The sequence below is a fragment of the Carassius carassius genome, chromosome 32 (assembly GCF_963082965.1).
Source record: "Carassius carassius chromosome 32, fCarCar2.1, whole genome shotgun sequence".
NCBI lineage: Eukaryota > Metazoa > Chordata > Actinopteri > Cypriniformes > Cyprinidae > Carassius > Carassius carassius.
Window position 1 is genome coordinate 17,644,047 of NC_081786.1, and position 121,896 is coordinate 17,765,942.

At 37.8% G+C, this 121,896-nt stretch overlaps 7 protein-coding genes across 15 annotated transcripts in view; 4 read left to right on the plus strand and 3 right to left on the minus strand.

Annotated features, from left to right (window-relative positions):
- The window catches only part of LOC132113262 (epithelial cell-transforming sequence 2 oncogene-like), a 9,054-nt gene extending 1,245 nt beyond the window's left edge, over positions 1 to 7,809 (minus strand). The window contains exons 1-19 of one of the 3 annotated variants that reach the window (XM_059521075.1): positions 7,445 to 7,809; positions 7,061 to 7,173; positions 6,760 to 6,922; positions 6,310 to 6,562; positions 6,046 to 6,152; positions 5,669 to 5,787; positions 5,459 to 5,543; positions 5,189 to 5,357; positions 4,378 to 4,506; positions 4,194 to 4,286; positions 2,780 to 2,956; positions 2,564 to 2,667; positions 2,359 to 2,481; positions 2,070 to 2,275; positions 1,842 to 1,989; positions 929 to 1,002; positions 679 to 835; positions 523 to 588; positions 268 to 356 (exon numbers count right to left, since the gene is read on the minus strand). In XM_059521075.1, the coding sequence (XP_059377058.1) occupies positions 268 to 356; positions 523 to 588; positions 679 to 835; positions 929 to 1,002; positions 1,842 to 1,989; positions 2,070 to 2,275; positions 2,359 to 2,481; positions 2,564 to 2,667; positions 2,780 to 2,956; positions 4,194 to 4,286; positions 4,378 to 4,506; positions 5,189 to 5,357; positions 5,459 to 5,543; positions 5,669 to 5,787; positions 6,046 to 6,152; positions 6,310 to 6,562; positions 6,760 to 6,922; positions 7,061 to 7,173; positions 7,445 to 7,630 (2,561 nt within the window). In that variant the 5' untranslated portion in view covers positions 7,631 to 7,809. Of the gene's footprint in view, positions 1 to 267; positions 357 to 522; positions 589 to 675; positions 836 to 928; positions 1,003 to 1,841; positions 1,990 to 2,069; positions 2,276 to 2,358; positions 2,482 to 2,563; positions 2,668 to 2,779; positions 2,957 to 4,193; positions 4,287 to 4,377; positions 4,507 to 5,188; positions 5,358 to 5,458; positions 5,544 to 5,668; positions 5,788 to 6,045; positions 6,153 to 6,309; positions 6,563 to 6,759; positions 6,923 to 7,060; positions 7,174 to 7,444 lie in introns of those variants that run through there. The other 2 variants (XR_009425128.1, XM_059521076.1) reach the window with 2 other exon arrangements.
- A 1,526-nt stretch (positions 7,810 to 9,335) lies between these two features.
- On the minus strand, positions 9,336 to 11,857 carry LOC132112888 (coiled-coil domain-containing protein 28A-like). 4 transcript variants are annotated; one of them, XM_059520601.1, is made up of 6 exons: positions 11,682 to 11,857; positions 10,877 to 11,045; positions 10,606 to 10,769; positions 10,372 to 10,526; positions 10,245 to 10,267; positions 9,336 to 9,400 (listed from the first exon to the last, which is right to left on the minus strand). In XM_059520601.1, exons 2-6 carry the CDS (start codon positions 11,026 to 11,028, stop codon positions 9,346 to 9,348), a joined length of 549 nt encoding a protein of 182 aa, XP_059376584.1. In that variant the 5' UTR covers positions 11,029 to 11,045; positions 11,682 to 11,857; the 3' UTR covers positions 9,336 to 9,345. The 4 variants fall into 4 exon arrangements, with proteins under 4 accessions (XP_059376584.1, XP_059376583.1, XP_059376586.1 ...); XM_059520600.1 differs by having other exon boundaries at positions 11,694 to 11,856; XM_059520603.1 differs by lacking the exon at positions 11,682 to 11,857 and adding an exon at positions 11,351 to 11,634.
- A 582-nt stretch (positions 11,858 to 12,439) lies between these two features.
- On the plus strand, positions 12,440 to 18,367 carry snap23.1 (synaptosome associated protein 23.1). Of its 2 annotated transcripts, XM_059520605.1 has the most exons (9): positions 12,453 to 12,596; positions 12,733 to 12,770; positions 14,420 to 14,534; positions 15,732 to 15,773; positions 15,891 to 15,939; positions 16,091 to 16,208; positions 16,394 to 16,567; positions 17,178 to 17,322; positions 17,583 to 18,367. In XM_059520605.1, the coding sequence occupies exons 2-9, from the start codon at positions 12,760 to 12,762 to the stop codon at positions 17,640 to 17,642; spliced, it is 714 nt and encodes a 237-aa protein (XP_059376588.1). In that variant the 5' UTR covers positions 12,453 to 12,596; positions 12,733 to 12,759; the 3' UTR covers positions 17,643 to 18,367. The 2 variants fall into 2 exon arrangements, with proteins under 2 accessions (XP_059376589.1, XP_059376588.1); XM_059520606.1 differs by lacking the exon at positions 12,733 to 12,770 and having other exon boundaries at positions 12,440 to 12,596.
- Positions 18,368 to 28,014: 9,647 nt separating this feature from the next.
- LOC132113330 (synaptosomal-associated protein 23-like) lies at positions 28,015 to 32,280 on the plus strand. The gene is made up of 7 exons (XM_059521130.1): positions 28,015 to 28,292; positions 28,652 to 28,724; positions 29,214 to 29,255; positions 31,345 to 31,472; positions 31,693 to 31,824; positions 31,906 to 32,050; positions 32,198 to 32,280. The coding sequence occupies exons 1-7, from the start codon at positions 28,267 to 28,269 to the stop codon at positions 32,255 to 32,257; spliced, it is 606 nt and encodes a 201-aa protein (XP_059377113.1). The 5' UTR covers positions 28,015 to 28,266; the 3' UTR covers positions 32,258 to 32,280.
- An 8,206-nt stretch (positions 32,281 to 40,486) lies between these two features.
- Positions 40,487 to 63,314, plus strand: rin3 (Ras and Rab interactor 3). Its single transcript, XM_059520607.1, has 10 exons — positions 40,487 to 40,851; positions 42,095 to 42,761; positions 46,239 to 46,353; positions 47,093 to 47,165; positions 47,279 to 47,370; positions 48,245 to 49,678; positions 50,895 to 51,203; positions 60,537 to 60,668; positions 61,818 to 61,981; positions 62,070 to 63,314. Exons 2-10 carry the CDS (start codon positions 42,156 to 42,158, stop codon positions 62,394 to 62,396), a joined length of 3,252 nt encoding a protein of 1,083 aa, XP_059376590.1. The 5' UTR covers positions 40,487 to 40,851; positions 42,095 to 42,155; the 3' UTR covers positions 62,397 to 63,314.
- Positions 63,315 to 67,116: 3,802 nt separating this feature from the next.
- LOC132113263 (tuberoinfundibular peptide of 39 residues) lies at positions 67,117 to 69,000 on the plus strand. The gene is made up of 3 exons (XM_059521077.1): positions 67,117 to 67,340; positions 67,839 to 67,948; positions 68,427 to 69,000. The coding sequence occupies exons 1-3, from the start codon at positions 67,230 to 67,232 to the stop codon at positions 68,791 to 68,793; spliced, it is 588 nt and encodes a 195-aa protein (XP_059377060.1). The 5' UTR covers positions 67,117 to 67,229; the 3' UTR covers positions 68,794 to 69,000.
- A 6,155-nt stretch (positions 69,001 to 75,155) lies between these two features.
- LOC132112896 (transmembrane protein 121) lies at positions 75,156 to 99,738 on the minus strand. Of its 3 annotated transcripts, XM_059520616.1 has the most exons (3): positions 99,618 to 99,726; positions 94,158 to 94,188; positions 75,156 to 76,661 (listed from the first exon to the last, which is right to left on the minus strand). In XM_059520616.1, exon 3 carries the CDS (start codon positions 76,203 to 76,205, stop codon positions 75,255 to 75,257), a length of 951 nt encoding a protein of 316 aa, XP_059376599.1. In that variant the 5' UTR covers positions 76,206 to 76,661; positions 94,158 to 94,188; positions 99,618 to 99,726; the 3' UTR covers positions 75,156 to 75,254. The 3 variants fall into 3 exon arrangements, with proteins under 3 accessions (XP_059376599.1, XP_059376598.1, XP_059376600.1); XM_059520615.1 differs by lacking the exon at positions 94,158 to 94,188 and having other exon boundaries at positions 99,618 to 99,738; XM_059520617.1 differs by lacking the exons at positions 94,158 to 94,188; positions 99,618 to 99,726 and adding an exon at positions 80,365 to 80,506.
- Between the last annotated feature and the right edge of the window lie 22,158 nt (positions 99,739 to 121,896).

Sequence of the window (121,896 nt, forward strand, 5' to 3'; positions counted from 1 at the left end):
TTCAATTGCGGATTAAGTGATGTAATGCTAAGTTTCTTATTTACTGATTTAATCAATAAAAGATTTCAGATTTCTCACCCGGCCAGAAGGTAAGAATTTTACATTTTGGGGTGAACAATTTCATTAATAAAAAATATTTGCTGCTTATTAATTCAAACATATCGAGTTATGCTGTTGTTAGTTATCTACAAACAGAATATGACTGGCTTCATGTAGACAGAGAGACTCCTGTTTCTCTGTCATTTGATCTCAGGTCAGTGACGGCACCTGAGAGAGGCAGCAATGTCTCCGTTAAGGCAGCTCAGTAATGCCACATCCTGTGTGGTGACCAAGTATCTGCTTTCCTCCAACAAATTCTGAATAAAGTACAAAAACACTCTGTTATACTGTGTATGAACACTGACGTCTGAATATACACATGACTGTCCATCCCAGGCTTTTCCTTTTCTTTTAAGTACAGAACAGCCTGAGAGAACCTGATCTCTGTAAATAAATGGCTGCTGTGATGACTATGCAACTTACTGGGCAGCTTTGGATTGTGCTCTGTGTCTCCATGATTCTCGAGTCTCGATCAAGACTCTTTTTCAACTGGGAATGAATAGCAAAGCATTGTCTTAAATGAAGGTAAACACATCCATGTTCATATCAATTCACTGAGCACTTCGTTTTTAATCACACCTTGTGGATGAAGCCTCTATAAGTCCGCAGTGAGTTGAGAGCAGACGATAACTTTGTGTAGTCCGGATGCTCAGATGGTGTGTGTAGTGTTAATGCCTGAAGCAAAGTTACATATACCTCCACTCGTGCGGATGGTGTGAGAAACAGCTCCTGGAGACTGGATATATACGTTTGGAGAGTTGCTAGAGCCACTCTTGTACAACTTTTCTCAATTGTCTGAAAAGCAGCAGAGCTGTATTTTTAACTGTACCTCAGCATTCTTGTAGCAACAGTCCGGTCGTGTCTCTTCAGAAAGCTGCGGAATACAGGAAGCATCTCACGGCACTACAAAACATGCAAAATGATGTAACAGATAATGACTCAGTATATAAGATAATGTACATAAGTATTATACACTAGAAGTATTAAAAAATGTTTGGTTTGTTTGTTTTTAAAGAAGTCTTTTATGCTCATTTTAAGCTGCATGTACTTGATCAAAAATTCTATAAAATCAGTAATAGTCATAGAAATGGTAATTATTAAAATAACTGTAATTGTATAATATATTTTTTTTATGTAATTTATTCTTGTGGTGCCAAAGCCACATTTTTGCAGTCATAACTCCTGTGATCCTTTAGAAATCATTCTAATATTTGGGGCAAGGAACGTTTCTTCTTCCTATTATCAGTGTTTAAAACAATTGTGCTGCTTAATATTTTTGTGGAAAGCATAATACTTTTTAATGAATTCTTTCATGAACAGAAAAGAAAAAACATCAATATGTTTGATTTTTTTTGGAACAATGTATATTGTCACTTTTATAAATTATTATATATCATAAATATCAGGAATTATTAATTCATAAACGTTATTAGTTTTATGGGGTTGTACCTGAACTAACCTTTCCTTGTCATACGTAGGTCAAATCATCTGATATTTCAAAAGACTTGCTGATATTGACAAAAGTCTGCAGGGGTCTCTATGTTAGCATTTCCAGCGTTATCCTGTTTCCTGTTTTTTTTTTTTCCTGCATGCCTCTGCACATTGCTTGTACCACATGATTTTGATTTGGCAGTTAGGTGTTTCAAATATTTAGATTTTGTCAAAACTGCTTCACTGCTTTGATTATGATGACAATAAAATATTATACCAAGCTATCCACTTATGTTTTGTTTTTAACATACCTTGTCTATACTTCTGAGAATGGTAGGATAGTTGTTGAAAAAATTAGTGTAGACACGTAACTTGGTGCAAAACTTGACACAAACATCCCCCACACACTGCAGCGGACCCCACTCCTCCCACCTCTCAGTCAGCTCCTTCAGAAAAACACTGTGAAGAGCAGAGTCTTAGACAATAACAGAGAGATACAGAAACAGAAAATTATATGTGGAAACATGGAAATCTTTGACCTGTTTGTCTCCAATATATCCAGCAGAGGGCAGAAGATGGTGATGAGACTGACCGAGCTGATGATGGCTCGGTTGGAGTCCAGTGCAGCTCGGAGAGGGGTGTAGTACACTGTGGCCACGGCTTGAAGTTGTCTCACGTATGTTTTCTCACTATTTAAAAGCTCTTTGCACACAGCACTGCGTCTGTCTGCATCACTTTGCAAGCCCTAACAAAAAGGACACATTTTTAAGCACTGAAGTCATTGGGTAAACCAAATGAATGATCTAAAACAAAAACATTAACAGTAACCTTTGGAGATTCTGGATTGAGGCCATTTAAGGAAGCACTTTCTGTAAGAAACTCCATGTTCTTCAAACCATTGTTAACTGAAACTTTCAGTAGAAAGTGACCCAAGAAGTCTAAGGGATCATCCTACAGCATGACAGTGAATCAGCTTTAGTATAATACAGCAAGATAATCTGAGATTTACTGGAACAAAATGTTTCTTGCTTACCGGAGTCTCATTCATCATGGCCACGAGCCCATGAACCAAACACTGTATGACCTCTGATTTAAGGGAAATGACAGGCATCTTAATATGATCCCAGAGGAACAGACCTGGAAAGGCCACACAAACAAGGAAAATGGTTTGAATACATACACAGGAGGGTAAATATAAGGTATGTAATTGACGTAACTGCACAAGACTATGTTTTCATTTCTGACTTGCCCAGGATGCGGCCTCTGATCTCTTGACACATGAAGTGCAGCTGTGGCCCCAGCTGTTTCCGCAGATGCTTACAGGCTTCCTCTACCCATTCGGCCTGTCTGCACCAGCTAAGAAGAAAGGTCTCATGCAGGTACACCAACGGAGGAAACTCACCAGACCCAGACCACTCACTGAGAACTAGCAAAAACACAGAAACAAGTGATACATGACGTAATATATGAATTATCTAAACGAATGAATGAATGAACAAACAAGAAATGTTTTTTTTTTTTTTTAATCAACATTCAAATTAATGTTCTTTAAAAAATATATGTTTTTAAGCTTTTATTTTAATTTTTTTATTTAAATGTTAAGTTTTAACATTTTGCTGTATGCATTTGTCATTTTTATCTAATTTCTTTATTTTTTAAAATGTTTATAGGTAGTATTTATAAAGTTTTAGCTTTTAGTTTTGGATCGGTTTTTATTTATTTAATACTAGCCTACAATTGATTGCTTTTGTTGTCCTCATTTGTAAATCGCTTTGGATAAAAGTGTCTGATAAATGACTATATATATATATATATATATATATATATATATATATGTATATTATGAGAAACAACTTCTACATAGACGTAATGTAACTCCCTGTTATTACTTTTCTTTTTATACAGAATATACATACATATATACATATACATATATATATATATATATATATATATATATATATATATACAAACACACACACACACAGAGATACATACACATACATACATACATATATATATATATATATAACATATTAACTGTAATTTCCTGTAAAATTTACAGTGAAAACCCGTAAACTGACTGGATGAAAAAAATTTCAAATTCCCAGAATTCTCTGCATTGCATTTCAAATTTTGTTTGAATTTGATGTTTTTTTCTTTGAAATAATTATGTTTCCTCTTATTTATTTCTTAACTGTTATGTTTATTGTTTATCATGATGGTGTTTAGTGCTTGTGTGAATGACACTGTGCACCTTCCATGTATCTTATTATTTAAAAGCTGCTTGTGATGGGCTTTGTTTCATCACGTGACTTTCTCATCACCACCTGCTTTTGGTGGTTACCAGTGTATTACAAAGGTACAAAACAGATTTCAGTACTTCAATAAGTTGGTATATTAACATTATATCAGTTAAATTACGATATTAAATTGTAAATTTAAGGTAAAACCGTTAAACCTAAAATGGTGTTACCATATTTTTACGGTATAATTCTGGCAACCACAGCTGGCGGTTTTTTACCATGTATTTTACGGATTTTTTTTTTACAGTGTAGGTCACTTCATAATTCTACTTCCATATGTGATATTTATATGTGTTATATGGTACTTTCGACTGAAAGTATAATAACCCACTCTAGAGAAATTTTTCTGTAACTCACTGTGCTGGTAGGAGCCCGTACAGATCCCTGTGGGAGCTCTGACATTCAGACCAGTCAATACGGACAGCTTCCTCATCAGATCCATCCCTGCAACTGAGCCATAAAACAGTTCCTGAATGAAAGCTACTTACAGCAAATGTTACATAGGACAAAATGCCACTGGGACAATCCAGACAAACTCTACCTGAAGCTGCCAGGGGAGCAAAGATGTTCAGACTCCCTCCTTCTGAAGCAGGAACTACCCAACCACACAGATTCTCCCAGAACTCCCTCACACCTGGCTTTAGCAATGTTTTCTCAGTTATGCTCATTCCTGGATAAAAGACAATGTAGTCAATGTATACATACATGCATATATATCTGTAGGATATAATCATTACAGAGATTTAATCTTTACATTTCAAATATTTAATTCTTCTTTTTCTTATATTATATTTTAGGCCTATCGATACAGATGATGTTTGTTGTGTTTTGTTGACTTGTTCATCATTTACAGCTTATTTTGTATGAGTGTGACATGACATTCAGCCAAGTATGGTGACCCATACTCAGAATTCGTGCTCTGCATTTAACCCATCCAAAGTGAACACACACAGCAGTGAACACACAAACCGTGAACACACACCCGGAGCAGTGGGCAGCCATTTATGCTGCGGTGCCCGGGGAGCAGTTGGGGGTTCAGTGCCTTGCTCAAGGGCACTTAAGTTGTGATATTGCCAGCCCGAGATTTGAACACAAAACCCTAGTCTAACTCTCTAACCACTAGGCCATGACTTCCCTTATTTTGTAATTTTTTTTAATTGATTAAAAGTATTGTAATTTATTAAAGTGATTCAAATATTTGGTATAAATTTGACAGCAGCTGTGTGTTTTACATGGTTATAAAATCTGCCCTCATTAAGAAAAACTATTCCAGCAGGCAAAAACTGCCTGTTATTACTTTTCTTTTTATACAATTAGATTGGACGCAACGTTGAATTACTTAAGGAAATTACCATCTGTGAGAGTTATCTCTTCTGTGCTTCCTGTCACCAAAATTCCAAGACTTTGCACCATCCTGCCTTGAATGACCCTTTCCGCCAGAGAAACCAGAGCCTTCAAGGTCATTCCTTGTGAGTCATACGGTAAAACCACCACAGGTACTTGCACCGCGGCCAGAAGCAGCTAGAAATATAAAGTTAAGTTCAAAAGTTCATAAAGAACTGTCTATCATTCAACAAGAGACATAGCTCAATGATAGACATGAATGAGAAATAACATTTTACTTCATATCCAGGAACACTGGATGACACAAGCAGGAAATGAGGAAGAGGACTACAGGAAGATTTGACTGGCTGGGTGAACACTGAACTGAAAGAAAACAACATGCTCAGGATTATAGCATGTTAAAGGTATATAAAGGTATAGGCTACTAAAATATGATGGATGGAAAAATCCAGAAAGATATTCACCAATGTTGCTACCGTAATACTGACCTCTTAGTTTTCAATAAACTGGTGGCACATGTGCTCCCAAGAGTGTTATTCCATCTTAAATCAAGCCGTGGGTCTTTTATATCCACACTAGAGAGTAAATTTTCCAATCGGCACTTGTCCTACATAAGAAAGCCATGACAAATAACACTTTTGTGTACATTTTCCTTGAATATAGTACAAGACTAAGACCTGACGATAAGTAACTAACACATGATCACCATAGTCAGTGATTTAATGCTGATTTGTAATTTGAAATACTTCAAATAAAAGACTGAATTAAATTAAATTAAAATAAATAATACAATGAAATAAATTTGGATGAGTCATGTTAATAGACAATTCGTTTTTGCTGTACACTTTCATTGTCAGTGTCTCACCCCAAGTTGAACAAGAGAAGCAGTAAGTGGCTTATGAATGGTTCCAGTAAATGATGTGCCCAATTTACTGGTGTTTAACCATGCCCTCCTGGTCTTCAAAGCAGCTTCTGTGGAAAAATCAGACAGAAATATGAGGACCAGAGCATTGGCCAACTGAGATTATTCTCCTTAGATAATTTATATGAATTAAAACTTCTTAACCTCAATCAGATCATTTCATCAGGACATGCAGAGTACATGAAATGCTGGAACCCTGGCACTCACTTTTATGCTCTGCTACTTTCTGTCTGATAGTTTGTCTTATGTTGTGTTCTCTCCATCTATCTTGCTGCTCCTCTGGTGCTGTCAAACTCTCATTCAAGGTACCATAGACACCTGCTGCTTCCCGTGGAGTTAGAATATCTAAACTGGCAGTACAAGCCAAATAATGTCTTTTCCATGCCCCATACTCATGATCTGATGGGCTGTAGGGAAGAAACCAGCCCAGACGGATACACTTCGGAGACCACAGACAATCCTAGAGAATCACACAGAGATCGTACTGTAGGTGAGGAAACATATGCAAAACATTGTCTTTGACATTTCTGGCATTCATTCTGAAATTGAAATTTACCCTAGTTTAGAACACTTTCGATGTTTGAATGAAGAGAGAAATGTGATAAAAGCCAATTATCTAATAAAGTAAAGGCACTTTTGTACTGATTAAATTCTTACCTGCTCTGCCAGAAACTTCCAATGCCAGCACACCTGTGCTGCAGAGCAGATGTCTCGAGGACTGAGGAAGGACATGATGTAGAGAGACAGAATGCGAGGGAGCACAGCTGTGAAGTCCATTCGAGTGATGGGGACAGATTCTGCTAAACAATCCCTGGTGAACCTAAAAGGATAAAAAAAAAATAATAATAATAATTATATATATATATATATATTATATATATATATATATGTATGTATATTGTCTGATAAAGTGCAGTTCTTATGTGTAAATCATGTAAGATCAGAACTGAGAAATCACTTGAGCTGGGTTTTGGAGCATCTTTTCAGAAGCTGAGAAATAAATTCTTTTCTTTGTCGGTCCGTCCACAGGTCAAACCAATGGAGGACGAGAGCTGTTCTTTCCTGAAAAAGCTGCAAATGAATTAAGTAAGATTACGTGGTTGTAAAAATAAATAAACACGCGCGCGCGCGCACACACACACACACGAAATATATGTAAAAAATCAAATAAAACGAAATAAAATCAAAATTATATACAAATCTTAATAAATCTATATGCATATATTTAACATATTAGGTAAAAATTGTTAGCCTGAATGCACTGTAAGTCGCTTTGGATAAAAGCGTCTGCTAAATGCAATTTATATGTATATAAATATATATATATAAACTTCTTCCTGACCTGTTGGTTGCATGCTTTATTTGTTACAGGCGTCCATGCACTGAATCTGGTTTCAGAGGCGTCGATGCGCGGCGCGTCCGTCAGCGACTGTCTGTAGTCACTAACATTCATCTGCCATTGATTAATAATATCCGGATTTCCGCGGGTTTTTGACTTTTGAGTGGTTCTAAATTCCACAGACGTCATAATAACAGTTAAAGTGGTTTAAACATTCCAAAACTAGCACTGCCGATCTCGTTTTATAGATAAAATAACAAGCGGAGACATTTGATTAATTTGCAAATGGACTCTATTAAATGAATATGAATGTATGTGTTCTGCTAGGTATCGGCTGGAGTTTAGTTCTAAGCAAACCTCTGGTCTAGTCTAGTCTAGTCTAGTAAACGTCCAGGAGAACAAGCACATACTACACGCACTCGTTTCCCTGGAGACCAAATAACAAACGAAGCTCTGCAAATTCCTTTACACGAATCGAGTTTCTTTCAGCAGCTCTTGTGATTTTGCTCGGAGACAATTGTTTTTACATTTATGTTAAAATAAATAAACTGCATCAATACTGCAGTTAATCTACATAACTGAGAGATCAGATGTGGGGTAATACAACTTGAACTTTATCAGACATCCCAAGTCTCCCGGAAGTTCCGGGAGTCTCCCGCATATTGAAAGCGTCTCCCTGAGACCCGCAAATTAGTTAAAATCTCCCGGAATCTAGACCGAGCGAGCAAAAGCGCGCATGCGAAACAGATACTGTATTTCAAACCGTGTAGCGCACGCACGGCAGAGAGGGAGAGGGAGTGAGAGACCTTGCGAGTGTGTGCTAATGTGCGTGTATGCGAAGCGTTGCCCATGGCGGGTTATATTGCAAAAGGCATGTTGAGGTGAGAGTTGACAACTTTAATTTCATCTGCATATTATTCAGGCTAGTTGCCAAGGCTACATGAAATCAACAAACTCCGTAGACCTGTTTAAAGTTGCAATGGAAAATAAATGAAAGCAGTTTACATAAATTGTATAAGCAGATTATATAAATAGTAAAAGTAATCTACATATTTAAACATAATTAACGAATAATTACATAGGCATATAGCTTATAGAAATAATATTTTATGCTTTTATATCTGTTAGGGACCACAACATGTTAGGGAGGCTAAGCGCAGGGAAGGCTGCTCTAATATATCTCAGTTCTCCCATTCAGCAAAGTCTCACTGAGAAGGTGACTACAGCTGAGATGTATTTCCTTCCTTTTTTGGGGGGGGGGAGGTACCTCCCTGAAATGACTTTTTGCAGGTTGGGATGTCTGCTTTATTGACAGAAGCATGAATAAAACGTTTAATAAACAATCAGCCAGTAGCTTATGTTACACTTTACATTTCAACATTTCAATTCAAAATAAAATATATAAATATGACTATAACCAAAAATATACAATGTCATTTTACTTTCATTCTGCAGTATCAGGAAACTGACATCTTGATGAAAATATCTGATATTTTCTTTCTATTAATTCCCTTAAGACAGGACAGAAATAAATACAAACGGAGCCCATCAGTTCCTTGTTAAAGTGAATTAGTGAAAATGCAAAGGTGCTGCTATTGAACGACTCCCAGGCAAAATTTAAGACATAAGATTAGAAGTCACAATGTTATCGAACATTACCTTATGGACGTATATTTCATGTGGTAACATATGATGTTATGAGAAGGAAAAGTGAACATTACATCACAATTGTTTGGATTTGTTCTTTGATATCATATCTATAAAACTGCAAACAAGCCAAGCTGACCAATTCTACAAGTTTAAGATCCAGAGTGTCACTGATATGACTGTAATACTGGTGTTTTTCCCCCGCTTTTCTGTGCTAAATATGCACGCAGGATTCACCATCGCAGAGCTTTTGCAGTTCATATGCTGGAAGTTCTGGGAACATCTTGACTGTCAGCAAGGTTGAGCTTTTGTCTAAAGACTTATAGTTAAGGATACTCATTCAAAGCATATGAGAAATCATTTGCTTTTGACAACTTATGTGTATAAAATAATTATATGCGTAACTAAAAAAAAGCCTAGGTGAATAGTTAACCTAACTATTTGCTAAAAATTGACTCATAAACCCCAGGCCATTCAAGATGAAGATGAGTTTGTTTCTTTATTAAAACAGATTTAGTGACATTTAGCATTACTGTACATCACTTGCTCACCAATGGATCTTCTGCAATAAATGGGTGCCGTAAGAAAGAGAGTTCAAACAGCTAAAACATCACAATTCATCACAACAGTTAACATCTTGTGAATCAAAAAGATTTGCGTTTATAATAAATAAATGAATCAAGAGGTTTTTAAGTTCCCCTATCCATAATACCACATTCACCAGTGAAAAAAAATCATCTTGGACTCGTATATTGGCCAGAAGCAACAGTGCAAAGTTAAAATGCTTTGATGAGTTTGTTTTTTTACAAACAAACAGCTTTTTTTCAGCTTCAAAACATGTTAATTGATGAACTGGAGGCATGTGGGTTACTTTTCACACTTTTTCACTGGAGGAAATGTTATTATGGACTTTTGGTCAAAAGCAGCGGCACCCATTTATTGCAGAGGATCCATTGGGGAGCAAGTGATGGAATGCTAAATTTCTCCAAATCATTTCCAATGAAGAAAGAGAGTACATCTTGGATGGCCTGAAGGGGAGTACGTTCATTTATTTATAATTATCATTTTTGGGTGAAAAAATTTCTTTAACTATACCCCCTATAACATCATCCAGTTGAAAGTCATCAGCATAAATTGTGAAACCATGAAAGGATACATTGAGGAGCTCAACTCTTCCAGCTAAAGGAAAAAACATGAACTTCATTAGATTGTCTAGATAATTACACAAAATAACTCATAGATTTGTGGATTTGTGACTTAATATTTAATATTGCTTTGCTTACATTTAAAAATAGTTTATCCATGTTAGTGTCATAAGCGGACTTCATCTGGTCTTCTGGCAGCTTATCAACTTCTCCATACAGGTCAAAATGCAGACAAGCCAGTGTTTCCTGCATTTCTCTCACATGCTCCATCTGATCAATGGAGCATTCATTGCCTGATTCAGAGAAGATTTTAATTTTAATCCAAACTGTGAACACACTTTAATGTAGCTGTACTGTACTGTAGGAGCTTACCAAAGGCTTGTAATTTTCCAGAGTGGAAGTCATTAAGAAGGCTGAGCAGCCCCTTCTCCATCTCCTGAACATCAGACACGTCTGTGAGAAACGAGTGCTGGATGTGGGCAGACTGGTTACTCTTACCCAACTGACTCTGAGGCCTCGATTTGTCTCGCACTCCCCTAAAACCCAAAAATAAAATGAATAAATGAACCAAAATATGAAGATTGAAATATGAAACAGTAACTTTAATAACTTACACAGATTTAATATGATAGATGACGCTCACCTGCGATACTTTGTCCTCTGACTGGAGTGCGTAACCTTACCACCAACACCAAATGATCTGCTGCTGGAAGTTGTTTTTCGTGCAGTGACTTGGGGAGGAGGCTGGTTAGAAGACGGTTTGTGGATTTTACGTTTCTTCATTTTTGCTTCCATTGTGTCATCCAAATTATCTACAGAATAAAATAGTGATGAGCAGAGAAGCCATTGGTAATGTCACATAAACAACGGTTTCCAAACCGTTTCCAATATATTTCCAAACGTTTTATTACTAGAAACTTGGGGTAGTTACATATTACACTAATGAACCACAAAAGGTGGTGTGACCCGAGACGTTTCAAGTACTGTTTGTTCTCCTCTATAAAAACTGTTTTTTAGACATTTCATGTCAACTTATTTGTTTAGCAGGATATAGTATTGTGATGAAGTAAGATTTTGTAATATAACCATTAAATGATATAAATCTAAATAAATGTACATTTTAACTTGATTTTGTAGCCTCCTCGGATGTTTCTGAGGCCCCCTAGCGGGCCCCTGGCTCGGGTTGGAGCCACTAATCCGCAATTACACTACAATGTTAAGCGTTTTACTCGTGATGAGAATGCGACAAAATAATTCACACTGACAATCAAACTACAAATAAACACTGTACGGTGTATAAAACAGTGTTATCACGGTCATTTATAATTTTACAGTAACACGGAACATGTAAATATTACACGAGCGAGTCAAGATGCGACGCTGAGTCGTTAGAAAACATCTACTAGTAACCATGAGAGAAATTTTGCAACACATGCATTGTATCATACGTATAATTTTACCGCATGTAGGAAAGCTTCCACTGTTTACACTGAAATATTATCCCCTCTGAAAGACATTATCGATGAGATTAGACTGCTCTAAAGTTGATACCATGGTTGATACCATAGACAGTAAAAGATACAGCTGACCAGCAAATTTACAAAAGGCACTTCCGGGATTAACACGTCATCGTGATAATATCATCACGCACTGTAGTAAACCGTCGAAAACAGTTGCAAATATATATATATATATATATATATATATATATATATATATATATATATATATATATATATATATATATATATATATATATATATACATATATGTGTATACATATGTCAACGAAAATTTTCGTTTAATCCAGTTTGAAATTGATGTCTGACTACTTAACGTTAGTTCTTTTTATATTGTATAACAACCCAGTTACAGAGAGTGACTTAAAGACAAGAAATCACTAAAAAGCCACTCGCTACAGTGGCCCAATTTAATGTTATTAAAAACCAATACATATAAATTACTTATATACTTATGCATTACAAAAATGACACGTCTCTTCCTATTTTATTTTTATGCAGGAAATAGTAATTAGGCCAAGCCTTTTGTTTGTCCGTTTTTTCTTCTTCTATTTTTGGGTGATTTATTAAACTGTTATCTACCTCTCATAAACACTTCACCCCATCCAACATCTTCTCTGGTGTTGTTGAAAATTATCTTTTCTATTTATACTCGCTTGTCTTTGACGCATGCGCACCAAGTCACCTGTCTTATGACCGCACATGCGCAGTGCGTGCCACTGTCACAATCTGTCTGAAGGAATTTCGGAAAGAGTTTGGATCAGCGCGAACAATACACGCTTTCTGAAGACTTAAACCGATCGATACCAGTCTTATCCGTCTCCTGTCCTGGAATCAACTTCAGTAAGTAGCGAGCGAACCGTCGTGCTCCAGCTTGCGTCCAGTAACGTATTTCAAAACAAGAGGATGTTAATTCGTTTCTACTTCCCCAAAGCGGAACTGAAACTTCTCTATTAATTAATCAAATACATTTTATCAGTAGCGTTAAAGAACACCGTGAAACATCATGAGTAAACAGTAAGTAAAAAAAACTGTCCGTAAGTAATGGTGTTGGGATCTTGGAGACTTGGGGAAATTCACGAGGACTTTCCCACTTTCTAAGTAACGTAACGTCACTAACATTCTTTCTTTATTTAATGTTAACGTTACCTGGCAAAACTTCTCTGACCTTCTGGCGCTGGGTCTTAGAATCAGCAGCTTTAAGCATCATTGCTATGGGTTTATACTCTCTGATAAGATCGGATTGTCTTGTTTAAGACACAAAAATGTATGGTTTCCTCAATATTGGTTCGGAGGATTTGTCAGATCTTATTTAGATAAGTCATTCTATAGTTTTAATCCCATATGAACATAATAAAGGTCCAGATAGTGCAGTTAAAAGTCTGTCTGATGCAGAATACAGTGAAAATAGTGTGAGAGACATGACGTAATGACTTTACCTTGAGGAACCGGTTTTTGTTGACAAGCTGGAAGTGCATATTTCTTAAAAAGGCGTTCTCATGGATGAAGCGTTCAATGGAGTCAGTAATGTGTTGTTCAGGGTCATGTTAAAACATTTAAAACACTCTTGAAAAGCCTGGATAAGTAAGTTAACACCAGAAGAAGTGGATTTAAATAGATAGTTTACTCAAAAAAATTACAATTCTGTCATTTGTTCACCTTCATGTTGTGCCAAACCTGAATGACTCTCACAAAGGCAGAGTTTGTCTTAGTCATTATTATCTTACATTGCATCTTTTGTCTTTTTGTGGTCGACAGAAGAAATTAAGTCATACGGGTTTGAAACGACATAAGTGAAACATTTCAGAAGAAATATTCTACTAAGTTTGTTTCTGTGGATTTGCATCTACCTTACTGGAATTTGGAACAGGAAAAGGCTGCAAAAATGAAGGAAAAGCTATATGAGATCTGTTTCCTGTGCAGACAGGCCTGTTACACACTCGTAAGCACTTTATTAGTCTCTTTATTACTGCAGTCTTCCTACAGTGCATGTGAGATTTATACTGTAAGCTGTTACAGTTAAATGCTAGTCGATGATTGACTTGTCGTGTCCTCAGTATGTGTTTATTCATTAATGTTTTATAAGTATTTCTGCTCTTCAGGGTTCTTTACAATGAAATGTAAGCCAAAATGGCTTGTATGTTATGTTGAACATGTCATTGACAAAAGCTTGATAGAAACATCACACTTCTTTTATCTCTTTCACACCTTTGTTAACTGTTTTAAACAGCATAGACGTACGCATTTTCAGTTTTTGTTTAAGGGCGTATTATCATTGGTGTTGTCTGTGCTGTTTATGACCTCTTGGGGTTCTCTTAGGTGTAACACACTTTTATTAAATGTGTCATTAATTTTAAAACCCATTTCACCCTCAATTTTGTCAGGTACTCAGCCTTGTATCACAAAAGTTGCAGTTAAAACTCACGTTTTGGTATGTAAGACTTGCAAAAAAAAAAAAAAATAGTGAATGAGTAGTATGGACCACTTCTGTAGTCCTTAATGGAGTTTCACATTAAAGAAGATCATCAGAGCAACATGAGGCTGAGTATTGATGAATGATAATATTTCTTTGGTTGTAAATTTCCATGGGAAGGCTTTTTCTGTGGGCACCTTTGTTTGTGTGGGTATGACTGGCTTCTGAACTTTGATTGACCTCTGACCTCCAGACCCCAGAGCGTAGAGCTTAAGGCCACAGGAGGGGCGGTGAACTTGGACACCAGCAAGATGGCAGACATGACAGTGGAGGACATCACAATGAGAGCCAACCAAGTTACAGATGAGGTATGCTTGTCATCTATTACTATAGTGATATAACAAAGTCTTTCTTTTTTTTTAATAGATGTGATTTTACAAGTTCCTGTATATGAGCCCTATCTTTGTTTGTGACAGCAAAGTCTTTTTTTCTCTTTTACTCACAATTTTATTACTCTATTTTTTTTAACCTTATAATACTTTTCTTGCACTAACAGTTTTAAGATTTTCTTCATGACTTCTTGTTGATTTAGCTATTTTCTTTGCTACAAAAATTGTCAGATAATAATAACATAATCCTTTCTTGCTTTACTTATAACTTTGTTTCTTTCTCTCTTTCTCCTTCTTGCTGCCTCTGAAGGGACTCACATGAGCCTGTGTGCTGTAATAAAGCCTAATAGCATGAAGGGGACACTGTGCTCATGCACCACAGCATGGGTGACTGGGGGTAAACTAGAGATCCACTAAACCCCCTCCCAATTTTTCATTCTGACATTATATGTTTGTTTGTTTTTTACTTTGATTGTACCACTAGTGTTTAACCACCCTTAGAATATAATTTCCCTGGTCAAAATTGGATTAATAGCCATAGTTGGAAAAGTTTCACACATTTTTCACAGCTATGCCTCTCCATTGTGTTACTGTGTATATCATGTGTTCCATGCATGGTTTCATAGCATTATCAAGGCTTTTCACATTTCGGACAATCTGTTACCCTAGACAAGAAAACCAGTCTTAAGTCGCTGGGGTATATTTGTACCAATAGCCAAAAATACATTGTATGGGTCAAAAATCATTAGGACATTAAGTAAAGATCATGTTCCATAAAGATATATTGTAAATTTCCTACTGTAAATATATCAAACTCCTTTGATTAGTAAAATGCATCGCTGAGAACTTCATTTGGCGATTTTCTCAATATTTAGATTTTTTTGCACCCTCAGATACCAGATTTTCAAATAGTTGTATCTCAGCCAAATATTGTCCTGTTCTAACAAACCCTACTCAATAGAAAGCTTATTTATTGATCAAATAGTCGACTCGTTCACCTGTATTCATCTACCCTTTCTGGCTTTATGAGCCAAAGACACTGAATTGTTCAGTGTGCATTGTTTTATTTGATGTTTGCATGCAGAACTCAAATTAATGTTCCACAGAATAGGTGCTGTGTCACATTACTGTAGTGATTTGACTACCTTTTGAATATGTGCGTTTTGTTTCTTTCAGTCACTTGAAAGCACTAGGCGGATGCTACAGTTGGCAGAGGAGGTACGATTTTTCCAGTGAAGCTTAGAGGCTTGAGAAACACGCTACTGTTATTTTGATGTACAGATTCAGAATGCCTAGAGCTATCTTCATTTGCTCATTTGATTTGTATATTTTCAGAGCCGGGAGACGGGTGTCAAAACAATAACCATGCTGGATGAGCAGGGAGGTAAGTGACTGAATCATTCCATTCCTCCTCATTCCTGAAACCTACTTTGTTACTCAACATTATATCGTTGATATACTCTAAAAAAAAATGTTGTTTAGTTGATGCTGGCTCATTTTATTTGTTGAAACCTGCTTCATTCTGTCTTGATTAGAGCAACTGAGGCGAGTCGATCAAGGAATGGACCAGATCAATCAGGACATGAGGCAGGCCGAGAAGAACCTGACTGATCTGTCCAAATGCTGTGGCTTGTGTGTGTGCCCATGTGATAGGTTCGCTATTATAACTCAACTTCTAAGCTTCTGAATTTAAAATAATCTCCATTATGTTGTATCATGCAACACCAAGTTCAGTAGTATTTTTGTGGGGTCTTCTCTTTGCATTTATTGAAATTAAATGAATTGACATGAGATCTTTCGGGAGTCAGTGAGAGTATTGAAAACCTCTTTTCTTTTAGAGTGACGTCTATTGAGCATGATGGGAGATATAAGAAGACTTGGGGCACAGGTAGTGAAAACCCCGGCATGGAGGGAAAAGAGGGCGGCGTTGTATCCAGCCAACCCACTGCTGTTCGCAATGGACAGGCTGTTTCGAGTGGGTCAGGGGGCACATCTGGCCCCTACATTAAGAGGTGAGGGGGGAAATAGCACTAAATAATAGGATTTCATCCAGTGTCAGACTTAAATCCTTTGATTTGAATCAATTGTTAAAAGCAAGTAAATGAAAAGGGTATGTTAAGCTTCATGTCCTTGAAATAGATTATAAAATCTGACATTAAAGCCACACTTTCTTCTCATTTCTGTGGTTTTACTGTCAAATATTTGTGGAGCAAGATTGTTGCAAAATCATTTGAAGAAGCTTCCACTTTGTTGCATGCCAGTCAGTCAATATCAGACTGAACACGCACATTGGTCATTTTGCTTAATCAGATAGTGAGTTCCTGTCTATGCAGGCATTTCTTGAGCTAGAATAAGCTACAGTCCTGTTCTCTGTTTGTTTTTAGCTATTATTAGGATACACTGTCTTTGCCCTGCCACATTAAATATTTTTGGTGGCTGAATCATCTCAAATTTGACTTCATGTATGTGGTAATTTTTTTAATTTTAAGATCTTTACAGCTGGTTCATACTTCTGAATATTAATTTAGATTAGCAAAAAGTGCTTTTAACAATATTATGTCTTGAGGTATATTCTGTGTATATACTGTATGCTTTTCTTTTATATTTCTACTTTCACAAAAGAGTCACAAATGATGCACGAGAAGATGAGATGGAGGAGAATCTGGGCCAGGTGGAAAGCATCGTCGGCAATCTCAAGAATTTGGCGTTGGATATGGGCAATGAGATTGAAAAACAGAACAAAACCATTGACCGCATCACTGATAAGGTAAATCTACACTGTCAAACAACTAGACATCTAATGAAGTGAACCTGTGAAAATATTAATATTTATTTAAATAAACATTTATAAACAATTTAATTAAGATATATAAATAAGATATATTTTATATATGAAAAAAATTATATATATATATATAATATATATGTATATGTGTGTGTGTATATTATATATGTATATGTGTGTGTGTGTATATATATATATATATATATATATATATATATATATAATAATTTTTTTTTTCAAAGGCTGATATGAATAAAGCTCGCATTGATGAAGCCAACCAGCGAGCCAACAAACTTCTGTAGAGAATGGACACTGCTAGCATCCCTCAGGAGCCTGATTCTCTCTCTCTCTCTCACACACACACACACACACACATTTTCTGCTTTACAGCAATGAATTGCATTAAGTGAGTTAAGTTCTTCCAGTGCCATATGTGCCTTTTTTTGCCGTTCTGTTTGTACTATTGTAAATAGTTGGACACATGCACACAGATCTATTCCAGAGCCTCCTGTACAATCATGTCTTCACCCTTAATATGTGAGCCAAATATGCTGGACGCACCGAGTGCAGTTGTTTCTGTGGTTTGCTCACTGCTGCCCTCTCAGTCTGTAATGAAAGGAGTCTAATCTCTGGAGATGGTGATGGGTTTTGTCCGTCCCTCTCCCTGCTCTTCACTCAACATGGCTAAATGTTTTCACTAATCTGAATGAAGGGCTATGAAGACTTACGACAGAACTTTTAATGTTCTGGTTCGCTCCTCTTATAGCCGTTGATGTATGTTTGGGCTAATGATATAATGTTTGGTTTTTATGTAATTTTTTTCTGTTTAGCTGTATCTGTGACTGATCATACTCATATTTAATTATCTTAATACATTAATGGGCCTTGTGAATACAGTTAGTCCTGTTCAATGTTTAGGTGGAAATGTATGGTAACGTCCTTTTTAATAGCATAATTTACCATGCTATATAGAAATAGGACATGTCAATATGTATCTATTTTACTGCTAATAAACCCAATAAAATCATTTTTTGGCTTTTTCCCTTTTTTGTGTGTAGAAGTGACTTTACCAGTGGAGGGCGCTGCCACATTTCTTTGTTATTTTATGGTGAAATTAAATATATTTTGGTCTAACCTAGCAGATTTTTTTAGGCAATGCAGGAAGTAAAGCCTTAAAGCCGCGAAATCAACGGCCCCGCCCCTATGCCCCGCCCTCACTCTCCCTCGCAGAATGCACATACCATAATCTGCACTGTTTTGGAAGTGGAGTCCTGCTCCTGTGAACTCTGTCTGCTCCGTTCCACTCCAATCTCATTAAAATAAGGTAAATACAAGTACCCTATTAACCAGAAAAAATTCAAAGATCGATTGGAAATGCCAGATCGGTTAGCACAATCTACTGCAGAACAACCCATTATGTCCGTGTGAAATTATAGAAATTATAGAAATTTAGAGATTAAATTTAAAGCTCCAATCTCCTCAGTCCTCCGAAGATCATGAAAAAAGCCTGTTGACGCTTCAGTGCCTCCTCGGCTCAGAGAGCTGTCAATCACAGCTGTCAATCACGACGTCACACCACCGTTTTTAGAGCATTAAATAACTATCTAAAAAACAACTTATTTTAAAAACGAACACTTGAATTTACATCAGCGTGATACAAACTACAGTAAATGACAAAAAACAGCTTCGGAAAAAAGATATTTGAAGGGTAATTTAATTGTTTAGTTGGTCTCGCGTCCCATTGAATAACATGGGGAGGCGGGGTTTATGACCTATACTAGGACCACTCACCAGGGGGCGATCGAGACGTTTTGGCTTCACTTTTCAGGGCTTGTGCGGCACGCTTGGTTTTGAATGGCAAAATTAAAAGAACAATAATTTGTGCTTCGGCACCTGCTATTATCTCTGCTGCCTGTATAGCAAATATTATTCCTCATTATGTAGCAAGTACAACAACTTGCCCATAAGATAAGTATGTTTATAAAAACATTATTTTTAGCTTTTATAAAAACACTCTTTTAAAAGAAATCTAATGTCTGTATGGTCTTTCCTAGCCTACTATGCTGAGGACTGTTTTCTGTTAATTCCAGCTTTCACATTTTTCATGGATAGTTTTTTATTTGGACTGACTCTTATCTGGTCTTTCTCAGGAGGATTACATAGTAGCCTAGTTATTTGAATCATTTGAGGCCTCAAGAACTAGGACAGTGCCTTTGTTTCAACTCTCTTCAAGACTTTCTGTGTCTGCTGTTCAGGAGACTGCTGACGAGGGTCCACATGTGCCGTGAAGCCTGGAGGAACTGTCCTCAAGTTATCAGCCAGCCTTGTTCTCTCAAAGTCTGACAAATCTAATACCACATATAGGATTAAGAAGAAAAAAAAACAATATAAGGACAAATTTCAGTTTACAGGCTACAGAAGAGACTTCACCTCCCTGGCTTAGTTCCCTTTTGTGATTGCCTGATCTTTGGTTCGACATTGATTTTTTTTTTTATCATTTAGAACATTTAGAACCAAAGTCAATATGAAGTACCAATATTTTTTTGCTGGTATAAAGGCTTGTTTACATTTCCAAACATTCATTTTGTCATTATTTGTGAGATTTTTTTTTTTTTTTTTTTTTTGCATAAGGAGTCTGACAACAGCCAGTGATCTGATCTCATCATCATCCAGTCTGTCTGGAATGATATGAAGAAACAGAACAAACTGAGACAGACTCAATCCAGAAGAACTGTGGAAATGTCTCAAGATGCTTAAAGAAACCTACCTGCAAAGCTACCTGCACATAAAGGCACAGAGGACAAAGGCTGCTTTAAACGCAAAGGATGGACATGCCAAATTTTGATTCAGATTAGTTAATAGAAGTTAATGGATAAAGAAAATCTATTTATGACATTATTTTTGACAGCATCCTCATTTTACAGCATTTTAACAAGTGCCTAAAACAGGTAGGTTTCTTTGACCATCTTAGAGACATTGCTACAGTTCTTTTGGATTGAGTCTGTCTCAGTTTGTTCTGTTTCGTCATATCATTCCAGACAGACTGGATGATGATGAGATCAGATCACTGGCTGTTGTCAGACTCCTTGAGAAAACAAAAATCTAACTGGATTATTACAATTAATGGCAAAATGAATGTTTGGAAATGGAAACTGATATTTCCTACTGGCACATTACAGCAAAAAGATAGAAATAACTGACTTAATCAGAATCAGAATGAGCTTTATTGCCAGGTATGTTTACACATACAAGAAATTTGTTTTTGTTAAAGAAGCCCTGCAGTGCAACAGAATGACAGCGACAGAACAAAAAAACACATAATAAAAGAATTAAAAATACAAATAAGTAAGTAAGGAATGAGAATATACAAATTGACAATTGTATGGCAGGTATATTACAATAAGCAGTTGTGTATGTATAGGTATATTTGCAAAAATGTAAGTGTACACTAAGTATGTGTGCTAGATAAATAAGTGTATGTGTATATAAATATAAATAGTGTAGTGTGTTCCACAGTTATTATCAAGTGTTCATTAGATGGATTGCCTGAGGGAAGAAAACTGTTCCTGTGTCTGGTCGTTCTGGTGCTCAGTGCTCTGTAGCGTCGCCCAGATGGCAACAGTTCAAAGAGGGAGTGTGCTGGATGTGAGGGGTCCAGAGTGATTTTGCCAGTCCTTTTGCTCACTCTGGATAAGTAGTTCTTGAATAGAAGGGAGGGTTGTAACGATGATTCGCTCAGCTGTCCGGACTACCCTCTGTAGTCTTCTGAGGTCAGATTTAGATGAGCTGGACCAGACAGTTACTGAAGTGCAGAGGATGGATTCGATCGATGATGGTGGATTATAAGTGATTCAGCAGATCCTGTGGCAGGTTATACTTCCGCAACTGGAGAAGGAAGTACAACCTCTGCTGGGCCTTTTTCACAATGGAGTCATTGTGAATGTCCCATTTCAAGTCCTGAGAGATAGTGGTGCCCAGGAATCTGAATCACTGCAGTCACAGTGCTGTTCATGAGGTGAGTGGGGGGAGAGCAGGGGGGTTTCTTCTGAAGTCCATGATCATCTCCACTGTTTTGAGCGTGTTGCACCAGACAGCCAGCTCTTTAACTTCCTGTCTGTAAGCTGACTCGTCACCATCCTGAATGAGGCCGATGAGTGTGGTGTCATCTGCAAACTTCAGAAGCTTCAGAAGAGGGATCCTTAGATGGGCAATTGTTAGTGTACAGGAAGAAGAGAAGTGGGGAGGGAACGCAGCCATGGGGAGCTCCGGTGCTGATTGTACGGGTGCTGGATGTGTATTTTCCCAGCCTCACTAGCTGCTGCCTGTCTGTCAGGAAGCTGTTGATCCAATGACAGACAGAGGTGGGCATGGAGAGCTGAGTTAGTTTGGGCAGGAGGAGGTTTGGGATGATCGTGTTAAAGGCAGAGCTGAAGTCCACAAACAGAATCCTCACGTAAGTCCCCGGTCTGTCTAGGTGTTGCAGAACATAATGCAGTCCAATGTCTACTGCATCATCCACAGATCTGTTTGCTCTGTAGGCAAACTGAAGAGGATCCAGCAAGGGTCCAGTGATCTCCTTCAGGTGGGCCAGCACCAGTTTTTCAAATGACTTCATGACCACAGACGTTAAAGTCACAGGCCTGTAGTCATTTAGTCCTGTAATTTTGGATTTCTTTGGGATGGGGATGATGGTGGAGTGTTTGAAGCATGAAGGGACTTCACACAGCTCCAGGGATCTGTTGAAGATCTGTGTGAAGATGGGGGGCAGCTGGTCAGCACAGGATTTCAGACAGGCTGGTGTAACACAAACTGGGCCTGGTGCTTTTTTCCTTTTCTGCTTCCGGAAGACCTGGCGCACCGCATCTTTGCTTATCTGTATCGCAGGTGTGGGGGAGAGGGGGGTTGCAGGAGGTGTGACTGGTGAGAGCGGTTGTTTGGAGAGGCGTTCAGGGCGGGTTGCAGGAGTTGTGAATGGTGTGAATGGTTGTGTGGGGAGGCGTTCAGGGCAGGTGATGGGTGTTCTTTTTTTCAAACCTGCAGTAAAACTCATTCAGATTGTCTGCCAGTCGTTGATTCTTCACAGTGCTGGAGGATGGTGTCTTGTAGTTGGTGATCTCTTTCAGACTTTTCCACACTGATGTTGAGTCGTTGGAAGTTAACTGTGTCCTTATTTTCCCAGAATAATTCCTCTTTGCCACTTTGATCTCCTTTTCCAGTGTGTATTTAGCCTGTTTATATAAGACATTGTCCCCCCTCCTGTAAGCATCTTCTTTGGCCTGATGGAGCTGTCTGAGTTTTGCAGTGAACCACGGTTTGTCATTGTTGTAAGTTAGGAGTCCTGTTAGGAATACACATATCCTCACAGAAACTGATATAAGATGTTACAGTCTCTGTGAGCTCATCCAGATCAGTGTCAGGAGCTTCAAAAACACTCCAATCAGTGGTCAAAACAAGATTGTAAATCCTGCTCTGCTTCATTAGTCCATCTTTATACAATCCTTAATACAGTTTTAGCTGATTTTAGTTTAAAACCATTTTAGCTGGTGAAAATAGTGTTATAATAATTTTGCCACCACTGTATATAAGAAAGAAGAAGAAAAAAACATAAAATTAAAAGGACAATTCAGGGTGTTTTCCCATGTAGGTCAAAAACCCTCTCTCTCTCTCTTCCAACCAACCTTTGCCTCCTCACTTCCTCTTTAGAATGGTTGCCCACAAGAAGTAGCAAAGGCAGGTACAATACCTATCATCATCTAATAACTGTAGTTATGTAACTATGGCTTCAACCACTGATTCATCAGCATACAAGTTCACACATAGATTTGGAAGAAAATACAACTACAGAATCTGGGATCTCTGGTTTTGAGTAAATAACATATATTTATTTGGAGTATTTTGAGGTGGGATGTGGTTTAGGGGTGGGCAAGTACCTTCAACAGCCCCTTTCTGCGTCACTAATAAGAAGTTATGACAAAGAAGAGTAAAGTTCCCACACCTCTTTCAGGGATTTTTGTAATGTGAAGAGGAAACTTTAACATGTACAACTGAATGATCACAACACTCAGAACTGGAGCATCTTCAGAGTAAGTAAACACACAAAATTACAGGAACTAAAAGAATGAAATATAATTAAAGTAGCTAAATATTCTAATATCATTTGTAGACACCCCTCTCTTTATCTTTTGCTGAAATTTTGCTATTTTCAATAGCTTAGTAGTGTGACTTGAATCAAGTTGAACTGATTGTTACTGAAATAGGAATCACATTTTGATTAAACCACACCGTGATGCGTATGTGCCTCCTGTACAATCATGTCTTCACCCTTAATATGTGAGCCAAATATGCTGGACGCACCGAGTGCAGTTGTTTCTGTGGTTTGCTCACTGCTGCCCTCTCAGTCTGTAATGAAAGGACTCTAATCTCTGGAGATGGTGATGGGTTTTGTCCGTCCCTCTCCCTGCTCTTCACTCAACACGGCTAAATGTTTCACTAATCTGAATGAAGGGCTAAAGACTTACGACAGAACTTTTAATGTTCTGGTTCGCTCCTCTTATAGCCGTTGATGTATGTTTGGGCTTTCCTTTTTTGTATGTATAATTACCAATAGAGGGCGCTGCCACATTACTTAAGCCTACCATGGCTGAGTGCTGAGCAGAGGCGTAGCGTCAGGGCATGCAGGGTAATGTAGGTGCATATGGGCCCGGGCAGTTTGGGGGCCCGCCGAGCTAAGGGGAACTTTTAATTGAAACGAGGGAACGGCCCTGAACGAGGGAAAAGCTTATGTGAATTCTCTGCCTGGATACCGACTTTCTTCTCTCTCTTCCCCATAACAAAGCTATTAAAACAATTCAGTTTTGTTTTTTAATGACAAAGTGGTCATATTTATTTTTGTTTCTTTATTAAGTTAATTTAAAAATATGTTTGGAACATTAACCTTTTGAGTGGTACAGTCCCACATATGGGATTCTTATTTCCATGCCCCTGGGAGTATGTTCCCACATATGGGATTTAGACAGACGTGCACTGCTCTTGTCATATTATCACAACCATGCAGTGTTATTAACCACATAATGCATATTTTATGTTTCAGACATTTAAATACACATAAATACTAGTAAAACAATATATTTAGAGTTTAATTTGCAGATGTGCTTTATTCATATCAGATACAAATAGTGTAAGTAGGCTAACTATAAAGTTCACTGTATTCATCACCCAGTTCATCCTCCACTTATTACTTGTATTTCGGGAGAGATTGGTCAAGTCCATGATCAATTCACGTGCTGTAAATCCGTTACAGATCATTACAAATCATTACAGATCACGATCAAGATCATTTAGAAAGGTTTTTAGACTTCAAAACACACTAATTTACACATATTTATGAATCGGAATATCAGATTCTTCATGACATGGTATGCAAGTTTGTTAATATTTTAAATAAAAAAAAGGAAAAACTAAATAAAAGCGATCCAACTGTCTTTCAGTGTTATTGTAGATGTGATGTGTCACGTGACAAGCCTTTCGTGAGCCGGCTCATTTGACTCAGCTCACTGAAAAGAGCCGGCTCTTTTGGCTCACAAACGGCTCTTTAAAAAACAATAATGTTTTGACTATGATAGGTGTGAAAACAATTCTAATTAAATTATTAAACTAAATCATACTCACAATGTCTCACAATTTCTTTAAAAATGCATTGATTTGTTATGAAAAAAAGAATACTATTAAACATTTGCATTTAAATGACAACTTTTTAATGTATAGAAACAACAGAATTACAAAACAAATACACCATCACTAGCGGGACAGCTAGTTTCTCGAAGCTCCGCTAGCTTCACAGTTGGGTGCACAGTTCGCATATGCCGGTGTAGGTTGTGCGTAGAACCGGCTTTATGTGTGTTTTTTTTTTCTTTTCCGAGTTTGACACTGTGTTTGTGTGTGTGTGATGGCTCGGCCCCTCCCTCATGCCGTATAATTGGTTGAAACCTCGTATATGATTGACAGGAACAGAATGTGAGGCTGATCAGACAGTCGAAATGAACATGTGCGCCACTAGGCCTAAATAATAATTTTTTTTTCTTTGAATTAGTTAATTATTTTAAATAAAATAAAATGCATCCATTATTTCATTATTACATAATGATTTAATTTCTATAGGCTATATATTTTTGTTAAATAGAGTCGGCTCTTAGCGAACGACCCATCACTAGTCGCCATGGATACAGTAAGGGGAACTAAAAAAAAACTCCCTCTGTGTGACCGCTGGAATATTTTAAGCATTCTCAAATCAACACAAATTGGCTAAAATAAACAGACATAAAACACTTTATGCTTTTCACGGTATTAATTTAAACATTTAACCTGGATATATGAGCGATGTTTATGGAATGATATTCCAGACTTTATTCAAAAGGAATTGCAAATTGTATTTGCAATTGCGTTTTCAATTTGTGGATGCATAAAATGTGACATAATCCAAATGCAAATGCAAATCGCGCATTAGGCTACCGTTTGCATTTTCATTTAAGCGAACAGTGTCTGCCAAATTTAAAACGGAAATGCAAAGTCCATTTGCAATTGTGTTTCCCATATCTTACAAGCTATGAGCCTGTCATATTTAAATAGCAATATTAATTACCACATTTGCCTTTTCACTCTCTCTGCACTGTGCATGTAAACTGCCAAAACTCAAATGGAATCACAATTCCTTTTGCATTTGAATTTCCAACGTCTACACGGAAACCTGTCAATCAAGTGACAGGGGTGGGGCCATTTTATTGGGCGTGTTTGCATTGAGAAGTGACGTCACTCACAGTCGACGGTAATAAAAGAGGCAATTGATATAATATTTAGTTTCATTTGTAATGACTTTATATATACACATTTCCCTGAACTAAGTACATTTCTGCTGCTATTATTATGTTTAAATGAAAGGAGGCAGTGGTATTTCATATCCTTTTTCGTTTTATTGTAAATATACAGTGAAGAAAATTGCAGTAGTCAAGGCGAGCTGACATGTTATCAAGTATGCTGCTGTTTGCAGAATTACCGGACCTGCGTCCTTGCAGACATCACACTCCCGAGTCGAATGCACAAAGTCTTAACTACTGAGGATGCAAGTCTGAAATCAGCGTACTTTGTATTGAGAAACACGCGCAGACCTACGTCACCAGTCTATTTGCCTAATCTTCCCGGTGTTACGGTTTAACTGTGTTTACCTATTACCTATTATGAAAATAAACCATAGCAGAACACTGACTACATTTTATGGTTCATGATGTTAAAGAACATTTCATAATGTCTCAGACAACTGTACATTTGTGGCTACTGTGGTTTAATTATAAACAATATCGTTAACTCATATTTACCATAGTAAAAACATGGTACATTTTGGTATGATCGAAGATAAGAAAAATTCTACTAGAACAGACTTGTATATGTGCATTCCCAGAAGAGATGAGAAATGGATTCGTGTTCAGCACCACAAAAAGAACATAAAGTGTCAATATCAGGAAACATCTTTTTTAAGTAAAGCTTCACAGGATAGAAAAGATGAAGTAATTTGTAAGACACATCCTTAACCTTATTGGTTATTAAGTATTTAGATGTCAAAGTCCACACTAATTAATTTATAATTATTTATTACCGTCGACTGTGAGTGATGTCACTTCCCAATGCAAACACACCAAATAAAATGGCCCCACCCCTGTCACTTGATTGACAGGTTTCCGTGTAGACGTTGGAAATTCAAATGCAAAAGGAATTGCGATTCCATTTGAGTTTTGGCAGTTTACATGCACAGTGCAGAGAGAGTGAAAAGGCAAATGTGGTAATTAATATTGCTATTTAAATATGACAGGCTCATAGCTCGTAAGATATGGGAAACACAATTGCAAACGGACTTTCCATTTCCATTTTAAATTTGGCAGACACTGTGCGTTTGCTTAAACGAAAATGAAAACGGTAATGCACGATTTGCATTTGCGTTTGGATTATGTCACATTTTATGCGTGCACAAATTGAAAACACAATTGCAAATACAATTTGCAATTCCTTTTGAATAATGTCCGGAATATCATTCCATATGGAGGAACTGTCTTCAAGTTATCAGCCAGCCTTGTTCTCTCAAAGTCTGACAAATCTAATACCACATATAGGATGTAATATAAAAACGAAATCTAAGGACATCCATTTCTTGTGGCCACGACTTCTTATGTTGAGGGAACGACATGTTTTTCTCGTGGCCACGGAAAAATTTCAGCGAGCAGGCTACAGATAAGAGACAGAGGATTCCCTTCATTTCCCTGTTTTTATTCCCCTTTGTGTTTGCCTGAACTTTGGTTTGGTTTGAGATTTTTTCATCAGTTACAAAAATTAGAACCGTGTCTGACTCAATATTTTTTGTTGGTATAAAGGCTTGCTTTCTTTCAGTGAAATACAGCCAGGGTATTTGTTGCTAAAAAAAAACGTGATATTTATTTGTAAGAAAACAGTTAAAAGGACAGCTCAGGGTATTTTCCCAGGTAGGTCAAAATCGGTCTCTTAACCCCTATTTGTGCCACCTCACTTCCTGTTAAGAATGGTTGGCCACAAGAAGTAGCAAAGGCAGGTGCAATACCTGTCATCATCTAATAATTTAAGATATGCAACTCTATGGTTTTAACCATTGGTTCATCAACATACAAGTTCACACACATGATTTTAAAGAACATACACCTTCAGTATCTGAGATCTCTGGTCTGGAGTAAACATCAGAGGTGTATTTGAGGTAGGATATGGTTTAGGGGTGGGCAAGCACCTTCAACAGCCCCTTCCTGACTACGTCACTTTGAGAAGTTATGTAAATATGCTGTTTCTCCTTTTGTGCTCCCACAACTCTCTTTGAGGAATGTGATGCAAAGAGGAAACGTTTACATGTACAACTGAATGATCACAACACTTCAAACTCTGAAGTATCTTGAGAGTAAGTTCACAGATAAACATACACTTACACAGCTAAAAGAGTTAAATATTATAAGTAGCTAAATATTTTACTTTATAGACAATCCTCTTTTACTGTACTTTTTCTTTTGCTGAAATTCTGCTGTGCATAATTTAGTAGTGTGACTTGAATCAAGTTGAACTGATTGTTTGTTACTGAGCTAGGAACCATTAAGTTAGAGAAAAACATTGTTTTGAATAAACCATATGATATGCATTACATAATAAATACTATTATTGTAATTACTGAATAGCAGGCTAAGAATAGTTTTTTTTTTCAATCTTTATTTAAATGCAGATGTATCATCTTACATTAGACTTACAGTTTAAGATCCCAGTTCAGCAGAATGGCAGACATGTCAGTTGAAGAGATGACAACTAAAGCCAACCATGTAACAAATGAGGTAAGTTTGTTACTTGATTCCAAAAGGATGTATAAGAAGATGATTAAATGGATTCTTCTTGTTCTTTTATTAGTTGCTGTTTTCAAGTTCCTGTAAAATTCCCAGCTCATGTGAAAGCGACGTTCTTTCATTTCTTTAAACTGAAAATAAGATTTTTCTATTGCCCCATCTAGTTATTTTCAAATATGTTTTGTGAGAAGTGTGGAAATAGTTTTGTACAACCACAGTTTATCAGAAGTATCAGTGTGGATATGCTCTTCATTCATCTGAAATATTTAACACATATATTTCTCAGCAAGTACTAGTTAACATCTAGCAATCAGACTTTTTTCTTTTAGAACTGCAACAATTCTGATGACAGAATTGGGAGAGATAAACTCAGAATTACAAAAAGTCACAGTTACCTTATCTTTATCACATGGTTTAAACAAGTTTCCATAAATATTTGATGTTAAGGTTTGACTAACTGTCCTTTTATTTGTTTTTCAGTCACTTGAAAGCACTAAACGAATGGTACAAATGACAAATGATGTAAGACATCTTATTTTAACCAGTTTAACACTAGAGTAGGACTACTTCTTAAAAACACGATGAAGAAATCCTATGCCATTATTTATTTAATATAGTTATTTCATACTATATACAGTATACTTCAAATCCACCAACATATTTTTGACATACTGTATCACTTAAGACTTACTGATATAAGATTATAATCAAGCTTTGTGTGGAGGATTTCTTTACTACACAATGAACATTTCCTAATATTATGCCTAAAAGGTGTTTTAATATCACTATTAATAAGGACTGTATCACCTCATAATACTAGTCTTTAAATGGAATATATTAAAAGTGTACCTGAAGTATACTAACAATAATACTACTTTGGCACAATCAAATACACTCAAGTATATTTTTAGTTGGACTTCAGGAAGACTTCCACACAATTAAAGTGCATCAAGTACAAAATTAGTTGTTCCAATTGTTGCAGACCTTAAGTATAACAGTTTAGTATATACTAAAGTACAATTGCAGGTTATTTTTATGAAGCACATGCATGTAAATGTACTTGTATACTTAGCACAAATTAAATATATTTAAAATATATTTGTATGTATAGATATAGTATGTGTGTGTGTGTGTGTACTGTTACATATAAAACTTGAACTTGAAGCATGTGTATTTTTGCAGAGTATCAATGCTGGGGTCAAAACAATGACTATGCTAGATGGGCAGGGAGGTGAGTCTCAATTCTCATGATGTCTAAGAAGATGATGCAATGGATCCTTCTTGTTCTTTTATTAGTTGCTGTTTTCAAGTTCCTGTAAAATTCCCAGCTATGAAAGTTTCATTTTTTAATTTCTGTAAATTGTAAATACTTTTTCCCCCCATCTAGTTATTTTCAAATATGGTTTTGTGAGAAGTGTGGAAATAGTTTTGTACAACCAGTTTATCAGAAGTATCAGTGTGGATTTACTCTTCATTAATCTGAAATATTTAACACACAGTTTTATTTTAGAGTTCTTTTACTCAGCAAGTACTAGTTAACATCTGGAAAACACTGGAATCTAACAATGCCTTGAAAAAAAAAACAGTTAAAGGGATACCCCAAAATGAAAAGTTTGTCATTAATCACTTACCCCCATGTCATTCCAAATTCATAAAAGCTTTCTTCAGCTTCGGAACAAAATTTTATATATTTCGACTGAAAACCGGGAGGCTTGTGACTGTCCCATGGACTGCCAAGTAAGTTAAACTGTCAAGGTCCAGAAAAGTATGAAAAACATTGTCAGAATAGTCCATCTGCCATCAGTGGTTCAACTGTAACGTTATGAAGTGACAAGAATACTGTTTGTACAAAATTAACGATTTTATGCAACAATTTGTCGTCTCTTTTTTGAAGAATATGAGTTGGACGCAGGCAGCATATGTTCTTCTGTGTCAGCCACTCCACAAGGATGCCCTGTTTTCTTTCAAATAAAAGTGTAAATACACGAAGAAAACATATCTTTGTGGTGCGGCAGACACAGAAAAGCATATGCTGCCTGCGTCCAACTCATATTCAACAGTATTCTCATCACTTCATAACATTACGGTTGAAACACTGATGGCAGATGGACTATTGTAATGATGCTTTCCATAAAGCTTTTATGGGTTTGGAACGACATGGGATTAGGGAATTAATGACAAAACTTTCATTTTGGGCTAGAGTATCGCTTTAATATAAAAAAAAAAGCATATACATAAACCCATATAAGAAATAAAACTGTTATCGAATAAGCATGTGTGTCCTGTTCTCTGTACTAAACACCTGAAACACTGGTGTCTTATATTTTACTGCAGTCAATACAATTTGGAAATCACTCAAACCTAAATGTGTGTGTGTGTGTTAAAATTTTCAGATGTAACCCCCTTTGTAATCATTAACAAATCTGTAATATTAACTGATTAAAATTACTTTGTAATTAAATTATGTAATTACTCCCCAACAATGAGAATATACAATAATGTACACTTTTTTTGCCAGTGAAATTCAGAAGAAATTTTGCTAATGTGACTGCCATTCACTTTTTCTTCTTCTTCTTCTTTTTCTCCTTCTTCTTCTTCTTCTTCCCTTTTCTTTCTTTTAGAAACACTAATGAATGTGGAACGGGAAATGGACCAGATTAAGCAGGACATGAAACAAGCTCGAATAAACCTGAATGAACTGTCCAAATGCTGCGGCTTGTGTTTGTGCCCATGTAACAGGTTAGCTAGAGCTTATATCTCTTCTGTATTATCTGAAATAGTTTGCCCAGGTTACCCTTAAAACAGCATTAACCAGCATAAACCAATTTGGCCATGCTGGTCTAATCTGACATTTTTCAGTAGGGACAATAAACTAAATTGGCACATTAAGTTTAAGGTTTTCACCTCATTGTTTATATTTGATGTCAGATTTCTTTGGATTTGAATGGATTGTTTATAGACTGAAGTCCACCGAGAGTGACTGGAGAAAAAAGCAGGTCAGGGAACCAAAGGAAAGCAAGCAGAAGGTGGTATCAAGGCAACCGACTGCCGTTCGCAATGGGCAGGCCTCCACCGGCCCCTACATCAAGAGGTGAAGGAAAAACAGCACTGAGAGTGACAGAATCAAGCATTCATTGTGATCCAATGTGACTGCTTGTTTTGTTTCTGTAAGAATAACAAATGATGATCGAGAAGATGAGATGGAAGAGAATCTAAGTCAGGTGGTCAACCACGTTGCAGTATTAAAGAACATGGCACTGGACTTGAACAACAAGATTGAAGATCAAATCCAAATAATTGATCATTTAAATAATGAGGTACAGTTACTATTAAGTTACTTCACAGAGCTCCTTAGTAGCTAGCAGTACACGCATTAGTGGCAACTTTTATTTAATACTGGCATTTTGTAAGTTTCTGTTTATTAAGTCAACAAATATAAATGTAATTATTATTTTTTTTGCCAGATTACAACAGTTACAAGTGAGGTTGCTGCGGCGGAAAAACAAGCCAGGAAACACCGATAAGAGAAATATAGAAAGGACCACCAAAAGCTAAAGTAACCATGAAATGAAAATTTACATTATGTATTTTCTATAGACGTTAGTGTGACCAGTTCCTTTGTGAATGCAGACTCCCATCTGTAGTTCCCATCCTACAATTTTTTTGTTTTGTTTTGTGTAGTTTTTTTGCTTTTTCTATAATCTGCTACTAACATTTCATTGTGACTTTAACACTTTTTGGTGCCATAAGTGCCTTTTTATTGTTGTAATCATTATCTTGATGTTTGTAAATTGCAGGATAGAGCTGTGCCCAGTAATTTGCTTAACAAAGCTTTAGAATGATTGAGTTTTTCTAAAGCTTTTGATTGAAGTGCATGTCTAATATTCTCTGGACGAAATGAGAAGTGTTCATACGACTGGTCAGATCAGCATGTAAATCATATATAAGCTAAGGCTTAAAAAAATGTCAATGAATGAATCTCTTTCATTTTAATAAACCAAACTGTCAACAAATGATCCTCTCCTCATGTTGTAATTTTAATTTTATGGGGGCCCTGGCCTTTGTGCTCAGATGACCAGCAGAGGTTGCTGTTAGACTGTTCTGAAATCCAACCACAAAAAAGTGTTTCCTAAGATGGAGGCCCAAAGAAGAAAGCTGCTTATTCTCTGCTTATGTAAGAGAATTTTCTCTGAACTGATTATAAAATATGAAAGCAGAACAAAACATTTCTGATGAATTATCCTTGCTTTTCTAGCTATCTCTGTCATCATTTGTGTTCTCAAAGGTAGACACTGCAGTAAAAAAAAAAAACCTTTGCTGATATGTTTACTATATGAATATTTAAATTTTTACAGTAGTAGAGCCCATTTTTATAATTTTGCCGAGGGTTCTGCAAACTCACATGCCAACTTTGTTTGTTTGTGTACTTTCTTCTCATTTATGTAATAGTAAATGTTTAGTATTATTTAACAGTGTCCCTAACATGGACAGCATCTATACTATTTTCCCTTAAGTTTATACTTTATATTACTTACTGACTCATCCACTAGTTATAACACCTGTTCTCATTGCCTTTGTTTTCTCATCACATGAGAGATTTTTCTAGTTAGCTAGGTTTTGTAGCGGTCTTCTTTGGCCTACCACATTTTTTTTTACTGCGGTTAAGAGCAGCAGAGTTTGCTTCTGTCAGAGTTCTGTTTTAGACCGAGACCCATGACGGGTAAACCTTTCAGAAGTGATATTTTACACAACAGAACAGTCCAATGAACAACATGTTAATGTTGAGGCAATGGCATCTTAAACACAATATTGCTATAAATAAAGCCAAAACAGGGCTGACCAACATGCAGTGTAAAGTAGTGAGTTTCAGAGCTTCTCCTGTAGAGACAAAAAAAAAAAAAAATACTGATTTTGGCCACCACAAACAGTGACTGACTGTTGTAAAACTCAGAAAGCAATTGATGTCAGGTCTATAATGCGATCAATTATTTAATAAATTGTACAAAGCAATGGCTATGTCTCTTTCTTTTTAAAAGTTCCCAATTAGAGGGCCAGGGCCCCTGGCAAACTTTCAAGGGGGCCTCAAGATGAATAGTGATTTAAAATAAAATTCAAAACAAGATTTAGTTTAAAAAAGAAAAATAAGCTCACTCTGTTTTAATTCATGCACTCTATGTTATTTTTTTATTTAGTACTGTCCTGACTATATTATTTTACATAACAGATGTTTACATGGAAAAGAACCCCATTCAAAAGTTTACATACCCTTGAATCTTAATACTGTGTGTCATTTCCTGGATGATCCATGACTTTCTTTCTGTGTTGTGATAGTTGTTCAAGAGTCCCTCGTTGGTCCTGAGCTGCTTCAGAAAAATCCTCCAGCCCCTGCACATTCTTTGGTTTTCCAGCATCTTCCTTTCCAAAAGTGACTATATGATTTTTAGATCCATATTTTCACACTGAGGACTACTGTGGGGCTCATACACAGCTATTAAAAAGTGTGGAAACATTTACTGATGCTCAAGAAGGCAACACAACGCATTAAGATTTTTTGGGGAACTAACCCTTTAAGGAAACTTTTGAACAGTATGATGATGTGTACATTTTTCTTATTTTGTTTAAAGATTATATTTTTTTAATTTGGTACTGCACTTAAGAAGCTACATAAATACTTAAATGTTTCCCTGAAGACAAAATAAGTTTAATCTACCCTGATCATCCAATTCCAAAACTTTATACCCCCCAGCTCTTGAAGGGTTAGTTCCCCCAAAAATCTAAATTATGTCATTAATGACTCACCCTCATGTTGTTCCAAACCCGTAAGACCTCCATTTATCTTCGGGACACAGTTTAAGATATTTTAGATTTAGTCCGAGAGCTCTCAGTCCCTCCATTGAAGCTGTGTGTACAGTATACTGTCCATGTCCAAAAAGGTAAGAAAAACATCATCAAAGTAGTCCATGTGACATCAGAGGGTCAGTTAGAATTTCTTGAAGCATCGAAAATACATTTTGGTCCAAAAATAGCAAAAACTACGGCTTTATTCAGCATTGTCTTCTATTCTGGGTCTGTTGTGAGCGCGTTCACTGCAGTGTATGATATCCGGTTTGTGAACGAATCATTCGATGTAACCGGATCTTCTTGAACCAGTTCACCAAATCGAACTGAATTGTTTTAAATGGTTCGCGTCTCCAATACGCATTAATCCACAAATGACTTAAGCGGTTAACTTTTTTTAATGTGGCTGACACTCCCTCTGAGTCCAAACAAACCAATATCCCGGAGTAATTCATGTACTCATTGACTCGTTCACGACTGCAGTGTTTTGAAATGTCACAACAGACCCGGAAGAGAAGACAATGCTGAATAAAGTCGTAGTTTTTGCTATTTTTGGACCAAAATGTATTTTCGATGCTTCAAGAAATTCTAACTGACCCTCTGATGTCACATGGACTACTTTGATGATGTTTTTCTTACCTTTCTGGACATGGACAGTATACCGTACACACAGCTTCAATGGAGGGACTGAGAGCTCTCGGACTAAATCTAAAATATCTTAAACTGTGTTCCAAAGATGAACTGAGGTCTTACGGGTTTGGAACGACATGAGGGTGAGTTATTAATGACATAATTTTGATTTTTGGGTGAACTAACCCTTTAAAGAGGTCATCGGATGTGACATGATACACTTTTACAAGCTGTTTAAACTGAAATGTGTGTTGGCAGTGTACAGTATGTACACAACCACCCTATAATGATAAAGATCCACCCAGTGTTTTTATTTTTTAATTTTTTATTCTTAAATCTTGTTAAATCATTTCCCCTTCATCAAATTGAGCTGATCTCAGACGCGTGTCAGTATGATGTCATATAAACAGGCCACTCCCTTGATAGTTTGATTGACAGTAGCGTTTCAGCAAAGACAATGCTGTTTCATGCATTCAGAGTTGTTTACACTGTTAAAGAGTTGGATTATCATGCTAAGCATGGACAAAGTTTCAAAAAAACTATTTGTAATCCTACTAACGGGTTTGCACAAGTTTCATAGAGTTTTTTTCGATTGTGGCTCTTCATTACTTAAATGAGGTTGGAACTTCTTATATGGGCATTTCTCCCAGAAAAACGCACCCGCGCACGCATCGACCTGAGCAAGAGCGAGATCGAGCCTATCAACGAGCTTCAACTGGCAGCAGCGCTGAATGGGACTTGTTCAGAAAGAAGCGTGCTTTCGGTTTTTAAGAGAAAAATAATTATGTCAGCTTCCTAAAGAACCCAGCATTATTAATACACTGCATGCAGCTTGATTTGCCGGGGTATCAACAGAGTTTCACAAGTGTGTTTGTTGATGAATGTTTTAGAAACAAGGCCCAGTTCGACACCGGAATAGATTGTTTGATACTGAAAAATGGAGCGGTCCCAGCTATAAATGATCCCGGTCATGATTCAGAACTACAGACATAAGTGAAACATAAGACATAAGACATAAGGAACAATTTTTTTTTCTGGAGAGAATCGTAAAGCTGTATCTTTCTTTTAAAAAATGACAAAATAAAACACTTTTTGGACATATGAAAGATGCAGTACTCTACAGCTACTCAAGATTAACATGAGATTGAGTGAAATTATATGATATTGACTGATATGTGTTATGTCCCCTTTAAAGTTTACCGTCTCTCAGAGAGCACTGGAAGAGAAGGGCGGGGTCAGCACAATTCATTAGCATTTAACACGCAAATGCAATAAAACCTTGTGCTATAGACAGAGCTGTTTTTTGAAAGGGTAAAATAATGTGTTGTTTTAGACTACCGTAAGAAATTTTAACCAAACTATGTTACAGACTTTTCATTAAGACCATAAAGAATTATATCAACTTGTGGAAAATGGGCATCTGATGACCCCTTTAAATAACATGCAATTTTCATGATGTTAAATATTATAAAAATATTTCTTATTTTGTTAAAATGATTAACATTTTCCATATTCTACAAGGGATATGTAAACTTATGAGCACAACTGTGTGTGTGTGTACAACCCGAATTCCGGAAAAGTTGGGACGTTTTTTAAATTTTAATAAAATGAAAACTAAAAGACTTTCAAATCACATGAGCCAATATTTTATTCACAATATAACATAGATAACATAGCAAATGTTTAAACTGAGAAAGTTTACAATTTTATGCACAAAATGAGCTCATTTCAATTTTGATTTCTGCTACAGGTCTCAAAATAGTTGGGACGGGGCATGTTTACCATGGTGTAGCATCTCCTTTTCTTTTCAAAACAGTTTGAAGACGTCTGGGGATTGAGGCTATGAGTTGCTGGAGTTTTGCTGTCGGAATTTGGTCCCATTCTTGCCTTATATAGATTTCCAGCTGCTGAAGAGTTCGTGGTCGTCTTTGACATATTTTTCGTTTAATGATGTGCCAAATGTTCTCTATAGGTGAAAGATCTGGACTGCAGGCAGGCCAGGTTAGCACCCGGACTCTTCTACGACGAAGCCATGCTGTTGTTATAGCTGCAGTATGTGGTTTTGCATTGTCCTGCTGAAATAAACAAGGCCTTCCCTGAAATAGACGTTGTTTGGAGGGAAGCATATGTTGCTCTAAAACCTTTATATACCTTTCAGCATTCACAGAGCCTTCCAAAACATGCAAGCTGCCCATACCGTATGCACTTATACACCCCCATACCATCAGAGATGCTGGCTTTTGAACTGAACGCTGATAACATGCTGGAAGGTCTCCCTCCTCTTTAGCCCGGAGGACACGGCGTCCGTGATTTCCAACAAGAATGTCAAATTTGAACTCGTCTGACCATAAAACACTATTCCACTTTGAAATAGTCCATTTTAAATGAGCCTTGGCCCACAGGACACGACGGCGCTTCTGGACCATGATCACATATGGCATCCTTTTTGCATGATAGAGCTTTAGTTGGCATCTGCTGATGGCATGGCGGATTGTGTTTACCGACAGTGGTTTCTGAAAGTATTCCTGGGCCCATTTAGTAATGTCATTGACACAATCATGCCGATGAGTGATGCAGTGTCGTCTGAGAGCCCGAAGACCACGGGCATCCAATAAAGGTCTCCGGCCTTGTCCCTTACGCACAGAGATTTCTCTGAATCTTTTGATGATGTTATGCACTGTAGATGATGAGATTTGCAAAGCCTTTGCAATTTGACGTTGAGGAACATTGTTTTTAAAGTTTTCCACAATTTTTTTACGCAGTCTTTCACAGATTGGAGAGCCTCTGCCCATCTTTACTTGTGAGAGACTCTGCTTCTCTAAGACAAAGCTTTTATAGCTAATCATGTTACAGACCTGATATCAATTAACTTAATTAATCACTAGATGTTCTCCCAGCTGAATCTTTTCAAAACTGCTTGCTTTTTTAGCCATTTGTTGCCCCCGTGCCAACTTTTTTGAGACCTGTAGCAGGCATTAAATTTTAAATGAGCTAATTAAGTGGATAAAAGTGTAAAATTTCTCAGTTTAAACATTTGCTACGTTATCTATGTTCTATTGTGAATAAAATATTGGCTCATGTGATTTGAAATTCCTTTAGTTTTCATTTTATTAAAATTGAAAAAACGTCCCAACTTTTCCGGAATTCGGGTTGTAATATATATATATATATATATATATATATATATATATATATATATATATATATATATATATATATATATATATATATATATATATATATATATATATATATATAGATTAGCATTTAATTTTTCAATATATTACTTCTAGTTAAAAAAAAAAAAAAATTGTGTGAGCTGCTTTGTCATTGCAGCAGAATTACCAAAATTATCTTGGGAGGCCTTTGAATATCATCTTAAATAATGTAGGTGCCTTGAAGTCAAAAAGGTTGAGAACGTCTTATTAAATATATTGTACATGCTTTTCATTTTTTTAAAGCTTGTATTATATCAACCCCCTTAAACGTTTAAGAGTTCATTCGTATTAACTTGTATTAAAATTCAAGTTGACCATTACGCATTTCTCATAGAGCAATTGTGGTCTTCCACTGAGTTCATACTTTCACGACATAATGTTGCTTCAATTCAGTTCACATTTATTTATAGAGCACTTTTCACAATAGATATTATTTCCAAGCAGCTTTGCAGGAGATTTTAACATTACAATTAAGAGTAATGTCATCATGACTTCGTCAAAGTAATGTACAAAAGACCGCAAGTTTACCATTTGGGACAGGGGTGATACAAAAATCTCTGGTGGTACTTATAACTAAATGTGTCAACATTTTTGATCAAATCGACTTAATAAATGATTCAATGACTCACTCATCAAAACTTCTCGCCATATATTACCCTAATTTACAGAAAGAGTCACTAAATATATCTCCACCACCAATGCATAGGCCAACAGTCTTCTTAAAAGGCACAGACAAAAACCCTTTGGATTGATATCAGAATGCCACTCAAGTAAACCAACGAACTGTTTTATAAAATAATACATACGGTACGATTCTATATTTCAAATGTTAGCATGTATTCCTACTGTACTGAGAAGTTGTTCCAGCTGTGTTCTTCCTGTCTGAATGCAGAGCTACAGTGATTTGGGAAGTTTCTGCTGAACTGGCAGCAGCTGTAAGAGCCGAGTGGAAAGAGTGACTGAGTCTCCTGGATGTGAGGAGTGAGTCAGACACCCCCCCCCCCCCATCCCCATCACTTGATCATCATCATCATTTAGTCATCACTTCAGCTGAATCCAGAACAGTGCAGCCATTTCAACTTCCTCCCAACCGAAGAATCCACCCATTTTTTGTTTGTTTGTACGACTCACAAGATTTTAATGCAACACATCTACTCTATTACCCAGTTATCAAGTGAAAATCACTCAGTTACCACAGTAATATAAAGATACATAACTATGGTGAGATATAAAGATAATCTCCTCTAAAAACCTGAAACTTGAGACGTTCGGGTCAAGACGATGATTGTGGCTTTTCTTTGAGATCACTCACTTGTGGAAGTCACACCTCGCTGACAGGAAGCATCTGCATCTGGCGAGCTCACATGTTTGCAGTCCCCTTGAAGTACTTGCAAACAAGCCTAGACCCATAAACAAATTGATTTGTCATGCACAACATCAGACTTCTACAAAAATATTTTTATTTTCATAGCACATGTCTGAAATTATTTTTATAGTATTATCTTGGTGCATTAACACACATGTTCTTCACGCTCCTTAAAGTTTTGAAAGCTCTTGAAATGAGTCGATTGTCTGTGGATGCAAACAGAAACTTTTAAAAGTTCATTACACTTGGCAGCATCGCAAATATGTTCCTCCTGTTCAAGGCTCCATCAAAGTGCGCTTTTTTTGCAAATATTATAGATACAATGATTAGGAGCATCAAAAAGGGTGGGGTGGATGGCATTCCATTCGCTCCCAACGGTAAAACTAACCATGTGTTGGACTGCAGACCTTACGGAACTTCTTTTGAGGTTCCTGAGCATCTGGAGTTGTTTAAATTCAGACACTTCCAGACTCTGTGGGCGAGGGAGGAGGGGGGACGTTTAGTATTCACAGCTCTGTTTCTGAGGTAAACACATCTGCAGACATTGTTTCTGCATTCACCATGAACGCGAGACGATGAGAAGCAGAAAGTGTAGTGTATATGGTTTAGCTTAACCATGTGTGTGTGTGTGTGTGTATGTGTGTGAGTGTAAGAGAGAGAGAGAGAGAGAGAGAGAGAGAGAGAGAGAGAGAGAGAGAGAGAGAGAGTGTGTAGGGGGTTGTAAGAGGTTGGCTGACCATCCTAGACAGCCCCTTCCTGACTACATCGCTGACAGGAAGTACAGAAAGAAAAGGAGAAAAAGAGACGTGAACTTTTCTGTTTCTCTTTGTGGGTTTTCTGCATTTTTTATGATTTCACTTACCCTCATCTGCAAAAAGAATACATAATTCGGAAAGCGCTCCAAAGAGAAAAAGACAAGGCGTGAAGCAAGAATATGGAGGACAACTTTTGCGGTGTTCTGGGGCATTTTATGAGGGATTATTTGTGACGCCAAGGAAGAATGTTGAGCGTGAGAAGTGAATGATGAAAACAGCTGTTGGGACTCAGAAGACGGAGCATCCTGAGAGTAAGTAGTTAGATACACAAACATCCACTTAATATATAAACACAATGTAGCTTTCTTAGCAATTTTGACTATTTGCCCTCACTGAGCAGAAAAGGTATTTGTTAAATTGTGAAATTATGGTCACTTTTTGGAAGAGATTCACTACCAGGCTGGATGAACGGCAATATCTGGAAAGCTGGAAGTGTTTAAGTTTATACTTAAAGAAAAAAAAATAAATAAATCAATATAAATTGCAGAAATGTAATATTGAATGATTATCAGGGGTCCAACTGTAAAAGCCTAATAACCGTTCTTTAAAGAAATCCATTTTACTAGGCCACTAATCTGAGTATGTGGGAGGGATGACCCTGATCCAGATCTGTTTCTTTTCAAATACACTTGAAAATATGTAATGGGTTTGTATATTTGAAGTGCTTTTAAAATATGTTTGCTTACCAACAACTCTTTAGGTAAATATTTAAAAGAGTATTTAATATATATTTTACATGCAATGTTATTTTAAAAATGTTCAATCAAATTATTTTTTTTTTTAAACATACTTACCTATCGCACCGTGCTTGTCTATGTCTCACTTGGTCAGGTCTACTACCGGTAATATTTAATAGATATTATCACTTTATTGTGTTTGAACAATTGAACATTAATGAAAATGCTAAATAAATCAACTAGTTCTTGACAAATACAGAAATGTTAATATATAGAATAATATACAAAAGTTATAGACTACATTTATGAGTTCTCAAGTTCATGTAGAGTAAGCAGACAATGAATATTGATAGGTTTGGCTCACTGTCTAAAATGGTAAGGCTTAAGCATAAGCTCAAGCTATAAATTTCCATGAAGAATATGTTATGTGATATCACAGTACAACAATACCGCAAAGGTGAGATCTTCTCAGGAACTGGAACAGGGAAACATCCTGGTAGAATGGAAAAGAGCAACAGCTTAACTGAGGGAACAGAGAACAAAAACACTGCTATGATATACAAGGCTCATTTCATCCTCACATGAACATGTTGACGCATTCTCTGTTGCACAACTTAGCCATATTGGCACATTTATTATGATCATATGACATTGTGCATTGACCTCATGTTTTAAAGGGAAAGAGAGAAAAAAAAATTGACATAGGCAGAGACTTCTGTTTTTTTCTTTTATGTTGCAAGTCATTCTCGAGTTGCAATGTGTTCACATTCAATTTTGTTCTACTGAGATCCTTGTATGATCTTTCTTATTTCTGCAGGGTGATCTAAGAAACATTCATCGGATTCTTCTGAAAGTTCTGTTTGTCCTCATTATGCACTATGCTCTCCCCTGGCCCTTCCACAGCACCGTCAGGCCTCTCCAAACCCTCTTCCCCAACAATATCTTCACCCATTCAGGCATCTTTCCATCCACAAACCTCTCCTCTTCCTCTAAGTCCTTCTTCTTCCTTGACTTCTACACTGACCTTCCCATTGGTTGATATCTCTGACAAGGCATCCCCCGACCCCGCCTCCCATCCGCTTCCTGCTTCATCCTTAATATCATGTGTACAACCTTCCTCACCTCAACTTAACTCCAAATCATCCTCACCTCCTCCCCAGAAACCCATGTCTCCTCAGGGCCCAAAGCCACCCCTCCCAGCACAACTCCCCTCTGCTCTTCCTAAGAGCTCCTCCACTGCTCTGCCTAAACAACCTCCACCTCCACCTCCTGGCGTTAGGCCCTCATCTTCACCTCAACCCAGACCACCTCCACCGGTAGTCCCAAAACCACAAGTCCCTACATCTCCAGTTAGCAAATCTAATAAACCTATTCCTCCTGGTATCAGCATCCTTGAGAAACTGATTAAGACGTGTCCAGTGTGGCTTCAACTGGGAATGAAGCAGGACAGAGCCATGCACATACTGAGCAAGGAGTTTCCTGGGGTGAGAAGTTCATGCTGTTTTATTATTTATTTACATTTACATTTACATTTATTCATTTAGCAGACGCTTTTATCCAAAAGATTCGTAACAACGACTTACAGATGAGGACAGTGGAAGCAATCAAAAACAACAAAAAGAGCAATGATATATAAGTGCTATAACAAGTCTCAGTTAGGTTAACACAGTAAACCTAGCATGGGATTTTAAATAATATAATATAAAGAAAACAGATAGAATAAAAAAAAGAATAGAGCAAGCTAGTTTTAGAGGTCTTTACACATACACACACACATACAATTGCATAATTAATGAAAAGAAAATAGAATATAAAAAGATTAGAAAGGTAGTTAGATTTAAAAAAAAAAAATAGAATTAGATTAGTGATTGTTAAAGTTAGAGGGTCAAATAAAGATGGAAGAGATGGGTTTTAAGCCGATTCTTGAAGATGGCTAAGGACTCAGCTGTCCGGATAGAGTTGGGGAGGTCATTCCACCAGGAGGGAACATTTAATTGAAAAGTCCGTAAAAGTGACTTTGTGCTTCTTTGGGATGGCACAATCAAGCGCCATTCACTTGCAGAACGCAAGCTTCTAGAGGACACATAAGTCTGAAGTAACAAATTTAGGTAAATGGGTGCAGAGCCAGTGGTAGTTTTGTAGTCAAACATAAATGCCTTGAATTTTATACGATATATATATATATATATATATACAGGTCCTTCTCAAAAAATTAGCATATTGTGATAAAGTTCATTATTTTCCATAATGTAATGATAAAAATTAAACTTTCATATATTTTAGACTCATTGCACACCAACTGAAATATTTCAAGTCTTTTATTGTTTTAATACTGATGATTTTGGCATACAGCTCATGAAAACCCAAAATTCCTATCTCAAAAAATTAGCATATCATGAAAAGGTTCTCTAAACGAGCTGTTAACCTAATCATCTTAATCAACTAATTAACTCTACACACCTGCAAAAGATTCCTGAGGCATTTAAAAACTCCCAGCCTGGTTCATTACTCAAAACCGCAATCATGGGTAAGACTGCCGACCTGACTGCTGTCCAGAAGGCCATCATTGACACCCTCAAGCGAGGGGGTAAGACACAGAAAGAAATTTCTGAACGAACAGGCTGTTCCCAGAGTGCTGTATCAAGGCACCTCAGTGGGAAGGAAAAAGTGTGGCAAAAAACGCTGCACAACGAGAAGAGGTGACCAGACCCTGAGGAAGATTGTGGAGAAGGACCGATTCCAGACCTTGGGGACTTGCGGAAGCAGTGGACTGAGTCTGGAGTAGAAACATCCAGAGCCACCGTGCACAGGCGTGTGCAGGAAATGGGCTACAGAGAAGCAGCACTGGACTGTTGCTCAGTGGTCCAAAGTACTTTTTTCGGATGAAAGCAAATTTTGCATGTCATTCGGAAATCAAGGTGCCAGAGTCTGGAGGAAGACTGGGGAGAAGGAAATGCCAAAATGCCTGAAGTCCAGTGTCAAGTACCCACAGTCAGTGATGGTCTGGGGTGCCATGTCAGCTGCTGGTGTTGGTCCACTGTGTTTTATCAAGGGCAGGGTCAATGCAGCTAGCTATCAGGAGATTTTGGAGCACTTCATGCTTCCATCTGCTGAAAAGCTTTATGGAGATGAAGATTTCGTTTTTCAGCACGACCTGGCACCTGCTCACAGTGCCAAAACAACTGGTAAATGGTTTACTGACCATGGTATTACTGTGCTCAATTGGCCTGCCAACTCTCCTGACCTGAACCCCATAGAGAATCTGTGGGATATTGTGAAGAGAAAGTTGAGAGACGCAAGACCCAACACTCTGGATGAGCTTAAGGCCGCTATCGAAGCATCCTGGGCCTCCATAACACCTCAGCAGTGCCACAGGCTGATTGCCTCCATGCCACGCCGCATTGAAGCAGTCATTTCTGCAAAAGGATTCCCGACCAAGTATTGAGTGGATAACTGAACATAATTATTTGAAGGTTGACTTTTTTTGTATTAAAAACACTTTTCTTTTATTGGTCGGATGAAATATGCTAATTTTTTGAGATAGGAATTTTGGGTTTTCATGAGCTGTATGCCAAAATCATCTGAAATATAGACCTGAAATATTTCAGTTGGTGTGCAATAAATCTAAAATATATGAAAGTTTAATTTTTATCATTACATTATGGAAAATAATGAACTTTATCACAATATGCAATTTTTTTGAGAAGGACCTGTATATTTGAAAACCTTTTTTTCTTTTCTTTTTTTAACATAATTCGTATATTTCAACATAAATGCACATAGCTAGACAGGTAGGCCTAATAAACACATTTATTTAACATTTTAACAATTAATATGTGGCTGAAATGTTTTAAGAACAGTAACACAGTGATGTGTTTAAAGAGAATAAAAAATAATATCAACAAGAGATCAGTTCTGTCTTTTGTTTAATTTTTGAAGATAGACTTGAATGTGCATGATACAAACCTAAATTTTTATAATTCATGACTGAAAATATTTTGTAACGTGATATTGATGTACAATTTACATGGTAATGCAATGTTTGAATTTAAAATGGGTTTCAAAGGATGACGTTTTTGAGATTTTAAGTTTTCAATTGATATATAATTTCTGATGATTTCTAAAATGTGATAGAGAAAAAGGCAACGAAGAAGTCTTTTTTTTAAACAAAGGTCAAAACTTTTAGATTCTAAAAATTTAGATTTTTGAGGGTGCACTCGTCTTGTCATAAATTAATCGATTACTTTTCTTACATAATTTTTAACAAAAACAATTGTTAAAATGTATATTTGGGAGTCTTAGGCCTTTCCAACGATATATAGTTGTCAAGATTAGATTAGATTTAATTATAATATAGTGAAGTAAATGTAGGCGTCCCGTATATGGGACGGGGTGACAGTTAAAGGGTTAATTCAAGCGGTGATGTTCTAATATGTTGTCCGTTGACGTTGTACGTAGTTATGTCATAAAATTTGAGTGATCACTGTCCCAACGTCCAGTGAGTCAGGGAACTTACCAGTGACCGAATTTGGAGCTAGGGAGCTGATTGAGACGCACCCTAAGTCAAAGAAGCCTCTTAGCTAGGATGATTAGTAATTGTTTTGCTTTAAAAACACTGCAGCTTTTTCTAATTCCAAAGACCTTAGATTAAGATGATGCCCTTGTATCACTATAAATCTAAAAAAGTTCAACACTCAAGACAGCATGTGAACATTGTCTGGTCCAGCCTGAGTTTAGTTAGCAGTTTTTGAGATTTTCAGGATTTTCTCATTCAAGCAGACAGAATTTAGTCTTGGATGCTTGAAATAGCTAGAGGTGCTGCCACCAAGCGAAGAGACTTCACTTGTGTGTGAACATATTTTAACAACTCCATCTTAATGTTATTAATTACTTATCCTGATATGATTCCATTTACACCATAGTACTGCTGAACTGATTGTGTCAGTTGTTTGATTTTGCAGATCTTTTTAGTCAGGAGGGATGCAAGTCAAAAAACAATGATACTGGCAGTACACCTTCCTGACCAGCTGGGAGAGCCCCATGTCAAAGAACTGCCTATAAAGGAAGAAAAGTCCTGTAAGTTATTTTGCATTGAGAAATTAGTGTTCTTTCAACTTGATTTAGTAAAGTGAATGCATAGAATGCCCTTATGCCAGGAGACAAACCCACACACAAACACATTTGCATACAGACCTGAACACATCCACATAACAGGCCCACGCACAAACTAATTTGCATACATACCTGATCACATCCTTTAGAGTGAGTATAGAGATATAAACAGACCTGAAAGGGTATTGCAGGGGCTTGTTGGTGGGGGTTGTAGAGACTGTGGGCCACTGGTTTCCTGTACCTAGCCCTGCATTGCAGTTACAGGATGTCCTACACTGGCCTCTTATAGCTCTACTTCCTGGTGTCTCTGAGAGTGTGTGTGTGTGTGTGTATGTGAGTGCATACATGTGGTCATTTTAACAATCTTTAAAAAGCAGTCTTGTCTTTTTTGTCCAGCTGTTACAAAGCTGAAAATTTGTTAAAGGTTTCTGTGTCGGAAATAAACTCTGTAAGTAAAAGGCGGTCAGTTTGACATGTTTATTTACACATTGCCATTCATCATTATCCCCCTTCTCACCATTACAGAAATTCACCACTGAGTTGTTTCTATTTTAGTGTTTCTACGTCACCAGGAAATAAGTCACACAAACAAACATCATAAACTAGTGCCACCCATAAATTGAAGTATTACGGCTGAAAAGGTCACATCGGGCACCTGATGTGAGCCTAGCATTAACACTTCTGTTTCTTTCATTTGCTGCAGTGCTATACCTTGAAGGGTCTGTACTTGTGTTTGAGAACATTTTTAAACTCATTGCTTTCTACTGTGTTAGCCGGTAAGATAAAAAACAAATCACATACCTCCATCCATTCATACCTATTTTGCTTGATTACATTTTTTCGCAATACACTAACACTTTGTTTTTATTTTTTTATTTTTTTTACTCAGCGACATCCTTCCTTTCCCCCTGAAGTTACCTCAGGTCATTCAAAAGGTAGCTAAATATGAGGACATGGAGGTGATCTCTTCTCTAGGATCAGGTAAGACAGAACAATGAATTCATTTCAGTCTGGGTTAAGTTGCACTCATGTCTGTAGACGTACACTTTCTGAATTGTTTTCAGGATAGATCTATGGTACATATAGCCAAATGTATTAAACAGATCTCTTATTCAGTAGCAGCCCTGACTCACATGCTGCCCTAGGCGAGAGGGGTGGAACAGATAGCGGGTACAATACCATGAAAATGCTGCAGTTGACTGAGTGTTTCATTATGTGCATGTATAAATGTCCCATACCACCCTAGAGACTATTTAAAATGCATGTGGAAGGGTCAGAGCATGTGTAGGATGTGTTCCAATTTTGGTGGACTCTGCTGAACTCTGTGTAAACATTCTTGTGTGTGCCTGCTCAAACGATTGTAAAATTCCTCCATTAGAAATGAACCATGATTAGTATAATTAATACTAAGAACAAAAAAACAACAAAAAAAAAAACATATTTATATATATATATATATATATTCTGTTCATCTGATCTCAACATGTCACCTCCTACTGAAAACAACCTACTTGATGTTAAATTTAAAAAAAGCTTTTATTAGGTTACTAAGATGTCTCATTCTCATTTGAGATGGTTTTTCAAACCACTGTTGAGATCTTTTCATGTAAAACGTCTTTCAATGAGGAAAAAAATAGTTCCCATATTAGTGTTATTCCTTAACATTACAAAATGTCTATGATAATCCATAGGAAATGCTGAACAAAGGTAATGGTACCAAAGGAAATATGGTACATAAAGCTAAGTGATACATTCTGAAGACATTTCCAGGCAGTCTAAATGATGAAATAATGCTAACATAGTCAGTTTAATTTAGCAGTGTGCTAACATGAACACATTTCTCATGCCAACACAGAGTTCTGGAACTCAGCTCTGAATAGTCATGAGGAAGTGGAAAACATTGCTGGTAGTTGTGGCGCTCTGGATAGGCAGGGCCAAAGCAGCTCCTGTGAAATACAGATTTCCATCGGCAGTGACCGGCTTTGGTATGTCAACCCAATTTTCATTGAGGAATGCAGCAACAGCTTCCCGCCCACATCTTCTGCTCCTGTTTTGAGGACCCAGAGTCTCAACACACCAGTCCAGGCTCCTCCCATATACAAGAGACCACCACCCCTACGTCCTCGTCCTCCCAGTGCACCTGATTGTTCTCAAAACAATGCATTAGCCAAGCCATCAAAAGGGGAGTTTGTGGCAGTTCTCAGTTCTCCTCCCCCTTCAGTTCAGAAAAGGGAAGGAAGTGACTGTGAATGTGCAGACAGAGAACAAGAGAGACAGGGAACTCCTGCCCCAAGCACTGAACGTGAAAAGCCAGCTGTCTTACGACCGGCTCAGGGCAAAGAAGGAAAACAGCTTTCTAATACGTCTTCACATCGGGCTCCTCCAATACCAATCCGACGGAGGCTCTCTGAGAAGCAAGCTTCAGAGGAACCAACGCAGCAGGAAGTCCACACCAGCACTTCCACAGAGGCAAAGGACAATATTTCAGATGTCCCGGTAGCATCTCTCATTTGTCTTGATGACAGTATGGAAGAAAGGGACAAGCCTATGTACCCAGAGACTCAGCAATTTCATGAAGCGCCAGTGGAAGAGTCTAAGGTAACAAATGGGGCTCCAGTGGTGACTCTAGAGGTATCACCTCAACCGAAGAGACCTAATGCTCCAGTGGCACCTCCCAGGAAGAAAAGATTCTCTCAGAATCTGACTGGACAAGTCTCCCAAAGCTTTGTAAACTCACTAACGCCAATTCCTCAAGAGTCCACTTCCACTGTTCCTTTAAAATCAAGCAGCCCCAGTCCCATCCACCACTCGCTCTGCATCGATGCCGGTCATCCCAAAGTCTCGGATGTTTCTCTATACTCTCCTGATGGTGGAGCTCCACCAGACCATGACTCTTACTCAACCAGCAGCACAGAGGAGGAGGTTGATAACAACATGGCAACAAGTCCTGCAATGAAGAGGACCCCAACGATTATGTTAGACCGTGCCAAACTGCGACTCTCAATGGTGTCTATGGCAAACCTCTCGAATGTCCTCACAGGCTTCATGAACGCAGACCGTAAGTTGCAGAAGCGCATTGTTGAACTGTCCCGGGATGGAAACACATACTTTGGGAACCTTGTTAAGGATTATCGAGCTTTCACTTTGGACACCATGCGGAAACATACATCCAGCACAGAGATGCTCCAAGAAATCAGGCAGATGATAACCCAACTGAAAAGCTATCTGATCCAGAGTGCAGAGCTACAAAATCTTCAGGAAGCAGCTGGATACTCTGAGGAGAAACTGGGTAATTGACCTCTGCATTATATTTACTGTCAAAACAGCTTTTTTTAGTATCTAAACAATTATTTGTGAAAATGTTCAGATTTTCAGCTTCTGATGAGAGTATGTTTCAAAAAGCAAATTTATTTAAGAAAAAATTAAGATTATCCTCAAAACAATGTGTAAATAAAGCACTGTTTCCATTCCATGTGTTCTAGAGAACAAAACCATAGATTCTCTGAAAACCGGTATATATTAATAATAATATATAACATTAATGGAAGTTGTGCCAGCAAGCCACTGTGCCTCTTTTATTACTAAATTATTTGGCATATAAAGTGTGTAGCAAAATGCTTCAATGAAATTCCTGTTTTGCTAGATATTGCCATAAGCTGTCTTATATCTGCAATTAACGGTGTGTCAGGGCAGATCTATGACATAATCATAACCAATTATTCAAAGGCAAAATAGCATGTTTTACCAAATAAAAACACAAACGAGCATAACGATACATTTTTTATGTGCATTTTAGAGAACATACAGCTTACATCTTAGTGTATCCAATTCTGTTTTTTTATTGTAATGTTTGCATACAAATGTGAGAACAGAGCTCATCTAGTGTCTGTTTTGTATTGTTGATGTAATTACTTTGCAGTGCTAGAATTATCCATGCAAAGCACCATTCAAGCAGAAGATTGTTGCCACCATTTTACATATTAAGCTTTAATAGAACATCTGTAAAAACTGTGCTTCTCTCTGTTTTGCTGCTCAGTCCCTACAAAAAACCTAATGAAGAAACAAGACCACACTAGACCAAAATAACCTTTTATTTTCTATTCAATGCTCAGAGAGAAAGTCTGGGATCTGCTAGCATTTCTAACTTCCATAGTGTTTGTGGTGCATTATGAAGAAAGTTTCGTATTTTCCCCTGAGGAAAATTAACACTTTCGCATACACTGAGACACAAGATATGTTTGCTGCTTTTCCTTCTCTATAGCACCAGCGTATTAAAAATGTATTCATGTCTTAGTAGGACTTTCACAGTGATATAAGCGTATAATATTTGAAGCCATATCCTCATGGATTGCTATGATTTAAAGTTTGATAGGCTACAGATAAAGAATTTTTATATATCTTGGAGACTGTATGGAATTTATTTTATGTTTATGCATTAATTATACATAAAAAAAACAAATTCAGTTGCTTGTGGTGTATCTGATAACTGTTTCCCTCCTCTTCAGAGATCATTATTGAAGCAGCCTTATGCAAAAGTGTCCTGAAACCCTTACGAGAGGCTGTGTATAACGGACTGAAGGATATCCACTCCCGTGCAGGAAATTTGAAGAAACTAAAAGAAAACCAGCAAGTGGTTCAGGGGACGACCACCACAGACCTAGGGGTCACCACCAGTGTTCCTGAAACGGCCGTTATGGAGAAAATTCAAACAAAGCTGGGGAACCTGCACCAAGAATATTCACCTCAAAAGAAGATCGACCTGCTCCTCAAGACCTGCAAAATCATCTATGAATCTATGTCTGTAGGCTGTCCAGGTGGGTTTCTTTTGGCATATTATGAATTAAAGACCCTGATAAATGTACGGTTGATCCTATACTTATGATGCACATATATGTAATATATAGGTGTATAAATAGGTAAATTGAGCAACTTTCGGAAATTATATAAGTTAGATATATAATAAATAATATATGTAGCTATAGCTATATATAATGCTTTTAGGAACTGTAGCTTAGATCTTTACTCATCAGTTCCAGAGAATATGGAGGAAAGAGCACAACATCTATATAGAAAGGGACAGAACACAAGTAACCAATGTTTCTCTACACAGCAAAAACTCTGCCCTTCCTCCTCACCCCAAAATTAGTCCTAATTTAATAAAAGCTGTCATTAGCACCTCCAAAAAAGGAAGTGCTACAGCTCTTTGTGCAGAGAACTGTTTACAGATTTGGACATGCGTAGTATTTAGCATAATATTAACTTTTAAAGCTTGTGTATATTATTCCTCATCCAGAACAACAAAGTAAATTCTAACCAAAATTTGAGCTAAACTTCAAAAAGTGATCACTTTTTGTATGAGAGATTCATAAGTTTAAAGGGATAGTTCACTTTCAAATAAAATTTTGATATGTTTTAGCTTACCTCAAGGACATCCAAGATGTAGGTTTCTTTGTTTCCTCAGTATTTCCCATTTTGATATTTTTAGGTCCAACCGTTCTTGTCTGTGACTCACATAATGGATGTCTATGGTCACCACCTCAAAGAGCATGCAAAGAGGAGTCAAAATTAAACAATTCCCCATCATAAGTACACATTGATGACCTAATACAAGAAACGAGCGGTTTGTGTAAGAAAACGAACAGTATTTATATATTTTTTACCTTTTGTACACAACCACGTCCAACTGATCTGAGTTCGCGAGTGCTTCCTGATATGACGTGCGTGCGCGCTCTGGCTTTAGTCTGTGCAAGCGCGGAAAGCCCCGGATGTGATGTCTCGCGCATGCACATCACTAATTGTTTACCACACGCTACGCTTTCAATCTGCACTGTCTGAAATATAATGCAGTAATTGTAATAAATTAATGTTTATAATGCACCCTATAATCGTTGCGTTTATAATAAAAATACAACACATTACTCACTCTATTGACAGCGAGCCATTGGGTCCCTCTGGCATTGGACGTCGCCTCCAGTTTATACGTGGCAAACTAAACACAACGTGCAAAACGCTGCGTCTCAACAGCGGAGAAAAATCAGGATCTTCAGTCAGGCAGGCGTGTGATGTGATACTGTCAATGTCCTCTCGTCATCTTGTAGTTGTTCCATTCGTGACAACATATGCTCTCTACTTATGTTGGCATCTCACAACACTTGCTACTAAAACACCACCAATTTTGAAGAGATCTCTGTCTCTGAGGCTTGAAGACGTGCTGCTGCAGCGGATCGCTCCTGAGTACTTGGTCTGTGTATTCTGTTTCAAATAAATATGGTTGTGAAAAAAATTCAACTTTGTCTATGGATATATTGAAATCGTCTTCCATTGCAATTTCCTGTACGTCTAAATATGTTTAGATCTTCACAGTGAAAGGTAATACTTCCGAAATCTGTGTAAACCATAGGCAGTAAGTGTAAACAATGAGTGATGTACACGCGCGAGAGATCGCTTCCGGCACTTTCCGCGCTTGCGCAGACTAAAGCCAGAGCGCGCACGCACGTCACATCGGGAAGCACTCGCGAACTCAGATCAGTTGGACGTGGTTGTGTACAAGAGGTAAAAACGATATAAATACTGTTCGTTTTCTTACACAATCCGCTCGTTTCGTGTCTTAGGTCATCAATGTGTACTTACGGTGGGGAATTGTTTAATTTTGACTCCTCTGTGCATGCTCTTTGAGGTGGTGACCATAGACATCCATTATGTGAGTCACAGACAAGAACGGTTGGACCTAAAAATATCAAAATGGGAAATACTGAGGAAACAGAGAAACCTACATCTTGGATGTCCTTGAGGTAAGCTAAAACATACCAAAATTTAATTTGAAAATGAACTATCCCTTTAAAGCTTTAATTGACACTTACCAGCATATCTATTTTAATTAAAATTACGCAATTCCTGTCGCTTTCTTCAAAGTCATGACACATTGTTTGTCATTTTTTCAGAATTATAGACACACTTGTTATGGATAGTTTTTGTCATATAATACAGATTTTGTCATACAATTCTCTAATATTACATGTGCATTTCACAATTCATTGGATCTGATTTTAACATTACTATGAAACCGTTCAAATGTTTGTTGTTGTTGCTGGAACTGCAGGACTTTGTTTTCAGAACATTTTTCAGATTTATACAGTACATTCTCTGTCATTTTATCATTATGTGATCAAGACACAGTTTTCTAGGCATAAGAAGAAAGTGAAAAGTATGTTATTACAGTGGTTTTAACCTGGGTTCAGGATCAAGATTTTACATTGGACATCAAGTGCTGTCCCAATAAGACTGAAAATAAAAATCCTGAAACCTAAATAATATTCAACAACTGAATTTATTAATAGTAGGCTATCATGAATTGTTTAGGCCTGCTATTATGCAAAATTGTTGTTACATTAAAAAAATAATTTTTTCAAATACATACAATTACATTAAAATTTTTAATTTAAATAAAAATTAAATTGAAATGGTTTTCAATGGTTAATAAATCACAGCACAAAATACAGTGGGCCTCATTTATCATTCTAATGTAGAAACAAGTGCAGATCCATGTGTAAAAATTTATTTAGGATAGACTTCACGTGTGATTCATGAAACATTTGTATGCCGCCAATCTCATCATACGAATGATCGCACTTTAATAAATGTGAAGGCAGAAAACAATCATCATTTGAATATCACGCCCCTAAAAACACCCTGGTTTAGAAGCCTCACCCCTAGAGTTTACGAGTCGGAGAAACGAAACCTGGACAAAATAAGGAAGTAAACTCATGAAAGAGAAATTGATCTTACTCCAAAAACACCGGTTAACCTTGTAATGGGTCTTGGTCTTGTGATTGGTCATGGTCTTGTTTACATTGCTATTCGTGCATATAAAGCTGTAGCCCTCTATAATAATAATTTATTTTTTAAATGTAATCTTACTGGTTAATGATCGACTGATGAGCTTCGTTCGACTTTTATTTTCGTCAGGAAAATAAAAATGAACAAAATGCTGTCATTCTATAATTCTCCACAGTATTTACTATGCTGCATGCAAGTTCGAACTCAAAAACTTGCGTTCACAAGCTGAGACCAGACGTAAGATTTGATCATATAGCCACCAATCACGTCCATATTTATACATTCTAAGTTTTGCGTTAAACAACCGTATGCCAAATTTTCTGTCGTACGTTCATTTCTTAAATGAGGACCAGTGTAGTTCGCACATGAATGTACTGTTTGAAAAATATTATATCTTGCATAGTTTTGGTTATGGTTTTGAGAATAATGGTATGTCACACAGCTCGTCCATATTGGCATCTGCTTTAACGGACTGATTCTATACCAAGTGATAAATGAATTTGTGCAAAAAGGATTTTTTTAATTCCACAATTTTCTAACAATGCACAATTATTCAGTTGGGTTTTGCATTTACCATTGTTTTTGTTTTGTTTTTCTCTGCTATCAGAGCAAACCATCATGACCCACCTTTGGGTTGCAAAACATGATTTTTTTAATTCTACAATTTTCTAACAATGCACAATTATTCAGTTGGGTTTTGCATTTACCATTGTTTTTGTTTTGTTTTTTCTCTGCTATCAGAGCAAACCATCATGACCCACCTTTGGGTTGCAACACATCATTCACATTAAGAACCACTGATCTACTATATTTCTTTTTTATCCTACTGGGCACACCATTCTTGTTTCAGTGCTTTCTTTAATAGGTATTCATGAACACTGAGGTTAGCCCAGGCAAGCAATTATTCACCCCACAGAACAGTCACAAATGATATCCATTTCCTCTATTACAACTTCCAAACTGCAAACTTAAGCAATGGTTCACATTTTAGTCTCATGGTTATGATCAACAACCCTTCTCTGAAGTCCAAAACAATCACTGTTGTTTAGGGTATGGTTCATTTAATCAACATATGTTTCACAAACTCTTATAAAACACATTTTATAGAGAAAGATTATCAGTGTGATGAACACTGGCATTTTGCATAGTTTCTTTAAACCTTTTAAATCTATCAGTTAAACTTAAGTTTAACTCAGCTACAGATATTTCCAATGGGTTTACAGATTTGTCGACTGTGTAACCCTAGTAAGTTAAGACAGAAATTTTGGTTCTTTAGTAGGGCTGCACAATTAATAGAATTTTTAGTCGCAATGGATTCCGTATGGATTCCACAATTACGTAATCGTTCTGCTTGCTTTAGATGCATTTTTTTTCTTTCTACATGTTATCTTAAGGGGTTTTGCCATTGCTTTAAATTAGGTTTAGTATAACATTATAATACTACTAACTTTTTTACTTTTTTATAATTTAAAGAAGAAACCAATTCAATGTATAATTGACATTTGAGGCTTAATACTACAGAAAAGCACTAAAGATTATTCAGTTAGAGTATTTTCAGGTTGTTTATTTTAATATAAAAATATGGCATGCAGTTGCATCAAACAATGGTTTAACATCATTCAATGTAAATTGCGATAATAGTAATTAATCACAATTACAATTTCAACAGAATAATCGACAATTATGATTTTTGTCATATTCGTACAGCCCTATTCTGTAGTTTTCATTGCTCTCCGTTTGTTGATTTTATTATCTTAAATTAACCTTACTTTATTACGCTGCAAGTGCTATTTTTGGATCAATAATAAAAGGACTTGGTTTCCTGTGGCAATGTAATACTGAAGTAATGAATTTTACATCTAATGGGACAATTAACTTGCACAGAGAACACTACATCGCCTCTAAATTACCAATATTAAAAAGCAACGCACTGCAATGCAATTTTGTGTTATAATGGCGTTGCCACTGTTTTGAAATGAGCATTGAAACAGATGAAATCCCAATGAATCATTCTTTGAAAGCTCAATATACTGCAAACAAGTTACATCTGTGGTTGTGTGCAAGCCTTTGTATGATCATAGAAAACATTAAATTATTTAAATGTGAACAGGAATTGCAACTGAACTGTGCAACTGAGCTGTTCAGCTTTTTGAGCCATCCCTTGTTTTAAGAATAATGGATTTAATTTCTGAGCAAAATAGCCTCTGTGGCTAATATTGCTGAGACTTTCCTGTTTGGTTTTACCACATTGCACACAAACATTATTATTTCTCCTCTATGGCACCTTTCTGAAACATGTAGATTTTTAAAAACTTTTTAAAAGTGAGGTGTGCTCTGATTGGCCAGCTATCCAGTGCATTGTGATTTGCCGAATACCTCAAGTGTGTGACGGAAATGTTACGCCCCTTGCTATACTGTGATGCTTTGTTTCCCAGAGTGCTGAGACAAAAATATTAAAACCCATTATAAAAGAGGCATTTGTTGCATCCAGTGGGGACATAATTACGATTTATAATGGCAATACCATTAATTCACGGATTTGCTCTGCGCAACGTCTTCACACACGGACAAGTGTTGACATCATATACCTCGGTAGATAAATACAACTTAAATTCACATCTCGCACACTTCAGTGCACTTTGAATGAAACATATACGTTCGCTTCGAACTGGAATCATGGCTGAATATCCTGTGATGTCCACTTCGCAGGCCACTTACGTTCAAATAGAACAAAATATTTGAAGCGATAAGAGAAACATACAAGATGTGCAGAGTAGGATGGCATGAGGACTGGAATTAAAAATCGCTGACTTATAATGTCTTTTAATGTGTTGTGTTGCATCATGCCGTGTAAACATAAAATTTCAAACAAAAACATAAAAACTGCATTTGTGATAAAGAAATGACAAACAATAAGGGCTAATCTACACTGCTCAAAACTCACTTTTGAATAATCAGTGGCATAATTAAAATGGTTCCTTTAAATATGTAAACATACTTACAGTCTGTAAGTCAGAACAACCGGCATTGTAGTCTACTCTCCCAGGATCAGAAAACAGTACTCCATAAAATGTGCTGCACACATCTGAATAGTTTGTTTGAACTGTTCTGAAGCAGTGTTGTAAATACTTAACCACAGATTTTTAGTTGTGTCCTCTTTTGGAAGGCCAAACAAAGTAGTTTCGCTTTCACAATGAAACAAACAGCATCAACATGATGGCACAGCAACAGCGAGCATAAAAGTCATGGCTTCTTTCTTTCCATGAACATTTGAGCGGCGTTATGCAAATCTTCTCACATAGTGATGTAGAGATGTTGGGGCATGTTGGAACAAGCCATTTTAGGAGGGTGTGGATGACTCTTAACTTTTAAAAAGAATATCTCTTTGTATTTGAGACTTAAGTCTTTGCAACTTTACAGATCTTCTTAGGACCGGTTTCACAGACAGGGCTTAGACTAAGCCAGGATTAGACCATAGATCAATTAGGACATTTAAGTAATTTTTATAAACATGCTTAGAAAAAAACATTACCGATGTGCATCTTAAAACTAAAAAGGCACTGATATATTTTTAAGATCAGTCAGTGCAAGTTTATTTAAGTGGAAACAGCTCAGACTTACATTTTAGTCTAGGACTAGTCTTAAGCCCTGTCTGTGAAACCAGGGGTTAATGTACCAAGAGCTTATAACACCAAAGAGAAAGAAAACCTGTAAATCACATCATATGACCCCTTTAAAAACACAAGTTGATGACAAATTACTAACCATGGACTACAATTAACACAACGACTAGAATCTGTATGCTTAAACACATTAAAATCTCTTCAGCCAATGTAAGCCACAGACCTTATTTTACTCTGAAATCAACAACCGCTCCTCTAAAAACCCATTAAAACAATTCCTGAGGGATCCAAGGGTGAATGAGCTTTCCAGTTTGGCCAACAAATTGACAGCTATTTTATTTACAGTCTACTTTACTGCACCTGTGATAAAGCTAATGCAGAAACATAGACTAACAGCGACAGGTACAGGCTGAATTCGCTATTACTATAGACTACATCTTTCATATTCACAGCTGGAGTGTTGTTTTTTAATATTTAAATAAGTCAGATGTTTGTATATGGCTGATTATATTTGATAAGTAATGGACATGGGTATACAGATACAGGTCAGTTTTTACATCCAACATATGTTTTTGTATTTGTCTAAAAGATTAATTGTCGAATGTACGAATGTAAGGATTAAAAGACTGAAGTTTTAAAATGATTTGGCCCTATTGCCCATACAGCAAATCAGTCTTGTGACACTTAGAGTATGCAGCACAGCTCTCTCAGCATATTCTGAATTGTATTGTATTGGCGGGAGTCCAGACGCAGTCCAGGGTGCATTTCTGTCTAGCATATATTTCTTGTTCTACAACCCGAATTCCGGAAAAGTTGGGACGTTTTTTAAATTTTAATAAAATGAAAACTAAAAGACTTTCAAATCACATGAGCCAATATTTTATTCACAATAGAACATAGATAACATAGCAAATGTTTAAACTGAGAAAGTTTACAATTTTATGCACAAAATGAGCTCATTTCCATTTTGATTTCTGCTACAGGTCTCAAAATAGTTGGGACGGGGCATGTTTACCATGGTGTAGCATCTCCTTTTCTTTTCAAAACAGTTTGAAGACGTCTGGGCATTGAGGCTATGAGTTGCTGGAGTTTTGCTGTTGGAATTTGGTCCCATTCTTGCCTTATATAGATTTCCAGCTGCTGAAGAGTTCGTGGTCGTCCTTGACGCATTTTTCGTTTAATGATCGCCAAATGTTCTCTATAGGTGAAAGATCTGGACTGCAGGCAGGCCAGGTTAGCACCCGGACTCTTCTACGACGAAGCCATGCTGTTGTTATAGCTGCAGTATGTGGTTTTGCATTGTCCTGCTGAAATAAACAAGGCCTTGGAGGGAAGCATATGTTGCTCTAAAACCTTTATATACCTTTCAGCATTCACAGAGCCTTCCAAAACATGCAAGCTGCCCATACCGTATGCACTTATGCACCCCCATACCATCAGAGATGCTGGCTTTTGAACTGAACGCTGATAACATGCTGGAAGGTCTCCCTCCTCTTTAGCCCGGAGGACACGGCGTCCGTGATTTCCAACAAGAATGTCAAATTTGGACTCGTCTGACCATAAAACACTATTCCACTTTGAAATAGTCCATTTTAAATGAGCCTTGGCCCACAGGACACAACGGCGCTTCTGGACCATGATCACATATGGCATCCTTTTTGCATGATAGAGCTTTAGTTGGCATCTGCTGATGGCATGGCGGATTGTGTTTACCGACAGTGGTTTCTGAAAGTATTCCTGGGCCCATTTAGTAATGTCATTGACACAATCATGCCGATGAGTGATGCAGTGTCGTCTGAGAGCCCGAAGACCACGGGCATCCAATAAAGGTCTCCGGCCTTGTCCCTTACGCACAGAGATTTCTCCAGTTTCTCAGAATCTTTTGATGATGTTATGCACTGTAGATGATGAGATTTGCAAAGCCTTTGCAGTTTGACGTTGAGGAACATTGTTTTTAAAGTTTTCCACAATTTTTTTACGCAGTCTTTCACAGATTGGAGAGCCTCTGCCCATCTTTACTTCTGAGAGACTCTGCTTCTCTAAGACAAAGCTTTTATAGCTAATCATGTTACAGACCTGATATTAATTAACTTAATTAATCACTAGATGTTCTCCCAGCTGAATCTTTTCAAAACTGCTTGCTTTTTTAGCCATTTGTTGCCCCCGTGCTAACTTTTTTGAGACCTGTAGCAGGCATTAAATTTTAAATGAGCTTATTAAGTGGATAATAGTGTAAAATTTCTCAGTTTAAACATTTGCTACGTTATCTATGTTCTATTGTGAATAAAATATTGGCTCATGTGATTTGAAATTCCTTTAGTTTTCATTTTATTAAAATTTAAAAAACGTCCCAACTTTTCCGGAATTCGGGTTGTACATACAAATAAAATACAGGGAGTGCAAATGACTAATTAGGAATCTGTGAAGTGTTGCAATGAGTGTGTTCGGGAATGAGAAAATGTGTCCTGTTAGTGGTCAACGCATCGATATGTCCCCTGTTAGCAGCATTATCCACATTATATTCTCAAAGCAACGGATTGCTACGTACTGTACGAGTAAATTCCACTCAAATTTAGAAATAACTTGTTCTGAGGTGGTTGTATTATTGATGTGATCTGAATGATTTAACGTTGTTGTATTTTATTAATGAATGTATTTTGATAGTTTTTTCTGATTGTTATGTAACAGGAAAGGCTCACGGGGCTGATGATCTCCTGCCCGTGCTGATGTACGTCTTGGCTCGATGTAATATCAGCGCTCTGCTGCTGGATGTGGAGTACATGATGGAGCTAATGGATCCGGCACTGCAGCTCGGAGAGGGTGAGGACACACACACACACACACACACACACACACACACACACACCCAAGCCAGATTGTGAACATACAAGAACCCATAGCGACTGTAATCATTAAAATAATAGATAGATTGCTTATTGATAATCATGAAGATGTCCACTACATCACAAAAGATGCATTGTATTAAAAAGCATTTTGTGGTAGATATGAAGATGATTTGACCTGACTCATTTATTTCAAAAGGATAATTTGACAGTACTTAATGTAAAAAATGAATTTTACAAAGTTGTATTAAACAAAGATTAATGGAGTACATTTTACAAGAATTTCAGTCTTTTTACTTCAACATTTTGTTTAAATCAATGTATTGCTTGCTGTTTGTTTATAATCACGATAACCGAGTGAAAATTGTTTCTACATCTTTTTTTTGTGTGTGTGTGTGTGTAAATATATAAAATGAAATAATATTTTGCATTTTTTCCATAATTTATCTTGATTGGAAATAATTGTAATATTTTAAACAAGGGTGATATTTACCTGAATTTTCTAACTATCTTATCGTCTTATTTTAATATTTTTTTTCACTCTTTGTTTAGATTGTCACAGCTTGTATAATGTACCAGTAATTTTATGATAGATTTTCATGTTTTAAGATGAAAAGTCTGGGTCTAGGATGAAAGGAAAACAATAAAATCAACATAAAATACATTTGAAAAACACCAAGTATAAAGTTGTTAGTGTCAATGTGACACCAATAAATGCATATATATATATATATATATATATATATATATATATATATATATATAATTTTAGTCACAAACAAAGCAACACTGAACATCAGCTAGAATGGCAAAGTTACTGTTATAGCTAGTGCTATCAAACGCTATCGAACACATATTAATTGCATCCAAAATAAACTTTTCTGTTTACATAATATATGAATGTGTCACTGTGTATATGTATTATACGTATATATAAATGCAAACACATGCTTTAGGAAAAATTTAAATTTTTCCAAAATATATGCTGTATGTGAGTGTATGTATATATACATAATAAATATTCACAGTTCACACACATATATTATGTAAACAACCTTTATTTTGGATGTGATTAATCATTTGAAAGCACTATAGTTATAACCATTATATATTTACATTCTTCTAGGTTCATACTATCTCACCACCACTTATGGAGCTCTGGAGCATATCAAAAATTTTGATAAACAAGCGGTGACCAGACATCTGAGTTTGGAGATCCAAGACTCAATCCATCGATGGGAGCGCCGCCGCACCCTAAACAAAGCCAGAGCGTCACGCTCCTCTGTACAGGTATCACGACCGCCATAATGGCTTAGAAAAGTATTAGCTAGTCAACTGTGAATTTATTTTTCTTCATGTTGTTCAATCTTCCTGTCAGGACTTCATTAACGTGTCCTTCCTGGAGGCTGGATCCAACACCAAGACCTTGGGATTGCGTCCCAACACTAACGCTAAGGACCTGTGCAATCAGTGTGCAGACAAGTTTGAGGTGCTGGATCCTGAGTCTTATTGTCTTAGTGTGCTGGTTGACGGCCATTACAAGCCTTTGGCTCCAGAGGAGTTTCCTCTCACCATCAAATCCACTTTGCACCACAGTGAGCCACGCAAGGAATATTATTTTGTCTACCGCCACGGTCGCTGGCCAGAACAAGAGTCTGTGGATCAGACACCATCTACACCAGCTCCTGAAGAGAGTTTGATATGAACTAATGCGTTTGTATGTGTATGTGTGTGTGTGTGTGTGTCAGTGATAGGTGGGTCTTTAGCAGAGGGTTTGAGCTGCTTGAATGGACAACTTTAAATTACGATAGAATGTAAGTGATGCACAAGAATGTAAGCTTACATTACGATGCCTAACCACATAGCAGAATGTGCTATTTGCCCAGGGAAATTATACGAATACAAAAACTGGCTCACAAGCTGGCTGACATTTGCTTTTAAACGTGCGCTGGAAAGGACCAGGACTGGAATCTGAAATCAGTTTTGAAAAGATCTAATATTTTTTTTTCTCCTAGAAAAGCCTTACATGAAGAGCCTGCATTATTAAAAAAGAAAGACAGAAAAAAAGAAAATAAGTAATTTTCTGATACTCAAGTATATCTGTACACACACACAAAAGATATATCCTTCAACTTAGTTAGCCTTCACTTCAGCAGATCTGTTGTTCCCAAGCATTATACAGTCCTTGAAAGTTTAATGATTTACAAATGAAACTTCATCTTTCCGACTATGGAAAGCTTTTCACAACTCAGGGCTCAGCAGATTGTGACTCATACCCTGTTTCGGTGCTTATTTCTTCATTTATAGGTTTCTTTAACAATTCATCTTTAAAAACCTTGAACTGGTTACGCACCTGTCATTGCTCTTCTATCATATACTGTCATACAGATATGCTCTCTTTGTTATATTTTATACATATTTGGTTCACTGTTACTGCTTGTTTCTATATCACAACATATACAATAGTTTAGACATAAGCTCAGTTTTTTTGGCAAATTATTTGAAGCAGCATGAATGCATATGTATCACATTGTGTGACTGTTCCAGTGAGCACAACATTTGTTAAACCAAAGACTGGTGTTATATTAAAAATATATTATGGTAATAAATACATTTTACATTATATACAGTGTGTTCACATGGAAATGGCAACTTTAATATTTTAGTTCCCTAAAAAATACCACTTCAGATTCCCATAAAACACTTCCATCTCATCATTTCTATTATACAGTATATAAGGTAATTTATATAAATAATGAGTGAATTACAGCAAAAGGCTAATTCAAAAGAGTCTGTGCGATCATTGGGTGTTCCTAACTAAACAAATCAAAGCACACTAACTCTAAACAAACTGTTAAGAGTGAATTTAAGGGTCTTTACAACTACAGAAACTCTTCAAGCTACCGTGAAAATCTAAAAGTGATTCGGAACAACACTGCCCACAGACAGTTATTTAAAGAAACCCTCATATTAGTTAGTACAACAGATTTAGCAATAGCATCCATCTTGTTTGTGCATGAACAAAAATAAGAGGGGGTGTTTCACCTGTCAGATTTAAGAGAGAACCAAAGCTTTAGCTCCAAACTGAGTGGGAAGGATATTTGTGCTTTTACAAACACTGGAATTCTGGGTATTGGAGCTTATGGAGACAGAGAGGCTCAGCTCTGTTTATTGCATATCAATGATAGAGAAATACAGCAGGGTAAAAATCTGACTGTAATACACGAGATGATTGCAAATGGATGATGTCATGCTGTTTGTCCCTTCCAGATGTGACGCTTTCATTAATCCATCCCTGTGTCAGATGGTGTACTAAACACAAAAATCTGAAGCTTTTTAGAAGCTTAAACTTGATAATTCAAATTACAAACCAGCTCTTTTAAAATATTACATAATGTGTTAATGATGATTTTTTAATATTTGAAAGTAAAGTCTATTAATTTTCTATATAGCTTATAGACATTCTTCTTAAATGATGCTAACGTTTCTATGATCTTTTTTCCCCCCAGTCACACTAGATTAATCGCCAACAGAGAAGTGTCTTTTAAATGACATAAGAGGAAGTGACATCATGTGAATTCTCGGGGAATTCCATTCGAAAGTGTGCATAATACTTTAAGTGAACACTAGCTGTAAGGCATTATAGTCTCATATGGCTGTTTAGCAACCTACACATATTTTAATCTGAATGTTATCTTAAAGGTCCCATTCTTATTGATCCCATGTTTTAAACTATGGTTAGTGTGTAATGTTGTTGTTAGAGTATAAATAATATCTGTAAAATTCTAAAGCTCAAAGTTCAATGCCAAGTGAGATATTTTATTTAACAGAATTCGCCTACAACGAACGACCAGTTTGGACTACATCCCTCTACTTCCTTCATTAATGATGTCACTAGAACCGTTTTATGACTAACCCCCGCCCACATGAATTCACAAAAAGGGGGCGTGGTCTTTCTCTGTGGAAGAGTTGCATTTGTGTTTGTTGCCATGTCGTCGAAACGCTGTTATTTTCATCTCGGAGTCCAAACTCCTTTGTTTGGGCTTCCCAGGGACGCTGTACTGAGATCAATGGTTACAATTTATGTTTAACTCGGTTTCCAAAAATTATAATCCACATGTAAAAATATGTGCAGCACATTTTGCTGAGGACAGCTTCCTCAATCTCAATCAGTTTAATGCCGGATTTGCACAAAGATTATTCTTGAAAGATGGAGCAGTTCCCTCTTTGTCTGGAGAAGGCATTGTTTGTGGACCACAGCCGGTAAGTGTATTTTATTATTTAAGTTGGTGCGTTTAACAGTTTCTGTAACTTATTACACAAAGGGCAACGCTGTTTAGCTTTGTTAACTAGATGGTAGGGCTGTGCAAAAAAATCAAATGCAATTTTCATCAGTAAAAACTCTCCTGTGATTATAAGTACATCTCCAGCACATGCTCCTGCCCACTTGCTTCTCAAAACTAGCCCAATCGCGTTTCCATGAGGGTAATATGCGCTAAGCTGCTGTCGAATCACAACACAGGAACCACTCAAAATTATTATATAATAATATTGTGTATAATTTCTATGAGTTTAAATCCCACACAGCATCTCAAATAAATTACACCAATTTCATAAATTAATCCTACAAATGCATCATCCAGGATCACATGATCATAAAAGGCAAATTGCTTCCCTGAAGTGACCATTACATGACCCAACTGATTGCCTTTTAATGGGCGCTTCATGAAAGGGATTATTTTGCATAACATCACACAACTATACACAATAGACAGTTTTAGACCTTTAGAAAGAACTACAGACCGGAAAATCATTTTGTCTCAAATGGTCAAGGTTTTGCTGGTTAACATGACCGCCATAAGCCTCATCTTGTAGATCTCACACATAATCTTGCAGTAAAAAAGCATCTTTCTGTGTTGGCTCACAACCTTGATAAAGATAAAAGCTGGAGACTTTTTTAATGTGCCACTGCCACATTCCCCTCTCGGGTGTTCAGATATATTCAGAACATATACATTTTCATAGTTTTAGCTTGAGGTAGCAGTGACTTTTAGTGCTCATTTTGTCCTAAAGACATTTCTTGTCTGACATATTGTTAAAATCTCAAAGCAGTTTACTTTAGAAATCACCTGTCTTCAGAAAAATGTATCTTCAGAAGATCAACAGTTGATCTTTAAGTAAAGTTTGAGATCTTTCACAGTTAGTGAGCACAGCAAATCCCGAGGCTTAGATGAGGATATGAAAGACCAGGAGGTGAAGGAAAAGAGAGAAGAGAGAGTGCCAACTTGTGAAAAAACACTTATGACTCACATCCGCGGTTAACAGTGATAAAACTTACAGATCTATGGAAATTGAGGCAAAAGTTTACCAAGCGCTTCAGATCATCTCCTCAGCCTCTCGCCCCTGAATCCCTCGACCTCGTCTGCCTCATGCCCTGATTCTTTCCTTCGACGCTTTCATTCTTGTCCCTCCACTCATGTCCTCTATAATGACTGTCAGGACCTGCTCATCTGAACCTTGCACTCACAACCGCTGCCCATTATTTTAAATGAGACCTCGCTAAAGTCCGCTTCGGTAACAAGCCTTTCTGTGTTGAATGAAAATGAATGTTTTCGTTCGCCGGATGTCGCCTATAGATTGGATGAGTGTATTATATTAAATAACTATGAAATATACAGCTAATAAACACACATTTCTGTTAGAAAACAAGGTGTTCTTCATGTGTGAAAAAAATATATAATAATCTCGCATGAGGGTTTTAGCAGTTATCAGATTCTGTGCAGTGTTTCTGAAGCAAAATCCTACCTGTGGTTGCGTAAAATGTGACAAATTGTCTTGTGGGGGTTTCTACATGTTTGACAGGACCTTTCAAATTTAATGAGAGTGACGTCTTGCTTGGCCTAGAATCCAAATGTGTGCGTAGGCTGCTTGAGGACGCAAACACGTCACTTCGAATTCGGTTGAGGATCCTCATTATCGACCCTTATCTTGCATCTCATGATCCTATAGGTTACACCCAGCGACAGGTAGGTCACGCGCTTGATTCAAGGACATTTATACACCATATTATGGAAAAGCTGGTACATGTACTTTTGATCATGATTTAGTGATCATCTGGCACTTTCCAGATTTATCTTGTTCCTTTTTTTGAGACATCATTAGGTGCTCTGACGTCCAAACAGTCGTCTTTTCTCCTCTGATTCTTTCCTCTATTTTAAGGCTCCAGCCAAACAGGACAGTCAGGGGTGTGGCCTTCTCTGTTTCAGCTCTGTTTCCGTTTCAAGAATGACACATGCCTTTTTATCTTTTCTGTTTCCCCCTACAACTTCTGACAAAAAGAGAGGTATATATAATCCCACACAAGCAAAGCCTGTATATATTCACACTGACACCTGACAATGCACAACAGAGTCTGGGGTAGAAGTTGATAAAGCAATACATACGAAGAGGTACCATAGGCAACTTCTCAACAATTAAATACCTACCTTGAGTGATAGAGAGAAATATTGGACAATCACAAACCTCTTTGAGACATTGCATGGAAGATTTGCAAACCAGCTTGGAGTCACACAAGACTGATTGGATTTTTGACTCCAGACAAAGAACTTCACAGCAACAAACAGCCAAGAGGAAGAGCTTCTCCACAAAGGTGCCATACATTTTAATATTAATTTTACTATAATTGTAAATGATAATATATTGAAATAAAATGAACGCATAGATAATATAATTTATATATAAATATTGGTTATTATTTAACAATGCATGCTATATTTAATAATAATATATTACAATTAACTAATTATAAAATATAATGTACAAAAATAATTTAAATATATTTGCATTTATATTGATTTAAAAAAAATGATTACAGAGACGTGTATAATTTAAGTGTTTTTCTCTAGGAGGCTTTTGGGCATTTTAAAAGGACTAGATTATTTAAATATAATATTTATATTTATTTATTTATTCATTAAAATGTTGCAGTTTTAAATGTTTCTTTATATAATAGACAACAGATAAAGCAGAAAATAAACTTAACTGCCATTAACATTTCACGATAAATCAACTGAACTTCTTCTTCTTCTTCTCTACTTCTCACAACGGTACATAAATATTTGACTACTATTAACATATTCATCTGTAGATGGTGGCTTTACCCTTGCCTCTTCGTCCTGCCATATTGTTCTTAGTCCTGATGAGTGTGACACTGATGACATCTGCATTTCCCCAGCCTCAACTTCGACCTCTGCAAAGGTATAGCTGCTCATTATATTATTATTGATTTTGATACAGCTATGTATCCCTTTGGTGAAAACTCCCCAAGCTTTGCATTCATGACGAGTCTGAAGTTAATTGCATTCTCATAGAGAACAAATTTGCCTTAAGTACCAGAGGTTCTGCTACGGAAAACTTAATATATATATATATATATATATATATATATATATATATATATATATATATACATATATACAATTTCTTTTTTATTAAAAGGATTTTTGTAGATAGGATTTATAAATTGGCAGCATTTAGTAGATTATAGGCTTCTATAAATAAAATTGCCAGACATTCAGTGCAACTCCAATTATGGGTGTAAAACTATATTTTTCAAAAAACTGCTCTGTAAAAGAAAATTAAAAATCATGATTTCATTGTCCGTAGTTAAAATTTTAACACCAGCTTTCTATTATTCGATAGACAAATATCTGACACTTCTCTTTCTCCTAAACAGTAACTTGCCTGCTATTGGTCAAGAAGACTCCAAAAGTGAACAGTGGGAAGTTCTGTACCCCTCCATCTCACTCCGTGACTGGAGCATTCAGATGCTGACCGCCCCAGATTTTGGTGCAGCTAAGACTGGGACAGAACAGCTGGTGGGAGATGATTGGCTTCCCCTCAGCCAATCACAGATGGAGGAGGAGCTGGTGAAGGGCTGGCCGGGGAACTGGCCTTCACGGGTGGGTCACCAGCAGAAGAGAAACATAGTGGTGGCAGATGACGCTGCATTTAGAGAGAAGAGTAAGCTTTTGACAGCAATGGAAAGACAGAAATGGCTCAATTCCTATATGCAGAAACTCTTAGTAGTTAATTCGAAGTAATTAGAATGTTTATGTAATTGTATATATATATATATAAAATATGTTGAAAAATAGTTTAATGTGGGAGAAAAACACCATTGATTATCACAGATAATTAAACAAGTTAAAGGGTTAGTTCAACCAAAAAAAAAAATTCTGTTATCTATAATCATGCATTTTAATCCTGTATGACTTTCTTTTCTGCCTGCGACCCAAAAAGTGTTATTTAGCACAGGGGTTTTCAAACTGTGGGTCGCGACCCACTCGTGGGTCACGGAATGGAACAAGGTGGGTCGCACAAAGTCACTTGGCTGCAGCTAATTTTGCGTTTCAATGACACACAGACACTAACACAGTTCAGTCTAGGGCTGCACGAATGTGACGAGTGGGGCGGGGCCTAGTGCCATGGGAACAGAGCTAGGCCGGTGGAGTGATTGGGAAATGAGCAACACTCACCGGTCTCAAGAACCACGGAGGAGATCGGAAAGATACAAAAGAGGAGCGATGACAGTGAAGGACGAGAGAGGACCAGGCCTGGGTTTTATTTTGTGTTTGTTTTTTATTTGTGCACGGCAGTCATCCGAGAGGGGCTGTCGCGCTGTTTTGTGTTTATTTGGTTATTAAAACTTTGTTTGATTGTCCGCCGGTTCCCACCTCTTTCCACGAAGGAGTCATCGAGGCGGTGGGCTGGAGTGAGTTCGCCCCCCCCCCCCCCCCCGGCAACTCACTCCAGCCCACCACATCGAGCACCCTCGGCGGCAGACTCCTTCGCCCTGCTCGATGGCACTGCGGATTCACCCCAGCGGCGAAGGATCTTCGGCAGCGCGCCCCTCCTTCCTCCCTGGCTTCGGCACCAGTGTAAAACATTAAAATCTTCACAATCACAGGAAGAAGGAGGCGGGAACTGGGAACCCACTCATCACAACGATATAGCCCACCAACATTAATAATGAACTGCAATATCCTTAGTGTGATTTTCAAATTGCAATTAAGTCCGTGTGCGTTGCGTGTTTTGAAGGTCTCAGAGCAATGTCATTAAAAGGTTCAATCGGTCTTTTTTTACCTATTTCACAATTATTTTAATCTCCAAACTGTTTTAGATAGTTCTGCTTTGCTTCTTATGCTTTTCTAAAAAAGTGTTGGATTGTGCTCCGTTCTCGCCGACACACACGGAAGGATCATGAATGCAACAAAACACAGCAGCGCAGATCACACTTCACTGGAGTGAGCCTGCTTCACGTTTTTATGGACACTACATATTTTAACGCCAGTAAACAAAAATTAAAACTTGTAAATTTGTAGTGAAATTTTCAGTTGTACTCTAAAATAAAATGGTTATTTTTCTTAAATACTTAATTTCTGTCATAAAAATTTTAAGTAAGATTAGGTTTAAAGTAATTTCACTCGTTGTTTTTTTTTTTTTTTTAATATTTTGGTGGGTCGTGAAATATATTACACTTGTCTAGGTGGGTCGTGGAATGGAAAAGTTTGGGAACCACTGATTTAGCACAATGTCTCACCTGCTTTTTTTCCAAATCATTTGGTTTTTAAATAACATGATGGTAAGTAAATAATTGAGAAATCTTTTTTTTTTTTTTTTGGTGTGATCTGTCCCTTTAAAAAAAAAATAAACTATTGACACATATTTAAGAAATATATGTAGATAAATGTGTTTTCTCTTCTTCTTCTTTTTTTTTTTTGATGATCTTTTAATAAGGAAAATGCATGATGTGTTTGTTGGTCTGATCATGATTTGAATAAACACCTGAAAACCAGACTGATTGTTCGAGCAATTTTTAAATGGTTTGATGGTATGCATGGAATATGAGCTGCCATAATATATTTACACACTTTGTTTTTGTGCATTTTTTTTCAACAGTTTATTAAATGCTTCTACATAGGTAAGACATATGTGAAGCCATGTGAATAACTTTCGATGTTCAAAGTCAGTTCTTTAGGTGATTAGTTTCAGTTTGCGTGTTATAGAATAGCATTATCAATTTACACAGCAAACTTAGAAGCTCTAAAATTTGCAATCAACATAAATATATAAACACACAACTGTAACATTTCCCAGTTCATTCATAAATAACAGTAAAATGTCAGAATAACAGCTCTTAATGATTCACCAAGTGAGAGTCTGATTCACACTGTTCACAAATGCTGTTTCGTGCAACATTTTGACCTATTAATAAAATGACTTAATATAAGTCATTGTTTGTAATGTTTGCTTATGATATTATATCTGATGAAACCATAAATGTACAGCTTTCCAATCATGACAAGATATTAAATTATTGTAGCTATATATATATATATATATATATATATATATATATATATATATATATATTAGTGCTGGGCATAGATAATTTTTTTTAATCTAGATTAATCTCACTGTGATTTTGAAATTAATCTAGATTAAAATGGCTCATTAGAATTCTGCCGAAGGCATTCAGAATGTGTGTGTTACCCAAATAAAATTGACACACAGTAAGTCTTTGAGAAGGGGTTTATCAAGCCAGATGGTGCATTAGAAAAGGTGCTCATCTCCTGTTTCCAAAATGCATCACAAAGTGCTTGAAAAAGCTGTAAACTAATTCCACATTGCACAAGGTGCAAACAACCTTACGCTTGTTTCACACATACTCCGTCTGCAGTGCGTATGCGTTGCATATTTTTTTACGCACCCATGTTAACGGATTCCAAATTGTTTAATTTGTATGTTCGTTTATTTTTATTTATTTGTGCGGTCACTTTAAGAGACGATGAACGCATCCAATATAATACACATCCCATTTTTTTCCTCAACTGTTTACTTTCACTTAAGAAATAAATGACAGTTTTTTCGAGCATAATTTCCAAGGTGGATATTTTGACATATTTTGTATGTATTTGTCAGCACAAGAGCAAAAATAAGCAAATTCGATGTTCAAGTGTCTTTAGACGCCTCTCTCTGCATGAGCCCTGAACACCAGAACACCGCGAGTACTGAATTGGGCTCTTTCACATTTTTTGTTTGTTCAAACTGCGATTTGTATTTGTTCGTTCAGGTGCAGGAGGGACTTCGAGGAGAACTTCGCAGAAAAGAGCTCGGTTCAGTGTCGCTGTCCGTGATACGCGGCTCTTGATCTCTCTCGTGCGCACCGAACACAGTGCGCGAGTAACCAGCTACTCTGTTCAGCTTTTCCGCGTCTTGTGTTTGGATGCTTTAATGTTTAAATCGACAAGCAGTAAGGCTTAAAAACATGTGAAAAAGATAAGATTTCATGACGATGCGCAGCAGTGGCCCGTCAACTGTCCTGAGCATCTTTTTAGGCTGGCCTCAGCCAGTCGGTTATATAAAATATCAAGGTGAAAGTCATCATAGCTTGCTTAGTATAGACCCAGCTCCCAAGCCAACTTTGAGAATAGATTAACGGCGATATTTTTTTTTATCGCCCGATAAGAGTCTCACGTTAACGCAACACGTTAATGCCGATAACGGCCCACCACTAATATATACACATATATAAATATATATATATATATATATATATATATTAGGGGTGGCACGGTTCGCTGAAAAAAAAACGAACCGTTCGGTTCACCCCACACGGTTCGGCACGGTTCATCTTAAAACTGACAAAGCATCTATAATATGGTTTGCACATAAAACAAACTGGGTCCAACTAATATGTGTTTCTGTTGATGGATATGCATTCTGGATTCCCAGACATTACAACAATAGCGAGGAGAAAAAAACCCCCTGGACAAATCATTCACTCTTGATCAATGTGAATGACTTATTCTTGAATATGAGCAGTCACTTATTCCGCGCGCACACAGATGAGACCTGAACAGCACAAGTTAAAATGTATTTAATCTAAACTCATTTAAGATTTGTCAGTTTTAACATTTAAGAGCCAGAGGACGCGAGCTTGCGAGTGCAGTGAAAATTTGTGTATGCGCTCATCCGAAGCGTGCAAACCCGCGCCTCAAATTCACACTAAAATTATGTCAAAATGCCCGTTTTGGTAAGAATCGTACAGCAGGCATAGCCGGCTTTATATTAATCGAACAGCAACAACAAAGAAATCACTCACTGCTCTTGATTAAAGAGCTTTAATAACTTTAACAAAGAATAATCTTTAATTTATACAGTCCAATATGCTGTTTTACATTTGATTACTTTATTCAGTTTCTGTAAACTAATGCTAGACCTGCCTAAAAAAAGAAAAAAAACCTGAAAATCACTGTTTATTGTTTGTATCTTTACTCTGTTGTATTTATTTGTGCTGTTGCTTGTAGTTGGATAGAATATTCTTCTTTTTTTTATAAAGAAAGTATAGTTTTTCCATAAACATAGCACATACCGAACTGTACCCAAAACCGTGACTCTAAAACCGTGAAACAAACCGAACTGTTTTTTTTTTTAAATGTTGTAAAGCTACCATGAAGTGAACCAAGCTGGTAAATTGAGCTGTGTGTCAGAGGAGACAGGACCTCCCATGATGATATTAGTAATTTATCGCACAGCCGAATTATGATGTGCTTAAAATGGAAATTTTAATGTTCTGACAGCAGAAAATTACATAGGGCCATGGTTAAATACACCCTCATGACCTCATTAGCCCCGAGCTAGCAGGCGATTAATCAACTGATTGGAGAGGCTTGAAGTATGAGGAAATCTCTGACGGCAGAGACTGTGATAGCTGAATTGCTGCTTCAGGTCATTTGTTGGGATTTTTCAACGTTTATTTCCTTTACCTTCCAAAATGGCTTTACAAAGGTCAAGTCTCGCAAGTAGTGCCAGGAGGAGTTGTTAAAAACTCTTCTCACAAATCCTGCGTGGATGGTTATATATTCAGCCTCCAAGAGGTAATTTATAGGCTGTTTGTTGGGGATTACATTTCAGTGATTGACTCCCACAGTTCAGCATTTATCTCCAGGTGTCAAAAGTGTCTACATGTCAGTTCAGAAGTGCAGAGGAAGAATTTAGGGCTCTCATGGTACGTACCAGCGTCTCTGTTAGGACTGAGAATTGTGGTATAGGATATCTTCCAGCTGCTCAGGCCTCGTGGTGAGGAAGCCTATAGAAACTCTATAACGGTGAGATGGATGAGAGGGCTGAGGATCACAGGAACTGTAATTTATCACTCCCTACAGCTGGCCTACATGGCAGCCAGGGCCAATCAGCAGTAGCCAAATTGCTTTCTGGACCCCATTCTCACCAAGTGGAACTGCGTCTCAAAGCTCATGTAGAATCACCCAGCCCTGCCATTTCTCAGTGGTTTTGGCACAAGTGTTGTCTGGGTGTGGAAGTGAATGCTGTGTGTTTAATATTTACCAGTTAGAATGACTTTGATTACCTTGACATTCAGTTTTAGCTGGATTTGCATTTGCTGCTTATTTATGCTTATAAGGCATATTTCAGCTGTCAACACAACCACAGTTTCAAGATTATAGAGGTTTTATTACATTTTGCAACATTTAAAATGTCACAGCTAAAAGAAAAGAAACAAGATACTAATAATAATTGTAATAATAATTATAATAATACAATTATCTCCTTAAAAACAACTGGATTATATATTAATGTATTACCATCCAATATTATCTGTTTTTTAATGAACTCTCTTTCATTCTGTCTTCCGTTCTCGTTATACACACACGTACAAAACTCATAAAGACTGAAAATTAATGTTGGTAAATCCCCATTGTAATCCCCAGGAAAAGAACCCTGTGAGAGTTGTTTCACTTTAAAACATGCTCACTTCTTAACACTAAAAAAATCGTTTTCATCTTCAAACTACAAAAATCTTCAAAACATAATTTGAAGTTCACTTTTTACTTCAGAACTGTTTACAGATTATGGTAGGAGTGGACTGAACTTGGTATGCTTCTTTCTCAATTTTCGCTCATCATCAGCAAGCCTACATGGGATTTTATGCACTTATTTTTGGGGGGAACGTATTTTCAAAATTCAAAAAGTACGAAATGCATTTGTACATGGTAATCTGAGAGTACTGGACACTCATTTATAGCTGAAAGCATATTCAATCTAACCAAAATATTTCATAAATTAACACACAAGGGGCAAGGCAACTTTAAACTTTGAAAACGATGAGAATTGAGATTCTACAGAAATCTGTGTGGTTACCATGTGGAGAGCAATGAGAGCCACCATAACAGAAATCTCATTAAACAAACATCTCATATCTAACATCACAAAACAGTTGCTTGAAATTACAAAATCTGGTTAAAATCAGGATTTAGTGAGCCACCATTTGTGCATCTGAGCATCAATGGTCTTTGAACACTCAGCTTAGATGAGTAGGACTTTAAAATTTTTTTTCCAAAATAGTATTCTAAGGGCTGAACTCCTTGCTCAGTAGTAAAGAGACCAGAAGGATACTTCATCATGTGCCAGTCTGAACTCATGAAGGTTGTCTTCTTTACCACTTAACACTAAAGGCTTTTTAAGTTTTTGTCAGCTCTGGTCACGTGTCAATGACCTCACGGACCGGTGAGGGCTCTTCTGGGAGGGTGGTCGTGGCGTTTGGTAGAGTTTGATTGTGTGGCACAGAGTTCTGCTGTATCTCCATGGCAATCCCGGCTGTATCTTGTGGGGGGAACTCCTTTACTTGTCGCCTGTACTCCAGAAAGGTGCAGGCCTTAGTGGCAATGGCAACAACGTTCTTCCCTATGAAGATGGTCGAGACTCTGCTGTCTTGGAACAGCACCATGTTGACGCCTCTAATGAGGATGGTGACAATATTGATGGTCACCAAGCTGAGGACTGGGTAGAGCATCATCTTCTGAGGTGACACATGCTCCCCCTGCACGCTGATCTCGCTCAGAGAAACGCAAGGAAGGATAAGCAACAGGATGTAGCAGTAGAAGAACATCAGACCTTCGGCCCAGATGGGCAGACCTGTCCTTTGAGGCTCCCAAAGGTTAGCCTGGATGTCCAGGACATCCAGAAGGTCAAGTGCCACCCAAAAGAGTCGACCCCGCATGTCCTCCTTCTTCCGGAAGGTTCTTACATACTCCATACTGTCGAGCGCGACCAGGACGAGGTAGAGTCCAGGTACGCACACCGATAGCAACAAAGTCAATGCCTTCCGAGCTACTGTCTCCAGACTTTTACGGTCGGCTTTGTAGTTCTGGAAGACAAAGTACAGCTTGATCTCCAGAACAAATATGTAGAGGAACCAGAGGATCATGGCATAGCCACGCTTCGCAGTCCTCACCTCAGCACCAACCCATACTGCCACGTATCGCAGGACTATAAGAAAGCAAATATCTCCAACCAAGACAATGATGCAGACCCCAATTTTGCGTGGGCCCTGGTTCTGCTCCACAAGGTAGGCATCCATGAAGGCCATGCTGGTCATGATCACAATGGTGGTTAAACACACATGCCGCTTGTCTGGTGGTGGCAGAACCATGGTGCTGTCTGTTTATCAAAGTGAAAAACGAACAAATTATACCCGTCAAAAATAGCAAGGTTAGTTCATGGTGAGCAAACTGTTGTCCATTGATGCTGGTGACTGAGGAGCCTGTTCAGCAAAGCTCCACACAGTCCAATGGCTGCTCTTTACCGCATTTCGAGCTTCACATGGCCTCCACACTAGTTTTGGTGTGTCAATATCGCTTTGATACGACGTGACCTTGATATATCTGTATTTTTATCCACTGCTGAGCCAGATTGTGTCGACTTCCTGACCTTACCGACATGGGCCTGCTTGTCTGTGTCAGCTGACCCATATAAACAGCATTGCTGGATTCTGTGCTGGTCTCTTGTCGCTGTCTCTCACTCCTGCATCGGAGCGGAGCGCACTTGTCAGTCGTGAAGACGGAATGGGTGGTCACAGCTCTCTTTCTGCTTTGCCGGCTTTGAGCGCCTGTGAATTAAAGAAAGAAAAATTTGTTCTCTTCAGAGAATGTTTTTGACATTGTTCCAGCTGATGAAGCTTTAAAACAAAACACTAGGGGTCACTGTGGTAATTTAGCACAATATTTTGTAACTAACCATCCCATGAGTCCTTGGGTTGATTTCACCTTCCTTTAAAAAGCCTTTTATGTTGACTAGGCCTTAGCTGTTTTGAAGGACACTGAATTTGCCATGGTTAAATATCAAAAAAGGAATACTTTTTGTGTGTAAAAGTAAGCATTTAGTCACTTACAGTGCATCAAGCTCATGAGCTGGTGCAATGTAGCCTGAATTATGATCTCAGGATATTTTCCCCCCTTACTTCATTTCTCAAGTTCTCTTGAACACTTCTGAATACTTTAAACTGAAATTCCTCTTTTATTTGTAGGGGTTCTGTAAGCAAGATCTCGCTATGCAGCAGTATCCATACTTAGACATGAGAGTTTCAGCTGCTTGAATATAATTCCCTAATATTCCTATAGTTCTGAGTCACCAGCTTCCATAGCAACGGTTTCTATTGAGAAAGTAATAATAAGTGATGATGAGTCTAACGCAGCAGGGAACCCTCGGATTTCTGGAAAGCGAGATATTACTGGATGTGCACTGACTCTGATATCTAGGTGTGAGGTGACTTGATATGAATGACAATAAAAAAAAAAAAAATTTCTGCTGATTCTTTGCATGTTTTAGTATGCACAGTAGGCACAAAGTGTAAAAGAAATGCATAACATTGAAATGCTGGCATCTAAGATAAAGAAAATATTCCCGACTGCACTGTGTTCTTATTAGGACTAAGCTCACGGGTCACAATCTGGATGTTATCGTGACTAGATTTCAGATGGAATATTAGGGAACAACACATAAATTAGATTAAACAGATTAGTGTTGATCTACTGTCTGTTGTATGAAATTCCAATCACAGCAACATTTTGTGCACCACTAACACAGCAGACTTTCACAATCTATTTCTAGTTACTTCACGTCAATGCTGCTCATGTTTGATATATACAGTATGGAAGCAAACATTGAGACAATTTGCTCACAATCTTCTCAAGTGATTGATTTCTATCTCAAAGAGATCTTTCAATCTTACACAATAAATCAGTACACTGAGAGAAATACATGGAGAACTAATGGATGTTGAAGAAAAATATAGAGTGCATGTGGCAGTATATCTTGCATTGTGTATTCTGCTGTTTCCGCACTCATAATTTTACCTGCATTTATCAATGCTTTTAGCTTTGGATAGGAGTTCTGGCTCTTTTCAGTGTAAATTGTGCAGTGGATCAATACCACATCTGAAACATTATGTAAAGTAGGGATGGGACCTGATGGACATGTGCAGATAAATTGCCCTGTGACACATTATTGAGCGACCCCAGTTTAAATCATGTTTCATTTTCAAATCCCACAAAATAAATAAATACATATAACAGTATTAACAGTCTTGTTTCTGACATGTGCAGTAACTTAATTTGTCTGTTCTTTCAATATGACTGCTCTGTTATACTACTCAGAACAGAATTTGGTTATGCAGTGTGCCTCTACATCACTTCCAGCCTCCTTCTTCTCCCTTTCTTTTCTATTCTAGCGCACAGATTTTCATTTCTGACTCTTTGACCTTGTGAACTTCTCTCATCTGTTCAGTTTCAGAATGTGTAGCTGAGTGGAAGATTGAGCTATTTGTTTTGGAGAGAACCACAGATTGAGACTTAAATGCATTACATAAAGCATGATTTGTGGATTCTATTTTCTTTTTAATGTTTTTTGCTTCAACAGTTTCAACATGTACTTACAAATATACATATGAATTAGGTAGACTATTCATGTTTAATTATTTTAACATGACCTTCTGCTTTTTATATGATTTTCATTTATTTTCCTACTTTTTCATTTAGGAAACGATAAAATTCTAATTTGCTCCATTTGCTGTAATTTAAATCTATGTTTTAAGTACTTTTCTGTTTGATTTGATATAATTGAGTTTCTATCCTAGGGCTCTATAAGAAGTCTGTTTCTGCCTAAGAGTAAAAAAAAGTAATAAAAAAGGTAATTTTGAGATAAGTGAAGTTGTGAAATATAAAGTCAAACTGGGAGATATAAATTTGCAATTAAAAGAAAAAAAGTTGCAACTTCGAGAGATAAGGTCGCTATGTGGAATATAAAGTCACTATTATTAAAAACAAAGTCACAATTGTTCAATATAAAGTCAAATTACAAGGGATATTAAGGATTATAAAAATGCAACAATAACAAACACTATTTATTGTCTTATGGCAGTTCAGGGTTTTTGGTAGATGTTCTGGATTTTACATAGCTGGTCTTGCTTCTCAGACACACAAGCACATCCTCTCCCAATGTACTGTACTGTAAATGAAGAGAGCAATGGAGTGAGAGCATTAAATCAAGAGTTTAATTAAAGTGGCAAAACACATGGGAGCAAATAAGTGTCTGGAGCAGTAGGGAGCGAGCTCATCAGCCCAATCAATACACACATGAGAAATATTTCCCTCCTGTGAAGCAGACAAACCTTAGACACTCACACTCACAGAAGCCCATAAGGCAAAGCATTCCAGGCAGTACTCTATGTTTGCTAATGGCTTCAAAATGCAACACAGTTCCACAGAACATAAATTGCACATGAATTTGCTGCATTGCAGCTATAACCCCTATAAATGAAATCTCCATAATATCTCAGTTGTTTCTCCTAGAAAGCAAGGGGAATAAATGATGCACAATTGAAGACATTTCGGCTTCTCAGATGTGTCTTCTGAAAAAAAGACCAGACTGATCTCACATACATTTTCACTGTTTTCAGAAGATCTCAGCATCTTTATCAAACAAATCAAGATAAGTTTGCAGAGATTTCAGTTCTATTTTTTTTTCTTTTAGGAGAATTGTAGGAGACAAGATAAAAATAAAATAAAATAAAGCAAGCTATCTAATTAAAGACATTGAAGTCTATAGTCTATAAGATTTTTGCACTGTGACATTATTTTCATGACAATTAAGTGCATTTTCCCTCCAAATACTCATTACTTTAATTTTAATTTTGTTGCATAAAATGTTTATTTCTTTAAAGGAAATTTAGGAGAAACATCTGAAATAAAATAAAATAATGCATTTTTATAAAATGCATTCTCATGACAATTAAGTGCATTTATTACCATGATGAACCCCCCCAAAAATGAAAAAAAAAAAATTAAAAAAATAAAATTAAAAATAGAGGGAAAGAGAGCTATTATTTAACAGTTAAAGTAAATATGTCATGACAGGCCCGTCATTTTCAATCCAAGCTTTCTAGCATCTTCACTAGTTGTTTACACCTCTGATTCCCAGGCTGACACAGATCTAGTGACTTCCAAACAAGCTTAGCAGAGAAAGCATGGACAAACTTTATTAAAAAGTTTAAACATGGGTTGATTTGCATTCAGCATCGAGCTGGAGACACTTTATTAATTTTCAATGAGCACACAACAAGCTTCCCCGAAAGATATTTTCGAAAGTAAGTTTTAAAGATGCTTAATATTTCATTTCTCATGCATACTTAACAAACAGAAAAACAAAGTAGTTTATTTAAAAGCCGGCAGAAGCCTGTGGCTCTGTCACACATTCACAGACAGCTCAGCAAACAGTGAGGGGCTGGATATACTGTATATACTGTATATACATACATACTGCATAGAAGTTGCTGTGTTGCTGTGGTAACAGGCATCTGTCAGTCCAAGACCCCCAATAAAAGGAAACAATAATGAGTGTGACTCTTATTTCCGCTCAGTAATGAAAAATAAAAAAAGAGCCTCTGTGCTCCAACTTGCCTTGAAGTGGAGGATTTCATGCTCTTTCCCTCTTTTCATCTTGGTGTTATTACAGCAAAAGACTGTGAGATCAGAAGGACCCTAGTTTTCTGAAGCCCTTTCTGTGGACACACATGGATATATGGCCTGCTATTTCAAAACATAAACACAGACTGCTGTTTGAACATTCTCTGCACATTTGTGTTTTCTGTGAAAATGCCACATCTTCTCTGTGAGTATGAAAAGAGAGTCAACTAATCATTATATGAATCGATTCAACAGTCAGTTATTCTTATAAAAAGTGATTCTAACAGAAATTGATTCAGCACTTAGTATTTCTTATAGATAATGACTCTTATAGATTTTATAAGAATGCTACATCTGTCACATAGGACCTGAGTTTGTATCTCCCGGCCTTCATCTGGTCCATCATCCCCAGCCCTCATGAGCCAGGTCTATCATCCTCCTCCATCTCTTTGGAATCCTCTCCAGGGCTGTTTCATACTCTCTTTCAACTCTTCTACTCATTGATTGACCTCTCTCCCTCTTTCCACTGCATTCCTCCCCCTCATTCACTTAATTAAAATGGCGAGTGTCTGAAAATCTGAGAGGGGCTTTGTAAGGTAATGAATGAGCTTGCATTCTGCTTTAGTTGGGTGAATCTCACAAAAACAAGTCCAGGTCACATTTCACATCAAAAACAAAACAACAGGATGTAAATTTGCTTATTAGGAAAAATGAGGCCTATTTTAGGAAAGAGATTTTATTTTATTTTATTTTAAAAGCGCCCACAAAATCATATTGGTCATCATTTTCATATAATTACCATAATGCATATGAATTATTGATTTTTACTCCAGGATTTACATTCTTGTTATTATATTTATATTAAATACCTTTTAATTTTATATTTAAATTGTGTTTAAAACACAAAACAAATAAAACAAATACTAAGATGTGGGGAGGACAACCGGCAATGTTTCAAGAAAGCATATTTTCATGTAAATTTTTTTTTTTTTACTCTGAAATAGAAAAATGTTATAAAATAGTAAAATATTTACTTTAAGTTGACATTTTTTATCTTATCTGTCATTATATAAATGTATTTTTCTTTTCCCTTTTCCCCCCCTGGCAGTCCCTGGACCCCTTTATACTTAAAAAAATATATATTTGAATAATAATAATATAATAATTATACATTATTTTATTCTTATTTTTGTTACTAAAAAAAACAAAAATTAAAACTATTTTTACAATTTTCCAAAAATAATTTTTATAAGCTGCATCTTTCTTTTTCTCCTTGTTTCTTCTTCTTTTTATTCTTATTAAATCTGAAAAACTTTCCATGGAAACTTGCTTAAATATCTTGAAAATAATGTCAAAATGTATTAAAAAAATCTTGCTGGCTTACAATATTTCTTGTTTCTTTCTTTTTGATATTGAGGATGAAAGATGTCCCAGACATGTTCTTGACATTGATTTCCTCTGTAATTTTCCCCCCATGTGACCATGTACGTATCATTGGCACAGTGAATGGACTCTGTGAGTAGGTCAGTCAGGAACAGACAGGACCGGAGGGGAGGAAACAGGGCTCAGCAGAATCAGATAGAGAGCTTGACGGCCTGAAGGCCTCTCCAGTAATCATATCAACATGTTCATCCAGCCTGGCAGCTGCAATGAGGAAGAGCTCCCCGTGGAGCTATCTCAGCAAGAGCAGTCTGAGCTCAGCAACACAGACTCATAACGCTATCTTGTCTCTGCCCAGAGACAGGCCAAGACCCATCCTTTAAGACAAAGAGGCCACATGCACTTCCCAAATGAGGACGCAAAACCCCTCTATGGGTTTGGGCTATTTTAGTGCAACATCAGTTCATGTTCCATTTGATGTTAAAGAGCCACACAGGTGGGAAATCAAAAATTACCTGTATTACAGTGTATGATGTAGCTGTTCATCAGTGTAAACAATGTGCAAAGTAATTAAACCAAAAAGTACACGATTTATAAAGTTATTGGCTTCTAAAGTAAGGAGTCGACTCTGAATCGCTAAAACAAGTCGTTATAGATTTCAAATCTTTTGCCCATCTCTTTGTACGTAACGAGAACACTTTGCATAATAATCTCCGCCTACCGTCTTGGGAGAAACAAAACTCTGACCTGCCCCACCCCCCACACAGACGCTCTGGTTAGTAGTTGGTGTGATAGGATCATGTCGAGGAGACAGTGTGTTTTTAATTGTAAAGGCAAGTTTGTTTTATTTTCACTGCCAAAGAATGAAGATCAGAAGAACCAATGGCTAAAATTCATTTTTACCACAATACCAGAGCAGTACAACAAATCCCTTTTGTTGTGTTCACAACATTTCACTGATGACTGCTTTTCTAATCTCGGTGAGTTCAAGGCGGGATTTTCAAAGCGTTTGGCCATAAAAGAGGGTTCATTATCAACTTTATTTGGACCAACAAGCATCTCCGAATCACAACCTGTAAGTATGATTATGAAGTTATGTGTTTGTTTTCTCCCGAGCGTCTTATCAGTATGTCGCGCAAGCACTATATGTTAATGCTAACGCATTGTTTACCGTGAAGTTGTGTGCTCAGTTTGGTTATGTACGTGCTTACATGAGTATGGGTCCTTAGTCAAACGTCCTGGTCAATTCGTTGATTTAATTGTGTGGCCGGTTGAACGACTTCGTCTGTTTCCTCTTCAGATTCTGGCTCATATTGATAAGGCAAAATTAATGCCATGGTATTTATGTACTGTAATAATACCCTATCTAAAAATATCCGAAGGTGAGCTATGGCCATTTCGTTTTACAACACGTACATGCGGAACAACCAATCAAAACTGTCAGTTGACCAATCAGAACACAGTATGCTACCAAAAGGTGGGGTTTAAGGAAACTTAATCTTTTGAACAGCTTCACGCGAACCGTTTGGGGATCTCTGAGAATTGAGGTAATTTTAAAATGATATTTTGACAAAATGACAATGTTTTTTTTGCAGAAAACCCCAGCTTTAATTTAACCCAGCTGAGGTGCAGCTAAAAAATTTTGTACAGGTATTACTTTCTTACATTTTTGGGAAAAGTTCAAAGATGGCAAAACTGAATTTTCAGCAGCCATTACTCCAGTCTTAGTGTCACGTGATTCTAAAATGCTGATCTAATATGCAGCTTAATATTTTTGTGGAAACCATGATTTTTCAGGATTATTTGATGCAGTTAGGGTTATGTTTAGTTTTTGGTCTGATTTTCATTGTGCTTTCAGTTCACCTGTGACCTAGTTTTACTTTAACTCCTAATTGTCATTTCGTTCACCAACTGTAACTGAAAAACACACCACGATGACTACAGCTGAGGAAGTGCTGTGGGGTTTGAGGCAGGACGGTCTCAGGTTGAAGCTATATGTGAAGGGTTTCCTCAAGCTCTCTAACCGGGTGAGCTGGCACTACACCACTGTAGGTGCGTGCTTCCTGCTATGGTTGGATGATGAAATAATCCACTGTGATCTTCTGATGGGTGATTTTTCCTTTGATCGAGCTGATTAATCTCGTGCTATTCTTAAATAGTTCTGATTTGGAAGTAAGGAAACTTCCCAAGCCTCGTCATCCAACTCCAGCAGGAATGCGCAGCGTCTCCCCAGCTCACCCCACACAGAGAACCTCCACATACCACTCCAACGCCTCCTACCGCATGCCTAACCCAAAATTCCCCGCAGTCCTCCAAAGCTCCACTGGAGTCCTCAGCCCAGGAGCGCCGGCCTCTCAGCAGTCAAGTGATTAATGTGGCAAGTGATTAATGTGGCAAGCCCGCAGTAAGCGCTTCCCTGACCCCCAGTTAAGCCCAGGAAGGGCTCCTGATCCCCCATTAAGAGCCGGAAGGGCTCCTGACCCCCTGTTAAGCCCAGGAAGGGCTCCTGATCCCCCGTTAAGCCCAGTGTCGGCTGCAGGCCCCAGAGCTCTGTGTTCCGTCCAGCCCTCCTTCGTCTCCTTCGCCTCCGCTGGTCCCGTCCAGCCCTGTCGAGCGTGATTTCGCCAAATACAACATGTTCCTGGATCAACATCCTTGTTGATCCTGAAACAACTTTCCAATTAACCAATCAGAATCGAAATATAACTTTTCAGAAAAATTCTGTTTTAGGCTTACAATCAGGGTTAGGTGCTTCTACACCCTTGTTAATCAGCTATCATTTCCCACTGATTTTAGGAATAAATTATGGGTAGGGTTAGGTTTAGGGGTAGGGATTGGGTTAAGTCTATATTTTTGGACAATAATGTTGATGCAGGATCATCAAAAGATGTTGATCCAGGAACATGTCTTACTTGGCAAAATAACGGCAACCATCCAGCCCTCCATTGTCTCCTAAGTCTCCTTCGCCTCCGCTGGTCCCATCCAGCTCTCCTTCGTCTCCTGAGAACCCTGTGTTAGCCATCCCCATTCCTGCAGAGCACCCACCAGAGCCCACTCTTCCTGAGCGTCCCCCAGGATTCCTAGATTTCCCCAAGGACATTATTTTGGGGGGGTCATATACCTGCCAAGGCCATGGAGGATCCACTGTGGCCTCCTGAACCTCCTGATCCGCCATGCCAGCATTTTTGGAAATAGATATCTTTTGTAACATTATAAATGTTAGTTTATGTTGCTTTCTATCACCATAGAAAATTCAGGTAGGTAGACGCTGCAAATTTTTGGGAGTAACTGTTTGTACAGAACAAGATCAATCACACATCAATTTGTGTACAAGGCCAAAGAAAAATCAAGAGTGACTCTTAAGAGTGAAAAAAAGCAAAAACATGCCAACTGCCACCAAAAGCCGGATGCATGTGATATTTTGAGCTCAACTACTGTGCACAAGAAGAAAATACAAAAGAATCTCAGATCAGTGAGTTTCCAACTTGGCACAGAGTGCCTAGAGCTTTCAATATATTGCACATTCAAACACAGAAGACTGCAAAAGAGAGTACATTACTTCTGTCGGGTATATGCCCCAAGCATTACTCCTGCTTCCCTCTTTTTGCTGTGACCTCGCTCATTCTGTCCTTTAAATGCCTCACTTCCACTTTTCTCACTTCCTCTCGTCTCTGTGGCCACGATAAAAGCTGCTTTATCCCTATGAAGCATGCAGTAACAGGATCTGTGATGACTGGCTCTGAGAGGGGGATCCTTAGGGGTGCTTCTTACTACTGTTGCATGTTCAAAGCCCTCTCAACAGCCTAGAAACAGACGACGTGATGCCGTGTTGAATCCCTTTCCATGCTTTAACCACCAAATGCTTGTCATCAGTCTAAATAATCAAAGTAAGACCTCCCCCGGGTGCTGTTCAGGGCTGTCTGACAGTCTCCATCGTGCCTTAGGATGGTTGACCTTGCAGCATCTGCTGGCACAGGGAAGAATGGGAAGGTATTGGAAAAGAGATGCAGTGAGAGATGAGAAGATCATAGAAAGCCTGCATTAGCATATACTCTCAGCAGGAGCGGAGTGGTTGTGCAGAGTGTGAAAGGCAAACAGACTTTACAATACTGGGCCCTATTTTAACGATCTAAGTGCAAGGTCTAAAGTGCATGGCGCAGGTGCACTTAGGGCATGTCCGAGTCCACTTTTGCTAGTTTAACAACAGGAAAAAATTGTCTAAAAAAGTTGTCCCTATTCTCTTAATGAGTAATGGGTGTGTTTTGGGAATAACATGCAATAAACCAATCAAAGTCTCATCTCCCATTCCCTGTAAGAGCCAGTTGTGCTTGCGCCATGGCAAATTTCCTATTTACACATGACATTTTCAAGTGCAAAGACAGATTGCATCTCCAGAGAGGAAACGGATCTGCTCATACGCGAGCAAATAGGTAACCTAATTCTGATGCAATGACTATCCATTATGACATATAGGCATTTTTATATTTATGTAGCCTACACAATAATAATCTTTTACATTGTAATCCTTTAATTTGTAATATTTGGCACGTTTGTGTGCTGACGCGCGTCGCTATGTGTGTAATAAGCAGAGTGTATGCGTGTTGTGAACCTGCCTATACTAACATGCTCTTTATATACCAAAAACTACCCCATTTGTGCGGTCATGGGCATGCTGGTCTGAAAACGAGGTGTGTTCAGGCGCATTGTTGGCACATTGCTATTTTGAGGCAACCTCGTTTTCAGACCAGCACACCCATGACCGCACAAATGGGCACAAATGCATTTGCTATTTAAACAGCGTGGGTCAGGATGTAAAAATTATGAGGCTGAAACTAGCAAAAAACACTTGCACCCAGCGCCACATTGCGCCGGGTGTATGATAGAGCCCCTTGTGTTACACAGAAGGCAACAACCTGCACATGGATACTTAATAATACTTATTCATGTAAAACAGTTAAACAGAAAGTACTGTAGGCAAACCAGTACTATTTTGGTTACTACATTATGTTTCTAGTGGTGCTTTTCCACCTCATGGTATGGCACAGTATGGTTCGGTACAGTATGGTTCACTTTTGGGATTTTTTTCCACTGGATACAGTACCTGGCACTTTTTCTAGTACCACCTCGGTTGAGGTTCCAAGTGAACCGTACTGTTACCAAAACACGATGTGTAAACTCTGATGATCACTGATTCGCCAGAGAGAATCGTCACTACCTGCGTCACTGAACTTGCAACACAAACACAACCGCTAGGTTTAAATCAGCACAGCCAACGAAGGATTGAATGTAGCCTTTTTGGACGAGCGCAACTTTTTAACACTGCAGTGGAAACGCAAATTGGGCCGAGCCGTGCTGTGTTGTGTTGTACCACACAGTGGAAAAGCACCATAGGTGACCAGACTTTCCACAAACTTTAAAGTTTGCTGTCAGTAAGATTTTTGTGCACTTAATTGATTAAAAATAGTAATATTGTGAAATAATTACAATTGTTTTCAATTTTATTGTATTTTACAATGTAATTTATTCCTGTAATGGCAAAGCTGAATTTGTAGCATCATTATTTCAGTCTTCACCAGTGTCACATGATCCCTCAGAAATCATTTTGATAGGATGTGGTGCTCAAAAAACATTTCTTATTATTATCAATGTTGAAAACTTTTGTACTGCAACTTTTTTCCCAGCCTGGCACTGTTTTCAGCAGCAAAAAGCTGTAGCGCCATTATAAAAAAAATAATATTTTACCTATGTTGTGAATGAGTTCACAGTCTGTGTTTAATGTGATGCAATAACAAGTCTTTTCAAAGCATAAGATCATCAAGAAATGTCTTTCAATGAGTTGTCCACGTGGGCTGCCTGAATAAACAAAACACAACATTGTAGTCCGATTCATGAACAAATGACCAATTCTTTTTAGTGAATCAGAAACATTCAACACGCATAGTTCAAAATGTAAGTTAGCAGTTTCTATCACAACACACTGGCCTATATAATTAACAACATTAAGGATAGAAAGAATTTCTGAGATCTCTTTTCTCACCTCATTTTTTATTTTTAAGTTGCTATGAAACAGAATCTAATTGTGACACTACGGTGAGACAAACACATAAAGAAAATGAAGATAAAATGCAAAAAGTCTTTAATAAAACCCCACAAGGGTAAATCCAGGACAGAACAGACAGGCGACACACATAGGGATGTACTGTAGTAGACCGAACAGCCAACAGTGAACAGAACACAAGTAGGTTGGCAAATGAAGATAATTAAACTAGACACACCTGAACCAAATGACATAATGAACTACAGACAGAAACTAGGTCACACAAAGCTCATGGGGAAAGAAAACACAACAAACAGTCCAGGGGTGTGACACTAATTGAATCTAAAATTGTTTTCTAATTGCTACACAGGCTTAGACCAGCGGTTTTCAACTCCAGTCCTCACTGGAATCATGGTGAATATCCAGTGATGTCCACTTCGCATGGCACTTATGATCAAATAGTAACAAATGTCTGAAGTGACAAGAGAAACATATAACGTTTTGGGGGACGTTTTGGGGGACTGGATTTGTCATATGTAGGAATCAGAATATCACAGAGATTCAGGAATGGCCTTTTTGACTTAGTAACCACATATTAGCAACAAAATAGCAAGCCCTAAAGCAATTGTCATCATTATGGTGCAGCACTCCAAAGAATCAGAGGTTCAACATCACAAGACAGGGTTAATTAACTAAAATTACTTTAAATCCCAAAGGTAGTCTCTAAAAGCAATATCAGAAAAAGACATTTCACACTATTTAACCAAACCAAAGGATTTGTCTTTTTTTTTTTTTAAATAGAAAACATAAAATGTGTCTTTTTATAACAATTATTCATAAAGTACTTGAAACTTTCTACATGTAAATGTAAAGAGCCAAAAAGTTTGAATGCAGCCCTGCAAAATAATGGCTTCCAGTGACAGCTTTTGAGTCCATGCTTTTTTGTCAAAAACAGTTGTTTTTCTTCTCAACTTAGCATTTACCCCTTAACCTATTGATTTGTCTCTTTGAACACTGCCATTTCATTTCACTGGAAGTGGGAACACCAATCACAAGCACCTCTCTTAAGCTGCCTTTTTTGCTGTGTGTTACTCTGTGAAAAAGGAAAGCATATATACGTGTTGCGTTTTCTTTGGTGCTAAGAGGCTCACAAAAACTTATCACAAAAACCCCCACAAATTATTATTCTAAAGTAGAATCCTGTGGAGATCAGGCTACTTTCATAGTGAAAGATGTAAAACTTTATTTAATTCTCAGATTTTCAGGACACTTCCTTTTAAGTACTATAGCTGTCCTACTTTGTTCTTATCTCACTTCTCTCTCTGATATTTTTCTCTACTTCTTTCCTTTGCAAATTGTTCTTCTTGACACTCCACTCGAATAATTCTAACATCACTTCATTGTTACAAAGTATTCTTAGGTCATTCCTTGCCCAATCTGTATCTCTCTCACGTATAAATTCTCTTTTGTTTTCTGCTTTTAAAGTCTCCTAAACCAGGGGTTTTGAAGCTTTAATACCAACCAGGGGCCCACATTTTGATACTCTTTTAATACTGTTTTGGATGTATAAATCTTTACCTGCAGTACAGAGGAGTTCAATACAGTGTACAGAGTGTTTACTATTCTGTTGTGAAAAACCACAGCAAATGATCCAGTGTGTGAGTGAAATGTCTTAATGAATTAAACTGAATCACAACAATTTTAGACCTTTTTGAAAACCCACTGACTGATTAGTTTAAAAGAGTGATTTATTTGTGTATCTGTCATCTGATTCTAAACAGAAAAAAAGAATTGCCAGATTGCTGAAATATTGTATGAAGAAAATGATTCTCAAGTTGATATAGAGAATAGATTATGGTATAGATTCACTGAGTCACAGCAGTATTTTGATCAGGCTTTTGCCCCAGGAAAAATGGTGTATAAATGTAAATATCAAATATAAAATGGTGCCACCAAATATGTTTATCCCTTTGTGAGGGACCCCTATCTTAGAATACAAAGAAAGATTTCATGGAAATTAATTTATACTGAAAAAAATATTAAATATGGTATTACGTTCTTTGTAAAGAAACACTAGTCGTTTGCACACATACCTATAGACTGAACATGTAATATGTACGTGCATGGTCACCGTTTTCACAAATTCACGTTTTTATTGTTTACATAAAAATGATAATGGCATGCTTTCCAAAAATGTGCACTTTGAAGCCCATTTTCAAAAGTTTGTGATTTTAGGTGCCCACAAATTACATTGTTATGTAAATAAATGACAAAAACGCTTAAAAAGCTTTCCATATTGTCAGTGCTATACCACCGTTGTGCTTCAGGCATTCTGAGTTCCAGCTTGCAGACCTTTTCTGATCCCACCGCCTCTCTTTCTCCCACTTCACTTTACTGTCCTAACAAAATAAAGCAAATAAATGCCAAAAATAAATCTTAAAAAAAAATTTTTAATCCTGTATGTAGTTTAAAACAGGGTCATGTAAATGCCCCCCTAATGTAAAAATAAATAAATAAATACTAAGAATGATTAAAAAGACTTGAAATATACTGTTTTGTCTTTTCTTTTTTTGGAGCTCAGCCTAGACATTCTGGTTAATAAAATGTGTTCCACAAAAGAAAGAAAGTCATACATACAACATGAGGATGAGTAAATGATGATGGGATGATGATGAACTATTCCCTTAATAGCTGTATCTTGCCCAGAATAGTAAATCAAGCTCAAAATCACATACGGTGGAGAGGCTTCTTTACAACTTCATTCTGAGATATTAGAATAGATATTAGATATTAGAATGCAGAGCCTGTCTCACTGGCAGGATTTATCTTTTAATTTCTCAGCTGCATTGTTCCACTGTCTCAGTCATTCCCATGGGAATCTCAGCCACAGAATCAGGCAAAGGCAAGAGGCGAGACCCAGAAAGCTCTGCACTTACTATTTATGTCATTCTGGTTAAAGATGACAGGGAGGCTTTAAACTGCAGAACTTTGGCAGACTGGGCATTGGGAGTCTTCTCACGTCCATGAGATTCTTTATCTCAGTGTGACATAACTGTCCCCAGTGCTGTGCTAAGAAGGAGAAGAGAGTATCTCTACTCTTCCACTCTTGTGCCTCTTCTACTCTGTTCACATGAGAGCTGGAGCTTTGAGCAACCCAAGGTGTTTGCAACACAACAGCTTAAACACGTTAAAGAGAGACGGAGGACTAGGATTGTGTAAAGCTGAAAGAGTAGAAACTGATATGGCCCACAGTGACTGAGGAAAATCCATGTGACCTTTAAGGCCGCTAGTTAAAATCCAAAAACATTCTGTCATTTACTTCACCTCAACTCTGGTTCACATTTACATTTCTTGCCGTAGGGTCTAATAAAAAGTTTTTTAATTATGTTCATGATATTTGCCTAAGCAGGTGGCTAAGCAAACAGAACTGCTTTAGGTGCATCATATTTTATTAAATCACATCAGGGCAAGTTATGTGTAATGACATTAAGGATTAATTATTAAAAACCTAATGCATATAAGCACATACTTTTCTCAACCTGAAGTCGTGATATATGACTTTCTTTTTTCAGTAGCACACAAAAGGAGATGTTTAAAAGAATGTTCATGCTGCTCTTTTCCATACAATGTAAGTGAATTGGGACCATGGGCTGCAAAGCTCTACAAGTGACAAAAAAACAATAACAGCATCATAAAAGTGGTCAATGTAACTCAAACACTGTATTTCAAGCCATCTGAAGCCATATGTGAGAAACAATCAAACATTTTCATTATTATTTACTAAAAATCTTGCTTGACCGCTGTAGTCACCATTCACTTTTATTGTATGGATATACATAATTTCCGTTTGTGTTCAACAGAAGAAAGTCATGCTGGGTTTGAAACACACGAGCAGGAGTATTTTATAAAATTTTAGTTTTTGGTTGACCTATCCCTTTAAAAATCATAATTTGTTCTTGAATAAAGGATCATAACCACGGAATATAGATAAGCAGATTTACTTATTTTTTATTTGTAATGTATTACATTTGTTATCCTCTAATGTTATGTTGGTCTCAGGTACACTTGTTAGTTTTACAAAGAATTACAGTAAATAATGATATTATATTATATTATAAACATTGCAACCCAATTCGGTCACACTTTATTTTAAGGTCCAATTCTCACCATTAACAAACAATTAATTAGGACTGTTGTCTCAATTAACTCCTAATTTGCTGCTTATTAATACTTAGTAAGGTAGTAGTTTAGGTACTGTCTAGGATTAGGGATGTAGATTGTGGTGATGCAGAATTTGTGCTTTATAAGTACTAATAAACCGGCAATATGTTAATAATAGGCATGCTAATAAGCAACAAGTTAATAGTGAGAATTGGTCCCTATACTAAAGTTTTACCCCACTTTCCAACATTTAGGAAAAAAATAATTGAATTGATCTCAGTAAGCTTAGAAACAGACTCTTGGCTACACAAGCCTCACCAATTTTATGCTTGCTTCACTGAGAGGCAACAAAATGGAACGACTCAGAGCTCAAAATCTGTTACAAAAGAGGCAGTAACCAGTGCAATCACACATTGTGGCAAATATATGTTATCTTTGCTGCCTCTGTCTCTCTCTCTGACTCACTTTATTTTTCCCTCTCTCTTTCTGAAAGGTGATTCAATTCGGGCCCCATGTGCTCTTAAGCTCTTGCTGCTCTGAGACTCAGAGGTCTCTGTCCTTATGCTGCTCTTATGGAAGGGCTGCACTATCCTGTCCAGGTAGAACAACAGAAACATGACATAGCCACTCTCCATTCAGGTGTAAAAACTATAATAGCTATATTTTAGGTGACTCTGAAAGGACGACTCAGTACAGTGCTCAGTATAGCAAGACAAAGTGTCATGCTGAATTTTTTAAGTAGAACAAAATCAGTCTAGATGGTAAGAGTATTTCAGGCCATGTGGATTCCCAAGTTGATTTCACTGTCTGATATTTCTAAGGAAGAAAGTGTTATGAACTGTCATCCAGCATCAGGGAAGAGGACCAAACCTGACTAATATATCTGTCACAGCAGAATATGTTCATTCACAGAGCACACGGCACAAAAGCAAGTGAAAGCGGAGCTCTAAAAAGACATCTTGCACACTAAAAGAACTCTATTTGCTTTACAACATTTGTCATGTGAAAGCATGTTGGCTACTGTACCGCAGTCACAATGCCAGAGAACTAATAGATGACTAGGTTGTCATGGGAACTAATGTTCAGTTGGGACAATGAATTACTCACGCTAAAATTGGGCAGAGTACATTTTTGGGGGTTTAGACTAATGCTATTGATTACAGTGCTTGCAAAAACTCAGTTTGGGGACCTTATTAAACCCCTAACACTAAGTATTACACTTCAGCAATTAATTCAGCCCAAGCACTTTACATAGACATTTCATCCACTTTTGGTACTTTTGGCCCTGTGGACTTTTATAAGTAAACTTGCTTAAAACTATAAAAAAAATAAAATAAAAAAAAAACTTTTCAAGCACTCACAGAGGAGCTGGCACAACTGAGCATGCAAGCCCCTCAAAGTATATTCTATTGACCATGAGCCTGAATGGACGCATCTTGTGTTTGCACACTGGACCAATTGTATTTGAGTGCTTAAATTACTTGTATAAGTGCTGTCAATCTTCTTAGTAAATGCTTAATAGCTAATTTCATTACTAGCATTTTAGGTATCCTTAAAGCTGCAGTCTGTAACTCTTGGCACTCTAGCGGTTAATAAACAGAACTGCATGCATCTTGCAGAAGAACACTGTAGCCTGAGCTACTTCTTTCTGTTTATGTCTATGGCGAGGTAATGGGCTACTCCGCATCAGTACCTACTCGAAGTCTGAATATAAACACTTATTATAGATGTACCGTAATAATTCAGGACAAACTTAAAACACAGTTTCAAAAATGGATTTATGGTGTACTCGCTTATTATAGAAATTATGTAAATTTTGACTGCAACTTTAATTCAAAGTAATATTTCTAGACTTTGTACAGAATTCTTCATTATTCTTTGCCATTCATGAACATTTCACCAGAGTGTAATTTCCACCAGATCTCAAATCATTTATTGTGTTTAATAGCATTCTGCAGTAGAACTTATTGATGGGACACTGCAACATCTGGCATGTTTTCAAAGTGACAAATTTGTTAAAAGGAATTCACCCAAAAAATAAAAAAATTGCAGAAAATGTACTCACCTATTGCTTTCTCCAGTGAAAAAGTCATCATCTGAATAAGGAGAGAAATGTGCACAGATCAAGCACCATTTACGTGTGAAAACAGTCCAAAATAGTTCTAAACAAATATGTTGGTAGATTTGGATGTGAGAGGATAGAGATTTACTTTTTAAACTTGTTCAAATGCCTTAGTAATGGACTTTTCACAGCTTTTCTCCTCACAAGATGTCAGTTGATGAACTGGAATCCTGTGGATTATTGTGATGTTTTAATCAGCTGTTTGGACTCTCATTCTGATGGCACCCATTCACAGCAGAAGATCCATTGATGTCATGCAAAATATACCCAAATTAACAAATAAACTCACCTACATCTTAGATGACCTGTGGGTGAGTTCATTTATAGCAAATTTTTATTTTTGGGTGAACTATTTCTTTAAAAGCAGATTTTAGGGTAATAATACAGCCAACCATCTGTATCAAGGCTGATGATATATAAAGTTCCACATACTTTCACATTATGCATTTATTAATTTGTGATATTTAGTTTATGTGCTTTTTATCTACTGTAACATATATGGCATGCACTCTGCTTATAAATTCTGAACATGATATTAAACATTTATCTCCTGTACTTCAGCACTACATAAACTGTTTATTGGAATTGTGTGGGTTTACTGTTGCCTTGGGAGCACCTTACCAACAACCTTTCTTCTAAGAAGAAGCTTATATGGCAGATAAACTCAGTTCTGATTCTGATATAGTTAATGATCTAGAATGACAGCTACCCCTTAAAAGTTCCAGCATATTACAACACACACTTTAGAGCAATCCAACTATCTCTAATAAGCACAACCAGTTGTCTTAACCATCATTCCACAGCGCTGACGGGCTGTGCATTCAGCAAGTTGCCTCATGGGCACTGCTGCATTGTTTGATGCCAGAATCCAGGCCTCCTACAGATGCAAAACTCAGAGGAAAGGCCTCCTTCCAGCCAACCCCAGTCAAATGCTTCACTTCACAAAATGGCCTTGCCAGCTGTCCGTGCTGACATTGTGTCAGTAATTAGCCAGCGGGGGGTTTGGACTGGCAGGGAGGCAGTTAGCCTGTCTGCCTGCAAATGGAGGCGGTCATGTCACACTTATGAAACCCCGGGGGAGATTGGAAACATGCAGGTGGAGCTTCCGTGGCCTGCTGGCAGAAGGGTAAGGATGTACCAGTCATACCGACTAATGTCCTGATAATGGACAATGGAAGGTGTGTGACACTCTGAAAACCCAGTTAAGTTTATAGGCACAGGAAATGAGATAAAGTATAAGTGCCTGCTTTGCCTGCAACAATTCTGAGTGCCCTGATCAGAACAATATGAGAGGTCACTTAAAGTCATCATGAAATTAACCGTATTTACTTTCTTTTCTTGTTTAATTGTGAACAGATGATCTCTGCACATTATCTAAAAAAAAAAAAAAAAATATTCCGGTTTATCTTCAGAATCTTTTGTCATAATAACTTTTTAACTTCAATCCTCCGATAACCTGGATATGTTCTGGAATATAACAACCAATCTGCATAATCCAATCAATTTCTGATTAAAAATTAATAAATCCCAATCTACAAATGTAACTGATTTGGGTTTGTCATTTTATATTATTTCTTTCCTGCATAAATGACTGTAAATCACTAGAGCAACTTACTAATTTGTATGTGTTCAGTGACTACATAAAACATCCAATGTGACAGGCACAGATACATAATCACTGTAAAACAAATATTAATCAGATGACATATTTATTTCTCTCAAAGACTCTATCACTCAGTAATGAGACTGACGGGAAGGAAATCATTAAGTGACAAAGCATAATCAACAAACATCGACCAACAGACAAGAAGACTTAAAAATTTCATAGAGCATTCAGAGGAGAGCAGTTCTAAGGCAGGGATGCTGTCTGAATTGAATATTGAAGAATACCTAACTATATGTTTTGAGTCAAAGTCCAAATACACACATTTTCGCTTTTGAGTAATGTTTTTGTACTGTGTGTTGGTTTCAATGTGTAGATTAGCCAAAACAATGGTTTGATATTTTGTACGTGACCTACTCTATGTGTTAATTTACCTGTACCTTTTTATTTTTATTTTTTTTCCCCTTTGCAATAACAGTAAAATATGTTTAAGGGCATTTTTGTAGGACTATAAGGTATAATGTATGTGCCTTTAAATAAACCCACCTTATATTCAAGGCTACCGATAATAGTGCATGCATGGTCCAGAGGTGAAAGGGTTCGAGGATCCCTCAGGTTGTTTATGTGTCACGTGGGGCGCCTCTTGGCTTACCTCAGAACACACTGCAGCGCGCGTGACAAATGCCCGCGGGCTCTGAGCCAGTACTGTAAGTGGAAACGGATGGACGAGTCCTTTGTAAACCCCCTTTAAACCCTTGGGATGTACTACAATGATATTCAGTCAATAAAAACAGAAGCACACCTCACGGCCATTGTTTGAAAGGCTAAGAGAAATATTGCTCCCTTAATGAAGATGTAGTGTGGAGACTGGCCAGTGGGTTTCCCTCATGGATAGAATCACGGTTTTTAATGAATCTTTTAAGCGAATGAATCGTGGTAGCTTTTCCTGCCTTCAAAAACTGACTCGATCACAAGTGAACATGGAAATTCTTTCGTGTACGAACGTAATGAACAAATAATTCAATTTGTTAACAAGGATCTGCTGAGAGGGGCATGCAGTTCGTTCGGTTAGAATAACTGTGATGTTAGAATTATTTAATCTATCAATGACGGACAGGGCCATGCAGAGACCTTTGGAGGGGCAGGTGCTCAAAGTATAAAAGGGGCACATGGAACAAGACTTTAAATAGCGCTGTTCAAAATATCAATACAGCAATATATTGTGATGCATTCCTTGCTGATTTGTGTATCAATATGGATGATTATGTATTGATACGGCAGCAAATGCTGTGATGCAGTTTTGAAAAAGAAACAGATTAGAAAAGAAAATTTTAAGTTTAAAAGTAAAAAAAAAATATTTTCTTTCCACCTAATAATAACTCTGGGGTTAGAAACTAAAATGTCTTAAATTGTCCCAACCTGATGGCTTTTTCTTCTCTGTTCTACAGAATAATTAAGAACAGCTGTTATAGTAAAATCTATAGAAAATGCCTGTGCCTCTACATTTTCCTCTTTCTCACCAGCCTCTGTCTCATGGCTTGCTGTTTCCTGCTCTCTTTCTGTCACTTGTGCCTCTACATGTCCCTCTTTTTCTTCCTCTATCTCCATCTCCTCATCTGATCTATTACTTTCCACTCTCTGTCCATCTAGGAACAAGGTTCAATTTACTATTTCAGCATCAATCTATTATTTTAACAATCACTACAACTCTTGCACCTAATCAATAAGTCCACCTTAAATATTGATACGAAACATTAAAATACTGATACACTGGAATATAGTGATTAATATTATTATTACTGTTTTAGTTGTCTAAAATTGAACACCTTTGCAATGTAAACAAATGACAGGCTACAAGTGTTATTCATATCCTTCACACTGCAAGACCACTTTAGCCTGTAAACTCAATAATATCTCTCTGGAAAGTTGAGTTTACAGGCTAAAGTGGTCTTGCTGTTGTAAACACTGTTGCTATTGTAGAAAAAAAAATATTTGAGTCACATTTAAAATATAATTATATTTTAATTCATTTCTGAATTGTTTTTATTTTCATAATGATAATTCAGAGAATGGGAAAATCTGAATAAGCCTTACCAGTGTTGTGATAATTATTTTTAAGGCACTCTACGTGTTAACAAAAATACTGTTATATAATAATAGTTTAGTCAAATAAAATAAAAGACCAGGGGGGGGGAGGGGGTAGCTATAAGTCGTGCTACGAAAGCACTGTACAACTGATATAGGTTTATGTTTTATTTATCTATTTTTTCTTTTTATTCAAAACAATTCCAAACATGCTTAATATATCAGGAAATATCTCGATTCTCAAACATGTGTAAGTAAACGCGTTTTGCACCTTTATAGATTGTTATTTGATCAATAAATGGAAAAGTAATGTAATCTATTAACTACACATAAAAACCCGACTTAAGTGAGTACTACTTAAGTGCCATATCATGCCATAAAATATTTTTAATACAACTGAATTTGCAATATTGCAAATATTGTAAGTTACTTATTTTAACACTTTCATTTTACAAAGAGTAAAGAACATTTACATTATTAAAGAACATTTTCATTCAGTCTAGCCAGAGTTCAGGCACTCTGAAAAACTCCCATTAAAATCACTGAAGCACTTTATATTACATTCGTACGCACATCTGCACTTTTTGTTGTTTCTGATGAGAGAATTCGCTAAATAATTCAGCCAGCGAGCAAGTGAACAAAACACCGCGTTTCAGTGATGACTCTTCTGCATGTCTCTGATTGGCCATTGCATTCATACGCGCAACAGAATCGTTTCTGATTGGTTATCATGAATAGTTGTACAAACGCGTCTGTCTCTGGTTCAGCGCCAGCCAGCGAACGCAGATTTGAATTTAGAAGCTGATGCTGTGCACTGAACTATCTAATCACACCACTGTGATTGTATAAAATATATAAAAAATATTACTCGGTTTGGAAGCTGCATTTAAAATCCTCTTGGCTCAGAAATCTTTGAATGGGCATGACGCCTCTGCCCTCGATGCCTGTGAAACGTTTCTCCCTCAAACAGCATGCTAACGTTACTTCTACACTACAGGCTACACACAGCAATATAAACAAGATATCTGCATGTTCTCACAACACATCGTTCTTGTAAAATAATAATAAGTAAATAAACATCAAAATCACTTCGCTGAGAATGAAACACCTCTTACCAGCTTGTTGAAAATATCCTCTGGCAATTAAAAAATGCGCGTGCGGCGTGACAAATCGTCCCTGTCGGATGAGGTAGTCGTCGTCGTCAGGTGAAAGGTGATCATGTGGGTTATTTTATTTACGGCTAAATTATTATTCAGAAATTTTACTAATATTTAGATTGGGCATGGGCAGGCATTCACGAAAGGGTATGTTATGACAAAAAAGAAGTTTGAGGAAATTTTGCTTTGACAAAAGAGCACTTTGTTCACCAAAGGGCAAAGGGGCCGGTGCTCAAGCACCCAATATCCCATTAGTTAGCTAAAAGCGCTAGCAGTCCCATGAATTCATGAACGGATACTTTAGCGATAGAAACTGCACTATAAACTCTACCCCATTAGAAGCGCCGGCATAAATCACAATACTTTTCTTTTATCCACACATGTACTTAGCCAGCCATTAACTAATTGTCCTTCATGCAGTCAGTTCAATTAAGTTGATATTAATTTAAGAAGCACAACGCGCCTTATGTGTTCGCCACAGCTCATTGCACAACGGGTAATTCATGATTTTGACAGGAAACCCTCCCTCATCCGAACAGACCGTTCAGCAGACTGTACCTCTGGCATCCGCTGTCCAAGGTGCTGATCCGCTCTGAAACGAGATTGATGTTTGGAGAGTGATTTAATCCACATCAAGCGCGCGCTGAAGGAAAACAAGAGATGCCGCCTCCGAAACAAAAAGCAATCCCTTGTCTAGACTAAAGTAGTGAATCGCGTGTGCACCACACCACTGAAAGAGGAAATAGACAGGCGCGTGCGGGCCGGTGCTAGACAGTCCGATCCACGTACAGTACTCTCTCTCTTTCTCTCTTTCTCGCTCGCCCTCTCTCTCCCGCTCTTGAATCAGCGATTCAGTCTCTTCCCTCACCCTCCCAGCAGAGAACATAATTTATTGGCAATTTGCTTATGTTGGGAGACCTTCAGCCCACTGCCTTCCTCCTTTAGTGGACAATGCAAAGGCTAAATGAAACCCTTACCAATTTCGTGTGTTCGCTACATCATTAACTGTAAAAATAATAGCCGCTCAAAATCAATAAACTTCAGATTAGCTACTTAAAAATAAGTAAATAATATATATATATATATGTTAATATGTTAATTAAAAGAACCAACATGCTTACAGATGGCAACTAAATATCAGTTTAATATTTTAAATAACAGAAAAATATATATTAAGTAACTCTAAAGTAGTCTTTACACAGCTAAAGGCATCTTTAAACAGTCAAGTCAAGGTTGCTCTCTGCCTGCTCAATTTTGTTTTTGAGAATACACAATGCAGCATAGAAGTCTAAACTAAATTATGCCTACTCCGACCCACCTCAGGACCTAGAATCAAAGTACTGTATTAAGGTGCAGTTGTTGTGTAAAAGCATTTATTCCACCCCTGAGCAGCATGAAATGGTCTGTGTAAAACTGCCTAAATGCCACTACAGAATTGATTCTGTGCCACCTGTGCAGTTTAAATTTGCTTAGAAAGAGTAATTTTATGAAAAGCAGACATTTCATTTAAATGGTTTTAACTTGATCAACACTGTGTACTTCCTGTCATTATTTCTATGAGAAATACATCATGGAGAGCAAAGTGATTATTGGTTTAAACTACTGACAGCATGGCATGAGCACTTGTAATGAAACTAACACTCATTAAATACAGTAACATGCAACATAATTAGGTACCCGACAAGGGAACGATCAAATAATTGATCATTTTAAGATGAGTAAATGCATCCTGACATCATGAATCTACTAAATGTGACAACAAAATCAACAGCAACCATGTAAATGAAACTGGCAAAAGGTCAAACAATCAAACAACTGCAATTATTTTTGACCCAGAGCATGCTAGGAAGATGGCAAATGGGGCTGAAAAACAAAACTTGATTGGAAGTGAAATGTGTGTTTTGACAGGAAATGCTTATAAATGAAAAAATGCTCTATGTTAATAACATTCATTCAGTAATTAATCACAGAGTATGTTCATAGGCTTCATTGCAAAATGAGTAGATTTGAATTTGAAACGTTAAATTTTTTAGCACACATTGTGTGCCTGAAACATAACTATTTCATGATCATTAGTTAGGGTATTTAATCTTGATTTTCATTAGAAATAAGCATAGTTGCAGGACAGATTATTTTATTCGTTTAAACATATTGTGAGATTATTCTTTTTTTAAAGGGCATTTGTGTCAGCCATGACAATACAGATACCTGGCAACTTTAAAGGCTTCAATTCTGCCTGCATCTTAAATATAGCATTTCCCCAAGACATCCCCTGCACATAAAATAATCAGAAAGTTCCTTTCTTAAAAGTATCATTGAACACAACTCTCTTTTCCTTACTAATTGGATCTGTGTTAAGAAATAAATGAATAATGTATCATGTTTTGGCACACATGGACAAAAGAAAGACTCAGAAATGAAGAAACCCAAGAGACAAAGGGATACCACAATCAGGTTTTCCTACAATCTCCACACAGAGAAGAATCATTAGACAAGCACATTTACAAACATGCTTTAATGAACCTTCTCACCAGTGTAAATAACAAGCATGCAGGATTGGCCATATGTAGAGGCATCCATAAGAGAGAATGCAACACTGTGTCTGAAGGCCTTCTTATAGTATAATAGAAGAAAATGCATTCGTTTTGAGATTCTGCCAAAGAGGAAAGTGCACAAAGCTTTTCAAAACCAAGCAAAGAAATAAAGAACAAAAGAGAGTGAGTTGTCTTTCTAGCCCAAGTTCAATTCAATATTGAACCACCTAACCACATACTCCCTCATTAGGCAGCATCCTGATGGACAGACGTTTATTGAAAGAGTGTTGGACTGTTGTTGGGCTGGCAGCATTTAGGACATGTAGTTTTAATTAAACATCACTCCGATTTCACACGCTCGGCTTCCCCTTCGCTTGCTATCCCTGTAGCAGTCTGACACCATGTGACTCACGCACCACCTCTTATTAGCCCTCTACAGCTCGGCCAAACTAATTAGCAGTGTGTTGAGAAGTTCATGTGGGCATTAACATCTTCATTTGTTACTAAAATCGGTGACCTTGTTAGTTCTGGTTACTGCGGAGTGAAATGATGGCTCTATTGATATAGGAATTTAAATGGCTCACTGTTGCTTAGAATATATTAAATTGTTTGCATGAACAATAAGTGTGTATATCACACCTAAGTTAAAGAATAAACCATTTAGATTCACTCAGTCACATTCTCAATCTAGTCCTTGTAGCTTAGCATCTGAGTGATTCATTTCTGGAGTGTGTAAACTTGTATTCCCTCTCGTGTATTCTTGAAGAGTGATATATTTTTTGCCCTGCAGAGAAACTAGAGGCCTAAAGGCATTTGAAAGGCAATGAGGGAAAACAGTCCTTTCAGAAAACCTGCTTGGAGATCAAATGCAGATTTACTTCCTAATGCAGATTTACTTCCTAGAACATCTTTCTTTTAAAAATATAGATAGCTGGGTTCTTGTTTATTCTTTGTCTAATGAACAAGTAATGGCCCTTAAGCTGCTGTTCTGAGAGTGATTCTTTCGCCCTCACTCACAGAATGCTAAAAGGCTTTGTAGGAAGGCTGTGAATTCACAGATAGATGAAAACTCTGATGGCTTTTGATGTTTTCTTCTTTTTTCTTTCTGTCTGTGTGTGTGTGGTTCAAAATATACGACAAGGAGGTTGTTAGGGAAGGAAGTGTGAGTTAATATGCTTGTGTTGGCTTGTGTGTGTATGTCCAGCAAATTAAAAAAGCACAACACTAAATGATTTCTCCTCCCTTCAGGTTCCCTCTGATGCCCTTCTGCTTGCTCTCTTTCATGCATGGAGCTGAGGGACATGCAGCACTCTTTACCATATCAAAGACTACCTCTGGCCCTCTCTGCATCTCAGACGAGATTCACAAATAGACAAAAGGATTGTATGATCTTAGCCTATTCTTTTGGCTTCGCTTTGAAATGTTATTTGTTGCTTTCTAGGTATTTAGATTTGTTTAGTATGTGTTTTCTGTGCTATTTTTTTAGGGAAAGAAATAAATGAATGGTAATTCTGTTATTGTTAACTCTTTATTTATTTTTTGTTCTGTTTGGAACATCCAAATTAATTCAAAATTGACAAAAGCAAAAGTACTGTCAGTCTGTGCTATGGCAAACTGATTGTGGGAGAGCAAATTGTGAATATTGTGTTGAAAATATTAAGCATAAGATAAGCTTTCAATCAAAAAATGACTTCAATCACCAAGCAACAGTAAATGCAGCAACAGTATAAGCAGTAAACAGTCAAACAAAAAATAAATATTGCTAATCTGCATAATTTATTCATATCGCATGGCATCACTGGTATATGGAGTACAGTATTATTATCTGCACATTTCAAACCTTCCTCAAAAGTGCTCAAGTTGTCAGAAATGCACAGAATACGTCACGTAAATGATTACTTTGTGGCTATTTGAGATGCTTCCTGTTTAAAGCAGGTTTGGATGGCAGCGCTTCTGTTTCCAAAGGCTTGTCACGTTTTTTATTTATTTTTTCTCTCCCCAAGAATAATCTGGGCAATGAGTTCAAAGACATCGACATAAAGACAAGTAAAAACTGAGCAAAAATTGTGGGCTATTAATCTGTACGTTAACTTGTCTACTGTACAAAAGACCTGCTCTCTATGAGGTATGTGTATATAGTCTTTATATTGTCTTGGTTTTCACAGAATTTTAATTACAATGTGTTTTTTGTGCATTTGTTTCAATGCAGTTGTCATGTTTGTAGTGTTATATTGTTATAGTATTATGGGGCCCATTTTCATGATCCAGCCTAGGGCCCCACAAACCCATAGACCAGCCATGACTATATTATTTCATTTATAAAATAAAGATAATAAAACATTATTTTATTGATTTGAATACAGAAGACAGTATAGTAACATTTAACCTAATTATAAGATAAAATATATTGCGGTTAAACACACTTTAGTATTTTGCATCATTCAAACACATGATAATATCCAAAGCTTTCCAAAGGCTTTCTGAGTCACTGTTCCAAATCACTGAAGTCACACTGTGGTGGCTTTTGTTTTGAGACTGCCCTACCTGGAATGATGGGGTTTACAAATGTGTGGAGCTTTTTGTGTGCACAGATTGACATATTCTCATGACTCACAACATAGTTCTCTCCAAATATTTTCACTGTGCTAGTGACCAATCCACCAAAACTAATGTCTAGGCTAAAGTGATATCTCAGATCAGGGACCTTTATACTTGGACTGCGAGAGGAGAAACAGTAGCAGAAAAAAAAACATTAAATGATCTAATTGCCTTTCTCTTTTCTCATGGATGCACTCATCACTCCTGATATTGGCTCTGCCATCATGGTGTGATAAGTTCTGGTTTCACTCAGCCACTCTGCTGGAATGCAGTTATAGTCTCTCGTCGACCTGTATTCTGTGTACAGAGGGCTGTTTTGCAATGCTGATTTGAAGAGGCCACTCAGCAGCATCCTTCTTCCAAAAAGAGTCCATTAGAATCAGTAAATACAGTATAATGTTGTTGGTTTTCATATCAATGTAAATTGTATGTATTAAGTGGAATGAATACAGAACTGTCACTTAACAAAAATAATAAATGATCTATGAGTGTTCAAATCCCATCTCTCACTCTGTAACACATGCAGAAGCAAAAACAAACACACACATTTAAATGTGGAAGTGACAGGCTTGTTAGTGATAAAAGGAAAGATAAAAACATCCACACACGCACGCACACACACACACACACACACACACACAAACACACACACACACACACACACACACACACACACACACACACACACACACACACACACACACACACACACACACACACACACACACACACACACACACACACACAGCCTACTCATCTGATGTTGTGCCCTAGCTGGATGGTAATAAAGATCAAGGCTGTTAGAAAAGAGGCTGCAGATTGAGTCTAGTGCTGGATTCACCTTAAAAAATTTCTGAGACTACAGTAACTGGTTAAAGGAGTAGCTGAAAGCAAGTTACACTGAAATACTTACAGAAATATACATACAGAACATGCTTATTTCAATTGCAAAAAAAAAAAAAAAAGATTAATTTCAAACAGGTTTCCCAGACACTCCTCCTTTCTGGTATTGGTCAAAGAAACACACAAAGCACCACCCCCAACTCACATGATTATTTGAGCCAGTGTTGGCAGGCAGACTGGTATACTAAAACAAACTTTCAATATTTAAAGTCAGCAGCACAGCATTAGCGCTTTTCAGGGAAACAACTTAGAAACTGCTTACTTAACTTGTTTTTTTCACCACTTTTAACCATTCTAATTTAATTATCTGCCAAGTTCTTCGCAGATTTCTTCCCTGACTGTGACTGTAGTCCTCTGATAAGGACACAGTTTCAGAAAAATCAAGATTCACTGTTGATAGTGCAAGACTGATGCCGATTTTACTGGTATTGACAGCAGCTATCATTGTGATCTGTGATATTCATCAGCTCAAGCTGTAAACACAAGGCTGAGGCAGTCCCTTTTTTTTTCTTTGGAAAGGACGTCCTTTAAGTTTAACTTTAGAGACTGTGAGTGGTAATGTGGGATTGAGAAACTGGAAGGTTTTTGATATGAGTCATCTAAATGCTTAAAATGGCCAGCCTTGATTTTTTTTTAATATAGGCCTACATTTAAAAGTTCATAACATTAAAAATGTGTTAAAGATTTCATGCAGCACTAACAATATACATAGAGGCTGTGACAGAATTATATATGAAACTCTCAAATTCTTGATAAATCATTTATTAAGCCAAACATTAAAATGTATCTTCAAATAAGTAAAGGGATAGTTTACTCAATAAAAAAAAAAAAAAAAGAAAAGAAATTCCATATCTGTATTTATTTCTTCAATGGAACACAAAAGGAAGGTCTTTTTTTATATACAACAATGATGGACTGTAACGTCTTGGTTACGTATGGTAACCCTCGTTCTCTGAAGGAGGGAACGGAGATGCCAAGTCGGTGACCGACGAATATGGGATATCCCTTCGATAGACCAATCTACTTTGAGTGTAAGCTAAACGAGCCAATGCACATTGGCATGCAATTATTGCATCCAGCTGCCGCTGATCATTGAGTGAGTATAAGAAGGCAGCAGGTGCAATGCATACCAGTTTTTCGCTGAGGAGCCGAGCTGGGGACCCGGCAGCTCAGCAGCGGTACAGCAACCATGGCGACAGGGAACGAGGGTTACCATACGTAACCGAGACGTTCCCTTTCAGTCGGTCACTCTCGACGCCACGTCGGTGACCGACGAATATGCGATCCCTATCAAAGTGCCATGGGTGCTGCCCCTTCCAGTGCCCTGTGCGAGCCGCCTGCACCCCTATTAGGTGTAGGCTGGGGCTCAGAACAAGTAGCTCCACTCACCGATGTCAAAGCACTACCTCACTGGGTGAGGTTGGATACCACTGGGAAAACGTACCCGGTCCGCTTGGAACCGGGACGATGCGGAAGCCCCATCCTTCCCGAAGGAGGTCTCGGAGGCAAATACACATATAGCATCCTTTTAGGAGTATATGGAGAAATTTGAGGTGATTAAAACCCTCTTGGGAAGGCAGAAGTCTGCAGGGGAAACACAGGCTCTAAGGCTATACCGTGGACTATACACATACGAGTACTGCTTAGGTCTCAATATGTAACCCACCCTTCCATGGTTCTCACGGATTCATCATGAAGGTCTGGCGCCGAACGTTCCGCTGCGTTCTCAGTGCTACTACCTGTTTGAGGTGAGAACACAGGAGGATACCGGCTCTACACGAAGGCTATAGAACCTGGCGAACGTGTTAGGGGTCGCCCAGCCCGCAGCTCTACAAATATCTGTCAGCGAGGCGCCACGAGCCAGCGCCCAGGAGGATGCAACACTTCTAGTTGAGTGAGCTCGTAACCTGAATGGGCAGGGCACACCCTGAGCCTGATAAGCCAGGGTTATGGCATCCACAATCCAGTCCTCTGCTTAGAGAAGGCACTCCCCTTCTGCCGGCCTCCATAACAGACAAAGAGCTGGTCTGAGGTCCTGAAGCTTTGTGTCCGGTTTACGTAGCACCTTAATGCTCGGACGGGACAAAGCACAGCCAGGGCTGGGTCTGCCTCCTCCATGGCCAGCGCTTGCAAGTTCACCACTTGGTCTTTGAAGGATGTAGTGGGAACCTTGGGCATGTAGCCAGACCGGGGCCTCAGGATTAACTGGGAGTCAGCCGGCGCAAACTCTAGGCACGAACTGTCGACCGAAAATGCATGCAGGTCCCCTACCCTCTTGATGGAGGCCAGTGCAAGCAGGAGCAAAGTTTTCAATGACAGAAACTTTAGCTCAACTGAATGCAAAGGCTCGAATGGGCCCTGCAGTAGTGATTTAAGCACTAGAGTCAGGTCCCAAGGGGGTATAGAGGGAGGCCGGGAAGGATTTAACCTCCTGGACCCTCTAAGGAACCTAACGATGAGGTCATGCTTACCCAAAGACTTCCAATTCACGGGGTCATGGTATGCAGCAATAGCGGCAACCCGGACTTTGAGGGTGGAGGGAGACCACCTTCGCTCCAGCCCTTGCTGCAGAAAGGATAGCACGGCCGCAATCGGGCATCTTCGGGGGTCTTCTCGGTGAGAAGAACACCACTCAACGAACAGGTTCCACTTCAAGGCGTAAGCGTGTCTCGTAGACGGTGCTCTTGCCGAATTGATTGTGATTACTACCTCTTGGGGTAGGTCACCTAGAACCTCCGCATGGAGTTTCCAAAGGTCTGGACGCGGGTGCCAAATGGTGCCCCATCTATGAGTCAGTAAATCCCTCCTCAGAGGAACCGACCAAGGAGGGGCTGTCGAGAGGAGCACTAGCTCGGGGAACCAGGTCCGAGTAGGCCAATATGGCGCTACTAGCAAGACTTGCTCCTCGTCCTCCCGGACTTTGCACATTGTCTGTGCGAGAAGGCTCACTGGGGGAAACGCATACTTTCGTAGGTCCCGTGGCCAGCTGTGTGCCAGTGTGTCTGTGCCGAAAGTTCCTTTCGGTCAGGAAGTAGAACAACTGGCAGTGAGAGGTTTCTGGAGAAGAAAACAGGTCTACCTGAGTGGCTCCGAACCGTCTCCAAATCAGCTGGACCATCAGGGGATGGAGTTGCCATTCTCCCGGGAGCATTGCTTGAGACAGCTCGTTGGCTGTACGATTGAGCAAGCCTGGAATGTGAGCGCCACGAAGTGACCTCAGAACCTTCTGACTCCAAAGGAGGAGGTGGCGAGCGAGTTGCGACGTGCGTCGGGAGCGCAGACCACCTTGTTGGTTGATGTACACAACGGTCGCAGTGTTGTCCGTTCAGACCAGCACATGCTTGCCTCGTAAGAGACCTTTGAGACGGTTCAAGGCAAGGTGTACTGCTAGCAACTCTAGGCAATTGCTGTGCCACTGCAGCTGCGGGCCCGTCCAAACCCCTGAGACTGCATGCCCGTTGTACGTGGCCCACCAGCAGGTGGTGGAGGCATCCATGTAAACCACAGCATGCCTGGAGATCTGCTCTAGGGGCACCCCTGCCCAGAGAAATGCAAGATCTGACCACTGGGTGAGGGTTTGGCGACAGGCCGGTGTAACTTGGACCCGGTGAGTGCCACACTTCCAAGCCCACCTCGGGACTCGGCCATAAAGCAAGTGCTGGAGCGGTCTCATATGTAATAGGCCGAGCTGTGTAAGTGCCGCCGCGGCCGCCATTTGCCCCAGGAGCCTCTGAAAGAGTTTCAGTGGGACCGCTGTCCTGCTCTTGAACATATTCAAGCAGGCTAGCACCTACCGCGCACATTCCTCTGTGAGGCGTGCTGTCTGTTCGACCGAATCCAACTCCATACCAAGAAAAGAGATCCTCTGCCTCAGCGAGAGTTTGCTCTTTTCCCAGTTGACCCGAAGGCCCAGCAGGCCTGTGCTCGCACAACTTATCCCTAGACTGTGCTAGTATCAGCCAATCATCTAAGTAGTTGAGTATGCGAACACCTTGCTCTCTGAGGGGAACGAGAGCTGCCTCCGTGATCTTCGTAAAGACACGGGGAGACAGGGACAGCCCGAAGGGCAGGACCTTGTACTAACATGCCTCGCGGCGACCTTCGTCGCAAGGTCAGTGGCGGTTCGGAGTTCCTTTAGAACTTCTGGGTCGTGACCACCCTCGTGCAGGTCCTTCAGTGCCTTAGCCTGGTGCACCTGCAGTAACGCCATGGCGTGTAAGGCGGAAGCAGCTTCCCTGCAAGCCGCATAGGCACTGCAGGTCAGACCAGATGAGTGCCTATAGGCCCGGGAAGGAAGCACCGGGTCTCCACGCCAGGAGGAGGCGGACTTAGGACACAATTGAACGAGCCCCAGATCCCGGCAGAGGCAGCGGGACTCCGCCCCCCTGAAGGTAGCGGAGCCTGGTTCGCAGCTCCGAGATGGTCATCTTCCCGCAATGGGAACATGACTCATCCACGAAAGCCACCTCAGCGTGCTTGACGCCCAGACACGTGAGGCGGCGATCACCAGTGAGTCACCCGGTGCCAGGTAACGACCTCACCCAGAAACGCACGGATGAAATGGCATCCTTAAAAGGACGATCCGTCATCTTTAAAAAGCGCACAGGGGAGATGGCCGCTTGCCACACGACAGGGGATAGTGCAGCCTAAAGTGTGCAACCCACTCGATACAGGAACGATCGCCGCTGTATCGCCGTCCCGCCAATACAGGAAGCTTCCCAGAGCGTGCTGAACTCGCAGTTCACCGTAGACACAGTCAAAGTAAGCAGAACGACAGTGTCGCTCGGCTTCGACGCGAAAAGCTGGTATGCATTGCACCTGCTGCCTTCTTATACTCACGCAGTGATCAGCGGCAGCTGGATGCAATAACTGCATGCCCATGTGTATTGGCTCGTTTAGTTTACACTCAAAGTAGATTGGTCTATCGAAGCGATATCCCATATTCGTCAGTCACCGACGTGGCGTCGAGAGTGACCGACTGAAAGGGAACTGGGCTTCTCAAGGTCCAATAACAAAAAGCACTATAAAGAATGTTAAGAGTGATGCATTCAAATCAAACCATTCAACAGGCAAGACCCGATGGAGTTTCACATAATTTAAAAGGGATACTACACCCAAAATTGAAAATTTTCACATCATTTACCCTTATGAAGTCCCAGATGTATATGATTTTCTTTCTTCTGTTAAACACAAACTGAACTTTCAAGAAAAAGAAACCATCTCTTTGAGTCTATATATTACAAGTGAATAATAACCCAAAAGTTTACACTCAAAGGCCCACATAAAATGACATTCCTGTAAACAAAGCAGTCATGAACTTATTAATACTGCTTTATTTATTATGTGGAGGTAAGATGAAAAGAAAATGAAACTTTTCAGAAGACAACTTTTCTGAAGAGGGTAAGTTCCCATAAAAGACATTCCTATAAACCTCCACCCTAATTCAGAATTTAGAATGTAAGCGTGTTGTGAAAGTCTCACAAAAAAGTGATGCAGACACAAAAGATTTATGGATTAACTTTGTGTTTGTTTTGTATGTTTTTTGAAGCACTGATTTAGGATATTATCCGCATTACATGGACTCTCAAAGATTTTTTTATTTATTTTTTTGTAAATTTCAGTTTGCGTTACACAAATGTCATATACATTTGGGACAGCATGAATGTGTGTAAACAATGACCACATTTTTTATCATTGGGTGGAGTATCTCTTTAACATCACTTTTATGTTACTTTTACGTTTTTTAATGCAAAAGAGCAACTTTGACATTATGGCTAAATAACTCAATTTTATGTTCCATGAAACTACTTCCATTATCCACTATCCCTTTAAAGTGCTCAAAAAGCATTAGTCAATTGAGTCATTTGCTTTTGAAACAACAGATTTATGTGCAACAATATCAGCGTTCCACAATGCAATCAGACTGACGGTTCTGAATCGCTTCTGTGCGTAGGTGCGAATAAGTGGGTGGTATAAAAGTCAAGTCGAGACGGGTAAAGACAAAATCCGCCATCACTGAGACACTTATATCTCAGTTTGTGAACAGACAAATGCAGTCACACATAAAGACGCACTAGGATACCTCGTACAAACACAATGCACATAATAACATTTTTTACAAACCCTCCCTTCCTTAGTACTAGGGGGAAGGGACGAGGGCTCCGAGTGATAAATGGGACTTCGGCACTACTGAGACGCAGTCCGCCCCAGAGAACACCTTCTGCTGGAAGAGCTTCCCCAACCTTGAGGAAGAGGAGAGCATGACGAATTTATGGACCTGCAAAAGTGCTGACCTTTCATTTCTGCACAGGCGGCCACACAGAGTCACCGCCACCATGGCTGCACCACACTATCATGACCCTTGTAGCACAAGCAAGTCAAGTCATTACAGTAACGTGCATCAAAATGTACATATAAATGTATTACCACTCAGTTATTTTGCAGTATGCAGGAGGATGGTGGGAGTTTGAGCATCTGCTGAGAGTTTGTTTGTTTGTTTCCACTGTTGGCTTTGGGTCATCACTCCATCACTGATCCTCGTTGTTATTCAGCTGTGTGTGTTCTCTGCTCTAGGCACGAAATGTGAGGTTTGGGGTTCGCTTTGCCAGGGCGAGCAGTAAGACTGATTCCTTTGTGCTGTCACTCATTACAGTTTCACTGTCTTTGCCAGAAACACACAGATATAATTTGAGATGGGGGAGGTTAAAGCAAAGAACACAAGGATGGAGATGCAGAAATTCAGCGTGAGAGGAAGAAAGCGCCGGTGAGTCCCGGACAGATGTTTCTAAAGCGGCATGCGCACGCTGCAAAACGCTATATCTGTCCAATCTGGAGGGTGTCCGTCGCTGAGAATTAGTCAGGCTGATTACCCCTGCAGTCAGAGTCAAAGACGTGCCCCTAAAGAGAGCTAACTGATAAATGAAAACATCTAATGGAGTTAATGGTGAATGGGTCATATTAGAGGGAGGCTGATCTAATTGGACAGAAATGCTGAGGCATGCTTCCTACTGAGGACCTGTCACTCCCGACTGTAATGAGGGAAGGAACCAATCTTGCAAACGGCGAGCACCGTGGCGGCTAATGCTTCCTCGGCGGGTTTGTCCAGCTCACACTTCAGATATCACACAGTTCAAGTCTTCACGTTTCTGCTTTTAACACTTAGCATCTCTGCAAGCTTCCTCCCTCTTTGCTTGTAACCGAGCTTCTCAAGTTGACAGATGTGTGCAGTATAAATTAATGTGAATGTATATCTTGTGTCTGTAAGCAGATTGTGGTGGCCCATGATCATTAGCCCAAGAAAATATGTCTATTGGCATTCACTTTGGATCAAAAATTTGGTCTCAAAGGGATAGTTCAATCATGCAATTAATGTTTTAGAACATTTACTAATCCTCATGTCGTTCAGACATGTATTCTTTATACTGTAGAACACTAAATGTGAAAAAAAAATCTTTTTTTTCTTTTTTTTGAAGAATATGCTTGTTGCTTTCAATATAATGAACGTGAATGAGCTCTAAAAAAAAGCACTGTAAAAGTGATCTAGACAACTTGCATTATATTCTTAAACTCTTCAACCATCTGAAAACTTTGAGTGAGGAACAGATTGAAATGTAATTTCTTGTTCAGTGGAAATCTTGACATCTGCCTTAGTTTTCCTTGGCACATTTTTATTTTTATTTTTTCTCTTAATTATTGAATGATTTGTTCATGAATCAGGTTGATTCCAGTTCAACACGGAACACATTTTCGTATTTCACTGCACTACTTTCCTATTGTTTTTCTATGTAAGCATGTACAGATGGATGTCTTTACTGCTTTTGACTGAGTTTTTGACTCTCATCGTTTGCAGCATCTTACGCATGAAAAAGCAATCTTAAAATGTGGCTCTCAATTTAACACAAGTTTAACTCTTAAAAAACATCTCAATACCTTGCTATTTTTTCATTCCATTGCCCTCTGTCTCATATTTTTAAACACAATAATGTATTCTATGTGAATGGCCCCTTATTGTGCTTTTGTGTCCTTTTTGAAACTTGAAAGCCATTCATTATAATTCATTATAATTGCATGCAGCAGACCACCATATTTTTCACTATTATTTCTCCTTTGGTGTTCCATGAAATAAAGTAAGTCATACAGGTTTGGAAAGACATGAGGGTGAATAAATTATGACAAAATGTTCATTTTTGGTTTAACTATCCCTTTAATCAAACAGAACAAAGCAACTAAAATTTTCTTAGATCTAACCAATAGAAACCATGTGGAGAAGTTTTTTTAGGGGTGTTTTGTGGGTGAGACATCATAAATTTCACCTGCCTGGCTCATGAATATTAATTTGGTTATGTTACAATCAACATGCACTCCTCAAAGATTTGCTGAAAAGCATGTGCTGTAAGTAGATCCTAGCTTTAATGAGGGCTGTTCATACTGTACGATCAAAAACATCTAGACTCTAGTCCAATAGAAACAAAATGCTGGTGTTTAAGGGTTTTAAGAGTTTTATAAAGTACTTGACTTCAAAATACTGTTTCTTGACATGGCATTTTCAAAAACCATATACTGTTTGTGTATCTGCTTTACCGTTGATGTATTTTTTGTTTTGTACCAAAAGAAACACAAAATGTAAGGATCATCACCCAGAAAAGAGACGCCAAATTTAGAAATTTATGTAAGTAATAAGGATCGCAACACCCCTGCTAAAGTTGTTTAAATGTGGAAAACAAAGAGATACTCTGAGCATTCAATCCGTCGCTATGCTAGCTATAGGCTCATTAAATTGGGCCATATTTTTGGAACTCAGCCCCTTTTAATCTTATTACCATGTGCAGCATATGAAATAAAGCAAATAGATGTTGAGAAATTATCTCTGTCCACAGTTCCAGCTCTTTTTCTCCTCTACTCTCTCTGTTAATTAAATGTGCTAATGACCTGGCAGGAGACAATGGCTCCCTGGCACAGAAGCTGCACAAAATGACTACAATAGCAGAACAGTCTGGTTATGAATGTCTTCCATCTGAGTTTTCCACACACCAACCATGAACATACTGAATACCATAGTATACTGTTTCTTGAGTATATAGTATGTATGCAACATGACTGTATGCATAGAATATCTGAATGGCTTACTACTATAATTATTATTTGGATGAACCAGAATTAATTAATTACTGCACTGATTTTTACATCTGCTTAATCTTGAAACATCATCATCAACAACAACAACAATTGCAACATTAAAACTATATATTTTTAAAAAGAAGTTAGATTCTATTTATTAAATGTATTTTAATATTGTTTATTTAAAAATATTCAGCAAAATTACATACATCATGATGAGGTAATGATAAAAACAGCATGGGATAATGCACACTCTTACTCTTTTTAAAAAGTCAGTTTACAGTGCATTCTGTGCATCACTGAGAACTAGTAAGCTAGTATTCTATTCTACACACAGCCTTTCTGACATTTTCATTTGGGAGGAAAAGGTTCCCTGGCTTTTCTGTGAGTTGATGGATTGCATGTGAGAGGAGTTTGAGCTGATGGCATTTTGCCTTCTGTGGTTTACACCTCTCACTCATTCATGAAGGTTTTAGGTGTAATGTGGTTTCTTTTTCTTGTTCCAGGTTTTTTTCTCTCTCTCTTTCTTTTCAGAGGGAGTCAGCACAAACACATGTGGTTTGGTGTCTTTCTCATATATGAGTCTGAGGAGAAGGGATCATAAGTTACCATGGCAACACCTCATAATATGGAGCCACTGGATGCAGATGTGGCTAGCATCTATAGTCTTCCCTCTGGATAGAGCTTGCGTGCGGCAGAAAGTCTCTTAAAGTACATCACTGATCTGAAATCTTCACAATGTGCTTGCTATTAGAGAACAGATGGGTTGTTATTATCAGCTTTTTTCTTCTTCCCGTAGGCTGAACTAGAACCTCTGCAGCTTATTAATTGTAGTGGCATAATCTCAGCCACGTTTAACGTGGATTTCTGTACAGCTCCAATTACATTGCCATTTTCCCACACATAAGACATGGTCCCCAAATCCCGGGAGAAGTCTGTGACTGAGCTGATTTAAGTGCTGAAATCATGAGCCTGCCCTTGGAGAGTTGCTGCAACATATGGATACTTACAGATCGGAATGAATAGTGGAAAACTTATGCTGTATTTTCCCCTGAAAGGCTTCAGACTGAAATTGCAGTCTTTTTTAAAATTCATATCTAAGGCTATATGTGGATATCAACATTCAGTTGCATCACTTTTCAGTGGTATTTGCTAAGCCAAGCATCACTGTTACTATTGCTCATTCCTAAGGTTAGGGGTTTTTGAATAAATGCTTACTCTCTAGTATTAAACTTGTATGTTTGATAACTCAAATCGTAGAGCTTCTTAAAGAGACTTTTTGTACAATTTTCAATATGGAGGTCATAAATAAACAAAAAATCCTACAGTCTTATATTGAAAGAGTGACCTTAGCCATAGGAACTAGAATATCACCAAGGCTCTTTTGAAAAATAACAACCTGCAGTTTCTCCAGGCACACCTTTGTTGGAATCGAATAAAAGCAACAATGTTTTTCGTCTAAACTGCTACCATGCTTCTTCCTCTGCACCAGAATGCATTTCCCTGCCATTTCTTGTGGAAAACAGAATCCATCATGAGCCTGAAGGAGGCAGCCGTGGTAAAGAAGAGCCATTGTGGCGAGATGACGCCAACATATTTTTCTGTTCGGTGTGTGGTTGGTCAGTGACATGGATAAGAGAGACTATTAGTATTTGTAATTAGTAAGAGTGAAGCCTATGCATTCACCAATTATACAGCTGATGTCCAGTTACAGCGAGGCTGCAAATAAGCACGCTCATGTCTTATTCATCATGAGAGCAAAAGCTACCAGTAACAAAGAGAACCCTGCCTTTCAATGGAAACCTTTCTCCTGATCATGAGGCTCTTTTTTATTACTTAACAATTGTATGGAATAAATACATTTTAAGCACTCTGTTTGATCATTTTAGAAATTAAACATTTGATTTCTTTAAATGAATTATGTTATTATTCTCAGTTGCAACATTTTTGTCAGAGATACACTATATTCTTTAAATAATTTTGAAATACTGAATATTAATTTGTTAATTTGTTTTGTTTTCCAAAAAATAAATAATTATATATATATTTATGAACTTGTATTAATAAAGGGCTAAGTGGTACTATATCCTAGATATTAAGTTGAATTAAGGCTAAAATAAATAATGCATAACAATCTTCACTAATGCTGCAAAACCTAAAGTCACAATAATTTGTTCTAACTGGCTGGTTAATTGGTTCTATCCACTAGTTTTTGATTGGATTTTGAGATGTCACAATTAAAACTTATTGGGTAAAAAAAGAAAAAAAAGAAAATATGCACACATGAATCGTTCAACATAATGTAAATTACATGCATTTAAAAGAAATTGCAAGGGTGAATTTTCACTTTAAGCAGTGCTTTGATACACATTCTGTCTAACCTCACTTTCTCTTTCCTGCTGTACTGTGAAACTCTCCTGTCTTGTCTTGCTGTGTGCTGGAAATGGCAGGTGAAGCAGCTGAGCTTGTACTGCAATGCTGTTCCCATCATCACTGTGGCCCCGAGAAAGACACACGAGCTCTGAGGTGTGTTTGCCTTGCTGGGCGCATCCAGCTGTCACTGTTGGCCCTACAAACTGCTCTGTCATCACCCAGGAGCCTGGAGGTTAGGTCATTTGCTCAGGATGATCACTACAGCCGTGAAGGGACCAGCTGCCAAAACACTTACAAACAGCATTTTTCATGGCACAATTCTGTGATCTGCTGCTGGAGTTTTCCTATAAAAAAAGGAACACAAAATTAGACACAATGCAAATGTGTCAAGGATCACTTTGTGAAACAATCTACTCTTCAACTTTTTTGTTTTTGTTTTTTTAATAAAATAAATGTAAATTGATACATGGACTACTTTATTATTTTATAAAAAATAAATGTAAAAATCTGATAAAATAAATTATGTATATAAGACATTGTTAGTCAAGTAATGAATAGTATGATTTAGAAAGGTTTACTATAAAAAAAGAAAAAATATTTTCACAGTGCGAAAAGCATCATAAAAGCAATCCGTTACAGCTTGCACGACTACACATTTTTACTAGTCGATTAGTCATCCAGAAAAGTTGCCAACTAGTCTGCAGGCCAGTGTTTACCTTATGTAAATGACAAAATGCCATGCAGCATCAGCAGTCTTTGCTGTTTCTGTCAAATCCAGCAGTGTGTGAACGGAGAGTGTAGCTAAAATGATGTGGGTGCTGCCTGCATCAAATATGTACTACTCGCTTACAGTTCCCGTCAGCCTCTGGGTGACACTTGGTTATTTTCAGGGCGGTTTACAAGAATTTTGGCTTGTATATAAAGACTTATCTCAGGATAGCACATGGCGAGGCTTTAGCTTTGTCTTTTAATTCAACAACAACAACAAAAATCCCCCCTTGCAATGCATTCAAGCAAAAATAAATTCTTGAATGATAATTCTTGAATGATCTCCCAAAAATTCAGTGGGAAGTCTAGTTATGATGGTTTCTACACCCTAGACTGATTTCATCATATCCACAACAATTAGATGTACTAGTCTGGGAAATATATAGTCAATAAGATTTCTGTGCTATATTCCAGGGGTGAGCATATACCAGTAGACTTGATAACTCAGCAGGAATTATTGGATTATTGTCTCTATTGTTCTTGTTTAAGTTCATGTTATGTTGTAGTGCTGCACCATCACAAGCTTATAATTTGCATTTGTTTTTTAGCCTTGCGATTTAAAATTGAGTGATCAAATCCCATATTAATCAACTAAGGACAAAATGAAAGGTAAAGCTTGGGTTCTATTACAGAAATAAACCGTGCTTTTTATCTGTAAATGCATATTAATTGATTACTTTTTTTTTTTTTTTACACATATATTTCTATTGTGATATAAGATTTTGGTATTATAGCCCACCCCTAAATCCTTATGGTAGCGATAAGAAATAAACATTTTAAATCTGTGTTTGTTGATGTAGGTGCAAACATGAGAGTTGCTAAGAATAACTGATTTTCCTTTAATGAAAGACAAGTTTCAGTAATCATGACCAGCATCTGTCTGCATGTTAGGGTTAGTTGTACTGCACATGCATTTGGTATGGGAAATCCCTTAGATGCAGAAAGTCTTAAACTGGCACTGTGGATTAATGAGGCATGCTGGGTAATTGACGTAATGAGCCTCCAGTGTGTCTGGCTTGCCTCAGCACCACAAAAGGTGAATGTAGGAGTGGTCATGTGCAAGCGTACCCAGTGTGAGCATGTGTGTGTCTGTGTAAATGAAATGTGTTCTAAGGGTGGCCTCTTGTCTGCATTTCATGTGATCGATTAGCTGCTGTGGTACTAAAGGGCAACCTGGGTGTGATTTCATGCAGGAAATTAGAATTCACAGCAAACAAAATAGGCTGTGTGTGCTGCCCATCACTTGCCACACTGCGGTCACATGATCAGCAGCTGTGCCGGGGGACAGTGGGGCTGAATGTAATGCATGGCAGCCCTCCTATACTATTAACTGAGCTGTGAATCAGACTAACTCACTTGATATTTCTATTAAAATTCCATTATGGATGGAGGTGAGCTCTTAATTTAATTTCTCAATTTAATTTCTCAATCACACATAGGCACACTATTGCCTTAAAGGCCCTTGTCTAACAACTATAATTATTTTTGATATCTAAAGTTCACGTTAAATCTGTTTTTGAAAACTTTTACCAAGTAATCATGTGCCTTTTTATAGATTTTTGACCTTGACCAAGATTTTAAATCGTAAAATATGAAAATCCATTATAAATTGTTTATTATTACATTTAAGATTTTAGATACACCGTCTGGTGCACCTGGACATATCATCAGTGATGTAACCTAGGATCACGGGGGGTTTCGGGTCTTTCAACAATCAGACCCCCTCCCCTAGGTGACCCAGCCGGGGTGATCAGGTCCCAGCTTATGTCCAGGTAGCGCTACTACCCTACACGCCATACCTCTCCTCTCCTGAGCCACAGCCACCTTGATGCTTCTTCTGCAGCATCAGTGGCCAACTTGATGGCCGTGCGCTGGCTCGCCCCTGTGATGCCAAGCATTTTGTAGGCCCTGCAAAGGGATTGGCCCACAAACCCTCGACATCCCACTTCGACGGGTTGGCATATTGCACGCCACCCATTGCTCCGGCAACCCTCCACAAGCTGGGAGTACTTTGCCCTCTTTCTTTCATTTGAACATATGAACTATGAACATATTAACAAATAGTGAAATAGTTTAAATATTTATTCTTTGAAAATTATTTTTTCATGATTTTTTTCGTTATTATTATGATTTTTTACAAATAATCTTTTATATGATTTTATTATAATTGTTGTTGCTGATGTTATTATTATTTTGTTTAAAAAGTGGTGCAATGTTTTACCAATTACAATAATAATTTAAAAAGTAGGTGTACTTGTTGAGTGTCAGTATGAGCTTGAGATAAAATCAGCCTAAACTAAACTGGCAATACAGGCAAGGATAACCCTTGGCATCCATTTGCTGAACCAATTAACATATTTTCAGTTTTACTTCAGTCAAAGATTCTGAAGAAATGAAACCTGATTTAACATTTTGATCCAATTCCCTTGCGCCATCAGACTTAATAAGCTTACTTTGACTGTGGCGGTCAAGTGAAATAGCTTTTTTCCTGGAATAACACAACCTGATTCAAACAAAACAATCCCTCAACCCTAACTTATCACCTCAATGCTGATTTCTTGTCAACCCCAGTGGTTTGGAAAACAAAACAAAAACAAACAACATCCTCTAACTACACAAACTCAGCCTGGCACAGGCTAGTTGAGGTCTCCCTGTAGCATATTTCAGCGATAACCTTGTTTTTCAAGTAAATAGGCCTACTCTCTTTTTTTAACTCCATCGTCAAATTCTCAGCTGCATTGAATGAACAGACAAAATAGAACACCTAACCATTTCATAGACTTTACATGTGTAAACCATGTCCATGTCAAATGTGCCATTTGGGACAGGGCCCAGACACCTCTCCCAGGAGAAGCCTGAATTGGAACGGCTTGCTCTCCTCGTTAAACCTCTGAGGAACATATACAATAAAGCAATGAAGGAATATACACTGAAGTAAATCGACTGTGCTTTTAAAAAATTACCAATATAAAGGGTTTTAAGAGATTTAGAGCCATGGGTGTGGGTTTTAGCAACATAGCCTATAAAACAGGATTGTTATGCCCACAGTTATAGATGCCTGATGAATGAACATTTGTTATTCAATCATCCTGTCACCCACCATCACCAATGAAAGAAGGAATCCCAGCTCACCTACACAAATGGACAGCTAGTTAATGATGCAAACCACGCAGAAGCATTTATCAAGGGAGAGCAGCTGGGAAACACCACAGTTATTAAGCAAGGTAATTTAGTGGTCACGTACATTTACATTTGGGATTTAGACCAAAATTGTCACTAACAGACGTCAATCCACATCCTACTTTAATGAATCTTCCACAATCCTTCATTGCTTTGTGCCTACCATCATTCTGAATATCCCCTTCATCCACGACATGTACTCTCTGTCACAGCCCCAGAGGTCTATTAAATTAGTAACAAATACAGCAAAAAATGAATCAAAAAACTTTTTCAAATTTGAAATATAGTCAGCACAACTTTGGTTATGTCCATACATGGTTTTGTTAGATATGGCAACATACGCAGCAGTGTGGCTTGATTTCCGATTTGCGTGCATATGAGCTGGTCATTTTTAATGAGAATGACAAAAAGATTAATTAAACGAGTCGCACTCGAGCTATTTGAATTAGAATCTCTCAGTCAGTGGCTGCATCTGAAAGGAAGCTGACTTGCTGCTTCGCTGCTTTATCAAGCAAATGATTTTGCAGGAAGAATTTTTGCACGAAGGCACCTGATGAAACTGATTTCCGACAGGCTTCTGCAGCAGTGTAAGAGTTTAATAATCTACAACAAGTAAGGGATAATGTACATCCAGCCGGTTGTTATCTCAGAATAAACCCCGACAAGGGTTATAAATCCTAGAATAAACCCCGACTACAATGTCGACGCAAAGTGGAGGGGTCTTGTATCAGCCTGAAGGGGTTTATTCTGAGATAACAAAACTGGCTGGATGTACATTATCCCACTTATTACTGCCTTTAGCGTCAACATTAGAGTCAATCTTACAGTCAACGATAGCAGAGTGACTCATTAAGTATATAAAGTATTACCGGTCAAGGTAACTTGTAGTACCCGGATGAGCAGTGTGTTATTCTATTTGGCAGTTCTAATCTAGGGATAACATACCACTGGATGGCAACAATAAAATGAGTTTTGGTGATAACTAAACAAATATTTAATTACTATAATACTGATTTATCGCTCGGAATTACATCAAAAGTACAAAAAAGTTAGTGCATCATAGCATGCTTTTGCATTTTCATGTGGACGTGTGGATTCATGTAGATTAAAAACATAAGAAGGAGAAACTATATTTAAAAATACCCGTGCACGTGTGGACATGGCTAATTCCCTGTGTATTTAAAATGGTCTGGTGTGGGTTTAATGAATGACTGTCAGTGAAAACATAGCCAGATGCTACTGTCCCTTATCAGTGCCGGTTCTGCACTCAGCTGTACGCACTGATTGTCAATAACTTTAATTCTCTATTAATGCTCCAGTCTTCCATTGGGAAGTAGGGAAGATTAAAATAGCCTGGGCAGCAC

Bases quoted from the DNA above. Each gene is read 5' to 3' on its own strand.
- LOC132112888 (XM_059520601.1), bottom strand. From the start codon at position 11,028: ATGGAAGCAAAAATGAAGAAACGTAAAATCCACAAACCGTCTTCTAAC. The intron at 10,770-10,876 runs GTGAGCGTCATC...TTTGGGTTTTAG, and splicing joins CAGAGGACAAAGTATCGCAG to GGGAGTGCGAGACAAATCGA. The intron at 10,527-10,605 runs GTAAGCTCCTAC...TCTCTGAATCAG, and splicing joins TGGAAAATTACAAGCCTTTG to GCAATGAATGCTCCATTGAT.
- LOC132113263 (XM_059521077.1), top strand. From the start codon at position 67,230: ATGGAAGATTTGCAAACCAGCTTGGAGTCACACAAGACTGATTGGATT. The intron at 67,341-67,838 runs GTGCCATACATT...ATTCATCTGTAG, and splicing joins GGAAGAGCTTCTCCACAAAG to ATGGTGGCTTTACCCTTGCC. The intron at 67,949-68,426 runs GTATAGCTGCTC...TCTCCTAAACAG, and splicing joins CAACTTCGACCTCTGCAAAG to TAACTTGCCTGCTATTGGTC.
- LOC132112896 (XM_059520615.1), bottom strand. From the start codon at position 76,205: ATGGTTCTGCCACCACCAGACAAGCGGCATGTGTGTTTAACCACCATT.
- snap23.1 (XM_059520605.1), top strand. The intron at 16,209-16,393 runs GTTCGCTATTAT...CTTTTCTTTTAG, and splicing joins TGTGTGTGCCCATGTGATAG to AGTGACGTCTATTGAGCATG. The intron at 17,323-17,582 runs GTAAATCTACAC...TTTTTTTCAAAG, and splicing joins TTGACCGCATCACTGATAAG to GCTGATATGAATAAAGCTCG.
- rin3 (XM_059520607.1), top strand. From the start codon at position 42,156: ATGCTCTCCCCTGGCCCTTCCACAGCACCGTCAGGCCTCTCCAAACCC. The intron at 47,166-47,278 runs GTAAGATAAAAA...TTTTTTACTCAG, and splicing joins GCTTTCTACTGTGTTAGCCG to CGACATCCTTCCTTTCCCCC. The intron at 51,204-60,536 runs GTGGGTTTCTTT...GTTATGTAACAG, and splicing joins TATGTCTGTAGGCTGTCCAG to GAAAGGCTCACGGGGCTGAT.
- LOC132113330 (XM_059521130.1), top strand. From the start codon at position 28,267: ATGATCACAACACTTCAAACTCTGAA. The intron at 28,725-29,213 runs GTAAGTTTGTTA...TTTGTTTTTCAG, and splicing joins CCAACCATGTAACAAATGAG to TCACTTGAAAGCACTAAACG. The intron at 32,051-32,197 runs GTACAGTTACTA...TTTTTTTGCCAG, and splicing joins TTGATCATTTAAATAATGAG to ATTACAACAGTTACAAGTGA.